Below are 137,526 nucleotides of genomic sequence, written 5' to 3'. Positions count from 1 at the left end.
TCTTTTTTTTTGGGGGGGGGGTTAGAATTTCTGTTTGCAGTTGAGTGAGTCCAGCTACCCTCCTTCCCTACTGCAGCTTCCCTCACTTACGTACTTACTTTCAAAGAATTTATTTATTTATTTTTACAAAATCCTTTTTAAAAGATTTTATTTATTTATTCATGAGAGACAAAGAGAAAGAAAGACAGAGACACAGGCAGAAGAATTGCGGTTTCTGTGTATGGAAAAATGCATATCTTGATAATTTGTGTTTGGGCTTTTAATTCCCCCCAATTAAATCTGTGAATTGATTACAATCAGATACTTGTTCAAAAATGACTTACAGTTCTGACAGGAGTTAAATGTTGAAATGAATACACAAGGTATGCAGTAGTTCAGAGAAGTACTTCACAGCGTGCGTGATCCCCGCTGTTGAGCTTCATTCCCTCCTCGGTCGCAGGTCGCACTAACCTGGGGGCCTCAGCAAGTCTCCAGCCCTGTCTAGACCTGCTTCCCGAGTTTTCTGATGCCCCCCTCATTCGGTTGTTCGAGATCCAAAACACATTCTGAACATCCAAGTTTCTTTATACACTGCAGTGTACCATGGGGATGAAGATGAGATACAAGGCGGGCAGCCTCCATGACCTGACTTGCTGCACCACCCCTCACACTGACTGGGGCTCCCATATGCCCCCACCTCCGAGGCCCAGATTCTCCAGATGCAGGGGCTCCTAGGCCTGGCAGCGCTTGGGTTCTGAGGTATAGAGGTGAGTGAGGAGGGTGAAGGGCTGGGCAGAGTGGTTCATTATCACCCTATCTCCTCTTTCACAGTTCTCTTCGCCCAGCCCCTGCTCCCCGTGGCGGCTGCCCTGCCCCCTCCCCCTGGCCTAGGCTCCGGCTTCTCCCCAGTGTGTGGAGCGGAGGGTCCTCCCCGAGCTGCGGGGCTGGGGCTGGGCAACAGATTGGAAGTCTAGTGGGAGGGATACAATTTGGATCCTAAGGAGAATTTCCTGACCTTTCCAAGGCGGGGGATCCGATAGCATTCTCTCCTCGAGGAAGAGTCAGTCCCCCGAAAGCCCTGAAAGAGTGGAAAGGATGGGGTGCAGGGGGCGGTAGCTAAGACCCCTCAGCAGTCCAGAGTGGGGGGGGGTAGGGGGCAGAGAAGGAGGAGGGAGCCGGGAGTAAGGAGCTCTGAGAGGACACAGGGGCAGTTCTGATTTCTGTGCTCTCTCAAGGGCTGGCGTCAACGGCGCAGCTAACGAACTCCTTCCCGAATTCTCTGTTCGGGATTGGGCTGCTCCCAGAGGGGGGTCCTTTCTAACAAGGTGCCCCTAGGCCCTGCCCCTCCCTCCACAGGAGTGGGAGCCGCCAAAGGTTCGGGGAATATAATGGATCATTTTCCAATTTACCAGGGTCTTAGAGATTACGCCGCTAATCCCATCAAAGACCATCTGCTTACATTGTCCCTCCTGAGCCAAAATAAATAGATCCTTTACTCCCTCCACTTCAACTCCTCTGGGGTATTGTCGCGGGAGAAAGTTCGACAAGGCCCATCCCATTTTCCCCTCCCTCCTGCTGCGGGATGGACAGAAAAGGAGAAAACAAACTTAGCTTGTCTGAGGGGTGAAAGGTCACTTATGCTCTGGCGCTGCATTCTTCTCGGGAGGCTGCGACGCTGGGAATCCAGGAGGGTGGTGGCCGGCCGGGGCCTCCCGGGATCAGCCCCCGCAGGGTGTGGGACTCTGCCCGATCGGCTACTCCCCTCCCCCCCGCAGCATCGGCCCATTTGGAGTCTCTCCCACCTGGGACTGCTGGGGAATAGTTAACTTGGATCCAGGCTTCACCCCTCCTGGCCAGAACTGTGGGACAGGACAGGGAAATGCACAGAGACACTAGTTCGATTCCATCTAAAAGTTATTTATTCTATTGGCTTTGCACACTTATTCTCTTGTTTGTTATTACTCTGTCGCCGAAAGGGGCTTTATAAATGGGGGAGAGAGGCTTCAGGGGAGCCTGGTAGGGAGCCCAGACTGGAACCCGGAGGGTCGGATGCAGGCAAATCTGGCTCCAGGCATCACTTACAGAAGAAGACACTGCCAGAGACAATAAATGAGATGCAAAACGGGGTGAGAGAACGAGGGTCGGGCCTCCCCCATCCCCAGAAAGGAGGCATCTAAGCAAAGACTTACAGGTGAGAGGGTTATTCAAGAGAGGATGGGGAGAAAGAGTCCCACACACAAGGAACGCAGCATCTTCCATGGGTCCCTCTGCCATGGCCACTTCTACTCCATACTGTCCCTCAGATTCCACTTTTAGCTGCTTTGTAACCAGCTCAAAAACCTGAAAGGGGGAATCTCTGGGTGGCTCAGCGGTTTAGCACCGCCCTCAGCCCAGGGCCTGATCCTGGAGTCTTGGGATCAAGTCCCACGTCGGGCTCCCTGTGTGGAGCCTGCTTCTCCCTCTGCCTGTATCTCTGCCTCTCTCTGTGTGTGTCTCTCATGAATAAATAAATAAAATCTTAAAAAAAAAACAAAAAACCTGAGGGGATCTCTGGGTTCCTCAGGGGTTTGGTACCTGCTTTCAGCCCAGGGTGTGATCCTGGAGTCCCAGGATCGAGTCCCGCATCGGGCTCCCTGCATGGAGCCTGCTTCTCCCTCTGCCTGTGTCTCTCTCCGTGTCTCTCAGGAATAAATAAAAAAATAAAATAAAATAAAATAAAACTGATTTCCCCTTTTATTTATGTTTTGATTTCCCCTTTAAAAAAAAAAAACCTGAAAGGGCTATTACTTAAAAAAACAAAACAAAACAAAACAAAACAAAACAAAAAAAACCCCAGTCTTCTCTCCTATTTGGGGGCACCTTGCTGGCTCCATCAATAGAGTACATGACTCTTGATCTTGGGGTCTTGAGTTTAAGCCCCATGTTGAGCGCAGAGCTTACTTTAAAAAAAAAAAAAAAAAAGGAAAGATAAAAAAAAGAACCTAATGCGCTCCCAACAGCCTGTGCTAACCTCTGCAGGACAGTGTGCAGGTCTCTCCAGCTTTGCCAAACAGCTGCCTGTTTGGGGCAACTGCCCCAGACACACTTGGTAACCAGAAGGGCACATGTTTTGCTGTTAAAAAGCAGCAGAATGGCAGAAACAACACAGTCATGAGTCAGTGCCAGCTCTGATGAGTGATCCTGGGTCTGGACCCTCCATTCCCTCATGTGTAAAACAGATAATGCCCACTTCATAGGACTACTACAAACATTCAGTGAGACAGCTCACAGTTCTTGGCAGGTGCTCCATACAAAACAATGTGTGACACAGACTGGGACTGAGCCCCAGTACCGCAGGAAAGTTAAGATTTGCTCAAGAAATGTTACTGCGATGTGTAAGGTATTCATACGTGTAGAGACAAATTATGAATTTCCTAGTTGTAAGATTTGCTCATTTGGCAAATGTTTGCTGGATACCTGTATGTCCAAAGCACTACAGAACACGAAAGGGAATGAGGAATCTGCACTAATTAAAGAGTGCAGACAAGGATACAAATTGCTGGCATGCGTAGTGGGACATGATATGTGCCCAGAAAATAAGAGAAATTCTGTGCAGAGAGAAAAAGATAATGTTTAGTTAGGGTGATGGGAAATCAAGAAAGGTTTCTCTTTTTTAAAGATTTTATTTATTTATTCATCACACACACACACACACACACACACACACACACAAGCAGAAACACAGGCAGAGGGAGAAGCAGGCCCCATGCAGGGAGTCCGATGTGGAACTCCATCCTGGATCTCTAGGATCAGGCCCTGGCCTGAAGGCAGCACTAAACTGCTGAGCTACCTGGGCTGCCCAAGAAAGGTTTCATTAAAGAGGTGGCATGGGGTGGTGATCCCTGAAGGATACATAGGCCCCAACATGCAGAATGTAGGGGAAAGCAGAGCATGGGAGTGGCCACTCCCGAGGAGAATGTGTACCAGTAAGACTTGAACGTTTGTGTAAATACAAGTTCATTATGAGCCAGTAACATTGTAGAACTGCTAAAAGCTAATGCCATCTTTGGCTGCATTAGGGAGAATCACCTCCAGATCAAGAAAGATGAAGAATGTCACTAGACTTTGCACTGAGCTCATCTTAGTGAGCTAGTGGTGTGTAACAGCCTTGAGAAGAAGATCAGCCAAAAACAGCCATGGGGCTCTGCCCTGTGCAAGGCTGCAACCGAGGGAGGCTTTCTCCTCAGCAAAGTGCAGGAGATAATTACTGAACAGCCAGTGAGCGCACCCAAGCTGGTATGAAAACATCTGCCCAATGGGAGATACCCTGAAATCATTCTTGAAAAAGAGCAACTAACTCTTCAAAAGCAAAGCTTTGTGAAGAAGCCATGGGGACAAGCGGTGGCCTCTTACCATTGGCAGGTGTGATACCCAAGGGGGGCCGGCTCAGTTAGCAGCTCAGGAGGAGAACCAGGAGTTGCAGGTAAGGAAATGTACTACGTTTGGTGTGAGGAAGAATATTCCAATGGCCAGAAGAGACCAAATAGAATGTTTGGTCAAGAATGGTCACCCATTGGGAATCCCTGGGTGGCTCAGTGGTTTGGTGCCTGCCTTCGGCCAGGGGCGTGATCCTGGAGTCCTTGGATAGAGTCCCACATCGGGCTCCCTGCATGGAGCCTGCTTCTCTCTCTGCCTGTGTCTCTGCCTCTCTCTCTCTCTCTCTCTCACACACACACAAATATTCTTTAGAAAAAAAAAGAATTAGACAATGCAGGTAAAAGTTCTTATAAACTATAAAATATGGCAGATAGCAATAGCAATGATAGACATTGACTGAATTGTATTTCTGTGTTTCAAGCGCTTTATATGCATTGTATAACGACAGTAAGTGTTACAGCAGTTCAGTCAAAGAGAAAGATGGGAAGAAGTGAGGTCTGGAGGAAGCAGGAGGACCAAGGAGGACCAGGGAGTCCCAGCTCACAGACAGAGAAGACAGGATGAAGGTAGTGGTCTTCAATCTATTGTGCTAAAGGAAACTGGGCAGGGCATCACTTGGCTGCATGTCCATGATGGCTCTACTCAAACAAGAGGTTGAGCTGAGCAATAGGAGGAGTAGAAATGGCCCAGAATGGGGATCTCATCTTGGAGTTACAAAAGCAACCAGAGTGAGGCCAAAAAGAAGGCGGCCTCTTCCACTGGAACCATGTCTATCACCCAGAACATTTGCACTGCGATGGCACAGAAGCCTTTTAGGGTGTCCTGGCTGAGATGGGGTTTTCTCAATGGCCCCTGGCTTTTGGTAGAGCTTTCTTTCCTGTAGCAAAGAACCAATACTTGATGGAAGCATAAAATGAGGAGTGTCCATTAGCTACATGCCTGATTTCTGCTTTGCTGAGAAACGTTCCAGGCTTTCTATATATGAGTGATCTGGAGGAGAGATGTCTGACGGATTCTGGGGCAGGAATGGGTGAGGTAGTAACATCCTCAGGGTACCATTATTTTATTTAAAAAAAAAAAAAAAGATTTGCAACCGGTTCTTTTCCTGATCAATCTGAGTTGGGGAGTCCTATCCAGATGCCCCCTTACCCTAATCCAGATTTCTCATACAGTGTTCCAAACTTCCCCTTTTTTGTACCCTTTTCAAAGCTGGAAAACTAATCCTAGGGGCTCTTTGAAAATAACCCTAGAGAGTATCCATTTGGCTCCCGGCCAGGTCTCTTCCCCCCAGCCCGCCTGGTGCCTTTACCAGGAGAGAGGGTGGGAAGGGGAAGCAGTGGCTAAAGTCGGGGGATGCTGATGGGGTGCCCCAAGGGTTCCCAGCAGCTGGGAAGTCATGCGCCCCATGGTTTGTTGCCTTGTGCTGCCACCTAGTGTCCTCAAATCTTAAAATACCTTACCCTCGGGAGGGATGTTTCATTCACTTGCTCACCCATGCAGATTCACATATACATTCATGCTTGTATGAACTTCGTCTTTTAGCAAAAATGCACTAAGCCTTCCTTGTAGCCCAGCTGTGGAGCAGGTCGGCCCCCCTCCAATTTGTTTCTGGGCTTCTCTCTCCCTCTGCCCCTTTCTCCCGGTTAACAGAGGCTCCAGCTTTTCTCCAGATATTCCAGGTAACGTTACTTCCAATCCCTCTCGCTACACTCAGGCTCATTTCTTTTCCTGAGCAGGAGTGGTTTTCTTGCTGACAGTGAGTTTCCAACCTAAGGCCCAAGGTCGTGGGAGTGAAGAGCATTCACTGAAAAGACAATGGGAGCAAGAAATGATACACTATGAGATCAGACACAGGTATGATCTTGGGGCATCTTGTAGTTGGTAAATGGCTTCGATTTACTTTAGGCTGTTTCACATTTATAGCAGCCTACGCAGGCTTGCAAGGCCGGGATCAGGAGCCCCCTTTCACAGGTGAGGACAGTTGAGCTGTTAGCTAATTGGTGGCAAAGCTGGGGCGGGGGTCCTGGGCCTCTTGGCTCCCATTCAGGGTCCGTTCCTCTGGAGAGGGGGCCGTCTGCTAGAGGAGCTCGGAAACAGCGAGCCCCCGAGCCCGGTGCATGCCCAGAGGGGGAGCGACAGGGACCTGGCAGTGGCGGCATCACAAGACAGCAATGTGCTATTACAGAGCGTGGACCCCTCGCTGGCGTGTCTGCGGCCGCGGGGGTCACCGGCCCAGGTTCGGCTCAGGTTCACTCCTGCGCGAGCGCTGGAACTCCTATGGCATAAGTGCTCCTCCTGGTGGCCAGGGCGGGCACCGTCCTCCTCCACGGGGAGAGCGAGGAGAGGGGCGGAAGGAGCGGTAGGAGGGGCTGGGCAGGGCAGGGCCAGGCGGGAGGCTAGAAGTGATGTTATTGCACACTGATGTGCATTTCCAGGAAAGCTGACACATTCATAAGAAAATGTAAACAGATAAAACCCATTTTGAATGTATTTGATGTATTTCTACCGTTGGTATGACACCTAACATTGAGCTCTGAATCTTTGCCAGGCACTGTTCCGCTGCTGTAATGCTTTCCCGGCCAGCCGGCCAGCCATATAGGAGTTCTCACAACTCTGGGGGCGTGTGCTGAGCCATCCTTCTAAGTGGTGGGGCTGGGCTGGAACCAGACCCATCTGCCTCCAGGCCTGAAACACCACTTCCCTCTACTCAACAACACTCACCATACAACTGACCATGAAAGCAGGAGAACCATAGTTATGGCAGAAGTCAGTGGGAAAGAGTAGTCTCTCCTCTTAGGGGTATCTCTGATCTCTTCCAGCTTCCAGGAATGACCATCCCTGAAGGCAATTTAGTTGAGAAACAGCTCACCTGATGGCCTGGAATGTGGAAGTTGAAGGGTTTACAAGAATGGGCCAGATGTTTTTACTGGTTCCAATCAGCCAAACTAAAATTTACACACAATACACGCCTCCTCTGGACGCTGCCTGGTAGTAGGGGGTAGTATGGAAGAGACAAGGAGAGCCGAGCAATAGTTTGTTTCCTCTGAGAATGTAAGAGACTAGTCAAGGAGACAAACATTTACAAAAATAGCCCTGAGACAAGGAAAAATATGATAAAAGCGAAAAATACTAAGAGTTGGGGTTGGAAGACGTAAAACTGATACGTCTTTGGAGGATGTGAAGGTTTATGGAGAAGTGGCATCTGAACGGGGTGGGGGGTTGGTTAACAGAAGTATGTGATCAGGATTAGGTAAGGAAGAGGGCATGAGGAGAGGGAAGCAAGAGGAAGGACAGATGCGGTGGGGGGAGTGCAGGTGTGGCCAGGGCTCAGACACACGAAGGGCACTGGGAGAACGAAAGGCTGGTGTCGGAGGGGAGCTTTGAGATCAAGCTAATGGGGTAGAAAGAACCCTGTCCAACACCAACAGCCTTTTAGGCTCTTTACTTGCAAGCAGTGGTTTGCTTGAAACTGTGCTTAAAAATAAAATCTGCCTTTCTCTGTGTCTCTCATGAATAAATAAATAAAATCTTAAAAAAATAAAATCTGTGTGATAGTTGATGAGGGCTTGCTCACTTCCAGGCAAATGGAACAAAAGCTGACTGAAGGCGTTGGTGGGCACATAGAGGGATGGACACACCTTGAACAGGCAGAGATTCGGGGGGACTGGAGACTTGCTGGAGGTGGCACAGGGGAATAGTAAGAGATGACATGGTGAAACACCACACCGAGGGTTTAGCACAACTACTCATTGAATGCTACCATTCTCTACTAGTCTCCTCATAATAGGACAGTAAACCAGCCTCAAGTGATCATTGTGAGAGGACCAGATTTGGTTATGTATGGAAGGCACTCAGCATATTGCGGGTCTGTGCTACACAACAGCTCTTGGATTGTGGTGTTGGCATTGACAGAAATGGGAAACATGGCAGGGGAGCAGGCTCCCTTGTGTGTGGGGTGGGAGGGGGCCTTGGCTAACTTGTGGGATCTGAGTGATCGCATCCAGTAGAGATGTCTAGCAGGCAACTATAAAGCTAGGTCTGGCATCCGGGAGAGTCTGAATCATTGGTGTAAAGGAGAGCACTGGTACCACAGAAGCAGGTAAGAAAACCCACAAGAGAGGGAGAGTGAGAGGGGAGGCCAAGGTTAAGGCATGCAGAGCTCTAGAGGGCACGCAGAATCACAGGTGTCTCCCAAGGGGAGAGAGCAAGGAGAGGGCAAAACCATGCTGCCAGGACACAGCCTCTCCAGAGCAGCAAGGGCACGGCCTGTGTCACAAGCTATTTACTGACTGAAGGGAGGGGGAGAGACTCAGCCTTCCAACTAGCTTTGAGATTGCTTGGGCCCCTGAAGACTGGTTTCAGGATAGAAGGGCCTAGAACCCACAGAGGCAACTGGGATCAAAAGACACTTCCTGATTACTCCTGGAAGAAATTTGATGACGAAGGAAGGAGAAAAGAAGGCTGTAGTTTGAGAGGGTAAGAGGGGTGACAGGACTCTTTCTTTCCTACATAGGATAAATTTGCGTATGTTTGCTTGCTTGTTGGAAAGGGAAGACAGTACTGGTGTTCTTGGCAGCTGATGCTGACAGAACACAAAGGTTCCAGTGTGGGGGGTACCACAGCAGTGCTCCTGGAGGGTCAGCCCTAACAAGTGGGGAGAAAAAACTCCCCAGGCAGGGAGTTATGAAAAGAGGGAGATTAGGGAAGATACTGAAGAGTCACCAGAAAGAAAGTCTGTGCACAAGAGCAGTAAAAGTGGGACAGAGCCAAGGCAAAGTGTGGAAGACTGAGAATTGTCCCTATGGGAAATCTGGTGTCACCTTCCCTTCCACCTTCCAAGTGAGTTGTGTACCTAGGGAAGCCAGGGGAGTTGTGGGACTATCCCGAAGGAAGTGTGGGGGATTGGGGAGAAAGATGGGGGCTGAGAGTTGGAGACTCAGATATAATGTATTAAATTAGCAAATAATAATAATAATAATAATATCCAGTGCTAGCAAAGATATAGGCAATGACTGGACCGTGTACTGCTTGGACAATTTTCTAGAAGGCCAATTTGACAATATTAAAAGCTTTTAAAATGCCGGACTCCTTGGCCTTCTTTTCAGTTTTAAGTGTTAAATCTAAGGAAATAGAAGATATGTATAGATACGTTCAGCGCTATGTGTAATATAAAAAACCATTTTTTAAAAATTTTTATTTATTTATGATAGTCACAGAGAGAGAGAGAGAGAGGCAGAGACATAGGCAGAGGGAGAAGCAGGCTCCATGCACCGGGAGCCCGATGTGGGATTTGATCCCGGGTCTCCAGGATCGCGCCCTGGGCCAAAGGCAGGCGCCAAACCGCTGCGCCACCCAGGGATCCCTAAAAAACCATTTTTAAAAAATGTTTTATTTATTCATTCATGAGAGACACACAGTGGCAGAGACACAGGCAGAGGGAGAAGCAGGCTCCATGCAGGGAGCCTGATGCAGGACTCAATCCCAGGACTGTGGGATCACGCCCTGAGCCAAAGGCAGATGTTCAACCACTGAACCACCCAGGCGTCCCTAAAAAACAATTTTCAACAAGGCAGGAGACTTTAGTACATGTGCAAGAAATAATACTAGGCAGCCGGGATCCCTGGGTGGCTCAGCGGTTTAGCGCCTGCCTTTAGCCCAGGGCATGATCCTGGAGTCCCCAGATCAAGTCCCGCATCCGGCTCCCTGCATAGAGCCTGCTTCTCCCTCTACCTCTCTCTCTCTTTCTGTCTGTCTCTCATGAATAAATAAATAAAACATTTAAAAAAAAATACTAGGCAGCCACTAAAAATGTTAAAAAGCATCTATTGACATGGTAAAATGATCATGACAGTAAGTAAAAAAGGAAACCTAGTACACAAAATACATATCCTTATTCTTTTAAATATTTATTTATACACACAAGCGCGTGCACACATGCACATGGGCATGCTGTGGGTGGGGAAGAGAGGGGGAGGGAGGGTGATGGGGGAGAGGGGAAGAGAGGGGGAGAGATGGAGGGAGGGAAGTGAAAACATGTATCTGGCTTGGACAACTGCAAAATTGTGACCACCAGCTGGGATGAAGAATTAAGGAGAAATGACAGGTTTCAGCCATAAAACTACGGAGCTACCAGTGAAGTACACTGGACACACAGATGGGAGGCTCAGGGGAGACATTTTGGTCACAGACATAGAATTAAAGTCACTAGCTTGGAGGTGGCATCTTAAATCTCAGGCACAGACACTTCCCTGACAAGGAGTAAAGGAGGGAGGGCACCCAAGACAGAGCCCCCAGCAAACAACACAGTGAGCAAAAGGAGCACAGCCAGGGAAGAGCAAGAGCTCAAAGACGGCCCACAGCCCTGGTTCTGCTACACAACCCCACACCTGCACACGAGCTTGCCTCCATCTCATCACTGCAATGCACGGGCTTCCCTGCACCAGTGCTGTCCACTGTGAGAAGTCTGGAGACAATTAGCCCTTCTGACACTTCCTGTCCAGGCGGACCTATCCCTTCAACTGGCTGAGTTGTCTGTTCTCTCCCAAGGCCCCTGATCTCAGGTATTCCCTTTCTCAAGCATGTTTGGTACATCTCGTGCTGCAGGTTTGGCCACTTGGCCTGCACACATGTGAGGGCTTTCTTAATCTCAAGGACTGTTAAGTGGTGCTAATGTTTCCAACAGCTCCTGCTCCACACCCCTTCCCTACCGTGCTAAGCTTCTCTAGGGCGTGATCTGTAAAGTGTGTGCATGTAATCTCTCTGTGTGACCCCCACCACCACTGCACAACTCTCTTCCTCAGGAACTACAGCAACAGACCTTCCAGTTCTCTCTGCTCAAACTACCCTCTCAGAAGCTGCTAGCAATCTCCTTTTCTTAAAATCCAGTGGGCTTCATTTTGGCCAACACAGACTTTGATCTCTCTGCAAATTGGATGAGGCTGACTGTCCTTCTTTCTTGAGAACACTTTCCTGTTTCAATAAACACTGATGGAATACTTCTCAGTCAGGTAATAAAATTTGAAAAAGGCCAATACTTGATCTCCGAGTGTGAGGAGTTTAGCCTAGTTGGAGCAGTTCCATGAATTTAGCAACAGAGACCTCTTCCCTGGTCAGAAAAGCTTCAGTGAGATGGTGGAGGCTGACTTTAAACTGCGCTGAGCAGAGGTGCAAAGCCAACTTATAATAGGAAGAGAGGGAGCAGAATGCAACAGAGTCTGTTAAGATGTCTGTTAGAAGAGGAAAAGAAAGAACTTTCTAGAAAGTCCCTTCCAAGGAGAATGGAGCAGGATTTTCAGGATGTGAAAAGACTTGACATACTGCTAGAGTGAAGGAGATGCAAGCAGAAAGGGAGGTACTGAAAGCAGAAGACATTGTGGGGATTAGTGATGCATCCAAGTCCTAGACGACCAGGAAGGATTGGCACTGTCATCAGAGCACTGGTGTGGATGACAGAACACTTCCAGCTGCATGGATTGGAGACAGGAAGAGCTCCTCCTGGGTCCCAGGGCAGAGGGGCAAGGACCTCTGGCCAGCAGGTGTGGAGTGGTTGTTTTTTTTTTTTTTTTTAAGATTTTATTTATTTATTCATGAGACACACACAGAGAGAGGCAGAGACACAGGCAGAGAGAGAACCAGGCTCCATGTGGGAAGCCCGATGTGGGACTTGATCCTGGAACTCCAATATCACGCCCTGGGCCAAAGGCAGACACTCAACTGCTGAGCCACCCAGGCATCCCTGTGGAGTGTTTTTTTACCTGCACGGAGTCTGAAAATAATCTGAATTGGTTGTTGAATCATGAGCTTTCAAATAAAAATCTGGGTTTCTAGCTTCATTCCTAGAACTAGCCATCAGGTCTCCTAACCCAAACTCCAGGGAAAGCTCTTTCCCTTCCATGGCAGTGTGCCTTGGGCCCTGTCTGGTCCTGAGCACTCTCTATTGCCAACTACCTGCTAGGCTATCCGTCTATCTTGTTTTACTCGGTCAGCAGCTCTGCCATATTCTTCCAGCTGGGATGGATCAGCCCATGCTGTAGCCACATGCAATGACATGCAACAATACACACAACAACACAGCTTCCACATATTTTGGCAACAGGTCCTACTAACTTTCTCTTCAGAATGTGTCTTATCCAGGCTTTCCTCAGGTGACTGCCTCCACTGCTGCGGTGGAGAACCTTCTTGTCTTTATACAGTTTTGTCTTCAGCATCTGACGAACTCACAGAGCCTTAGAAGAGAGTTGTATCCAAACTTCACCCAGAGAGAAAGTTCCTTCTCCGGTACTCCTGACACTGCCAGTGATCAGCCGGCTGCTGTGTGGGTGCCTGCCTGCCTTCAGGGCAGCTCCTTTCACTGCGGGACACCCATGTAATTACAGAGTTCAGTCACTTGTCCACTCAGCAGGTGCTTACTGACCAAGTTCTCTGTCCCAGGCACAGCGCTTGGCACACTGGAGATGTGTTAACTGTAGGGGGCTCCCTAGTGGCCCTCTGCCCACTCACCTTTCCTTTGTCCTGCTGGCCTCAGGCAACTTTGGGTTTCCTGTTTTCCTTTTTCCTGTGGAAATAATATCAGCTGATATAAGGAGTAGAAATGTTCTGGAAACCAAGCATAATATAGGTAAGGCTTCCTACTTTCCTCCAACTATGTTTATTTTTGGAGGGGGGGGGGGTGATGCCAGTCTCATTTTTTTTTTTTTTAAAGATTTGAGAGAGAAAATCCCAAAGGACTCTGAGCTGCCCACCAGCCGATGGGCTCCATCTCATGACCCTGACATCATGACCTGAGCAGATACCAAGAGTCCATCATTTAGCCAACTGAGCTGTCCAGGCGACACCAGGCTCCCTTTAAATCATATTCCGGGGCAGCCGGGGCAGCTCAGCGGTTTAGCACCGCCTTCAGCCCAGGGCGTGATCCTGGAGACCCAGGATCGAGTCCCAGGTCAGGCTCCCTGCATGGAGCCTGCTTCTCCCTCTGCCTGTGTCTCTGCCTCTCTCTGTCTCTCATGAATAAATAATCTAAAAAAAAAAAAAATCACATTCCGCACATACGGACGAGGACCATCGATGTATGATTCACTAACCACGGTGAAATGCCTGGAAATCTACTCCGTGACCCCGGTACTAGAGGTCCCCAACAGCACCCGCCCCAACCTCCCTCCCCGGTAAAATCACCACTGAACTTCCTCTGACGTTTTTTTTTTTTTTTTTATTTATTTATTTATTTATTTATTTATTTATTTATTTATTTATTTATTTATTTATTTTCTTCCGACGCTTTAAAGCGTTTTACCACATCTACCTTATTTATTTATTTATTTATTTATTTATTTATTTATTTATTTATTTATTTATTTTCTTCCGACGCTTTAAAGCGTTTTACCACATCTACCTAAACGCTATATCGCTTAATTTTGCCTAATGTTGAAGATTGTACAAATGGTTGCGGACATCTGCAGCGCTCCGCTGTTCCTCCGCTCGTTCGTCCGGGGCGCGGGCGGACCGGCACGTGACCGCGGCTTCTGCGCCCGGAGCCGGCTGGGGTTCCTCCCCGCGGGGCCGGCTGCCGGTACCCCGGCTCGGCCGAGCTGCACGCCGAGGGCTCCGCCGCAGGGCCCCGAGGCGCTACTTCCGCTCCGGTGGCTCCGGGAGGGGCGGCGCCGAGATCACGCATGCGCACCCCGAGAGCCAGACACCGCGGCGCGCTCGCTGCGCCCCCCAGCTAGGGCTCAAGTATTTGTGTACGCAGGAGTCTTGTCCGGGCCGCGGTTGGCTGATGACCCCGTCCGTCATTGGCGTAGCCAACGGGGTGAGCCTTAAGATCCACTTCCCGCCCCACGTGGGAGCGCGGGGCGGGGCTTTGGGTCTTTGTCTGCGCCCGGGCTGCTGGGGGCTCGCCCTCCGCTTGACGGTTAGCGGTCGCTTCCGTGGCCGGCCGGGCTAGTTGGCTGGTGGCGGGCACGGGGTGAGGGCCCTGGCCGCAGTGACCACGGGGCAGCTGCCAGTCGGCCATTTATTGACCACCTGCTGTGTGCCCGGCGCCGCCCCGCGCGGCTTGTGGCCCCCTCCGCCTTAGGGGAGGTGCCGGCCGGCCGGGCCGGGGTCGCGAGCGGCAGGCCTGGCGGGCGCGTGACCTCCCGCTGGGCCGGCCTGGCGCGGCCGCGTCACCGGCTTCCGGGGGCACGTGGCGGGGCCGGACGGGGAGCGCCCTGCGGGGAGGCCGACCTGCGCCGGGCGGGGCCTGTGAGCACCGGACAGCGAGAACGCGGCCCGGGCTTGGGGGATTGCAGATCCGTGGGTCTGGCTGTGGTCAGCCCGGGCCCCCGCCCCGCCGGCCCTGCGCCCCCCCCCCCCGCCCCGGGAGCTGCCCGAGGGGCAGTGGACCCCAGCGCACAGCCGCCTGTGTCTTCGGGCTCGGGCTGCCCAGCTGCGAGGAGTTGGTTGACGTCTGCCAACAGAAACAAGCAGGCTGTACCCGCTCCGGCAGGAGCCACTTTGGATCCTGGGGTGAGGTCACCTCTGCCCTCCTCACATCCGCTCGCTGTTCCTGAACCGTTTCCACAGTCACAAGGCTGGAGAAGTTACTCCTCCCCATGGGACTGAGGAATGAGTCAGAAGAACTGGCTGGGAGAATGGGATACCACCCTCGGCTTCCCGCCTCCCAGGAGCCACGACTCTGCGGAGAGGAGCCCCTGGGTGCTAGCCCTCCGGTGGACCGGTAGCTAAGCGCAGGAAGGGAATCCGCACCTCCTTAGCCTCGGGGATTAGGTGCTCCGCCAGGAGCTGCAAAGTGGAGGAGAAGCTGCAGAGTCACCACACCCTGAAAAAACAAACCCTTCAGGTTTGTAGCACTCCACGGTTTACAAAGAGCACGTTTGGTTAGTCTGGCTGCACACATACTGTGTGCCAGGCGCTGAGCCAGACAGACACATGGATGAGGCAGTGCTTTTTTTAGAAGGAGCTTTCAGTAGGATGGGTAGGGCAAAGTGGGAACTATAAAGTATAAAGGGGTCAGATTCCCAAGACAGGGCTCACAGCGGTGGGGAAGGGGGGGCAGGCAGGGAAGTCAGGAAAAGCTTTATGGAGGGAAAGTTATTGGAGTGGGGATCTTGAACAGCAGGACAGGTTTGTAGAGCAGTTTGGGTCCACAGACCTTAACTAAGCCATCCCTTCTTGTGTCTTTGACAAGTAGCTAACGCTTACCCAGCACTTCCTACAGGTTGGGAATGGTTTTCGTTCCTCTGGAGTATCCTTCAGGTACCTAGCTGAAAAGTGTCCTCTTCCCTTGTCAAAAAAAAAACAGCCTTGGGCAGCCTGGGTGGCTCAGCAGTTTAGCGCTGCCTTCAGCACAGGGTGTGATCCTGGAGACCTGGGATCGAGTCCTGCGTTGGGCTCCCTGCATGGATCCTGCTTCTCCCTCTGCCTGTGTCTCTGCCTCTCTCTGTGTCTCATGAATGAATAAAGTCTTTAAAAAAAAAAAAAGAAAGAAAGAAACAGCCTCTGAGGTTGCACGGAGTGTCTCTGTGAAGGAGCACTTGGGCCTTTAGAACCAGATCTTCCTTAGGTTCCCATGCCTCTGACCCTGGTGCCTGCCCCGGGGAGCTAGAGTACCTGTGTCCCTCTCCCCACCCCTTGATGCCCCAAAGAATGCACCAATGAGTATTCCCTTGTTGAAGACTGGCACAAGACTAGGGGCACCTGGCTGGCTCAGTCGGCTGAGTGTGTCACTGTGGACCTCAGGCTCGTAAGCTGGAACCCTGAGTTGGGTATAGAGATTTCTAAAAAAAAAAAAAAAAAAAAAAAATTAAAGATTAGCATAGGGGCGCCTGGGTGGCTCAGCGGTTGAGCATCTGCCTTCCACTGAGGGCGTCATCCCAGAGTCTCAGGATCGAGTCCCACATCGGGTTCCTTGCATGGAGCCTGCCTGCTTCTCCTCCCTCTGCCTAGGTCTCTGACTCTCTCTTTGTCTCATGAATAAATAAAATCTTTAAAAAGATAAAGATTAGCATAAGGCTAGTGAGACAACCAAGGCTTTAATAAAGGTAGGAGATCACAGATGAGAATTACATTTCTGGCCCATCTCACCACACAGCACGGCTCCCCATGTGCACCTCAGGGCTGACATGGCTCTCTCGCCTGGCCCCCAGCCTCCCTTCATGGTTCTTGGAGTTTGGTGTCCTGAGGTTGACGTCATGGGTGACCAGCACCAGGAATGGCTTCCCTCTTCAGAAACCTCTCCGTAGGGCAGTCCCGGTGGCTCAGCGGTTTGGCCCTGCCGTTAGTCCAGGGCGTGATCCTGGAGATCCAGGATCGAGTCCCACGTCGGGCTCCCTGCAAGGAGCTCCCTCTGCCTTGTGTCTCTGCCTCTCTCTCTCTCATGAATAAATAAATAAAATCTTTAAAAAAAAAAAAAAGAAACCTCTCTGTACCCACAGGGTGATCTACCCCACAGGCCTGAGCAGGATAACTGCCAGTGCTCTGCAGTGGCTTCCGTGTTGCCTCTCACTCAGTTCTTCCGAAACAAAACTTATCTTCTCCAGACATACCTGGGGCTGCAGCCCCACCACCCTGTCAGAATTCCAGCATGAATTTGGGAACCGCTGACCCTCCTCCCTTACCTTCCTCTTCTGTCTTCACCAGGGATTTCTCTGAGTCCTGTTATTCTACCTCTTTAATCTTTGCTAAGGGGGCCTGGCTGGCTCCATCAGGGTAGTGTGTAACTCTTGATCGCAGGGTTATGGATTGGGAGTTCGAGCCCCACATTGGTGGGATTAGAGATTACTTAAAATCTTTAAATAATAATATCTGCTAAATTCATCCTCTCACTTGTAAAGGAGCCTGACTGGGCCCCGATTCTGCATTCCCTCCACTGGTCCTCAGCACTACAGTGGGAAGGAGCTGTGCTGGCAGGAGCTTTCTGAAATGCATGTCTGACCAAGTCCCTCTTCTACATAAAACCCTTTGATGATCAAACACACCTGCAGAACAAAGTCCAAACTATGGCAGTGAGGCCCTTCACAGTGAGGCTCCCGCCTGCCTCTTCTTTCTTCCCCGTTCCTCCCCATTCCCTTGACCCGGACCACAGTCTTACATTTCTTGAGCACACCATTCTCTTTCCCAGCCCACATGCTCTTCCTGCCAGCAGGAGTGTCTCCCCTGTCCGTGTTTGCCTGGGAACGCCTCATGTCTTAGCGCCCTGCTGGAACACCCCTACCAAGCCTCCCATGATCTCTCCTGGCTTGGATTTGGGTGCGCCTCAAGTCTGATCCCACAGCCCACTCATATCCTTCCTTTGTGACATTTACTACAGACTGCTGACTCAATTGTTAACTGTTGCTTCACTTGGCTCTTGTCTAAACTGAGCTGTCTGGGTGGCTCAGCAGTTGGGCATCTGCCTTCGGCTCAGGGTGTGATTCGGGGGTCCTGGGATTGAATCCCACGTTGAGCTCCCTGTAGGGAGCCTGCTTCTCCCTCTGCCTATGTCTCTGCCTCTCTCTGTGTATCTCTCATGAATAATAAAATCTTAAAAAAAAAAATAAAACTGAGCTACCTGGAGGCAGGAGCTGTCTGGTCCCGCTGTCCACCTCCGGGGCCTCACAAAGGGGTTCACACAGAGTAGGTACTTAATACACATTGCATTTCAGACGGAAAGAGAGCAGGAGCAGAGATACCAATGATCTGTCAAGGCACGGAATGGGCTGCCTGGCTAGCCTAGGGTCCCAGGGACACACAGCAAGACACACGGACGGAGCCTGGGTGGTTGTGTTGGCTCTTTGAGGGCGCTGGGAGCCAAGCCAGGGAGTTTGGATCCTTATATGGTGGGCAGCAGAGTCCCCTGCGATGTCAGATGAGCAGAGCTGCCCCAGAGAGGGGAGGGTGGGGCCCAAGGACAGGCAGCTATGAGCTCCATGTCATAGCTGATACAAGAGCAGCCTGCAGACTGACCGCCCACAGCCACAGCTGTGAAGTGCTAGAACTGGCAGGCAAACCCCTTCTGGACTATGTCAAGCTCAGAGATCTCTGTGCAACACCCCTCAGCAGGGGGCACTGCAGTAAATAGGGCTTCAGGGCTGTTCAGGTATGAGCAGACACGCCTACATCAGGAGAGGGAGGCTATGTTGCAGACCCGATACTGAATCTGTTCACAAAGTCCACCGTGGTGCTGGACGACGCCTGGAGGCAGCATAGCATAGCGACTGGGCCTCTCTGATGGCTTCCGCCACTCCCACAGCAGGGACAGAGCACTGGGACAATCACCACCAATTTGATCTCAGGAGTGATGTGCCTGACTTGCCATTATAGTCCGCGGGCCAGTTGTGTGCGTCCAGGAAGGGGAAGAGAATGAAGTGTCTATGACACAGTAAGGCCCACCCAGGACATTGGGTGGCCATTCCCGTGGAGGAGGAGGGGCAGGCCACAGAGTCTGGGGAACAGAGATACCAAGGAGAGGGGTTCTGCTCAGGATTTGGGTGTCGCTTTAGGTTGCCTCACGGGCATTGGCATGTACATGGTGCTGGTGGGTGTCCCCTGTAGCAGTGCCTGGGGAAGCCAGAACCTGTCTCAAAGGCTGCCACCTGGGCCTCTCCTCAGAGCTGCCTCAGTGCCCACAACATGGCACCCGGGTCCCCGAGGTAGGGTGATGAGAGGAAGAGAGGTGGTAGCCACGACCCAGCCTCAGGGATCTCCTGCCTCCTGCTCTGCCAGCTGCACGGCATTGGGCACACATGCCCGCCGCGAGGCCACAAGGGCCAGGCTGGGGAACTCAAGGCCTTCAGGGAGGGGCCGGTGCGGAACTGCACCCGGGATGGCAGAAGCCTTCCTGCTGCTCCTCTCTCTCTGCCGCAGCGGAGGGAGAAGCTGCCTTCCGCAGCAGCCCCGGGAGGGAGGCAGAACAGTACAGAGCGCTGCATTTTACACATGAAGAAGCCCGGCTTGAGCACTGGGACTGACCAAGTCTGTGGCGAGCAGAGCACCGACCCCACAATGTGGACTTCGGGCACTTGTAGCCACACCGAGCCTGGGCCATACACACCCCACTGGGGGTGAGCTGGACCCAGCATCTGCCCCCCAGCAGGGCGGCACCAGGCTGGGTGGCTCCTAGGGATGCCTTCGGAGAGCAGGGGGAGGCTCCCTGGCACGTGTAAGCACCCCGGATGGACAAGAGGGCGGAGGTCCCTGCGGGCCAGTTCCTGCTGCAGAAAGCACCTCTGGGGGATCCCTGGGTGGCGCAGCGGTTTGGCGCCTGCCTTTGGCCCAGGGCACGGTCCTGGAGACCCGGGATCGAGTCCCATGTTGGGCTCCCGGTGCATGGAGCTTGCTTCTCCCTCTGCCTGTGTCTCTGCCTCTCTCTCTCTCTGTGTGACTATCATAAATAAATAAAAATTAAAAAAAAAAAAAAAAAAGCGCCTCTGATGGTCGAAGCCCTGCCGCCCTGCCCCCCCCACTCCCACTTGTTCCTGACCTGGCCTCGGAGCTGCTTCTGTGCTTCCTGGGTCCCAGGATCACTCGAACGGCTTCCCACGGGACAACTGTCTCTGTGCTGGGCCGCCTCTGCTTCTGAACCTAGAGGACACTCTCACCCGAGATCTGAAAGCACCCCCGCCCCCAGCTGAGGTGACACTTGGGCCTCTGCAGTGGCAGGCCACACAGGCCTCTCCTCCGCTAACCGCGCCAAAGAAACCAGAACCCAAGCCCAAGTATCAGAAATGTGTATTCTTTTTCTTTTAATAGTAAACCTCTTTACAACAAATATAGTGAAAGAGTTTTCAAACAAAACTCATAAGAATCCCGAGAACTTTTGTCTTCTTATTGTGTAGAATACTAAGAAAGCATCACCATACAGCACGGAAAGAAATATTGAAAACAAATCAACAGCCACACACTTGGACTCGCCCTGCCCAGGACCCAGGAGCAGCCCCAGGAGTGTGGGTGATTGTCAGGTTTGGGGGGCACCTCCATGCCTCCCCTCCCTCCCCCTTCCCTCTGGGACTTGAACGGGGAAGACAAAGAGAATCCAGATTCTCCATAGAACATTGCAGCCCCCTGCCCCCACACAAATGCCACGCCCTCCACCATTGCTTAGTGGGTGGAAAGAGGTGGCAGAGGAGAGGACAGGAGGTCCCAGGCTCCAGGTCTCTCCTCTGCCACGATAGCCTAAATTTACCCCCACCCCACCCCAGGGGATTCCAAAGAGTCAGTTAAAAATATATAGATATAGATATTTCTAGATACACTTTTACATCATTTCTCTCTCTCCAAACAAATAAATAATCATCAAGAGAAGGTGCATTACTTCCTTCCTGTCTAAGGTGGGGAGGGCTGGGTAGAGGTCAGGGGTCAGTCTTGCTGCACAGAGTGCTCTGCCACTACCCTGGAGGGAGGGTGGTGCATCCCGGGGGAATGGGAAGGTCCTCTTGCCCACAGTCCCTGAGAGCTGTGGGATGGCTGCGAGGGGAGGGGCGTGGGATGACTCCAGTGATGACTTTGGCAAACGCCCAGTTCTTAGGAGGAAGGAGTAGGTGGAGGCAAATTTGGCTTTGTGAGAGGAAGAAATAAAGCCCCCTTGAGGTCTGGGTTCTCAGGGACCCATGCGTCTGGCCAGCCAGGAGCCCCTACCCCCAAGCGAAACCCTGGGATACTACATTGCAGATATGTCACATATTCATTCACAGACCCATCCCCACCCCCGGGGAGAGAGGACACACACACACACAAACACACACACACAGTCATCAAAAGCCAGGTTTGCCGTTACAAGGCAGAGGGCAAAACTGGTGAATATTGCACCGTGAACTGCAGAGGCTCTCGTCCCCACCGCGTGTCTAGTGGTGGCCAAGCCCAGCTTACAGAGGTGGGCGGACTGCTGGCAGGAATAGCTAGGAAGGGAAAACCAGTCACTCAAGCTCCATCGAGCACCTATCACTCACCCATTCACCCATTCAGCATTTACTGCACACCAACTACACGCCAGACACTGGGCAAGGCTCTGGGGATGCACGCGCGCGCACACACACACACACACACACACGACTACACCCTGGCATATTTCAAGGCCCTGATCAAATCTCATCGACTCTTGAAACTCCCTCTAGGAACCCATGGAGTAGGTTGGGACATGCTGTGTACCCAGTCGGCAGGTGGGGGGTTGAACTCTGAGTAAGGAGGGATCTTGGACCAAAGAAGCAGCTTCAAGAAGGAAGAGGAACATGAGTGGCACCCTGAAAGCAGGACTGGGGTGGGGGAAGAGCGGGAAAGGGAGCCACTTGTGCGTGGAACCCAGGAGAGGCAGGGCCCCAGGGAGAAGCAAATGGGCAGCTGCCAGATCCCCCCAACTGCAGCCCAAACCAGTCAAGGCTGAGGGTAGAACAGGGCAGGGGCAGGGATGGCAGGAGGGTTGAGCTGGAGGAGGGTGGAGCTGGGAGCCGGGGTTGTGCAGCACGGAAGCCCCTGTCCCACTGCCAAAACCCAGGCACATGCACACAGGCCCTCAGAGTTCGATTCACACACAGATTCACGTATAGTCCCAGATGGGCTCACAGACACACACGCACAAACACACACGCACACACACACGCACACCAATGTCCTCACAGACACGCTCAGGTCCACATGCGGTCACATACACCCCTGCTTCTGGTTCCTTCCCTGTGTCAAGTGTTGGAATACTGCAAGCGGCTGGGTCACAGAGGCAAGTCTGGACAGTCCCCTACCACTCAGCTGGGCCTGGCCTACCGTCCGCTGTCCCACTGGGATGAAACCCCCAGGCAGCGCTGCGTCCTGGGGCAGAGGAGCAGACACAGGTGAAGGGCTGGGGCACATTGCCACCCGCCACCTCGGGTCAGGCCACTTAGGATGGTCTGGGCGCCTGCCCCTCCAGTTTGATCTGTGATCCAGGACCCCTTGGGGTGGCAGCAGAGGTGGGGCGGGGGCAGGGAGGGCGGCGGGAACAACAGCAGAAGAGTCTCATCTGTACAGTACGGGCCGCGTGAGTCATTATTATTACAATATACTTTGACAAAAATAGAATCTCATTTCATATCAATACAACAACAACAAAAAAAAAACAGTTTCCTGGACTGTTACACTGCTAACGTTTTCCAAAGGTTGCTATTTACAATTACAGTAGCCAAGAGGGAAGGTGGGCTGCGGCCTGGGGGTGGTGGGACAGGAGGTAGCTGACCAGGAGGACGCCCAGAGCAGGGAGGTGGGGTCATGGGATCAGGAGCAGAGGAGCTAATAAGAGGGGCTGGGAGGGTCCAGGAGGAAAGGGGGAGGTGGGCCTCCTCCCACCCTCACGGCCACCCCAGCATCCCTCCTGCAAGGAAGAGTGAGCCCCCACTCACACCTGCCCCTGGATGCCAGGGTGCCGGTCCTGCTGGGCCACCTCACTGGAGCTTCCCCACATCTCCATACCCCCTGCACGTTGTGGCCAGCTCTCTGGGGCTGGGGTCAGCTGAGGGACGGGGAGCTATTGCACTGCATATCTTAGAGAAACTGCCAGGGAAGGAAGGGGCCCCAATTCACCCACAGCCCAGCTCTCGGCCCCCGCTCACAGCTCTCCATCTTTCTCTCGAAATGTGCTTCTGAGGGGCCCCCGCCTTAAAACCTGCCTCCAGCCTGATTCCCAGGCAGCCTTCCCAGCCTAAAAGCTCGGCCAGCATCCCACACCTTGGGGGTATAGCTCACGCAGAAATCCATGAGAGTGTGTGGTGTGTGTGCAGGGGCATGTGGGGGCCAGGCCTGCATATGCCCGTGGCCACAGAACAGCCCAGAAGCAGAGATCCTTTTCAGAAGCTGTGCCTCACTTCCCCCCAAAACACAAACCCACCCATCAAGCCGACTTTGGGGTTTCAGTCTATTGTAAGGGGTTTTGTTGTTTGGTAGGTTTTTTGGTTATTTCCCTCTATCTGGGGGATGGGGTGGGAGGGCTCCGCATGCAGGGCTCGACACCTGTCCTGTCCCAAAGGCCTATAGGGCTCCCCACCCCCTCCTGCAGCATATGTGTACAACGTGCAAAGTGTCCCCCCCTTCCCGCAAAAAACAGCCCCCCCCAGCCAGTAAAATGGTAGGGGGTGCAAAAAGAGGGATGGGAACATCCCCCTCTCCAAAGCCAGAATCCAAATTAAAAAAAATATAATAATAATAATAATATAATAATAATAATTATACACAAATGTAACCGTCAACAGGACATGGAGCACAAAAGGAAGTGGGGGTCGAGCGGGAGGAGCCCAGGGTGGGGAGGGGTGGGCGGTGAGATTGTCAACTCTTCGTCAGGGAGGCTGAGAGGAGGGGAGTGGGAATCGTCACTTTAATGTCTGCGGAGAGAGGAGAGAGATGGAGAACGGGGTGTCAGGGCCCCGGCCGCCAGCTAGGCGCCCCCTGTTTCCCTCTCCCCGCAGGGCCAGGACCCTGGGGGCAGGCCAGCTCTGAGGGTGCCTGAAGGGCAGACTGGCCTGCGGTGGGGCAGAGGCAGCCAGGAGGCCTCCCGGGTGGGGGCATGGGGTGGGGGCAGTCCCGGGGTGCAGCAGACACTGGCAGGCGGGAGGGGTGGCACTACAGTACCCAGGTGTCGAGCCGCATCCTCTTCACCGCGGGGCCCTCAGCCTCAGGCTCCGGGGCTGGACGCAGCAGGCCCAGCGTGGGCCCGAAGTCCCCCCGTCCGTCGTCCCGGTCCCCGGTCTCATAGGAGCTGCTGGCAGGGCTGCTGAGGCCATCTCCGGGCTCCGGGCGGGTGGCCGGGAACACGGCTGGCGGGGGCGGTGCAGGGCTCCGCTCCCGGCTGGGTGACACCGGCTCCGATTTGATGCTGATGTGGGGATGGGTGGTGACCGTGAGGGCGGCCCCCACGTGGGGCAGAGGGCTGCCCGGGCTGGGCACGAGGATGGAGCAGGGTAGGTACAGGACACAGAGGGGACGGGGTGTGGGGACGGGGGGTGGGGTGGGGAAGCGGCAGGGAGGGACAAGCACACAGAGGAGAGTCCAGGAGAGGGACCAAGTGCCGGAAGAGGGGAAAGAAGAGAAAGCCACGTTAGTTCTTTCTGTCCCGGGTGACTGGCATCCTGGTGCTCCTGGCTGGCTGGGGAGGGGCTCCGGGGGCAGGGATCTCCAGGCTGTGCTCAGTGTCCCATATCCTGTGGTCCCAGTGGGTGACAGAGCACTCCAGCCCCCAGCCCCGCTGAGCGAGGAGCCTACTCTTACTGCCCTCACCTCTGCCTCTCCCCACCCCCACCCCCCAGTGCCCCAGGACTCACATCAGGCTGCTGAGAGACACGGGGACCAAGTGGGGCTGTGGCTGTGGCTGCTGCTGCTGCTGCTGCGGTGGCTGGGGCGGCTGGGGTGGCTGCTGCGGCGGCTGGGGAGGCTGGGGCGGCTGGGGCTGGGGCGGCTGTGGCTGCTGCGCAGGCTGCGGCCAGGCGGTGACACCGCCTAGCGACAGCCCCCCGGGGGAGCTGAAGGTTGGGAGGGAGGAGAGCTCAGCGCTGCTCAGCTGGTAATCTGCAGGGGTGGGGGGAGAGGAGGGAAGCACTCAGCAGGCCCCCCAGCAGGGACTGCAGCTAAGGAAGCGGCAGGTGCCGTTCTCAGCAGGATAGAGGGGTGTTTTTTTAAAACACTGTTCACTCTTTTTTCCAGGTATAGGTAGCATTCTCAGAATGTCAACTCAAAAACAGAAGGGGAAAGAAGTCCAGAAGGTCTAACATACGTCTAATGGTCGTTTCTTCAACTGCCAAGTCTTCAGGAACCCTTCAGAGACAGAGTGGTAGTGAGGATGCCAGGGGACTGGCGCATTGAAGCGCACTGTCACCACCCTTCCACTCACGGCCATGGCCAGATCTTGGGACTGTCAACACGTAAGAGGAGGAGTGGCAAGGGTTTGAGCCATTGTGCGCACATCAACCCAGAGGACACACCTCTGGCCCTGGGGCCCTGAGGGGTAAAGGGGTGGCGAGGGGAACCTGCCCTCAGCACACTCGGCCAGGCTTCTGACACATTCCTCGTCAGGGGGTGCTCCTCACTTTCTACCATTTCTGTCTGAAGAACCTGATGTTTGCATGGCTGACACGGCGTGAAGTGTTCCCTGCTGCTGCCTGTCTGGGACAGTTTAGTAAAGATCCCCCCAAGAAGCCCAGGGTGGTGGCACTGTGGGGGCACACAGGCATACTCCACGTGGTACCCCTGCCACACCACCATGCTCTTACTCAAGGGGTCACGGGCCATGGCCCCATCTTTATGCAGGAAGACAGCACCACTGAGCAGCAGAACAAGAAGGTGAAGGGCAAGAGTGAGGCGGTCAGGAGTCCTGATTGCCTCCCTGAGGCCCCACGATCTGAGGCAAGTGACCTGCTCTCTACCTATGGGCCCTGCAGCCGTTGTAAGTGCGCACAACACTGTCTGGCACACAGGAGGCATTCCGAAGACTGGCCTGCTGCTGTTACTCATTCACAAACGAGGCAACTGCAGCTTATGTGTGGGGAGCCTTGGCTCCCAGCTGAGGCAAGACCCCTGCTCCTTGCTGACCTATGCTCCCACCTGGAGATGGTGACTGCTCGCCTCTGGTCTTATAACACTGTTAGCCAGCAGCTTTGAGATGCTCACACTTAAAAAGTAGAGCAAGGACATAAAGGAGCCCCAAGGCTCCACTACTTCCCATACTCATTTTATAGACAAGGAGGACACCCACCCTGGGAGACTGCACAACCTTGCCCATGACAGGGTGACGGGGGCTCCACTGCTCTCCCACAGGCCTCCCGGCAGCAACCAGGCCAGACCTCTGCAGCCAGTGTCAACAAGGGGCCAGGCCTGTCCCTTACCAGGGACGTCATCAGAGCCAGATCGCCCTCAGCCAGAACTTGAGCAGGGGCCAAGGACGATGAGCAGCGTGTTCACTGGGGTTTTGTTTACATATGGAGGGTATGTTTTCACCTGAAAACACCCACTGTCAAAACAGAGGCGGCTGCTGGGCTCCAGCAGCAAGAGGAACCAGAGCCCCTGGCTTCTGGAAGGATGTGAGGAAGCCCATACTTCCCAGCAGGGCCCTAAGGGCAGGCCCAGGGTCAGAATCTGCTTTCACACCAGATTGACAAATAGTCTAAAGTCTGGTCTTGCCAGGCACCTATTTGGGCTTCACGGACATGCGCTAACCTCCCCTCCAGCTTCAAGAGCCTGCGAGGCCCGGAGAAAATGGCAGGAAACTACCACCACGTTTAGGGATTCCCAAAAACAATGGCTCCTGGGACACTAGGGTAGCTCAGTGGTTGAGCATCTGCCTTTGGTTCAGGTCGTGATCCTGGGGTCCTGGGATTGAGTCCCACATTGAGCTCCCCACAGGGAGCCTGCTTCTCCCTCTGCCTCTGTCTCTGTGTCTCTTGTGAATAAATAAAATCTTTAAAAAAAAAAAAAACAAACAAATAACAAAATAATGGCTCCTGAAAAGTAGTCTGTGCTACCCTCAGGGAGCCTCAGAGACCTTCTGCACACCCACAACTTTTCCAGACGAGGAGACTGGCCCCCAGGGGCACTGCCACCTGAGGATGGCAGCAGGCATGAGGACAGGAATGTGCAGGGATTAACTACACAGTTGGCTGAGAGAACCTGGACTCAGACATACGTGGCTGGGTGGCTCCAGCTCGCACCTGCCCTAAGGGGCTGCCCAATGTCTTGGCCTGGCTTCTAGATTTTGACCCATGAGAAAGAGACAGGATTTGGGGAGGATTTGCACAGGTGCCTGGAACAGGGGCTTGGGTAAGTGGGAGAAGTTTAGGGGCTTTTTGGTCTAGTCTGAGCTCCTCACAAAACAGCCATAGCATGAGCCATCACAGGTGAGGGAATCTGCAGGTGGCTGAGGTCTTGGCAGGAGGAAACAAATGCTCCAACATGATGTGCCATGGCATTTCCTCATGGGGAAGTCTTTCCTGACCCAACAATGTGGAGTGCAAGCCAGGATGGCCGAGAGCCTCACAGACTGCTCCTGGGAGGGGACAGTGGGTGACATAGGCCAGTCAACCCCGGGGACCCAGGATGGCCTGGGCACTGGGTGTCCTGTCCGAATTCTTTATCCCTAGACCTCTCCCCTGTCTCCAAGTGGCTCTCCACCTTCACCACTCTGCCCGAGGTTCATCAGTGCCCTCCCTCCCTGCCCCATCACCCCACCAGGGAGCGCCCATGGGTAGACGCCCTCCCCTTCCTCCCTGTGCAGAGAGCTCCCTCTTGGCTTTCCTGGGAGACTGAGTAACACTTCCTGCTGGGCTTCCTCTCTCTGGCCTCCACCTGTCTTCTCTCCCTTATTTCCTTTTTTTCCAGGAAGCCCTGCAGACCAACCGTGCCCCCTTCCCAGTCCCCCACCCTGAGCATCCTGAATCATCCACTCAGCCCACCTCTGGCCTGCTTCTCCTCAGATGGGAGGGTCCCTAAGGGCAGGGACTCCTTTTTCCATTAGGTCCTATATTAAAAATGAGGATACCCAGTTATTAATTTGAATTTCAGACCAAATAATGAATAATTCTTCAACATTTTAGCAGAACGTCTTTGACGCATACATATCCTAAAAGATTATTCGTTGTTTTATTTGAAATTCAAATTTCAGTGGGCATCCTGTTTCCATCTGCCTGAATCTGGCAACCTTAATGAGGTGGGGGCTCCCCCAAATCGAATGCCTTCCTCAGACTGGAGCACCCCCCCCAGGAAACAGAAAACATCTATTCCCCTCTGGTTCCGCCCTCGCCCCAAGGCCAAGGTGCATGCAACTACACAGACGGTCAGTTGATGGATAGATGGACGGTCACTTGACGGACAGACAGGCAGGGGCTGGCTCCCCTGGCTCGAGCACTCACCTGTGTTGTAGGCAGTGGGCATGGAAGAGAAGGGGAGGCCCTGGCTGAGTAAACTTGGTGTTGCCACGGAAACCACTGGCGTGGTGAGCGAGTGGGTAGACTGGGAGGCCCCAAGGCGCTGGGCATTGTTCTGCAGGAAGAAAGGGTCTGTCACCAGGTGGCAGAAGGGTGGGCTGCTTTACCCTGGCCCTCTGTCCCAAGTCCAAGCTGGGGCCCCTGCCCCCCAAGGCCTGGGTGGACGCCTGAGCACAGAGGCCCCCGCAGACACACATGAATGCTGGCGCATTCACAGAGAGGCTGAGACCACAGAGGGAAGCATGCACACGTGCAGAGGCGCGTTGGCCCTGGGGCCTCGGAGAGCAGGCCCAGCTGTCTTCCCCACCCATCACACGGCCATACATGCCCTGCCAGAGCACTGTGGCATCTGTGCGGGGAACGCGGGGCCTGGCGTGGCGTGTGCCTGCGTGTGCGCACACACGTGTGTAGGGCTGTCGGCTCCATCTGCCGCTGAGTCACTTGTTTATTCCAGCTCCATGCCGGGGCCGAAACTGCCGCTGTGTTGGCCGCCAAAGCCCGCCTGCCTTTTCCAGCCTCTCTGGCCTCTGTGAGGGAGTTGGGGAGGGAGGAGCTCCCACCCTGCTCCTGGCTGAGGGTGAGTCTGAGGTGCATGCATGGCTGCATGTGCCTGAGCGCATGTGGTATGCACGCAGGACTGACACGGGGAGGCGGGGAGGAGATGGGGAGCCCCCACCACAGCCAACTCGGGCCTTGCCCTGGGCCTCAGCCGCCTGGGGGAGATGGCTGTCACGGTCCAGCGGGCAACCTTCCTAAGGAGGTCCCTGTCCCGGGACGGAGTCAGAGGCCACGTGGGGCCCAGCCCTCCTAAGGCAGGCATCCCGGGGTGCATCCCTGGGGCTAGCCCACTCCCCTTGTGTGCGCGCACATGCACATACCAGAGAAGGGGTGTCTGCATGAACACAGCATCGCGTAGTACAGACACCCACACACACACAGGTATGAACACATGTGTCTGACCCCAATCCCTGCCCCATTCACCACTGTACCCTGCTAGGCACTGAGCAGGACTCCTGGCAAATAACCACACACACACACACACACACCCCCACAGCACACCCACAAGGGAGAGGGCAGGAACGCAGGGACACTCATGCAGGGGTGCAGAGCCACAGCAGACCCAGAGTATGAAGCCACTGCACGCATCTCAGGGCCTCACTTACCAGATCTAAATGGTCCTCAGTCTGGGAGCAGAAATAAAACCAAGGGGCAGTTCAGTCTGCGAGCTCTGCCCTCCCCTCACACCCCTGTCCCCACAGCCACCCCATCTACCTCTCTGCATTGGAGCAGAATGGCTGTCCAGCCAAGGAGGACTCCAGAAAATGCCACATCCCAAAGCCCACCAGTTAGGAAACCTTCACAATCCAAGTCTCAAATCCCTGCCATTGTCCTCCTCAGCCAGAACCTTCTCTCCCGTCCCTTCCTACTGCCCCTGTGAGCGGCCCTTCCAGTCTCCCTCAGACAGTCCCACTGCTGGCTAACCTGCATGTCTCCTGCTGGAAGCTGGCTTTCTCCCATCCCCCAGCCCCTGCCACCTGGTGCACAGCACCACTCACCAAATGATGCATCAACCCCTTTCCTCCCTGGGAGGTGATGACCCTCAGGTCAGGCTTGCGGCTGGGGGCTCCAAGCTGGGCGCTGTGGGTAGGTGGGGGTGGAGACTTGGCAGGGATGCCCTTGTTTAGACTGTTGCCATTGGCCACGGGGAGGAGACCGGGGGACGCCCGGGCACTGACGTAGCCATTCCCTGAGAGGAAGAGATGCGGGTAAAAAGAGAGACACGGACCCAGCCCCTGGCCCGTGTGAGAGAACTCCACGCACAGGCTCACAGGGGATGCTGAGCTCTGCAGTCCTCCCCTAAACCTTCCCTGTCCTGGGAGAAGGGGAGAAGCCCCCTTACTATGGAATTATGGGTTCATCACCCTGCAGTAGGAGCGCCACGGCTGCAGGAAGGACAGGAAGCCATAGTGGCCTAGCCCCACCTGCTTCCCTCCTTTTGGTCTCACATGCCAGAAGTCCAGCACCTTCTGATCCCATGACCTGGCCCAACTGGCTCACAGAGACCCAGGCCTCTGCAAGGACCCCAGCCCCCGAGGCACACCGGCCAGGAGACGGGGTGCTGTGATTGGGACGAGCATGTGACAGGATGCTCACAGCTCTGGGGAAGATGAGCCACGCGCTGGTGGCGGTGTTGTCACTGGTAATGGGGCACTGATCACACGGCCACCACCACAATTAGACAGGTGACAACAAGCGTAATCACCACCTGTGCATCTGCTCCACACTCCACAATCTACACATGGCTCTCACGTGCATATTATCTCATTTAATCCTTAACGCTAACTGCGCAAGGCAGACAGGCCATTGATTAGTCCTGCTCACAAAACAGCAAACTCAAGGCCTGGTTTGTGGAGGCGCAATGACTTGTCCAGGGCAACACAGGTGGCCAGAGGCCAGGCCAGGGCTCCCACCCACACTCCACATACTGGGCCTGAGGACCTGAAGTGATGCCACGTCCTGAAGCCTGAAGGCCTTTCTCCGGCCCTTTCCTTGGAGAGGAAAGGGCAGTCACCATCCCCTCTACTTCCCAACCCCAGTACACAATCACTACCAAGGAGCTATTACATGTTGCCAGGGGCTTGGCTGGGGGTTCTAAGCCCAGAGAAGTAGGGACGACCACAGACACAAGTGTCACCTTGTTCCATCCCCTGAGAGCACACTGTTCCCCTGGAAGTGCAGGCCGCCTTCATCCCAATTCCCGGATCACTCCAGGAATGGCAGGAATGTCAGAGTGACGTCAATGGTGACATTCGAAGTCATAGTCACCCGCCGGACAACAGCACAGGGCAGGAGGCTGTCGGCGGCCAGGGGTCTGCGTGGGAGCGAGTTGGCAAACCACACACTCGCCCCCTCAAATCCCACCCAGGTGCCCCCACTCATCAGAGAAGACTTGCATCTTCTCCCCCAACTAGAAACATTGGTCCATTCTTCCAGTTTGCCCAGAATTCCCTGAGCCTGCATCTGATGATCACCCACACCCATCAGTGCTTCAGACGACCTCAGGTTCGACATCCAATTCGGACCCTGGAACCTTCCTCCAGTCAAATCGGGGTCCCTTGGGTCCCTGGGCCTGCGAGGCCACTGAGCAGGCAGGTGGGCAGCCGCACTCACCGACAGGGCTGGGGCAGGCTCCATTAGCACTGTTGAGTTCTCCCCCCAGCATGGCCCCTGGGAACAAACAGAATCACGGTGAGCCGCCAAGACAGCCCTTCCAGCCAGGCTCAGGGACCGCATAGCAGAAGGAGCCCAGTCCCTTCCCTCAGGAGCCACATGAGCCACAGGATGCTGTGTTGGGTGACACTCACTGCCAGCAGGAGAACCCCAAGGCCTCCAGCACCCCTCATCCCCACCTCACCTGCGCTGGCTGGCCGCTGTGGCAGGCCCGGGGACACGCTGTTCCTCTGCAGCGCTGGCTGCTGGGGGGACAGGAGCCGTGGGTCCGTGAGGGATGACGTCACCAAGGAAGGGGTGACCAGAGAGCCGCTGGGATTGCTGAACTGCAGTGAGCTCTGGTTGGACACAGGCACCGTGACAGGCATGGCAAAGTTGGGGGCTGGCACGGCTGACTAGACGGGAAATGGAGAGGAGGGGTCAGGCCAGGGGGCCCCTTACCCTGGATCCACTTTGCCTGAGAGGGCAGGCAAGTTTTCTTCTTGTTTCTGGACTATGTGTCCGAGGGCTAGCAGCTCAAGGTCTCTGCCCTGGACCTTCTGGGGTTGGGGCGGAGTACACTGGAGGGAGCGCTCTGGGACCGAGCTGTGGCCCAGAGAACAAGAACGGGCTCTGCTTACTGCAGACAGGACCAGGGACACCCAGAGGCCCCAGCGGAGGCAGGTTAGTCCTCAGCCAGGCAGGACACACAGGGAGCAGGTTAGAGGGCCTGAGTACAGACCCAAACGCACCCACACAGCTGGGAAGGGCCTGCACTGAGGGTCAGGACCCGTGGCACCTGCACTCTCTCAATCGTGCACCTCACTGCCTTCCCTAAACACTCCTGAGCATCTCAGGCCAGGGGTGTTACAGTGGGCCAACGGGCACTCTGCCCAGAGGTGACCTGCACAATGAACATGGCCCCTACTCTCGTCACCTAAAGTTCTCACGTCAACTACACACGCCTTGTGGGAGATCGGGACACTCTCCAGGCTGATGCTCTGTCCCAAGGGAGTCTCAGCAAAGGTCACGGGTGTTCTGTGACCAAGGCCAGCGGAGCCTCGGTGGTCACCGACAGCCCTGGCATGGCTTGGAGCAGCATGTCCATCAGGGGCAGTCGGGGGCCGGCGCGAAGCCACACCATGCACCACAGGGGACTGCTCCATGCGACTACTCACGGCCAGTCTATAACTCTGCATCATTTTATCAAACTCCTCGTCTATCTTTTTATACTTCTCCTCCGTCTGGGGGGTCAGGGCAAACACCTCGTCCACCTCAGGGCTCTCACACTCCCTGTGCTTCTTGTGCAGCGCCTGGGGGGGCCGGGAGGGGCCGAAGGAGACAGGTGAGTGGGGCTCACCCCGTAGCGCCGGAAGAGCCCGTCCAGCTCCTCGCTGGCGCGCCGATACTTGTCTTCCAGCAGGGGGCTCTGCTCCAGTGAGTCCTCCCCATCAGGCTCGGGGCTGTCACAGCCGTTGAAGCCCTTCTTCCTCAGCGTCTGCAACCACGCCAGGGCGTCAGCCAGCCTTCAGCCCATCTGTCCACAGGTGAGGCCCCCCACCCCGCCAGCCAGCCTCCCCGGAGCTCACCCCTGCCTGACCCTGGGGCCTTCCCACTTTGCCCCCACCTCCCTTCCTCTGGGTCCCCAGCATTTCCTGACCTCCCCTCCCCACTCTGGGGCACCGTGTGAAGGTGTGCTGGGCGGGGCCTCGGGCCCCAGGGCCCACTACACATAGCAGGCAATGCGGAATACACAGAATGTGGGAGGCAGAGCCCTGCTCCTCAGGTGACAGGTGGGGAGGGACCCTGGGGGGCCAGCCTCTGCCTGACCAGCCTCTGGAAGCTCAAGGGGGAAGGCAGTCAGGGCCTGCTGTTGCCCATTTGGTCCCTGGGTTTGGCTCACAGGGAGAGGGGGAGAGAAGGAGAGAGGGAGGCAGAGGGAGAGGAAGCCAGGTTCATTGAGCTCCTGCTATGCGACACCCCTATGCTGTCCTTGCCCAGGGGCCAGGGCTTCTCCCATGTGTCCACGCCGAGGCAGAGTGACCCCAAAGCTACCCTCTTCATGCTCAAAACATCTTCATAGAGACTTGTTTCGTCTTTAAAGTGACTAACGAATGTACAGTTTATATCCTAGTCTAGAGTAAAGCTGTTTCTCTATCATAAAACCAAGGTAACTTTCTCCAAATCTTGGGAGTTCCAGTCCCTGTCCAGGAAGGCAAGCCTGTGGCTTCCCAGGCACCTGCCTCATTGGCAGAAGCTCTGTTCCCTGAAAGCACACACACCCTCGTGTGAGAAGCAAGAACTGTCTCATTCCAGTTCCACCACACCCTCCAGAGCTCTTGCTGGGCCCGTGTCGCAGAGGTGAGTACCACGGCCCGGGGAGGCTGACCCACTGGCCCCAGGCCATGTGGTCAATAAAGGCCATCGCTGGCTTCCAAAGCCCACGTCCTTCAACAGCTTGCAATGCTGGCTCTTTCTGAAACAGGAGATTGAATCCCAGGGACCCACAAATGGACAAAGATTGAGCAGGAGAGATGGAAACAGAGGGAGACAGAGACAGAGACAGAAGAGTCAGATGCAGAAGCAGACCAAGCATGGAGAAGGAGAGAAAAAGACAGCGAGAGCGAGCCACAGAGGAGACAGAGCAGAGGGACGTCTGGCCAGCCTGACCAGCACGAGCAGATGCAGAGGGCTTGGGTGGCAGTGGGCCAGGTGGGCAACCCCACCCACCTCCTGGGCCCTGGCTCATGGGAGTAGAGGTGGGTGTGGACGGGGCAAGGGGCGCAGGGACATGGGCCCACCTCAATGATGTCGGCGTTGGTGCGGCTCTCATGTGGCTCGTTGTACTCTGTGTACTTGAGCAGGACCTTGTCCATGTCGGTGCTGGCGTACTGAAACAGCTTGTTGGAGTGGTTGAAGATGATGAGCGCAATCTCACAATCACAGAGCACGCTCAGCTCATATGCCTTCTTCATCAGCCCGAACTTGCGCTTGGTGAATGTCACCTGCAAGTGGGGGAAAGGGCGGCAAGGTCTGGCTCAGTCACAGCCTACCTGGGGGCGAGGGGTGGTGCGCTGGCCCGGGGGTGGGGGGGGACAGGCCAGCTCCTCTCTGCCCACGTATGGCCAAGACGTGGCCTGGAGCCACCTCACTGAAGAGAGAGGGTCTGGATGGACAGAACATACTGCTGAGCTGGGGGCCGTGAAGAGAGCAGGGAAGGAGATTGGAAGGGCTTCCCACATCCTCCCCTAGGATAGGAAGAGGTGGAGAATTCATCTTGGGGAAGGGGGTGTGCCCAGGCCTGGCCTGAGGCTCCTGTATGGTTCCTGGGTGGGAAGGGGGTGGGCACAGGTCCACCTGCCTACAGCAGCACATGAGCCTTAGAGTTCTGGGACACAGGGTTCCAAGAACTGCAGGGATGTGGAGGCTCCTCTCCTCCCAACTCAGTCCTTCCCCTTCCGCAATAGCCTCCAGAGGTCCCCTCCTCCTGGCAGCCCTCTTGGACTGGCAGGAAGGAGTGGAGGCAGAGGCCAGCTTCCTGCTCTCACCCACTCTATGTGCCTCCAAGACCACCTCACCTGTCGGTTCCGCTCATCAGTGATTCGCTGAATCTGAATCTTTTTCCTCCCCATCTTCTCCGGGGATCCTCAGTGCTAGGGAGGGGAGGGGATCGCTGGGTGGCAGGTCTCGGCACACCTTACACTGTGCTCATGAACGGCCTGGGACCAGGGCTCAGTTCATGGTCTGCAGGATACCTTCTGTACAGCGTCCTGGGAGAGGAGGGTCATGAGAGGACTGTGAGCCCAGCGACCGCCAGCACACAGGCTCACAGCACCCCCCAGAAAGGCTGGCGATGTCCAGCCCCATCCTCAACACCGAGACTCCCCGAGGTAGTCGCATGCCTTGGCCAGGTACAAGTTCACACCCAGGGCCTCGGGTCCAGGCTCTTTCTGCAACAACTGTGCTGCTCTCAGGTTCTAGATTGGAGCTGGCTTCCAAGGCTCTGGGTCCTGGAGAATGCCTCATGCCCTTTCGTCCCCAGAACCTGCCTTGAATAGAGACATCTGGGTTTGCCAGCTGCTACTCTGGCCTGGGATGGTCCCAGCCCCAGCCCTGTCGGGGACAACACCTGCTAAAGTAGTGCACAGCTCAAGAATACACTAGAGCAGCTCAGAGCCCTGGAGCCTGGGGTCCAAGAGTGGGGGTGGGGCTGCAGAGCCCCTCTCTCCCTTCCCACAGGGCTGCTCCACATTCTTCTGTTTTACACAATGGGCCTTGACCTAAAAGTTTCATTTGGAGAGACAGTAATGCTGCTTAAAATAAACAAACCATCCCTCCAGAGCAGAGTCTGCAAACTTTTTTGGAAAAGGGGTAGAAAATGATTATTTCAGGCCCTGTAGGTCACACGGCTCCGTACAACTACCTGGCTGCCCCTGAGGCAGGAAAGCAAACGAGGGTGGTGGAGTACCAATAAACTCAGATCTGTAACAACAGGCCCAGGGCCCCTAGGTCCATAGTTCGCTGCCTGCTGCTCCGGAGTAACATGCTGTGTCTAGGATCAGAGTTGAGTCTAGGTTCCCAACCTTGTTCATCTTGAAGCTTGGAGACAGTATAGGGCCGCTGGAGTGCACCGAGGAGGCTGCTGACAGCCAGGTGGAGGCAGGCGTCAGGCAGAGGGACCCCCATATCAAGAACCCAGAGACCAATAGTGGCCCCCACATGAAGAACCCCAATTCTGCAGCCAAGCGGGGAAGCAGTGCCTCTGCACTCTACAACTCCAAGAGGAGAGGGCACGTGGGGACAGAGGCCCAGCCTGACCCAGGAAAGGTGCCCACTCCAGGTGTGGGCAGCACCCAAACAGGCCGGGTGAGCCCTCAGGAACTGGAAGGACCCCAGGTGGGATGGAAGCATACAATGACCCCAGGGCCCCATCAGCTGCCCAGGAGAATCAGATGTGAAGACTTCTGGAGAAGATGGAGAGGGCCAGAGAGCAGGAGGCCCACACTTTCTAAGGCGGCTCTGGTTGGGTCTTAGGAAGAGAACCCACCCCTCCAGAGATCCTCTTTCACAGAGCTCCAGGCAGAGACCCTGCCGCAGAGTCCAGGGAGGTGGGTTTTCACTACCCCTGACTTGGGTCAAGGTGACAGGCACACCTGTGCTTAGGGACCCCTCCCCAGCCCCCACGTCCAGGGGCTGCTGAGTTTTCCTGGAGACTTTCCAGCCTCACTCAATCACGGCCCCCTAAGTACCACATAGACGCTGAAGTTTGGCCTTGGCATCCCAGCCAAAGAGGGCAGGGAGAGGGGAGCCAAAGATGGGGAGGGGAGTCCATGGACTTCAGAGGAGCCAGGAATACCCCTTCCCACCCTTTCCCGACACCAGGCCTGTCCCTCAGGCTCTCCCTAGCTCAGCTGGAAAGAGTTTCTGCTCTGTCCCAAGGCATTCAGGAAATGCCACTCCCTCATGGCTAGAGGGATCCTCCACCCCCTCTCCTGAGAGCCTCTTCCTCGTCCTTGACATCTCCCTGGGCCCTGGGCCTCCTACTGGCCCCTCTCACAACACCGACATAGCCCAGGTGGCCCTGAAGTCACCCCATCCCTTGCCTGTGGCCCCATCTTGGCCAAGCCCCACTTCAAAGGCCCCAGCCCAAGGACGTCAGCTTCCCGGCCTCCCAGTGCAACTCTAAAGCTGTGTTTTTCAGAGCCAGGTGGTCTGGGCTTGGCAGGGAGGGTGGAGAGGGCACGCAGAGGACGGGACTGAGAGGACAGCTATTTCAGTGAGATTCTCTAGCCTGGCCTTGAAAGCCCTGGTAGGGACCACTTAAAGCTGTCATGGCCGCGCTCCTGTGTTCAGAGCATTCACCTTCCTTCCATCACCCATTTTCCTGTCTTCCACTCACTGCCTTTTGTGCAGAAGCAAATCCTTGCTGAGATGTGGCCTCTATCAGCTTCGGGCCAATTCTCTCCCTTCCTCCAAGTGGGGATAAGAACCCTCTCTGTGCTCCCATGATCCTCCACAAAGTCATCCTGCAGCCTGCCCTCATTCCTTTGGTTCTCAGGGTACCCTGTCCTTTCCCTTCTCACACTTACCACCACAGCACATTAGTTACAACTCCGCCCTTCTACCTGATGCCTGGCTCCCAAGGAGCCGGAGCTTCACGAGGGCAGGCTCCACATCTGCCCTTTCTGCCATTCCACCCTCTGCAAGGAGGAGCTCGGGAACTGTCTCTCCGGGAAGGGACTGTTTTCCTGATGCGACCCTGTGAGAAGTCCGTCTTGTGGTCTAACTCCGGTCAGTCCTGCTGCAGGACCTACATCCTCTCACTCTGCCCCTGAACTTGGACTCCAGACACCACCTACCCTCCAAGCATGCCTGCCCCTTCAGGACAGGCCTCAATCCTCCCCATCCTCAGGCTGGCTGGTGCAGAGGGTGAGACTCTGAAGTCTTCTATGGAGCAGCCCTGAGCACATGGAGATGGAGAGGATGGGGTTGCTTAGGCAACTGTCGCCTGGCAACCAGCTCCCTGGCTGATCTCCTACACCACCCCCCCACCCCCGCTTCATGCTGGGGGAGCTGGGATGCGAGAGGGATCAGGGCTGAGGAGACAGGGAAGCCACAGAGACCCCCAAGCATCCTCTGACCAGAGGGGAGTCGGGGATGAAAAGACCAGGCCCCATATCCCCAGCCTCTGCCAGGGTAGCCCCAAGCACTTTCCTAATGCCACATTTCCAGGGCTGCCCACTGCTACTCCTACCTCCGTGCCAACACTGCCAGAGGACGAGATGCCCCTGCCTTGGGCAGTCCTTTCTCCTATCTAGCTAGAAGCCCTCCTACGGAGCAGGCTGAGTCTGTAATAATCTCTTTCCCCTTCTAACTATCTATCCACTCTACATTGCTGCAGTCTCCAAGAGCCCTGGGGCGAGAACATGAACTCACTGCTGACTTTGGAAGAAGGGAGGCTGGGGCCCGGAGGGGTGGGGTGGGGGGGGGTGGGCACAGAGAACCCTATACTGACCCTATCCAAGCTATGAAGGCCCATCCTGTCCCACTTCCCTCCTACTCAATTAGGAAGAGCCTAGTGAACAACTGGACTGCCTTAATTAGCCCTCTGTCTAATTACCTGACCCTCTGCCAGGAGCCAGAGGCCTGGGCACCTGCTCTCCAGATGTGCACCTCTTCCCTGGCCCGCACCCCTGCTTCTTTTCTTCCTCTGGGAAGCCCTCCCAGACCTGGCTTTTGGCCGTCTCTCCCAGAGCCCAGGGCTTGAGGGGGCTTAGCAAGATGCCATAGAGACAGGGGATTGCAGGATGGCTTTCCAGCTCGGGTGGCTCCCGGGCCCACCTGACCTCAGGCCACAGCTAGGACTCCTTGGGCTGGCGGCATCTGTGTCACCAAAAGTAGCCCTTGGAAGGCTCCAGCTGCTTCTGCTTCTGCTTCTCTCACTTAAGGCAGCGCTGGCAGGTCAGAGTTGGGCAGGGCGGGCCTCCTGGGGTTGGGAAGAGACCCAAAGAGCAGAGGGGGCGGGAGGAGGCGGCTGGGCTGAGTCCAAGGGAGCCAGGCACAGACCCACCTTCTGTAGGTGGCAGGGCAGTGTAGGTGGCGGCAGAGAAGCCCCCAGCAAATGAAGAACAGAGAGGACGTGGGGCAGGAGGCTCCTTCGACAGTATCTCTGACTGAGGAGGAGGGGCTGAGGGAACCAGAGGTGGTGGGAAATCCAGAGGGACCCAGAGGCCAGCCATTCGTCCAAGCCAGCCATTTGTCTAAGCCGGGATCCATACCCAATAGGAACCCACGGGTGTGTGTGTGTGTGGGGGGGGATCGACATGCAAATGAACTGCAAACAATATGCAAAACGTACCCTAAAAGGGGTCTTAGGCTGGAGGGGGCATGGGAGGAAACACAGGCCCCTGCCTCCCCCAGTTTAACACCTCTTGGTACCTGAGCAATATTCAAACCATTCTCAGGTTTCAGAATGATGTTATCTCAGTTCCTGTGTGAGGGTGGCCTGGGGCCAGTGGGGCGAGTGCGGGTGGGGGGTGGGGGGGGTGGTCAGGGCAGCCTCCAGGAGCTGCAGCTGCTGCGGCAGGGCTACCCTTCCTGGGGAGCCCAGAAGTGTCTTCTAATAGCTAGCCTCCAGCTCCTCTCTCCCACCTCCTCATGGCCCCACATCTGCTGCCCTAATCCCAGGGGCTCACGGAACCAGAAGGCATCTGCTTCCAGAGCTGCCACACCACAGCCGGTCAAAATGGAGCCAGGGCCCAGAGAGGCTGAGTGAGCAGCCTCCCATCACAGAGCGCTGGGCTTCTACCCTGTTCTCTGCACAGTGAGAAAGGCAGCTCTCATTAGGCAGGCCCTCCATCCCTTCCTCCTGGGCTGCTCTAGGCTGCAGGCTGTGGACTGCAGGGGAAGGCAGCAGGCGCTGGAGACAGCTGTCATCCCTTCCCCTTGGCTGGGCTGCAGGGCATGAAATAAGCAGCAGGCACTGGGGGAGGGGGTGACAATCCAATCCACCTGTCACCCCCACACTCAGGCGGCCTCAAGCAGCCTGCTCACTAACGAGGGAGGAGGCGTGGGTGAGGCAGACACAGAGGAGGGTGGTAGAGGGGGACGGACACACAGATGCGCAAGAGAGGCAGAGAGGCCGAGAGGAAGGCCGCGTGCAAGGGGTGGAGACAGAGATGGAGGAGCAGAGGGTCAGAGCAGAGAGGGCAAGACCCTGAGCCCCATGGGAAACAGGACTCTGAGACCTGTGCCCAGATGCTGGGCTGGGCATGCACGAGCACAACTGGAAGGCACGCAAGGCCTGCCCTCTGAACACCTGCAGTCCAGCCAACAGACAGACCAGGGGAGGGCAAGTCCACCGAGGGAGTGAGCAGGGCCAGGAGGCCCTTGGGGCCAAGAGGACTTGACCCAGACCCAGCAAGGAGGGTCTCCTGAGTGCCATCTCCATTTCCACCCCAGCGCAGGGCTCACAGCCCTCCTGGCCACTCTCAGAGTGCGGCCTCTTGCCTGGAAGCAGAGACACACTGAGGTGCACTGTGGAAGATGAGGCGGGAAGGTAAACCCAGTGACAGCCCTGTACCACATGTGCAGACAGAGGGTGCCGGGGTTCACAGCCCCTAGGGTATATGCGGGGAGCCTGCCTCCGCAAACCCTGAAGTCATGAGAAGCAGGGCTAGTGCCCCCATCCCCTACCAGCCTGCCCAGCCCAGTTCTCCCCCCGCCGCACAGCCCCCACCCTCTTCCATTCCATCCCCCTCCCCCAGCCCAGGGCTCCATTCAACCCAGAGCTCCAGAGTCTGCTCTCAAAGGTCCAGGCAATCCCTGTCCCCATCCCCATCCCCCTACCCCCAAAGTTCGGTTTGGCAGGCTCCCTTCCCAAACCCCTGGTTCCCACCATCTTCCCCTCCCTCGGGAACTCCCCTCCCCCAGCCCAGCAGCCTCAGGGTTGGGCAGGGGCTATTTTTAGCCTGGGCACTGAGCTAATTTTAACTCACTGACAGGGACCTGGGGGCGGGCTGGCGGGCTAGGGGGAGGGGGGGAACCAGTCCGGGAAAGCTGGACCTGGGCAGGGGTGGTCTCAGGTCCTGAGTGCCTGAGGAAGGCAAGCAGAGACAGGCACTGCAGCCCCAGGCTGAAGGGACAGAGAAGGACCTGCCAGAGGAGGACCCGGTGCGGCCAGCTCACCAAGCACCCTCCTCACAGCTTCCACTGGACACCTCTCCCTCGTCCCACCTCAGGCAGGATGGGGTGAGGTTCCCGCCAGGGCAAACCTCCTGGGATGGGGTCACCCTGTTCTTGGCCCAGGAGCTGCCTCTCCAGTGAGGGTCTGTCTCTGGAGCCTCCTCCACCACTTCCCTGCCCCTGCTTTTCCTTCCTGTAGTCTGGCTCCCATCCTTGCTGCAGCAGCCACTAGAGTGTCCAGCGCCCTCCAGAGGCAGCGGCCAGCCCCCCCTCAGGCTCCAGCCTTCCCCTGGTAGCTCTTAGGAGCCACCCTCCTCCCCAGATCCGCACAAGTTCCTGGAGCCACGGGCCCTGATCTCAGGAAAAGTCTGGGAATAATATACTGAATCCTAGCCGGAAAGGGCTGGGTGTGGTTGGACGATGAACAGCCCAGGAAAGCATGGGGTCTTCAGGCAGGGTTTCTAGATGCCACACAAATCACTGCGTGACCTGCAATAAGTCATTGCCCCCTCCAAGTTTTACCCCACTGATCAGTACAATGGGTGGGTGGGTGGGTGGAGGGAGGGAGGGGACAAGGTGCCCTTCCAGCCAGGACATTTGGTTCCTGTGCTCTTTCAAGAGCCTGAAAGGAAGGGAGGTGAGGAGTGGGTTACTCCATGGAGAGGTAATAGAAGAGACGGCCTGGTTGGGTCCAGGGTCCTCCAGCTTAGGGGGAAGGAGAGTGTGGAGGTCAGAGCAGTGGAGGGATGGGGCTGATAAAGGGGAAGGTGCTTTCTGAACTGTAACCCTCATGACAGATGGCAGAGGGGTCACAGAGGCTCATGGCCAGCCAGGGAGGGTGCCAGGTGGGGCACATTAGGGCCCTGCCTGCAGAGATTCAGCCCTCCCAACCTCCAAACACACCTGGATTGCCGATGAGACCCAGGGCTTGGGGTCCTGCTTCTGCTTACTAAGTAATGACTGGCCCCCAGGGTCACAATCATGGTCATTAGTGGGGCCAGTTCCAGAACCCAAGCCTGAGCCTTGCTTCATGCTCTATCCAACAGACAGATCCATAATGACTCACTACCGCTCATTTGCATAAGGATTTGCATGGTGTCTCTGACCTTATCCCATCAGGCTCAACCTCCCATTCCAGAAACTGGGCCGTCCCTGCCCAGCACATCTAGGCACCTAGGATGGAGCTCCTGGCACCTCCTCCAGAAGCCTTCTTGAACTGCCAACAACCCCATTGGCACTAAGCTCTTGGTCCAGTGTGGCCCTCTGCTCTTATCCCCCCTCTAAGCGGGGTCGGGTGTGACCACAGGATGAGGACAAGCACTGCAGCAGTGGGACGCGACAGGATTCACGGCTGCCTGGGGGCTCCCTGGGACAAACACCCTATCCCACTCTGGTGCCCATGCTGGGAGGATGGGCTGCCTGCCCTTTACTTCCACTTCTATCCTCATTTCTAAAATCCACTTCAAAAAAAAAAAATAAAATAAATAAAATCCACTTCCCAGCCACCCTCCAACTGAGAGGAGACAGCCTAGTTCAGTAGGCAAGACAGAGACTAAGCTGTAAAGGGGCTTCCAGGGCTGCATGTTTGGCCTCAAAGTCATCTCAGGGGCTCAAATATGCTGTTAGAAGTCACCCAAACAGGTATGGGCAGGTGGTAATGTCCAGGGGAATACGGAGGCCCCTGCATGACGCTCCACCCAACAGGCACCGGGAGACAACCGGTCCTTGGCCTGCGTTGAGGAGGCCGGGCAAACTGACCTCTGCTTGCCCAGTTCTAGCAGTGGCGCTTCCAACCCTAGCCTACCCAAGTGCTCTGCTCTCCTGGGAAGTCCCTCCTGCTACCTAACCTCCATCCCTCCCACTGCGGCCAGTCCTTCCAGGGCAGCCTAAACCCATTTCGGTCATCTAGATGCAAGTGGTGGCCAGGGGCCCCTGGCCATCTGAAGCGGTTGGGACGGTTAAGTGTGTCACCTTCCACCTCCCCACCCAACTTCCCTCTGGGGTCTCAGGAGACAGAAGTGAAAGTGGCAGCTGGGGCCGTGGGGGCGGGTCAGCCTGAGAGCCGTTGGGTGAGCATAATGCCACCAGTGCTGTGTCTGGGCTGCCTGCCATTGCAAGCCCGTGGGCTGATGGTTAGATCAGAGGAGGAACTTCCCATGGAAATGAGGGCGTGGGGTAACTATGGAGTGTGGACCCCTGACTGAAGGAAGAGCAGGCGGAAAAGGAAAATGTGGAGACAGTGTCAGAAGGGTACTGTCTTTCAGGGCAGCAGGCGGCTCCTTCCTTCCCGGCCACAGAGCAGGGGCAGGGCAGCTCTGGCTGAGGCAGGTGACGGGGTCTGGGCCCTGACTGCTAGAATAGGAGGGCAAGGAGAGAGGAGACAAGGAAGCACCCATCCTGACCAACGGGAGGTGGGGGCTCAGGATGTGAGGGTCTACCTACAGTCCCAGACCAGGCCCAAAGGAGGCCAATCCAATCAGAGAAAGTAAATCCTCCTAGAGACACCATGACCTCAGGGAGCCCCCGAGGATTTAAAGGGGCCGCTGTGGCAGTGGCTGGGTCTCTTCCTGACTGAAAGGACAGTCCTCTAAGCCCCTGGCAGGAGAGGGCGGGCAGTGCGGCTGCGTGGGCCTGCTGAGGCAGCCAGCCAGGCAGCTCTTACAGGATTAGCTCACTGCTTTCAGGAAAGGTGCCAGGTGAGGCTAAGATGCCCAGCCAGATGGAGGGGGCCCAGGCGGGTGGGGGGGGGGGGTTCCTTCACACAGCTACACAAATACTTGCCCCAGAATTCAAGTCATACCCGTCCCTTTTGTGAATATACCCCACATAGACCCTGGGGCTTGCCAGCTAGGACCCCTGGCGATCAACCAGCTTTCTCTGCCTGTGACCTGGCGCCATCCCTCCTCTGAGTGGGGAAGTCCTGCCTGTTGTCTACTCTCAATCCTTCTGCTACACTCTATAACCAGGGAGCAGGTGAGAGGGCCAAGGGTTTCCTACTCTTCCCTGCCAGTCTGCCCCTCACCCCTCATCCCCTGGGCTGACAGGTGGGAGCAACCAGAGGGAGCAGCTGAGCCAGGACACCTGTCCCCACCCAGTCAATCTGGGCCCCATGGGCCTGCGGTGGGGACGGGGGGGGGGGGGGGGGGGGGGGGGTGTTCACAGGGCAGTCCGCATGGAAGCAAGCAGCTGTGGGGGCTGGAGCAAAGGGGCTCAAAGGTCAAGGAGACATGTGACTGGGAAGGCCTAAAGCCCCCCTTTTGGGCTCAGCTTCCTGCCGGGCCACCCCCAACCACTGTCCCTCCCCAGACACAGAACACATGCGTGCTCTAAAGGGAAAAACGCTAGGTCTGAGGTCACCTGCCCCATCCCCTTGCCTAGACATTACTTGATCCAACAGAGCCTGGAGCAGGAAGATTCCAGAAATGAAGCAGACCCCTCCCCTCCCCACCCACCCCCAGTGAATATTTTCTCTTGAGGTTTGGGGATGAGCTCTCTCTTATTCCTTATCCTCCCAACCCTCAACCCCAAGCATTTGCTGGCGGAGGTGGGGCAGGGAAATAATGAGGAATAAGGAAGTAAGCAGCCAAGGGATCTGCTCAGACTCATGGGGAGGTGGAGGTAGAGGCAAGGCTCTGAGACAGGGAGATAGCTGGCCAGGGAAGGAAGGCAGGGCTGGGCTCGCTGTCCCCAGCCCATCCCAGTGTCAGACTGAGCCCCAGGCCCGAGGCCCCCGCAGGACCCCCTCAGGCGGCTCCCACACACCAAGTCCCCACTGGGACACTGCCTGCCCCCACCCATCTCCTGGGTGGCTGCCTGAGCCAGTAAGTCCTGGGTCAGGCTGGAGCTGGGGTCTAGAAGGAAGGAGGCAGGCACTTCCCAGCACCTGCTCTCGAGGACCGTCCATTGCCCCCACTGATCCTCCTTCCTTTCCCAGGTGAGGCGGCTCTTTCAGAGACACGGAAGTCAAGTCATGCCCACGTCACCAGCAATGAGTGGCAGAGGTGGGCTCACCACATGCTTGGGCTCCCTCCCCCTGGGAGTTCTAGCAACTTCTTCCAGGGCAGAGTCCTAAACTCCTGGACCTGGCAGGCTCCTGTAGCCACGTCTCTTGCCTTCAGACCAGCCTGAGCTCCTTTGGCCCATCTTCCCACCTCACCTCTCATTACCCAGCCCCAGTGGGTACTAGCAGGTATCATTCAGTCTCTTTCCTGGGGCTCTCTCCCGTAGCAATCAGGGGACCATACTTTCTTAGGACACCAAAGCACTATCTTCCTCAGCTTGCCACCAAGCCTCATCCTCTGCCCGTGACCAGGGAATGCTACAGGTTCACCCTTCCAGTAATGCATCTTTTCCATCCTCCTCTTCCCCCTCCTTCCTTTGGGTCTCCCTGGGCCTCCTGCAGGGTAAGACAAAGCCCCTAAGACCTCCCAACAGGGGAAGAGGGCCTGCGAAGTCTTCTCACTCCAGTTGGCTCACATGACATGGAGGCAAGGGGCTGGAGCAGGTGCCCCCTAAGCAAGTCACTTAAATCTCTAACTGGGTTCCCCAATTATAAAAAACAGCTATTCAAAGAAACATATGAGTCTTCCTGTGTTACCATGCCCGGCACAGAGCCTGGTGCACATGGACACAAGGAACGGAAGGAAGCTTCCTCCTCTAGTTCCCAGGGATCTGAAAAGGTTTAGTTTCAGGTCTCCAAAATAAGAGCGAATGGTGCACTGCCGACAGTGAAGGTCCCTTGACCAGAGGGCAAAAACATCTCCTTTTCTATACGCTTCCCTGGTCTGCCCAGCTCCCCGGGGAGTGGCCAGAGCACCCAGCCAGAGGCACCAAGCCAAGGTCAGTGACCAGGCCTAGAGCCCAGAGCCTCCTGGGAGGGTGAGTTTAAATGAGTAAATATGGTCCCGCCTGGGTGTGGCCAGCAGCAGGCCAAGCTCTGGACAAGCTCCTCCCCTTCCAGCCTACAGGAGCAGGGAGAGAGCTCACACAGCGGGCATAAAGAGCCTCTGCTCCTGCGAAGACTATTGGGGTCCTGTGCAGTCAGTGAGCACATCCTCAGGTCTCTGAGCCCCAGGACAGGGCCAGCCGAAGCATGGTTAGGCTACCAAGAAGCTTCAGGAAAAGGAAAAATCAGATGCAAAGGGCCTTGGGGACCCTCCCCCCAGGCCAGGATCTACCCCAGGATGCCTGAGGGCTCAGAGGCAACCTTGCTACATCAGGGTAGCCTTGCTCAGCAGAGTGGATGGGTAGGAGACAGTGACCAGCACACATCACCAGGACTCCCGGGTGCTCTGACCACCATCAGGCTAGTGTTGAATCCTGTCCACCTGGAAAGCTGACTTACCCCAGGGCACTTGGTTTGAGGCGGGGGCAGAGGTGTGGGCCAGGGCCACGGGGAGGGGCACCAGGGGTGCTGCAGGGGCAGTGACAGGAGTCAGCCAGAGCTCCTCAAGGAGCAAGCCATGCTCTAGGGCTGCCCATCTATGGTCTAACCTCAATCCCTCCTGCTCCTGTCAGCTTTTCCTCTTCCAGATTGTTGCAGGCCTCTGCCTCCTCACCCCTGCTCCCCCACCCATCCCCACCCTCCAATCCCTTCATCATCTTCCCATTCACTAGTCCTCCTCACCCCCCTCGGGGTGGCAGCTACTCTACACACCCATGTGTCTGTGCTTGCACACCTTCATGCACGTGTGCCACTAAATGCTGGGTACCTGCCAGGTGCACCTGAGTATGGGACCCCCACCCAGCGCCTCTCAGAGGAGGGCAAAGGGCCCGAAGGCTCCATGACAAACTTTCCTCAGTCTCAGGCAAGGAGATGGAAGAGAAAATACCCCGGCCCCACCAGGCCAGTGTTCAAGACCTCTCAGAAAGCAGAGCTACTGAGAGCGGCTAGAGAAGAGAGCACTTCGAGATCCTGGTCTTTCCTAGGCCAAGTCAGAGCCACACCTCTCTCCTCATCCAGCTCCACCAGCGAGTGCTGCCTGGAGTCTGCACCCCATTTGGCCTGTGCAGCACTGGATAGGCTGGGTAACATCAAGCACAGCACAGCAAGGTGTCCAGCTTCCCACATAGAACTATGGGCGCCTCACACACTCTCACCATGAGTAAGTCACCAAACTGGGACAGAAGGACAGACGGTTGGCCGGACTCCGGCCCCATGACTGGCTCATAAAAGCCACCAGCAATTATAGTGATGCTGAGGCTATGCCGGCTCCTGCACCACCTCCTCCTTCCCTGTAAAAAGCGAGATAATTGCCTTAAACCCGGTGGCCTCAGAGAGTCCCTGCCATGGTCCCACAGGGTGAAGAGAGCCCCCCATCACAGTGCCACATCACCCAGAGTCCAACCCCTGACAACTCACAGGCACAGTAGAAACCAAAGGAACCCCAGTTGGATGTGTGCCCCGAGGCCAGGCCTCTATTCCCCACCCCCACCAACTCCTCTTCTCCAGCAAGGCCACCACCTTCTGGACTGGAAGGTCAGAGAAGCTAGGGACCTGGCTCCAAATGCAACCAGGGAAAATGCTGGACCCATCCGTCTGTCCCAACTCCTCTTGCTCCCACCCAGGCAGAGAAGTGGGTGATGAAGTGTCCAACACGGGGCCAGCCCACCCCAGGCCAGGGTGAGCACTGAGATTCTGCACCCGGAGCCAGCCAGGGAGGACAGACTACTCAGGTGGCCAGGGGAGGTTAGCAAAAGATGAGCGGTAGGCCAGGCCTCTCTGGGGGCGCATGAGCTAGGGATGCCCATGGCAGGGACCTTCCCGGGGAGGGTAAGAGGAGGAGGCTGGGAGGGGCTTGGTCCTAATCAATGAGGTTGTAACCTAAGGCCTCCCCTTCCCTGTGCCTGGAAGGAGCTGGGGGCCTCCTCCAGCCTCCTTCTACTGGTATTCCAGACCCCCATCCCAGGGGATTTTACACTCCACTTTCTCCCCCATCATACCTCCCAGGAAAGACCAGGGAAGATTAAAAAAAAACAAAAACAAAACAAAACAAAACAAAAAAACAAAACAAAAACCACCACCACCCTGCTGGAGAAAGATTATATAACAGCAGCCAGAAAGACTATCATATCTCCCAGTCTGTCAGAAGAGCCCAGAGCCAAGAGGGGCAGAGCTGGGAAGCCCAGGCGCCCCCAGCCCAGGAACAGCAGGTATAGAGTGGGGTAGACAGTGGGCAGTAGGTCACAGCCACCCTTCCAAGTCCTCCATCACTCTGTTCCAGGAAGTGGGTACAGGAGACAGAAGCTCTAGCCCAACCTCTCATGCCCATCCCCCAACACAGGGGTGATGATGCTCTTGGACTGGGTCCTGCTGCTCTCCTGTGACCAGGGGTTCCCAGAGCAAGGATTTTGTCTTCCGTCTTACGGCCTCTCCCGAAGGTGAAGCCATGCCTGAAAGAGTGGCACTTACACTAAAGCCCTGACACAGATCTGCTAAGTGATTTCAGGTAAAAAGCTCCACCTCTCTGGTCCCTAAAGGAGTGTGAGTGAAAAATCTTCCTTCTCCCAGAGAAACCAGAGACCCCTCACTTATGACTGTACCTGCACACACATGCATATACACACAGATGTTGGGGGTGAGGAAGATACAACAAAGAGAATATGACCACTGAGACCCCAGGGTCCAGGTGCCCGTGCTGGGCCAACTGAGAAAAAGGCCTACATAAGTTCTAGTGTCCCCCAACCACCCCACATAAACGGGTCCTCAGCCACCCTCACACTGATCCCACCCCACCCCCATCTCCTGCCCAACACACTGGGAAACCACAGGAAGGAAATTCATTCCCAGGCAGGCCGTGGGAGCTGGGACAGCCAGGCTCAGTCCCGGGGCGGGTGTGACCCAGCGGCCACAGGCGGGCTGGACATCTGTGAACACTGACATGTGCATTTTCAATGCTCTCCTTGGCTACCAAGACTTCCCCATTGGGGGGTTGAAGAGGAGTGGGAGGTGGACAGCTCCTTAACTTCAAAACACCAATCTCAGGCTGGCCTGGGCTCCCCTCCTATCTCGAGGCCAGAGCGGCCCAAGGTCACCGCCCCAGACGGCAAACTTCCCATAGTCCAGGCTGGCCCCTGAACTACCTAGGAGACCCACTAAAGGGATGAAGGAGGGGGAGGGAGGACCACCCCCCAAACCAAAGAAACTGGGCCAACAAGGAGACCTCAAAAGGGGGACTGGCCACAGGAAAGGGGGGCAGAGGATCCACCCATTGTACCCTCCCCCAACCCACCAACAATGAATGCACCCTGGAAGGGGAGGTACAGAGAACCTCCCACTCAGAAGGACAAACCTGGAATAATCTCGACAGCGGTTCCAAGTGACCCACACCCCAGAACCCTCCCCTCCACGCCTGGAGGGCTGTCAGCTGGAATCACTAAGGACAGGGCCCCTTCCCCCCTCCCCCTGAGACCCCAACCTGACCAGAGAGAGCTGCTAGGGGGCCAATACTCAAGATGCATCCTAGTCTCCTTGACGGTGCCTCCCCAAAAGCCCCCCAAACACTCCCTCGACCCCCACTCCCAGGCCAGTTCAGCCTGCCATCGGTGGAAAGAGGGACTGGAGAACTCTTGCCCAGATGTTGAACAGCTGCAAACTTCTGGCCAGGGTTTCTCCAAACGGGGCTGCTGACAAACTAGCTCGGGGGTCTTAGAATGGGGTGGGAGATCCCCAGCAAGGGTCGAGCGCGCCCACCTCCGCGGTGAGTGTACGTCCCAAGCGCACAGGCGCCGGGCCATCCCGGGCCGGACACACACACACTCACACACCCCAACCCACCACCCCGGTGTCATCTGAACAACGTCCCCCCTCCCTCCCCCGCTTCCCAAACAGCTGCGGCTCCCCCCCGCCCCCACCCTCCCGCCGCCCTCCCAGGCCCCCTTCTGCACCATTTCGGGCCAAGGAGGAGTGAACAGGCGGCGCGAGGAGGGAGAGGGAGGGAGGGCCGGCTGTTAAAATGTCAGTCGCTCCCGGCTGTCACCGGAGACCCCCTCTGAGGGTAGCGCCCCTCCGCGGCCCGCTCGCAGGCCGCCGTCCCCCCCGGACGCCCGGACACCGGCGCGACCCCGACCCCGACACACAGGGGAATAGGGCCCCCTGCACTTGTCCCCAGCCGGGGCCTCCGCACAAACACGCAGCCCCCACGCAGTCTCCCCACGAAGCCGCGTGGAAGCAGCCCGCTCCCCGAGTTCCTCCCCCCCCCCCCCCCCCCCGAGCCACCACGACCCACCCCTCCCGGGGACGGTACGGACCACCCTCCACCCCAGCCCCAGGACGGGGTGGGGGAGGGGGCCTCTTAAAGCGGCAGGCGCTTTATTTTCCCCACTCACCGGCCCCGCTGGGGGAAGGGGGTGTCACTGCTGGGAGGGGTGGCCTTCGTCGCCGGTCCGGGGATCTTCAACACCGGGCACCCGCAGCTCCGGGCGGGGGGAATAACAAGCGAGGCCGGCGTCCGCGCGGGCCCTGGGCGGCGCCGGGGGGCCTGGGCCCCCGCCGTGGGCGCGGGGGCGGGCAGGCGCGGGGCGGGCAAGGGGGACCGGGGCCGAGCGCCCGAGCCGCCTCGGCGTTGTTGATATTTTGCTTCCTTCCTCCTTTCGGGCTCCAAAGGTAACTCCTCCAGCCCCCGGGAGTCGAGGCCGACGTAGGCACAGCTCAGCCTAGCTTGAGGGGTGGGGCCCAGGGCTGACGGACAGGCCGGTGGACCAATGAGAGGAGCCCGCGCTGGCGGGGCGGGGCCGGAGAGGGCGGGGTTGACCGTGGCCCCGCCTCGCACCTCCCGCGGCCGGCCGGGCGGGCCGGGCGCCCCACCCACCGCCCTCCAGGCTAGGCTGCGGCTCCGGGAGCGGCGGATCCCTCCGCCGGCCGGTAGGGGAGGGGAGGAGAAGGAAGGGGAGGGGGGCCGGGCTGCAGCGCTGGGAGGCGAGGCCAGCGGCCCGCGGAGGACGGCCCGCGCGGGGTGCCCCTCGGCGCTGCTGCCCCCGTGCGCTCGCCGCGGTCTTCCCGGGAGGCTCGCTAGCCGCCGCACATCAGCGCACACGAGCGCGCCCCCTCGGCTCCCAGCCCCGGGAGAGTTGGAGGTGGCCGTCGAAGTAGACGAATTCAGGGTGGACGCTGAAGGGCGACAGGACTCCGTCCCCCCACTAAGCGCGCGCCGGAGCCCAGCGGAGAGGCGGGGTCTCGTCCGGGGGTTACCTGGGGAGCTTGCCGGCTCCTCCACCTGAACCAGGCCCCTCCCCTCCCAGGCCCGGCTCGGCTGCCGCCCAGCAATTTAAAGCGACAGCTCATAGTTCTGGGGTGACCTAATCCCCAGTGCCTGCGGCTCCGGAGCACTTACAGCCGAGGGGGGCAATTTAAAGGGGCGGGACCTTAATTTCCCCCAGCACAGGAAACGCCCAAAAGCATCTTATTAAAGAAGCAGTACTAGCTCTTTTAAAAAAGATTAAAATTTAAAAATCCCTAGTTGCCCCGGGGCGTGGTGAATCCTTACCTGCCCTAGGACAGAAGTGCGGGTGCCACTACGTCTTCTCCAGTAACCCTGTTACTCCCAGACCCGGCTGCTGCCTACCTGGAGCTTTAGGAAATGATGGAGTACTTGGCTTCTATCTCTAGGAACCTTGCAGAACAGAAGCGTACTCAGTTCTTCACACGCCCTGATTTCTATCAGGTTGGGTCTGATTTACTGAACAAAGACTAGATTCTGGGTTAAGAACTGGGCTAAATTCTGGGTGAAGACTAATATGCATAGACAGAGGCAGCAAGTCATGGTGATTAAAAGCATCAATGCTGGAGTATTCCAGCTGCCTTGGTTCAGATCCTCATTCTACCATGTATTATTACCTGTGAACATGGGTACCTCATTTAACTCCCCTGTACCTCATGATCCTATGGGTAAAATGAAGGTGGTGATAATAGTACCCAACTCATAAATTCGGTGTGAAGATTAAATTAGTTTATGCAGGTAGATTGCTTAGAACAGTGCTTCATGCTACATTATAATAATTTAAGGGCCGGACTGCCAAGACTCCTTTAGGACCATCATCCCATACAAGCCTCAAAGGAGGCAAGATCAGTGGAACTGCTGGGCCAGTAGTTTGGAGGCTTGTATGTCCTAAAACGGGAGGCCAGCAGTCTCCCATTTCCTTGGCCTTGGTTTTCAACCCTTACACCCAGCCTCTCCTTTAGGAAACCTGATTTTTTTTTTTTAAGATTTTATTTATTTATTCATGAGAGACACAGAGAGAGAGGCAGAGACATAGGCAGAGGGAGAAGCAGGATCCATGCAGGAGCCCGATGTGGGACTTGATCCCAGGACTCCAAGATCACACCCTGAGCCAAAGGCAGACGTTCACCTGCTGAGCCACCCGGGTGTCCCAGGAAACCTGATTTAAACAGTGCCCTGCTTTGCCCCCAAATGTAGCCTCTTGGTTCCCTGTCAGACCTGGGAGATGGAGCCCCAGCACCAGAGGATACCAGTCTTCCCTGCCAAGTAAGGCTAGCTTGCCCCCAAAGATCTCAGGCAGGCAAGGGGAGCCCATCTGCCCTGTTCTCCAGAACCATGAGAAGAACAGAGCCTTGTGCCAGGGCTGGGGCTGTGGCAGTAGCAAGATGGGAAAGTGCCGCCCCCCCCTCAAGTGGGGAACCTCCCCTCACTTGTGGCCTCTATTTTTAGTGCTTCCCCAGGCTCTAGCTGGAGAAACCGTTTAGTCATCAGGGTGTTTATTTTCCGGCTGTTTCCGACGTCGGGAAAGCAGAATGTTGAGACTGGAGAGATCCAGGGCTGCTGGAAAAGACTTCTTAGACCAGGCCTGGGAACTCAGCCTTTAGACCATTGGGTCCCATGATCATAGGAAAAAAAACAAAGTGGGCAGGGGGCACCCAAGCCCCCAGGAGACCGAGAGGGATGAGTTCTCACCCTGCCACCAGTTTTCAGGCTTTCCAAGCCAGAGTCCCCTATGGCCCCAGTTCCCCTTTAACGATTCTCTCCAAGAACATAAGCCGTCCCAGACCAAATTCTTTCCTACGCCTCATTCCCAGAAACCCCCTCCCCAGTCTCTGATGGATCTGCGCGGTGAGCCTCCCGCCAACCACGGCTCCAGCCAATCCTGAGCCGGAGGCAGGTTTTCCGGGCTGTGATTGGCTGGGTCTTCCTCCCTGCCTTGGAATGTTGGGTTCTTAACAAAGGAATGAGGAAGGAAGGTGAGTCACCTGGAAGGGTGTTAAAGGGCCAGGAGCTGGATAGAGAAGGTAAGGGAGGAAGGAGCTCAGTGAGGGAGATGAAGTATCCCAGACCTTTAGACGCTGAATGATAATTCACTAGAGAACAGAGTAGGAGAGAGTCGCAGAGGTTGACATTGCAAGCGGGGTGGAATTTACATATATTTATATTTATATTTATATTTATATTTATATTTATAGAGACAACTTCATGGAAAGGAAAGGTAGCAAATATGAGGTCTTGATTTCCATGGAGGACTAAGAAAGGATCTAGGGAGTAAAGTTGCTGGAAGTTAAATTATAATAAAAGACTTCCTGAAACTGACTCACTACATCTTTTTCTTCTAGCCCCCGCACTACCCATGCCAGAATCTTCTAGGGGGGAAAACACCCTGGCAGCTCAGGTGCTTGGGTTCCATTTTTCCTTCTGCCTCTCTGGCTCCCAACCCATCTTTTGTAGAGAAAAGTAATCTTACAGCCCAAAGTTACTATAAAATCCCGGAGGAGTCAAATGAGTGCCCACCAAAGTCCTAAGAAGTGTGTGACTTCTCTCTACAGTATCCTCTTCATAGTTTCTACAGCAGAGGGGCACCAACAGCTCCCTTTATTCACACTTCCCCAAGCACCCTAGCCCGTCTTTATTTGGAAAGGTCTTCCTCCTCCCCAACAGCTGCTTCTCTTCTGCCTGCTGTTCCAGCCTTTGCCTGGCTGCTCAGTTGACCCCTCCAGCCTTCCTCACAGCCCTCTGGACCAGTCCATCCCACCCCCACTCCATCCATCCCATCCCTTCCATTAGGCTGTTCATTCTTCCTCCCAGTTTTCCCATCTCTCCCCAAGCCTTCCACCTTGTTTGAGGGCAGAGGCCATCAGCATGAGCCTGAGGGTCCTTCTGTGTGCACATTCTCGGGGTGAGTTTGTGTATCATCCTGTGCCTCTCTGTGTATAGAGGGCTCTCTACTCCCTGTGGCTACCTCATCAGTACAATCAGACTGGATTGACATTTTTGGTTTCCAGCTTATTCTTCTTCACCAGATCCTGAGCTCCTTGAGGGCACCAGATCCTTGAGGGCAGCAGTTCAATCAGCTTTGGGATTTCAGGGCCTTGCTGGGCCTGGAGTGGAATGAACACAGCAAATGTCTGTTACATGAATCTGTGCATATCTGCGTATGTAGCTGTGTATCTTAGCTAACATTATAAAAACTTTATTGAACACCTCCTCTATTTGTCCATTGATAACTCTGTGCTAGCCCAGGGATAAGGCTCTGATCTAGGGCCCAGACAAGTCCAGCTCTGGGCCAGAAGGGGGGGCGGAGTTAAGCAGAGAGTTGTCCTAGGCTGTGCTGGCAGAGCTGTGCCCCATGCTCAGCGCCAGGGTGCCTGGGGCCAGGCCCAGGGCAAAGGGCAGAAGCTCCACCCAGGATCTGAAGGGGGCAGGAAAGGGGTGCCAAAGCCAGGTCCTCAGTCCGTGCCCCCCCTCCACAAGAGTTCCCTGCCCCAGGCTGGGCAGGATGTGGTGGCAGCTGCAAGAGGGTGGGCAGGATGTGGGGGTGGGGGCAGCTGAAACGAAGCCTGACATTCGCCTCCCCAGCTCCTCCCTCCTTCCCTCTCCCCCCCCCATCCGCCCCCTCCAGGTCACGTGCTTCCAGCCCGGGCACCAACGGACTATTTCTCCCTTTGCGCGGAAGGACATAATTGACATCGCAAACTCAAGTCACCGTCTACTTCAGCTTCACCACGCCTTTTTCTCGCCTCGTAGCCTAGGACAGAAAGTTTGCCAGATACACATTTCTTTAGAGCCCGGGCCGTAATTCGGGAGTGGCCCCTTTAAATGCAAATGAACCGCCTTCTCGCTCTCGTCCCCCCCCCCCCACCACCACCCCCATCCCAACTTCGCTCCTCGTGCCCAGACTCCGCCAGCTGCCATTGACGTCACGCGTGCGTCAGCGTCGCCAGCCCAACCAGACGGCACGTGGGGGGAAGAAGGTGGCCTTAAAGGGCCAGGCGCCCTGGGCTTGCCGGGCTGCTGCTGTGAATGTGGCCTTGAAGTAGAGGAATGAGATGAGAGGTGGGAAAATCTAAGGGAACAGGAGGAAATGCAGGATAGGTGTTAGAGAGGACAGGTAGGAGTCTTGCTCCTTCCCAGGTTCCCCAGAAGTTTGGAGTTTTCGCCTCGGACAGACACCCAGGAGGAGCAGAACAACTCTGAGGCTGAGGGAGGCTGGCATTTAAGACTCGCCCAATTATGATTTCACACTTCCTTCATCCGTGCCTAGCATGTCCACAGTGCAGGGACTTGGTTCTCCTCGGTGTCTCCCGCGGTAGACAGGTACTTGACATTTGTAGAAAGACTGGGGTTGGGTGCAAAGCCGCCTCCTACAGGAGGCCTTCCCTGACTGCCCCACGGGCAGGTTAGCACATCCCCACACTAAAGGCGCCTCCACTATCTTGACCACCTGTAGCATTTAACAATCTGCAGCTTCCTTCTCTGCCTTGGTGACTACAGGACCGGTCTCAAGAGCACAGACCTTGGAATCACCGAGGCATGGGTTCCAGTTCCACTTACACTGTTTCCTAGCCGAGGGACTGAGGGCTTCTCATCTTAGTTCTGCTCAGTGTCAAATGGGGCTAGTGCTGCTCCGACCATGTAAACTTCTGTGATGGTTAAGTGCAGCACTTGTTTCACATAAGCACTGGGTGGTGGTGGGGAGGAAATTGTCAGATGCCCAGGTCCCCCACTAGACTGTGGGCTTCTTTTTTTTTTTAAGATTTTATTTATTTATTCATGAGACACACACACACACACAGAGGCAAAGACACAGGCTGAGGGAGAAGCAGGCTTCCTGCAAGGAGCCCCATGGAGACTCCATCCCAGATCCCGGGATCACACCCTGAGCCAAAGGCAGGTGCTCAACTGCTGAGCCACCCAGGCGTCCCTAGACTGTGGGCTTCTTGAGAGCAAGGCCTTTGCCACACTGCTTTGTTCCCAGAACCAACACAGTGCAAGGCTTATCGGTGGTGATTTTATTTTTTTTCAAAGATTGATTGATTGATTGATTTATGATAGACAGAGAGAGAGAGAGAGGCAGAGACACAGGAGGAGAGAGAGAAGCAGGCTCCATGCCAGGAGCCCGACGTGGGACTTGATCCTGGGACTCCAGGATCACACCCTGGGCCAAAGGCAGGCGCTAAACTGCTGAGCCACCCAGGGATCCCTCAGTGGTGATTTTAAAATGTTTGTTGAATGAGTATACATGAATGAATGAATGATTTCAGTATTTCCTGAAGTCTGACCTCCAAACCCACCCCTGAAGTGGTTACCGAAAGAGAGAAAGCTTCCCAAATGCCCCCTCTGAGCCCCAGGTTTTTAGCTCTGTGGCAGAGCCTCCAGGTGGAGTAGGGATGAGGCCCTAGTTGCTGTGGTTGAACCAAAAGTATTATGCAAACAAGCCGCAAATGATTGGTCTGCAGTGGAGACCTGAGGGGGCCTCCCCAGTGCTTCCCAGCTCTAGCTCAGCTGCTAGAACCCTGACCCAGGAAGCCAGGGGAGAGGGAGCTGCAAGAGGGGAGCTTCTTACCCCTTCAGGGTTTCTGAGCCCAGACTCAGTCCATCTTTGGCCCTTTCCCCTCCGCAGCAGGAACCCAGGCTCATCCAGCACTAATCTGTCTGCCCTGCTCTGAACTCCCCCCACCTCCCAAACTCCCAGCCTGCTACAGCTTCCCAGGAGCTATAGTGGGGACCAGGGGGAGGGCACAAGACCTCCTACCACCTGATTACAGCTCCTGGGCCAGAGGAGCAGTAGGCACCTCATCCTGGTTCAGCCTGTCTCGCAGCTGCTTATCGATCTGATTTTCAATATCTGTCACCATCTCTGAAGTAGAAGGGGCCGACAGACGGCAGAAGGAGGAGCTCTGAGCAGAAGGCACTGGGAGCCCTCTCCTTCCTTGAAGACCAGGGAAGAAGTGGTGAGACCCTCCTGTGGCTGAGAGCAACCCTGTCAAGTCAGGAGCCCTGAGGAACATGGGTGGGTCCCCCCAGGAATCTCCCAGCAGCCTTGATGCTGGCTCCGCCCCCTGCAGGGGTAGGGTGCTGCCCAGGAGCACTCTGTGTTCCAGAAAACCCCAAAATAACCCAACTTTGCCGTCCAGCTGCTATTTCTGTCCATCTTGTTTAATTATTCAAACCCAAGTTGGGGAGTGAACTATAAAAAGCTCTCCGACTTGGGGACCCAGGAGAGCTGGGACGCTGGCCAGGTTGCAATAGGAGCAGACCACATGGTTTGGGTGAGGTCACTTGGTCCGGCCTCCTGCCTGAAAGTTCCATCTGCTGTTTGCCTGCTTCCTCTGCTAGAAGGCAGACTTGGGCCTCCCTCCCTGAGCCTCCCTCAGCCCTCAGCTCTGCACCCCTCCCTGCCTGTCCTGAGTCCTGCCAGGGAGCTGGGCCCCACCCGGCTGCCTTTACCCTGGAAGTGTTTCCGCTCCGCCAACCCTTTGCTGACCACTTTCTAGTCCTGCTTCTTACCCCACAGATCCTATTATCAGACCCAAGCATCCAGGACTGGACAGAGGGTGGGGGGGTGGCAGGTAGTGCAGGTAAAGAGGCCAAGCCAGGTGGACTCTGACAAGAAGATGAACACAGTGCCCCCAGGAAGGCACTCTGTCAGCAGAGGGCTAGGGGGCCTTTCAGGAGTCGGGAACCCACCTAACCAGTGCTGGGCTTCTTCGGGAGCTTCTCTTGGGGACTCTGATATGGTGGCTAGAGGGACGGAGGGAATACAATTTGTTTTTCAGGGCCTAATCCTCTCCTGGTTGGCCAGAAGTTCAGTGTCAGTTTGCATTGAAATGGAAGCCCAGGGCAGGTGCAGGGTATCCCTGGGGGCCTGTTCCATGACCCCCTCCCACCTAGGCCTTTCCTAGGAAGGTGCTATCAAGAGGTGTGGCCATGGTTGCTATAGCAATGTGGAGAGCAAGGGGATTGATGTAGATGACTGTCTATTGCTCAGTCTGAGCAGGAGGGACCCAAGGATGGGCTGGGCAGGCCCCTGAGACCTCTGCCTGTGGAGGCAGAGTCCCAGGATGGACCAGAGGACACAGGCTTTGACCCCAAGAGAGGAAGAGACCCCAGGGTGGACCCAGAGACCCAGGGCAGATGTAGGGTGGGACGTCCTATGTGAGAGGGGCAGCAGCATCCTGGCAGAAGCTGGGGCAGGGGAGCAGGGCAGGACTTTCCAAGAGTCAGTGCCGGGCCCTGGGCTTTACATTCAGCCCTGTTGATGTAATGTTGGGGGGCTTGTTCCCCTACAGTTCGTGGCAGCCCTCCCCGCCCTACTGCAGCCACAGCTCTACCAGAGCAACCAGGGAGGGTGCTGAGGTTGGGGAAGAGGCTGGCCGTTGCTAGGCAACAGAGGCTGGGTACCTGGAGGGCAAGGGGGGGCCCTGGCAGGATCGAAGGGGCGGGGGAGGCAGGAGACAGGAAAGGAGCAGGGTGGGCAAAGCTCAAGGCTCCCTCTCCCATCCTCCTCATGACAGTTGCAGAGGAGGGATGTGCTGTCGCCCAGTGCTGTGTTAATGAGAGTGTGGTCCTCTGCTGGGACAGGACGCTGTGACTCGGGAGCCTAGGGGAAGAAAGACGGGTTAAGCATCTTTCACTGGTAGTTGGAGGGGTGGAGGGCTTGCCCTGTCCAGTGAAAGGTGGGAGCCCCTGTGGACGTGCAGGTGCTCCAGGCTGGCAGTTTGCTGGGGAGGGAAGCTCCACCAGCTCCCAGCGAGAGGGGGGCTGCCCAGAGAAGGGATTGCCCGGAAGTCCCAGTGTTCTCAGAGCTGAACTTCTCCACTGGATTTCCTGTGATTTTCAGTGTATTTTTAGGTGGTTTGGAGTTCGACAGAGGTAACCATCCATAGGAAAGACTCTGTCCTTTGTCCTTTGAGCCCTGATCCCCACCCAGCTGCATCTCTGCCAGGCTAGGGAAGCAGCTCAGGCCGTCCACAGTGTTGACACAGGGCTGTCACCACTCTCATCTGCTGGCTCTGCCAGTGGCTCAGCTCCCACCCAGAGGCAGCACCTTCATGAGGCGAGCAGTTATTGTGCCCCCAGACTCTCTGCAACACAGGCTACACGTACTGGCTGGGAACTCTTGCTGCCTCTCCTGGTGTGGTCCCGAATTCTGCAAGGAACTGGGTGTGCTTTGGCCCCCTCCTCTCCATGAGGCCTGGGGGTTTGCCATCCACCCACCTCACACACCCCAGACTGGCCCCAGAGGGTCATGTTGCCTGGAAGACACAGGGCCCTCCTGATTGCTTACCCAGGAGGAGAGGAAGCTGGAGGTCAAGGGGACAAGCTTGGCTTTTTTTCATGCCTGCTCCATGCCAGGCACTCTGGAAGGCCTCATATGTGTCATTGTCATCATCATACAACAAACAGCCCATTGGTTACAGAATTCTCATCCTCCTTGTACAGAGGATGGAACAGAAGCCCAGAGAGGTTAAGGAGCATGTTCCTAGTCCTATAGCAAGAAGGGGCTCTGGATTCAAAGCCAGGCCTGTCTGTTGCCCTGTCAAGGGTCACAGGAGGAAATGGTTTCACTGTTGCCCTGAGTGTGGGGTCACAGGGATAGGGGAGGGACCCAGGAGTCTGCACAGAGGGGAAGCCTCAGTGCGCAGTTAGTCCCCTTATGAACTCTAAGTTGCAAGTACTAATAAAGAAGACGAAGGTAGTCAGAACTCTGTATGCTGTGACGCCTGGGTGGCTCAGTGGTTGAGTGTCTGCCTTTGGCTCAGGTCGTGATCCTGGAGTCCTGGGATTGAGTCCCACATTGGGCTCCCCACGGGGAACCTGCTTCCCCCTCTGCCTATGTCTCTCATGAATAAATAAATAAAATATTTGGAAAAAAAAAAAAGGAGCTCTGTGTGCTACACAGGGACCTCAAAGTTGCTCAGGCTTAGAGATAGCCAGCAGAGAAGCCTGGTCAGGCTGACCTGAGATACCATCCCAGCTCAACCATTTCCAGCTGTGTGACCTTCGGCAAGCTGTTGACCCTCTCTGAGCCTGGCTCTCTGCAGTGATAGTGGGAAGCTGATAATCTTAGAGATTACAATAAAAAAACTAAACGATGTGTGTAAGGAGCTTCACCAAAGCCCCTCTCCTCTATCCCCCACAGAAGGAGATCCCGTGTGACTAAGGGCCAGCTGATGGGCCCATGCAAACTTGTCGGAGCACTGGCTATGCTTTGGGTGAGCCCTGAGCCTCACTGCGGTTCGTGGAAGGTCTCTGAGGTGTCTCCCTCTCTCTCATGGCAGTGGCAGCGGGGAAGTCACACATGGAGCCATTTATCAAGAAAGGGCCCCCCAAAGCGTCCTCTGCTGGAGAAGTGAGTAATGACAACAGAGAGGATACAGTTGCAGACACCTGTATTCCCGTTTCTTCTAAGACAGATGTTTGAAGTGGAGACCAGAGAATAGAAATTCTAGAATGGTGAGAATAGAGTCCCTACCCACCGGTTCATGGGTTCATAACTTCCTGTGTGCGTGGCGGGGGAGCTCAGCCTCACCACCCCAGCTTGCAGACCAGGGCCATGACCTTGGCTGGCCTGGGAGGCAGTTTGGAGAAAGAAGTACCAAGGCTGGAGGTGAGAACAGGAGGCTCCAGGGGAACTGGGAAGCTAGACTCTCACAACTCCAGGTTTGAACCGCACCACAGTTTCGGGAGATCAGAGAAGAAAGTGGGAGCGGGCTTGGGTAGGCCACCCCAGACCACTTGGGCAGGCATGGACCCCAGACGGCGGCTGGACAGAACTGCCCAGAAGGGACACCTGGGTGGCTCAGTGGTTGAGGGTTTGCCTTTGGCTCAGGTCATGATCCCAGTCCTGGGTTCAAATCCTGCAGCAGGCTCCCTACAGGGAGCCTGCTTCTCCCTCTGCCTATGTCTCTGCCTCTCTCTCTATGTCTCTCATGAATCAATAAATAAAATATTAAAAAAAGAAAATAAAAGAAAAGAAAGAAAAGAAAAGAAAAGAAAAGAAAAGAAAAGAAAAGAAAAGAAAAGAACTCCCCAGAAGCGCAGCGCACTGCCTACCTGCTAATCACAACTCGCAGTTGCCAAATGTATGGGTGATTTGAATGCACATTTGAAACCAAGAAGCACTTCTCTCTCTCTCTCTCTCTTTTTTTTTTTAAGATTTTATTTATTCATTCATGAGAGACACAGAGAGAGGGAGAGAGAGAGGCAGAGAGAGAAGCAGGCTCCATGCAGGGAGCCCAATGTGGGACTCGATCCCCAGTCTCCAGGATCATGCCCTGGGCCGAAGGCAGGGGCTCAACCGCTGAGCCACCCAGGGATCCCAAGAAGCACTTCTCATCACCGGAGAAACAGTAACTGTGTGGTGATAGGTGTCAGCTGGACTAATTGTGATCATGTCATGGCACACACAAATATCAAAGTCTTACATCATATGCCTGCAGATAGTATACAATTATATGTCAGTTATATCTCAGATGGAAGGGAAAGGACAGACCGAGCATCACTGCTGTGCCCTGTGCATGGACTCTGTGCCCAGGAGGGATCTTTAAAGGTGTCACCAATAAGTAGGAGCTCCTCAAAGGCCCTCCCTCCAGGGAGGTTAGTGAGGAACGGTGCGTGAGAGGCCAGTGGCTTCTTTCACTTGTTTGATATGGTGGGCTCCCAAGTAAGTCTTCCTTTGAAGACCCAGTGCCAGACAAAAGAAACCCTCTGTGCTCCATCATGGAGTGTCTGTGCTGTGGAATGCCACACAGCCTTGCAAAGCAAGCAGCGGGGCCAGGCCCAGAGACACACAGTGGTCGGAAACAAATTGTTGAACAAAGAAAGCAAGTTTCAGGGATACCTGGCTGCCTCAGTCAGTAGAACACGTGACTCTTGATCTTGGGGTCATGAGTTGGAGCCCCATGTGGGGCGTGGAGCCTACTTTTGAAAAAGGCCAGTCTCAGAGCAATCGATACCACCACAGGCTACTTATGCAAATAAGCATGTATGAGTATTTGTGTAATAAGCAACTCTGTCAACTTAGCTTATAAAAACAACTATCATATTACATCATAGTTTCAGGGATTGATTGGGTTCTGTTGGGTGGTTTTTACTCAGTACCTTGGGCTGCTCTGTTCTGACTGGGCTAGAGGTGAGGGCATCCTCATGTGTCTGCACTCTGGCCACTCATTTGGGCACTTGGGAACACTCCAACAGGTGGGGTCCAGAAATCTATGATAACATCTCTCTGTAGTCCCTCTCTGTTGACTTTCCAGCACAGAGGATTCAGGGTAGACAGAATTCTTACAAGGTGGTTCAGGACTCCAGAAATTATGTGTCCTAGCATAAAGAGCCAGGGAGGATCGATATTGCTTCTTAGTACCTAGCCTTGGGAGTGACCTGGCATCACTTCTGTCACACATTAGTAAGGCAGCTTGGGGCTTGCTGAGGCAGCAGTCAGAGCCCCCACCTGCTGGGGCACCTCAAGGTGTTGGAAAAGCATGTGGGATAGGAAATGTCATGCCCGTTTGTGGAAAGTACGTTCCGCCACAGTATGTTTGTATACGTGAAGATAAATAAATAGGAAAAATGCCCAGAGAGATCTATACCTAAATATCAACAGGGCTTCCCTGTGGAGAAGATGGGGTGCAAGTGTGTTTTCCTATACCTTCCTATGGATGACTTGACTTTTTCCTTGGAGATGATATATACATTATTTTGTTGAATGAAAAGGAAACTGAAGAGAAGAAAAAAGGAAGAGAAGCCAAGTAAAACTTTGCTGTAAGCCCTTCATAATAAAAAGTTTGATAGATTGGTAGGTATTTCTGGAGAATATTGCACAATGCATCTGAATTTCATGAACACATTTAATTAGGTTGGTTATATTTTATTTTATTATTTAATTTTTTAAGTTTATTTTTATTTTTTTTTAAAGGTTTTATTTTTTATTTATTCATGAGAGACACAGAGCGAGAGAGAGAAGCAAAGACACAGGCAGAGGGAGAAGCAGGCCCCATGCAGGGAGCCCGATGTGGGACTCGATCCTGGGTCTCCAGGATCACACCCCGGCCTGCAGGCGGCACTAAACCACTGCGCCACCAGGGCTGCCCTAAGTTTATTTTTAAATGTTTAAATAATTTTTTTATTTATTTGAGAGAGAGCCAGTGAGTGAGAGAGAATGAGCAGCGGGGAGGGGCAGAGGGAGAAGCAGACTCCCCACTGAGCAGGGAGCCCCATGAGGGGCTCGAACCCAGGACCTTGAGATCATGACCTGAGCTAAAAACAAATACTTAACTGACTGAGCCACCTAGGTGCCTCTTAAGTTTAATTTTTTTTTTTTTTTTACTTATTAATGAGAGATACAGAGAGAGAGAGAGAGAGAGAGAGAGAGAGAGCGGCAGAGACACAGGCAGAGGGAGAAGCAGGCTCCCTGCAGGGAGCCCGACGTGGGACTCGATCCCGGGTCTCCAGGATCAGGCCCTGGGCTGAAGGCGGGGCTAAACCGCTGAGCCACCCAGGGTGTCCAAGTTTAATTTTTTTAGTAATTTCTACACCCATCCCATGTGGGGCTCTCTGCTCAGCTGGGAGTCTCCTCACGGACCCCAAGATCAAGAGTTGAATCACATGTTCTTCCAACTGAGCCAGCCTAGGTACCCTGTGTTGGTTATATATATATATTTTTAAATTATATTATATATATATATTTTTAAAGATTTTATTTATTTATTCATGAGAGAGACAGAAAGAGAGAGAGAGGCAGAGACACAGGCAGAGGGAGAAAAAGGCTCCATGCAGGGAGCCCGACGTGGGACTCGATCCCGGGTCTCCAGGATCAGGCCCTGGGCTGAAGGCAGCGCTAAACTGCTGAGCCATCCGGGCTGCCCTTTTTATTATATTTTAAATAAGATGTAGGAATGTAGACAGTTATTATTTTTCCAACTTTATTGAGATATAACTGACATATAACATTATATAAATAAAAGGTATACAATGTAATATATTGTATACAATGTATGTATATATAGAAAGAAATGATTAACCACAATAGGGTTGGCCAACCCCTCCATCACCATGTGCAGGTGTCTGGTGAGGACATTTAGGATCTACTCTTCATCAACTTTCAGGTATATGATACAGTGTTCCTAACTATAGTCACCATGCTGTGTACCACATCCCCAGAACATTCTCCTCTTATAACTGGAAGTTTGTGATTTTGGACCAACATCCCCCCATTTCCACCCCTACCCCCCAAGGACAGCATACAGATATTTCTTGAATATCTGCTGCATGTGAGTTGAACAGCTATGCCCAGAACATGTTGTTAATAGATCTGAGTCAGCTTTGAGGAACATCTCTGGTAGTTCCATCCATGGCCTTGTCCTGTTTCCACACTTTTATGTGGAAAGAGAAAAGGCAGCCCTGTCAAGGAGGTGGCATCATGGTGTGAAAAGACTTCAATATGTTAGATAAAAGTTGGGGCACCTGGCCAGTTCAGTCGCTGGAGAATGCGACTCTTGATCTCAGGGTTGTGGGTTCGAGCCCACATTGGGTGTAGAGATTACTTAAAAATAAAATCTTTAAAAATACATATACATATATATATGTGTGTATATATATATATATAACATAAAAATAGTGAAGATGTCAGCTTCACTCTTGCAATTATTTGTTGTTATGTAACAAACTGCCTTAAAACTTAGTGGCTCAAGGGGTGCCTGGGTGGCTCAGTTGGTTAAGCATCCATTTGTGATTTCAGTTCAGGTCGTGATTTAGGGTCACAAGATCGAGCCCCGTATCAGGCCCTGTGCTCAGCAGGGAGTCTACTGGAGATTCTCTCTCTCTCCTTTTGCCCCCACAAAATAAATAAATAAATCTTTAAAAAAACCACTTATGGCTCAAAACAGCAATAACAACATGATGATTCTGATTGTGGCTCTGGGCCTGGCTGACCTCAGCAGGGCGGCTCTCTCCCCAGGTCTCTCCTGTGGCTGGTGGCCCCATGTGAGTCTTCCTCACATGACCAGGTGTCCGCAGGGGCATCCACTGCAACTGTCCCTAGGACACGGACACCTGACTTCTCCATGAGGCCTCGGCATCCTCATGACATGGCAGCTGGGTTCTGAGAGCAGGTGTCCCACCAGGACCAGGTGGAAGTCATGGCATTTTGTACGTCGCTATAGAAGTCACAGAACCTCACTGTCACTGTGATTACAGACCTGCCCAGGTTCGAGGGGAGGGACATTGATGCTACTCCTCAATGCCAGGGCTACCAGCGTCGCAATAAGAGCGAGGGATATGGGGGGATCTTGTTATGCTCATCTTAGAGAATACAGTCTATGTTCATTAATCATCTAATAAATTAAAATTAAACAATGATGCTTATGTTTTTCAAATTCACAATTAGCTCATTTCACATAGTAGAAGCCACGTCCTTCTGTATGGGTCCGGAGCTAAGCTGTGCTGCTGTGATGGGCACCCCCAGACCTCAGAGCAAGAGTCTCAGGGGCAGTGGCGCCCGGCTGCCTCAGTCAGAAGAGCGCGTGTGCTTGAGCTCGGGGTCATGAATTCAAGCCCCACATTGGGCATAGAGATGACTAAGAATAAAGAAATAAGGGGCACTGGGGGGCTCAGTGGTTGAGTGTCCGCCTTCAGTTCAGGGCATGTTCCTGGGGTCCTGGGGTCAAGTCCTTCATCGGGCTCCCCTCGGGGATCCTGCTTCTCCCTTTGTCTGTGTCCCTCTCTGCCTCTCTCTGTGTGTCTCTCATGAATCAATAAATACAAATTTTTAAAAAGAAATAAATAGATAAAAGCCTCAAAGCCCATCAGTGGCTGTCTGTGTAGGGTCCCACCAGCTGGTGACTCCGCTCAGGACTTTGGTCCCACACAGGTTAGTGGGGGCAGTAGTTCAGGGAGCCCAGCTGACGGTCATGTCACCGCTGTTCCCTCTGGGATAGACACTGCACCAGGAAAAGGAGGATGAGAGGACCACGTGCAAGATTTTTGTTGACTGAGCCTGGAAGCAGTGCTGCCTTTGTGCTCAGGTTCCCTTGTCCCAGCACAGCCCCCGATGGCAAGGGGCTATGGGGGCAGGAGAGCCAGTCGGCTGTGTCAGGTGAGCATTGGGAGGCCTGTGCCTCATTTTGTTCACGCCCAGAAGGCCTTGCGCAGCCTGTGCTTTCACCTGACCTCGCGTGCCTTTCCCCAGGTATGCACTCAGCTCTGCTTCTCCGCAGTCCAGCGAGAGCTGGGGTGTCTTTCCCCCATGGGGCTTCCCCTGGTCACGCTGTTCAACACGGCAGCCCATCCCTCCTTTCCTTCCCTGGGTCTGCCCTGGCCTTTTCTGGAAGCACTTACTTCTTCTTTTTTTTTTTTTTTTTTTAAGATTATTTATTCATGAGAGACACAGACTGAGAGAGAGGGTGGCAGAGACACAGGCAGAGGGAGAAGCTGACGCCTCTCGGGAAGCCTGATATGGGACTCGATCTCGGATCCTGGGATCCCGACCTGAGCCAAAGGCAGGCGCCCAACCACTGAGCAGCCCAGGCATCCCACACTTCTTGCTTCTGACGGGAAATGTCTGCCTCTGTCCAGTGGCTGTCAGCTGCGGAGGGCGCTGATCCTTGTCTGCTTTACCTTGTCCCGGGCACCTGAGCTGGCAACGGGCATGCAGAGGGCACACACTCAGCATTCACTGAAGGCCTGAAGTTCTAAAACACTCGCTGCCCGCAGGTTATGTAACACTAACACTTGTGTGCCCCTCGAGTGGGACTGTACATTGGTGCGATGCAGTTTTAAACAAACTTGTAATTTTGGAATAGTTTTACATTTATGGAAAGGTTGCCAAAGCAGTGCAGGGCATTCGTGTGTGCCATCACCTGCTTGCCCGCAGGTTGACAGCTGGCATTTCTGTGCTATGTTGCTCAAAACAGAGAGACCAGTATTAAAACCTATTACTATTAACCCCAGACTTCATTCGGGGTCTCCGGCCTCCCATGGATGTCCTGTCTTCCCCACCCAGGGTCCAGGCCAGGCTGCCACACTGCCATTGGCCAGCCATACTTTTGGGACATGTGTGTTCCTTGTGAAGAGAGGAGTCTCCGTCTGCTGCCCTGGTGGAAAGGCAAAGGAGTGCTTCCGAAAGGCCCACAGGGTAGTTGGCCCCAGGACATGTACCCCTGCCTCTCCCCTCTTTCTGTTAATTGGTACAGATTTTCTGGACGTGAGGCCACATGTAGAAAAATCCTTTATAAAGCGCACACCCTTTGATGCAGCAACTTCCCTTTTAGAAATATCGTCCAAGAAAATAAACAAGGGCAAAGATTTAGGTGTGAGGATAAATTAGGAAGTAATCTCTGTGAGCAACAAAACGTCGGGCTCAGGAAATTCAGCAAACAGGGAGCTGGGGTGAGGGTGCCCCGTGGTTTGTTAGAAGTGGAGTGACCTGACCTGGGAGAGATGGCAGTCTGACCCCTCTGGGGACTCTGGTACCAGAAGCTGGTGGCAGTCACTGCAGGGTGCTGCCAGCGAGTGATTCAGCCCCAACCAGCTTCCCTTTCTGGGTGCCGCCCTCAGAATTCAAGTTCCCACGGACCAGAGGAAGGAAGTCCCAAGCCCACGGTCCTGGGCAGCTAGAGGCAGATCCGCCAACTGTCACCCCCACAGTTGTGTGGAGGGAGGGAGATCTGTTCCTCAAAGGAAGAGACCCAGAGAGGACAATGCCAACAGGCAACCGCCACAAAGGGTATGTCACACAGCATTCTTCTATGAGAACATAGACCATCCAGGGGCACCTGATGGCTCTGGTGGTGAAATGTCCCTTCGGCTCAGGTCAGGTTTCCAGGGTCAAGCCCTACATGGGGCTCCCTGCTCAGCAGGCAGCCTGCTTCTCCCTCTCCCTCTGCTACTCCCCCTGCTTGTGCTCTCTCTCTGTCAAATAAGTAAATAAAATCTTAAAAAAAAGTTTTTTTTTTTTTTTTTTTTAGGTAAGTCTATGCCCAACTTGAGATTTAAACTCAAGACCCTAAGATCAAGGGTCACATGCCCTACCGACTGAGCCAGTCAGACACCTTTGGTATATCCCATTTAATATGAGAAGGTGTTTACAATGCAAATAGAAAAAGCAGTTTAGGGATCCCTGGGTGGCGCAGCGGTTTGGCGCCTGCCTTTGGAGACCCAGGATCGAATCCCATGTCGGGCTCCCGGTGCATGGAGCCTGCTTCTCCCTCTGCCTGTGTCTCTGCCTCTCTCTCTCTCTCACTGTGTGCCTATCATGAATAAATAAAAAAATTAAAAAAAAAAAAAGAAAAAGCAGTTTATAAAATAAGATGTGTAGCACAATTCTAATTACAAATATGGTTGGAAGAAAAGACATCAAAATGTTACAAGTGGTTATTTTGTAATGTTTTTGGTTTATAAATGTTTCCTAGACTCTCTACAATGAATATGTCACTGGGAAAAAAACTCACAATTTTTTAAAAGTTCATGCTCTTGGGGCACCTGGCAGGCTGTCAGGAGAGCATGTGACTCTTGATCTTGGGGTTGTGAGTTCGAGCTCCTGTTGGGCGTAGAGATGACTCAAATAAACAAACTTAAAAAAAAAAAAAAAGGTCCTGCTCTTGGATCTAGTCATTTCTGTTCCAGCATCCTCTTCTAAGGAGGTAAGTTAGAAAGCTCTTGGACACAGACAGCCATTACCGACTTTAATAGTGAAACTGCAGGCAGCCGCAGAACATTGCAGTGATGTTAACTGCATTAAATACGTGGGACCCATTAGAGACATGAGTGTTTTTGAAGAAATTTTACTTTTTCATATTTCTGCATAGGCTCCTCACCCAACGTGGGGTTTGAACTCATGACCCTGGGATCGAGAGTCACCACTCCACCTGTGGAGCCAGCCAGGCATGCCTGGACTGATATTTGTGTGAAAGAGCACAAAAACTAGTCACCAGAAAAATGAAATGAGAAAGACCTGTACAATATGGGCTCAATCTTTAATTTTTAGGTTCCAGGGGTGAAATAGCTGCACACTGGCAGTAGGCTTCCATCAGCTTGCTGTGTTTCTGCACGCAGCTGCTAGCAGGCCAGGAGCCACTGCTCTAGAACAAGGTACATGGCCCCCTCCCCCGGCTCCCCTGCACATGCTCACACCTCAGTTCTGGAGTGGGTGTGGGCATGCTTCCCTTCCCTGAGCGTGAGAAGCTCACTGGCAGCACAGGGCAGAAAGACATTTCCCCTCATCCCTACTCCCCAAAGGGGACCATGGCCACATTTCTCATGTGTCATTTCAAACAATGGACACTGTGGACAGCTCCTCACACTAGCACACTTGCATCTGGCTCGTTGTGTCTACAGGCGGCACAAGGTCCCATCATGGGGCCACTGAGATCATTGAGATCTACTGAGATCACTGCTGCCACACACGATACCGGACCGGTACTCTGCAGCTCTCTGCCCCTGGCCAGGTCCCATCATAGGACACGCTCCTTGCTGGATGTGTGCTTTTATCGTCTGAAAAAGTAATAATTTACTTTCTTCTTTCTTTTTAAATTTTTATTTATTTGAGAGAGAGAGCACAAGCAGCAGGAGCAGCAGAGGGAGAGGGAGAAGTAGGCTCCCCACTGAGCAGGGAGCCAGATGCAGGACTCAATCCCAGGACCCAGGATCATGACCTGAGCCAAAAGGAAATGCTTCACCGACTGAGCCACCCACGTGTCCCAAAGTAATAGCTTTCTTGAAATATAATTCACATACCAAAAAATTCATCCTTTTAAGGGATAAAATCAAGTCTGTGCTCAGATTGTGCAGCCATCACTCCTTAATTACAGAACATTTGGACCACCCCAAAAGAAACCTCACAGCCACACACTGTCACTCCATACTCCCTTTTCCCCAGACTCTGGCAACCATGAATCTTATTTCTGTCCTATGGATTTGCCCACCCTAGACATTTGTATAAATGGAATCACACGTATGTGACCTTGTGTGTCTGACTCACACTTTGCAGGTTTTCCCACTACATCCCTTCTGAGGACTGAACAGTGTCCCGTTGGTGTGGACACACCACCTTTTGCTGAGTCATTCATCAGCTGATGGACATGTGTGTACAGACTTGTGTGTGGTCGTATGCTTCCAATGTTCTTGGGTATTTATCTAGGAGGGGCAATTGCTGGCTTGTAGGTTTAACGTTTTGAGGAAATGCTAAATTGTTTTCCAAAGCGGAAAACATTTTACAACCAACTGCCCCAGCAAGTAAGAGCTCTAATGTCTCCACATCCTCACCAACCCTTGTTATTACGGGTCTTACTTTAGCCATCCTAGTAGGAGATGGTATTATCTCATTAAAATCTAATTTGCATTTTACTAATAACTAATAATGTTGAGCATCTTTTCATGTGCTTATTAGCTATTTGTATATCTTTTTGAGAAATGACCATTAAAAATTCTTGCCCATTTAATTGGGTTGTCTTTTGAGTTGTAAGAGCTCTTTATACATTCTAGAAATCAGTCCCTGATAAGATAGATGCTTTGCAAGTATCTTCTCCCTTTCTGTGGGTTTTTTTTTTTTTTTTTTCATTTCTTGAAGGTGTCCTTTGAAACATGAGTTTTTAACTTTGACAGAGTCCACTTTATCTAGTTTTGGCCGCTTTTAACTCTGGTGTCCTCAGAAACCATTCCTGGATCAAAGTCATGAAAATTTAGGTTTTCTCTAAGAGTTTTATAGTTTTGGTTCTTACATTTTGGCCTATGATCTGTTTCAATGTTTGAATATGGTGTAAGGTAGGGGGTCTGGCTTCATTCTTTCCTATATGGATATTCAGTTGTTCCAACACACATTTGGTAGAAAGACTGCTCTTTCCCCATTGAATGGTCTTGGCAACCTGCACTTGTTTTTGTTGTCAAATTGTCCTCCAACGAGATTGCACCCCGCACCCCCCGTCCTCGCCCCATAGGAGATAAATGCCGGTGTCTCAGATTGGCCCTCCACAGTTAGGAAGACACTAAGAATTGACATTCGTCAGGGACCATCAATAGGTTGAGCAGTAGGCCTCAGAGAGAGAGGTCTGAGAGCGTGCACGAAGGGAGTAGAAACGTTTCTCAGAAAAGACACAAATGTGGGCACCCCGGGTGGCTCAGCAGTTTAGCGCTGCCTTCAGCCCAGGGCCTGATCCTGGAGTCCTGGGATCGAGTCCCACGTCGGGCTCTCTGTATGGTGCCTGCTTCTCCCTCTGCCTGTGTCCCTGCCTTTCTCTCTGTGTCTGTCACGAATAAATAAATAAAATCTTAAAAAAAAAAAAAAAGACACAAATGCAGGGAAATATCAACATGGACTGGGAGGGTCTGGGTTTAGAGCCCTGCTCTGCCCTTGATGGCCTGCTGTAGCCTTGGTCAGTCACCCAAACCTGGGAGTTTCAGTTCCATCCATTACACAAAGGGAGGGGTTGCTTATCTTCATGGTACCACCCCAGCATGACAGTAGCTACCGTGACGTTTTTTTGTTATCATGGCGTTTCATTAGTGGTATATGTGGCTGAGGTCATGTGGTGGCCAGAAAGTGTCACAAAGGGACAGTGCTGGAGTGCTTGGTATGAGATTTTCAGTGATGACTGATCATGTGTAGAAACCTGGATCTACTATATGTGTCACTGTCACCCAGAGCAAGGCAGTACTTGAAGTCTTTGCGGTGACATGTCACAGGAAGGAGAGGATGTGACAGTGAAATAGATTCTGAGTGACAAGGTGAGCAGGCTGTACCCGGCAAACTTGGGGGTGCCCAGTAGGGGCTTCTTGGGAGTTGAGATGTCAGGGCAGGTGTCTGTGTACCATCCCCTCCTCCCCAGACTCTGTCCTTGTTCCCTGAGAGCAAAGAGGAAAGGAGGGGGGCTTTTGTCATGGAGAAGAGATTTTGATCAGAGCGCACAAGCTACAATATACCTAAGGTGCTGCGGTAACAGCACCTTTGGTGTCACAGAAGGAAGCCCAGGAAGAGAACCTGTTAGAAATGTGTGCAGAGTGGGCTGGGCAGAACTAGGACTGGTTTCTCCTCCTGTCGGTTTTGTCTTCAGAAACTGGCCACTGTGCATCAAAACCCAAGCATTCCTGCCTCCTTGCTGTCCCCTGGGGGAGGAGACAGAGGAGTGCATGCCACATCTCATCCAGCTTTTAGGAGCAGCCCAGGCAGGCAGAATGGCCTCCATGGGAGGCAGGTGGGCACTGGGGGGCTGCAGGGAGGACTGCCCGATGAGCTCAGGGCAGAGCTGTCCCAGAACTCAAGGTTCCACTCTGCATGAAGTGAAGCAAAAGCTGAACGGCACAGGTGGGGGTGATAGCTGTGTTTATTCAAATGATACTGGGAGCAGAGGGACAGGAGGTCAGGTGCGTGTGGGGACATGAGACACAGTGGCAGGGACAAGAATACAAATGGACTGCAATGGCTTAGAAGAGTCCACTCCAAGGGGCCAGAGTTCCGAGGGGGAAAGATGTTCTGTACCATAGGCAGTAGATTGAGTCTTAAACACACAGGGGACCTTCCCGCCCTAACCCAAGGTGCCCTGAAGTACATGGCCTGAGGCGCTGGCAGGACTGGTAGTCTGAATATGGGAAAGAACAACTCCTCTGAGCTCAAAAAGAAGAATTCAAACCATGATTAAAGCTGCACAGAGGGGATCCCTGGGTGGCGCAGCGGTTTGGCGCCTGCCTTTGGCCCAGGGCGCGATCCTGGAGACCCGGGATCGAATCCCACATCGGGCTCCCAGTGCATGGAGCCTGCTTCTCCCTCTGCCTGTGTCTCTGCCTCTCTCTCTCTCTCTCTGTGACTATCATAAATAAATAAAAAAATTAAAAAAAAAAATAAAGCTGCACAGAGACCCACCAGTGTGTGTATGGCGGGGGGTGGGGGGTGGGGGTGGGATAAATACCCTAGGGACACACATATAAAATAGACCATCCACAAAGCAATGAGATTTGAGGTTAACAGGGGTCATGTTGCCCAAGGCGCCACAGAGGATAGCAGTGTTGTCTGTCCTGGGTGTAAGGGCAGGGGCTGGAGGGCTATGAGGTGTCACAGCAGCACAGTGACCCAAGGGGCAGTGAGGCAGGAGCACCCATGCCAATGGAGTGGGAGTAGGGAGAGAAGGCTGTGTCCTGGCTTGGGGGTGTGCTGGGAAAGGGGAGGCAGAGGGGACCGGCAGTGCTTGTAATATTGGGGTGACCACTGGAGGTCATAGCAGATGCAAGAGTAGCAGCCTTCCCAGACCAAAGGGCAGGTCTGGAGTTCATATCCTACCATCTGGCTGGGAGACTGTGGGGTTCTGGGACTTAGCCACACAGCCAGACTCTGGGGTGAGGCTCCCTTTGGCAGGAGACCCTATCTGTGGCCAGGTAGGCAAGCTCCTCCCAGCTGGGGGGGGGGGAAGGGTGGGACTCCTGGTAGCTCCACCCAGTTCTGAGCCCTGGGGGCTGCAGGGAAGTATGGCAGTGAGTTAGTGTCAAGACAAGCATCCAGGAGGGTAAGAGGCCTTTGGGGAGCGCCCACCTAGTCTGTCACTGCCGCAGGAGTTTCTTGTTGAGGAGGAAGATTAGGAGGTTGACATTGACCTTGGCTTTGTTGAAGAGCTTCATAACAGCTACGCCTTCATACTGGAGCTGCAGGAGGTCCTGGGGAGAGGGGCAAGGGCGGACAGGGGTGAGGGCTCCTGGCAGTAGCCTAGCCAGTCTATAGAAGGCTATCACTCTGGAGCCTTACACACCCATCCAATGGCGTTGGCCACTGAAATCTCATTTTACAGAGGATGACACCAAGGCCAAGAGAGGCACAGTGACTTGACCACATGTCAGCTCAAGTACAACCATGGCTCAAAATCCATTTTCTTCTTCAAAAGGCCAAGAGCAGAACAGGAAGATTTGGGTTTAAAATCATTGCTTTCTGGGGTGCCTGGGTGGCTCAGTTGGTTAAGCATCTGCCTTTGGCTCAGGTCATGATCTCGAGGTCCTGCGTTCGAGCACTACATTGGGCTCCCTGCTCAGGGGGGAGCCTGCTTCTCCTTCTACCTCTGACCCTCACCCTGCTCATGTGTGCATGTGCTCTCTCTCAAATAAATAAAATCTTTTTTTTTTTAAGATTTTATTTATTCATTCATGAGAGACAGAGAGAGAGAGAGAGAGGCAGAGACACAGGCAGAGGGAGAAGCAGGCTCCCTGCAGAAAGCCCGACGTGGGACTCAATCCCGGGTCTCCAGGATCACGCCCCAGGCTGAAGGCGGCGCTAAACCGCTGAGCCACCTGGGCTGCTCCCAAATAAATAAAATCTAAAAATAAATAAATTAATTAATAAATTAATAAATTAATTTAAAAAATCACTGCTTCCCTGAATGCTGGCCTGTGATAGGCATCAACCTATGCTGGCCTGAGGCATCAACCTCAGACCCGTAAAGGGATAACGCTTCAGGGCTGTACAGAGCCCAGCATGGGCACGGGCTAGGGCTCTGAGGACTCATCCTGCTCTGACATCACCGGCCCAAAGGCACAGCCTGCAGCTTGGCAGTGGGGTCTGTGTAGGGGAACAGAGGGGCTTGGGCTGTAAGACCTCTCCACTCGACTGGGGGGAGCGGAGCTGATGTTCTGAGGCTTAGGAAGTGAAGTGGGCCTACTGTCCTCAGGCCAGCATCCAAGCCCAGCAGGTAGCTTGCGGGCCCATGAGAGGCCCCTCACCTGGTAGTGAAGCTGAAACCGCTCCATGTCCACACCCAGGAACCTGGCATTGACTTCAAACTTTCCTGCCTCATCTCCAGGGGTGATGTCAAAGATCACGTTTCTGAAGCTGTTAGGGATGGATTTGAACCAGGGCCTCTTTCCAGAGCCGCAGCCCTGCTCCTCCACCCACTGCAGCTCAGCATGACAGTGCTGTGTGTCACCGAGTCCAGACTTCCCCTCCCCACTCCCGTAGGCACAACTGTCTGTCTTGCCTGCTCGGCTCGCTGCGTATCTTCTATCTACCTGGCCCTCATCAGCTGTCGCTCCTCTAGGAAGTGTCCCCAGCATCCTTTGCCTTGGGCTGTCTTGGACTGGGCTGGGCCATGTCCACTGCCCTTAGCTTTCTGCCTGAAGGTGCCCTGTCCCCCTGCCACCCCCACTGCCCCAAGACAGGGGCTGTGCTTCTCCTCCCTCCCTACCCTGGGGCACAGCAGGGCCCGACATACTGCCCGCTAGAGACACATACTGAGAGTGGGGAAGGTCCTCAATTTCCACCAGGACCCCCTTCTCCTGGAGCTGGGCAGCAGTATAATGGAGTGATGGCTGCTTCTTCCCTTTCCCAGAAGTCCTGATTCAAAAAGGTGGCAGAGAATTGGTCTAAGTGAGTCTTCCACACCAAGGACACTGGTCCCCTCAGGGTCTGCGGGAAGGAAATCAGAGCCCAAGGACCCTCCCTGATGGACCCCAGGGCTGCCTGAGAGGCTGGAAGGCCCCACTCAGACAGGGGCCGCATTGCCCTGGAACAGTGTCCCTTTCAAACCCGGTGGAATGGGGCAGAGGTTACAGGTCACCTTGGGAGCATGCAGCACCTACTTGGCGCGGGGGGCCAGGTGGCCCAGGCAGGTGCGGATGTACTGACTGTAGTAGTCACCCTGCTCCTCATAGAAGGCCATCTTGGCATCCAGGCCCTGGAGCGTGGCCTGTAGCTTTCCCAGCTCTGCCTTCCGCCACTGGCGGTGCCTGTGCTGGCTGCAGATGTCCTGGGGTGGGAGGGCCAAGGCCAAGTGAGCTGCCTCCTTTGACAGGAGCAACTCAGGGCCTGATAAAGCCCAGGGCACCCCTAGGAGGGTCCTCAGGAGAAGCAGAAGAGGCCGGTTTCACAGCTGCTTTTCCTAGGAGGACCTCAATCTCAAGGCTCTATCCCAAACCCTCAAGGGACTTGTCCTGGCCTTACCCACACCAAGGAGTAACTGTCTTAAGGCTCCTTGTTTTTAGAAAAAAAAGAGGCGTAAGAATACGCCCTTCCCTGAGACCCCCCCCCCCTTCAGAGAGAACCCTGTGGAGGTCTGTTGGCTTCAGTAGCTGGTGACAATTTTGGGTGGACACTTGCCAGGGTGAGGCCTGCCCTCGAGGCACCTGTGTGCCTACCCCCCACCCCCCACACTTGCCTACACCCCAAGGCCTCGCTCATCTCCCCACGCACTCACCTACATCTACCCACGACCGGCCTCTCCACCTACCTCCCCCTTCCCCTCCACTCAGCTGCCTACACCCACCCACAACCTCAAGGCCTAACCCACTCTCCTACACCCACAAGCCCCGCCCACTTGCCATGCCCCGCCCCAACCTGCCCCTCCCAACCCACCCTCCCTGCCCGCGCCCCCACGGACCCCACCCCTGATAGCTACCTTGGCCAGTCCATCCACCAGCCCTTGGTAGCCGTTGCGGGCACTGACCAGCCCCAGGCCCTCCAGCTGCCGCAGGTTCCGCAGGACACGCCGTCGCTTGTCCGCCAGCGGCAGGAGGCTGTGCGCGATTAGCGAGCGGTGCCGCCGCAGGGGCTCTGGGATCTGGGTCTCACAGGCTTGACGCTGGCACATCAGCCGCTGGTGGGCCGCTTCCTGGGGGGGCAGAGGAGCTGGAGGGACCTAGCAGATTCTGCCATTCTGCCCCCCTACCCCCACCAGATGGCTCCAGGAAGAACATGGGAAGTGTAGCATCACAGACCCAGAGGGGCCTGTGAGTCACCGCAAGGGAGGAGGGGCCCATGGGGGACCGAAGAAGCCATAGCAGAAAGCCTTCTGAACCCACGCTGGTAGCCACCTCCTACTCCTGCGATGGCCCCAGGGTGTTTGGGGTGTTCCTCTCTTTTGTGCTGTTTTGGGAAGCGCCTCTACCAGCCATCCTCACGTTTTCTCAGGGAAGCCCTTGGCTTGGTCTTTGCTGCCCAATCAGATCTCTACCCACTCACTAGCTTCTCCTGCTTCCAGGCTCTGGGGCACACTCCTCCTGAAGCAGCCAGCCCTCCAGCACTCTTCAGGGTGGCTACCCAGACTGCCATTGGGCCATCCAGTGCCCAGGACAGATGTGGGGACCAGTACTGTGGTGCAGCGGGGAGCATGGACACAGTGGAGCCCCAGTGTCCAGACAGTACTCCCAAGCCGCCTGGCCACTCACCTGCTCTCTAGATAGCGGGAGGGAGAGCATCTCCTCCAGCGAGTCCCTAGGCTGGAACTGCATGATGTCAGCTAGCATCTGCTTGGTGCTGTTAGGAGCAGAGGAATGGGGAAGGGTCTGGACATGGGGCTGCCCAGGAGCTGAGAGTGAGTGGACCTCACCGCAAGTCATGGCTGCCAGGGACACTTAAGCCAAGAGAGTGAGTGAGGGAGGAAGGAGACACCAAGGTGGGCTGAGGGGTCTCTGCACATGCTGTGCTGCCTCAACCCTTCCTTCCACTGACAGCCTCCCACAAACTGTTGTCCCAGTCCTTGGGCTGGAGGATGCCCTTCCTCCTCTGGGGGAACTTCCCCAGTGCCCATGTCCCTTCTGCTGAGCCCTCAGGGCGCCTGACAGCCACCTTCCTCTTGGTGGCCCTGGCTGTGTGTTCTTGCCTGGCCCCACCCTAGAAGGCCTTGGGTGGCAGGACAAAGCTGATTACCTGGCTCACTGATTCCCTGGAGGAATAGGGGGGCTGCCCTGCTGGCGCAGGATTAAGATGGTAGCTTGGCTCCTCTTCTACCCAGATGCAGCCAGCACTGCTGGGTGCCGCCCTCCCTCTCAGAACTGAGGATGGAAGCTCCAGGCCCCTCTCCTGACCATCACTTCCATCGGGCCACTTACCCCGAGCATCTCTAAACCATAAAGCAGGGAAACCATCCCTGACCTCACAGTTGTCCCTTGGGCAAACTGGTAAAAAGCATGACAATATGCCAACATCAGGTATCACCAACATCCCAAGTCTCCCCCAGCCTTCAGCCAAAGCACAGAGCAAAGGTTGAGGGGGACACATAGGCCCGGCAAGGGCGGTGCCAGAGAAGCCTCAAGGGAGAACTGTCTGAAGACCAGGACCCCAGGAAGATGGTGGAGGGGCCGAGTCACCAGCCTAGGATGCTCTCACCCACCTCAGAAGCAGGCTCTGGGCATTGGCATCGCCGGTGTCTGTCTCCAGCCCTTCGAACTTGTTGGCGAGTGTCAGGGATACCTCCAGCTTGCTCAGGTCTAGATTCCCATCTGCAGCTACGCCCTCCCCTGAGGTGGGGCAAGAGATGTGACCGGCGTTCACAGACGGCCATGCTAGCCACCTGCTCCGTGCACCTCTGTGCCAGGAGAGGTATGTCCACACTGCCTGAGGCAGCACCCTGGCCCTCGGCCCTCAGCACCGATGGGACGGCTGTTGCCCAGAGCTCAGCCCTTGACTGACACCCTTGGCCCAGGGGCCTGGAGCTCCTACCTCCCCATTTGTCACCACCCCCACCCTGACCCCTCCTCTGCCCCTCTTGTTCCACAGCTCTTGTCAGGGGAACCCTTGAGGCTCAAAACAGACCTACATCCATCCACATCTCTCTCCCACGATTTGATCAGCCATTTACATGATAGCACTGGGTCTCCCTCCTGCGTGTCCACTTTCTTCCTATCAGCTCGTGTCCACATTTCCAACTTAGGACCAGAGGGAGGAGGGGGTGTGTGGACCGGCTTCCTGGCACATATCCCCGACTTAACGAGAATCCCAGCCAGAGCGTGCTTTCCTGCCTGTCCATCCTTCCCTGCAGGCTCCCCAGCTGGCCCCCCCTTGCCCAGCATGGTACATACCAATGAGGTCAGGGACGGTGGGCAGCTCCCCAAGGTCCTCCAGGAGCTCATGCAGGGGATCACAGTGATCGGGGGCAATCCAGTCCTGGTGCTCTAGCAATAGCTGTGGGTCGGAGGAGGCCAGCAGATGCAGGTTTCAGCAGGGCCTTCCTCCAGGTCCAGCCTACCCACCCAGTGACCCCTCGCTGTGCCCCTCACCCTGTGCGTGTTGACCAGTTCCCCGAAGGTGATGTATACCACAGGTTTGGCCACAGCCACCATGTCGGAGTACTCGTCCATTGCAAAGCGCTCTTCTGGCTCTGGGACTTGGCAGGCTCGGCACACGAACCTCCTATCTCCAGAGGAAGGGTGTGAGAGGTGGTGAAGCGGGCAGCACCCCCACATGCTGTCCCCCCACCCCTACCCCCCCCCAGGGTCCTCTCCAGCCCAACAATCCACCCTCTGGCTCACTATGCTCACTATGTGCTTTATCTGCAGACTCTGCTTCTCCAAGGACTCCAGGGAGGGAGGTGGGGCATGACCAGAGAAAGAAGAGGAGGAAGAGGGGACAGGATGGGATAATTGGACAGGACCAAGACCTGAACTTGAGGTGTGTCTCCTCCAGGTAGTCGTTTAAGGCCCGCAGATGCCGACTCTCCCCAGAGAAGACTTTGCCAGCCGCAGCATGCTGGAGGACTTGAGCCACAGCCCCAAGCGTGTGGCGCTGTGGGGTGGCCAGAGCACCACCCGCTGCCATGGCCACAATGTCGAAGGCGTCGGGGGCCACTATGGCTGGGTTCAGGAAGCGGTAGTACAGGAGGTTCCCTACCACCTGAGGGCAGAGGACACTATCCCAGAAGCGTCCTGGGATCCGCCTAGGAGGCCCCTGCCCGGCTCCCCAGCTCCCCTGGCTGCGAGGTACCACCTGAGCCAACCCCATCCTTTCATAGAAAACACCCGAGCAGGCTGGCAACCTGCTCAAGGTCACACAGCAAAATGTGAGCAGGAGTTAGGACCAGAACCCGGATCTCCTGACAAGTCCAGGGCTGTCCACCCTGTTAGCTCATGTCCTAGCTGTCTGTTCACTTGCTGGCAGGTGAGCTGGGTGGAGAATGTTTTTCCGCTTGGATTTTTACAGCATAGGTTTTTCTATTCTTTTGTCTCTGTCTGGGGGTTCACAGACACAGCAGGGCAGAGGACAGCTCTGGAGTCTGGGGAGGGCAGACAGTGCTTGCCTTGTAGACTTCGTTCTCCGAGTTGTCAGGGAACTTTTCTGCCAGAGTTGTCCTCAGGACCTTGGCCACATACCGCATCCCGTACCTGGGGACAGAGTGCATGTGCACTGCGGTCCTGCCCATCTCGGCCGGAGCTCAGTGCATGTATGCTGCCTATTTACTGGCTCAGATATGGCACACCAGCCCCCCAGCTACCTGGGTACTCATGTCAGTACCCAGGGCAAGGGCTCTGTCACCCACTAAGTTGACATGCAGCCTTTAGCCTGGCCAGTGTCCCCTGGGAACACCCCACAGCCCAGGATTCATTTTGCCTTCACCTGAGAGGCACCTTCACCGAGAGGCTATGTATCCTGGGCATGTGACACAGCCAGAACCCTGTCCCAAGGCAGCCTGGGAGACTCTGAGGACACCAACCTCTTTAGGCATCCCAGAGCACCCAGGAGGGGCTGGGCTGGGCTGGGGGCAGGAACAAAGGAGAGCAGGACACGGGGGTAGGAGTTCCAGTCCTGCCTCCAGCATGAACCAGATGGTGGCTTATACAATCCCCTCCCCTTGTGGGTTTATCTCCTGGTCTGGAAAATGGAGGCGAGCATCCCTGCCCTCTCCCTAGCTCAGGGTTTTCGTGAGAATTGTGAAGTTATGTCTGTCGAAGTAGTGTGGTATCCAAACGTGCTTGACTTTATTATCACGATTCCTATAATGGACGTGCCACCTACAAATTCAATCTCCTTCCACCTCCCAGGGTTCAGAGACAGAGGTTTACAAATCATGCTGGCCTGACCAGGGTGGGGCTGATGCACGTACGGAATCCGGTCTACAGAGGACATGATGGCGACAAGGAACTTGTCGGTCACGGCCAGGAGGCTGTGGAGGGAGATGTCCAGTCGTCTCTGGACCTCGGGGTGGCTCAAGGCCTGCTCTGGGGTGACATCATAGGGGAGGTGGCTGTGGGCATTGAGACAAAGTATCAGCCAGAGCCCCTCCCATGGTGCCCCCTCCCCCAAAGCCCCACTTCCAGAACTCTTCATCTAAAAACGGGATCCCCCTCGCAGGCGCACACATGCTAAAGGCAGCCCAGCATGCTTAAAGGGACCAGGCCAGAACAAGAGAAAGGACTCAAAGGCAACAGAGCAATGTGGGTGGAAGGTAAAGAAAGAGTTGCAGGGCCCAAAGCAAGTGGATACATGTAGGAGGGATGGACATTCTGCAGTCTGTATGAGGGCTCCTCAGGGGAGCTGGAAGCCAGGGCTGTCCTAGATCTAGTCTTTGTCAGTTGGGGCAATCGGGAAGACGGCCACAGCCTTGCACCTCCGACATAGAAGCCCACATGTCACCGGAGCAGCCACCAGTGTGAGGTGCTCCTCAGCAGCCCCACTTCTCAAGGACCTGTGCACCCAACCAATGCCTCTGCCCGAGCCCAGGGCCAACCTGGCTCTTCCACTGCCTTATTGGTCTATTCATCTGGAAATCTGAATATTCAGCTATCCCCTATCAATGAGGACTCCATATCCCAACTCCTGGCAAATCGGATATATCATTTGCCAGCAGGACATAGCAATTAGACACATTTGCATATTCATCTGTGTTCATTCTGTGTCAAGCACACCAGGTCTGGTGTCGTTTATTCCAGTTCCATGTTAATTATCAGAGGGACTATCTAGAAGGCTACATTCTTTCATCCCATGGGGCTGGTGGCAATATTCAGACACCTGTGTGCTCATTTGTATGCTGTCCCAAGGAGGCCCCAGAGCAAGCAGGTCAAAGAGAGCTCTCCCTGTGCCAGCTGCTCACCTGCGCTGTCCTGTCTGAGCCTCACTCTGGTTGATCCAGCTCTTGTAGAGGTGAATGGGGTCTGTGTGGACGCTCAGCCTCTTGTCCTCCAGCACCTCTTGGATGACTCTGCCCAGGATCTCCCGCAGGGCACTCTGGCCCCGCCCATTCCGGTAAAACCTCACCACCAGCCTCACGACTGTGGGGTTACCCGTCACCATGTCCTGGGGCTGCTCTACCTTTGACCTATGGTGCAAGAAGTCATGGAAGTTAGTGTCTCGCCCCGTGTAGGACAAATCGCTGCTTTTCCTTTTGGAGATTTTGGTTCTTCGAAGCCTATTCTGGTAACCTCCTAAGACTCATCCCGACAGCGCAACCTCAGCTGTGCACTAACCCCTCTGCCCACATCCCCCCTCCATTCTGTCCTTAGAGACATCCTGCGGGCGCTCCTTGTGAGCTGGGAGAAGAGGCCTTCTGGTTCCATTTCCACCCTCAAACCTCAGCAGACTGTCAGCTGGTGAAGGAGCCAACAGTGGCCTCTCAGCCTGCTCCCCTCCCGTCCCTCTGGACATGGGAACCCTACCTGATCTCCTCCTGGAGCATGGTCTTGAACAGCTGCAGCAGCAGGTAGGCCTCACGGCGATTGGAGGCATAGTTGTACAGGCTGAAAATCACAGACTCCATGAACTTGGTGGTTTTGTTCTGTGGCATGTGGAAGGTCAGCTTGGCCAGGTAGATAGGCTGGGTCTACAAGTGACAAGAAGACAGGAATGGTTTCTGCCGGGCCTCGAGGACCAGCGAGTGAACAAAGAGAGGCTCTCCTGATGGGAACCTCTTCGGAGGACTGACAGGAGGGGCAAGAGGAAGGGGCATCTGGGGTCGAGGCATTAGGGCAGGGGAAGGACACTGTGTGCAGAGAAAGGCCCTCCGAGGGTAGTGAGGTCCTCTCCTCCCACAGCCTTCTGTTCACCTGCAGCAGGTAGAAGAGATGTTGGTAAGCTTCTAGTTTCTGCCTTTTCTCTTTGCTCAGCGACTTCAATCCCTTCTGCTTGTCCAGAACCATCATGCCCGACAGCTGCTCCTTATTCTTCTTGGTCAGCTTCTTGCAGTGCGAGACCACCTCCTGCAGGTGCAGGGAGAGCGGGCCAGTGGAGTGCAGACCATGTGGTCAGAGTCAGTGCCTCAAGGGGCCAGGCTTTCGGCCGTTCCAGGCATTCGTGGCACATGAGCCGAGAGAGAGAGAGAGAGAGAGAGAGAGAGAGAGAGAGAGAGAGAGAGAGAGATGGTTCTACAGTGTGGCTCCCCCTCCCCACAACCACCTCCGCTTTCACAGGGTGAGTCCCTGCAGAGAACTGGGTTGCCAGGCCCTGACGTTGGGTCTGTGGGTTTTGCTACCATTTCTTCTGAGACTGCTGCACTTGCCTGAGCTGGAGCTGTCACACTACCACTTCTACTCATCGCTGCACCTTTGTGTGGACATTCAGTCTGAGGAGCTTTTGTGTCTACCTCTAAGCTGGCCTGGCAAAACATACCCTCTGATTATTCCTGTTTCCCAAGGAGGAAACAGACTTAGAGATTAAGTGGGCAGCTTGCAGCCCCATCACAAGGTAGCAGCAGAGCTGGGCTCCCTCATTTCATAGCCAGGGCTCTTTTGGCCCTGTCACCTGTCCCCCGACAGAGCACCACTGGAGCGAGGACCTAAGCCAGGTAGTAAAATCCAGACAGGCAGAAATTACCGTAAGCAACCAGGACAGCCAGCACCACCTCCCAGAGGATGTGCTGGTGGCGGCAGGCCCCTCACCTGCAGGGTGATCCGGTTCTTTACCAGCAGGCCAATCTTGATGTCCATGAGGTCAAGGTCCTGCTGCAGCTGCTGGTTGGACCGGATCTTCCTGACCACCTCCTCCTGGAGCTTCAGCAGCTCTGCCTCCACCATGAAGTCCTCCTGGCTTTGATTCAAGAGGTGGGCAAATCTGCACACCACGCTGACAGTGGGATGGGGTGAATGGACTGGCAGGACGGGAAGAAGCGTCAGGATAGCCGCGTCCTCAGAGGCTTCCTCACCAGCTTCCTGCCTGTTACCACCTCTTGGTCCCTGTCCTGCTTGAGGCCAGCAGACCTGCAACACCTAGCCCTTTAACTGGTTCTGCTTGTGGCTGGGGAGTGGTGGGCTGCCTCTAGGCCTGTCCTGTCCCCACACCAGGGCCCTAGCTCCCTCTGACAGACCCCCCTCCTCAGATTGGCTGCATGCCCGGTCAGAGGAACAGACAGCACCCCCATGGGCAGGACAGGCACAGAGGGGATGGGGAAAGGGAGAGACCAAGGTGCAGGGCGTTCTATTGAAAGCCCAGGAGTGTCACCTCGGGCCCAGGAGGGAAAGGGCCCACATCTTCCAGAACTGGAGAGCTGGAGACAAACTTGGACGTGGATGCAAAAAGGAGGACCTCCAAAGCTGGGCTCCCGGACTTTAAGAACGGGAGCCAAGAGTGGCCCAGTAGGACCTCTTTGAGGCTTTAGATGTGCAGCCCCCTGTGAGGACTAGGGGGCAGGCGAGGGGCACCACTGGGTGCTGGCACTCAGGTCCCAGCACACAGAAAGCTTCATGCACACTGGCCCTCATGGGCTGGAGCTGGTGCAGCCCTAGGCCGCAAGATAAGGCTGGCCCTCTACGGAGAGAAGACCCTTCCCTTGTTTGCATTGGTGGGTAGCAACAGGAAGATGATATAAGCCTGGGACAGCAAGCACCTGGCGAGGGAAGCCTTCAGGGTGACCGGGTTGGCTGTTACTGGGGTGGGCGGGGGCTTTGGGAATAGCCCCCATTCAACGATGTTCCTGCACAGATGTCTTAGCTCCTGTCTCTCCCACCATACTAGGGGACCCCCAAAGGCAGAGACATATCCTCAGTCCCACAGGCACCCCAGGTCCTGAGGCACGCACAAGGTTGAAGACATCACCTGTTGGTGAGGGAAGGGGCTGGGAGGACAATTTCTCCAAAGCCCAATTTTGTAACCATGGGCTGGGGTGGCTCCCTTGCCCACTCCCTTTGACTATCGAAAGCCATGGCTCGCACAGAGGAGGGAGACCCGGCAGCTTACTCACAATGAAGAGAGGAGACCAGGCAGCGTACCTAACACCCTGTAGTCATCCCGGGCCTTCCAGGCTCGGAAATATGCCTGGATCTTCACAATGGCGTTAACCTGCCATGAACACAGGTGGGGAAAGGCTTGCTGACTGCCCTTTGTTCTGGTCTCCTGGGTGGAGGCTGGGCACGGGGACGGGGCAGCAGCAGGACACTCACATTCTTCTGGAAGTATCCCAGACGTCTCCGGTATCGCCTGCAAGCTGCCCACATCCGGACCCAGGCCTGGATCTGAGGACACACATTATCTCAGAGCTCCAGGCTCGGGGCCTGGCCCTTGGACCCGGGCCAGCCCAGCTGTCTCCAGAGGTGGCGAGGTAAGAGGACTAACAATTGTTCCCAGGGGGCCCTCAGGAAATAGCACTGCCCACCCCCACCCCCCACCCCAAGCTGTGGCAGCTACCTTGATGACAGCATCCAAGTTTGCTCTGAAATACTGCAGACGTTCCAGGTATGTCTTCCGCTGCCTGTAACCCCGCCAGTGAGCCTGTGTGCCAGGAGAGAGGACAACCCCTGTTGGTCCCTGCTGGCCGGAGACCGTCTAGGGGAGCAGGGCAGAGGAGGCAGAGGGGAAACCTGTTCTCAGAGAACATCTACCCTCATGGGGAAACCAGATATCTGCACCAGCCAAGCATGCTCTCTGCCACTCTCCCTGGTCCCAGCACACACACATGCACACACAGCAATCAAACACATGCACTCAAGCTAACACCTCCTCATGAAAACCCAACGGTAAGACACAAGCTTAAAGATATTGGTGAGTCTCCACATATTCACCAACTTCACCAGAGCGTGCACTATATCCCCCCTCAATGTACTCACACGCTCCATTGTTCCTCACACACAGGGGCATGGGTGGAAGGCATGTACAGGTGCAGAATGGTGCACCTCTGCCAATGCCACGTGGGCTGCAGGCCACAGAGGCTCCCCTCGCCCACACTCCTGTTTGCCAAGCCAGCACCCCCTCCCACACCCGCCCATCCACCCTCCCTCCATGGTGCCCCGGCCCTGGCTGGTCCACGTGAAGGGCTAGAGTGACTGGCTTCTCTGTAACCACACCCTCTCTGGTCTCTAAAACGAACCCGAGGGCTTCCTTCCTCCCATTAGAGGCCTCTCCCCTTTCACAGAAGCTCATGTAGCTGTTTTCCTAAAGTATCACCTTGACTACAACTCTCAGCCCCAGCGCTTCCAGCTCTCAACCCATCTGACCCCACATGACTCTCCACTGGTTCCTTAGCGACTTGAGCCACATCAGACATTGCACTTTCTTCTCTGAACCTTTGTTTATGGCCTTTACCCTGATTCCCAGCCCTTTCTACCCCTGAAATCTTTCGTGTCATTTAGGACCCACGTGAAACATCTCCTGGATGCTCAGGCCTGGACAATTCTCCAGCACGGAATCCGTAATGGGCTGGTGTGTCCAGAGCATCTCCTTTTGACCAATTATCCCCCCAGCCCTTCCTAAAGCCAGCTCTCCTGGCTGGGCTCCACCCCTGGGGCTAACCCTGTCACTCTGTTGAGCCAGGATGTAAGAGGCAGTGTGCCCTCAGGACAGCAGCTGTCCCCCCTAGTCTGGAGACCAGAAAGACCCACCCCCCGCCTTCCCTCAGCACAGCTTCGTCTCCTTCTCCAGGGGCAGGCTGTCCCTCTGGACAGCTGCTGCGGTGAGGAGTGGAGGAGCCCCTCTCGGCTCTTCCCCCAGCAGCCCATACACAGCTCCCCCTTAGAGAAGAGGCCTTCCAGTCTGGACTGGTCAGAGGTCAGGACTTGATCTGAGGGTTCAGCTAGGCTCAGAGCTTCCAGGAGAGGTTCAAGTCTCAGCACACCCCAGCAGCCCCATTCCTGACTCTTCCCTACAGCTGGAGGACAGGTGGCCCGATGCTCTGGGCCACCTCTCCCTTTCCCTGGTTCCCAGGACCCAGGCCAGAGCCCATACAGCTCCAGCATTGGCAGCACATGTGCCCTCTAACCCCTTCCCCTCTCCCACTATTACTGTGGCTTTTCAGCTCTTTAATTTGGGTGTGAAATCCCAGCCCAGGCTCAAGATGGAGGAATCCTTATGATCAGACCACTAAATGCTAATCACTAAGGTTCTGCACTGAGTTCTGGGACTGACGCCCTGCAATTTAACATGTGATAATGGCTACCACCAGTGGAGTGCTCACTGCACCTAGCATTACATACTTTCTTGCTAAACCTGCACAATCAATGCGTCACTGTGATTAAGGAAACTGTGTTGGAGTAGGCTCAGGAGAGTTGCCCAAGGCCGTACGACCCAGAAGTACCAGGAGGCAAATTCCAGCCTCTGACTGTAAAGCTTGAGCCCTCCGTCACAAACCCACACACATGGTGACTCGGACTCCAGAGCCATGTGCCCATCCCTCCCACACGCCGCTCTTGGGGTTGCCTCTGTGTCCCCACCACCACAGCATCCACTGTCAGCCATTCCCTAGGTCCTGCCAGAGGAGATGTGGTCACTCCTCAGTGTGTCTCCCATCCATCTCCTGTCCTTGCCTTGGGCCAGGTGGCATCCTTGTATACCAGGTATGCAGTGTTCATTCAAAAGGAACTTCTCACACTTCTGCACAACCTGTAGGTCACATCTACCTGAGGAGGTCTCTGCTCAACTCCCATCTTTCCTGGCTTGTAAAATGGTTGGCGGAGGCACATCTTCCCAGTCACTTGTGGGTCCTGCCTCAAGGCCGCACTGGACCAGCCACAGGTCAGAATATGAATGGAAAGGGCTAGCAGGAGAGAAAAGACAAGGGCTCTTCCCCTTGTGGCTGGTCCACCCTTTCCTGTTTAGCCCCCAGGGTATCCTCTTCCTGTGTCCGATGCCCGATGGCTTACCAAATCTCACTCTTACCTCCCCGCAGGGAGTTGACAAAGCAGTTCTTGCCCTGGGGACAGTAACTGGCACCTGCCCATGTTCTTGCCTGCCAGCCAGGCACTGTTCAGATGCCACTGCCTTCCTTAATCCTCACGAGCACCCCATATGGAGCATGTCACAATGTTCATGTTCCCACTCTGCAGATGGGGACACTGGCTGAGAGTAAGTGCCTGTCGAGGTCACACAGCTAGCTACTTGTGGTGGAGCTGGGACTCAGACCCAGGCAATCTAGGCTCTACATGGCATGCTCATAACCCCTACTGTTCAGAGGCCAGAAGATCATCCTCACTCTACTCAGCACAAAGCAGGAAGGAAGGAAACCCTGAAGCTCAGATAAGCCCAGGCCCTGACAACTCTGAAGGCCAGAGCTTGCCACCTGGATCTTGATGACCGCTGGCAGCCAGGTCCTCAGAAAGTGGGACTGCTCAGCAAACTTCTCCCGGACAAGGAAGCCACGCAGACGGGCCTGGAACTGGATAATAAAGCCGACGTTGGCCTTCCAGAGCTGTTGGCGGTCATGGGCAGCGGTAACCTTGGTGATGGCTGACTGTGGAAGTGAGAGAGAGAACTTGTGGCACTCCAACGGGTGAGGCCTCTGCTGCAGGGAACTCTCTCCCTCCCCTACAGGGGTGCAGCCAGCACCCCAGCCAGCAGGAGCCTCTGCCACAGGGAGTCCCCTCTCTGGCCCTCTCCCTCACAGGGGCTCTGCCAACCTGGATCTCCTCCCGAGTCAGGTGGGACATATTAAGGCGACAGCCAGAGGGCCGCTCCCAGGTGCCCTGGAAGGTCTGCAGGTGGAAGTAGTAGGTAGAGCCATCCTTCATGTTGTGCTGGACCCAGAAAGCTGTGTCTCCTGAGCAGAAGCCAAGTAAGGAGAGAAGGCTCAGAGGAGGCCAAGAGGTGGCTGGGGCAGGCAGAGGAGCAGAGGGTGAGGCTGGAGCCATTACCTGGGTACCGCTTCCTTGCCATGGCACCTTCCAGGGCCCGCTGATAGCTGTCAGCACAGTTGGGAACCACCCCTCGGAGGGCCACAGTGGGGTTCCTTAGCACCTGCTCTGTCTGGGCTGCCTTGCCCTCCTTGATGGCCTGATTGATGGCGGCTACACCGAGAGCCACTGCCAGGGGCATGGGGAGGGAGTGGTTGGTCCTTACCCTTTCCCAAGTCCCTCCCATGGGCCCTGTCCTGTCCATGGGGGAGGGATTCAGGAAAAGGGGACACCAAACCCCCTATCTGATGGAAGGACAGGGAACCTCCTCGTGTGGATGTAGACAGATGAAAATAGCAGCATGTAGCTGTGCCTGGAGGGAAAAGCAGCAGTCAAGGAAGGCTTCCTGGAGGGAGGCATCATGGGGCCTGCTGGGCTGGGTTAAGAGGACAGCTCCAACGCTTGTACAGGAGTTCAAAAGCAGAATACAAACAGAGAACCTCAAGACGGTTTCTAAAGAAGAAAATAAAGTCCAAGAAGTGCAGCAGCTGGCTTCATGTCAGACAGGTGGACAAAGGGACTCCAGACACTATGGATCGACACAACCAGCACCCACACCAGCTGGTGTGGTTTCAGAAACGCTGGTGTGGGTGCACACTGATCCTGTCTGCTTGTCCTCAAAGCCAGAGCTGACATCGGGACCCCAAACTCCAGCTACCAGCACAAGACAGGACAGACCTTTGGCTACCACCTGATGTCACACGCTCACACTTCGGGGGCAAGTACCCGTGGAAAGGTGTGGTGTCGATGGAAGTAAGAGTGAACCGTGGGCCCTCAGCCCTCAAGACTCTCCTGCCCAGCTACTAGGAGAGCTATTGTCCAGGGAAGCAACGAGGCCCTGCTCTGGTTCTGGACCACCTCCCCACAGAGGGGGTGAGGAACCCACCTCCCCTGGACTGCCACATACTTCTCTGCGCAGCGTCTGTGTCCTGGTTGGCTCTAAGCACCTCCTGGCGGATCTCTTCCAGCCAGAGCACTGCCCCAGGGTCCCCTGTCGCCTAAGAAGTTGAGAGAGATGGCTCCAGGCTCAGCTGCCCAAGGACCAAGGTACAGGCAGGACAGCAGTGTCCACTCCTCCCACCTGCCGCATGCTGGCGTGGCCTTGTTGCTTCCTAGGGCTGCTGCCAGGCTCAGAAGGCTCTCTCCAGGCCTGCCTTCAGGCTGGCCAAGCATCAACTCAGCTTGGCCACAGCGCTCCCAGAATCCTCTTCCACCCTCCGAGCAACTCACTTTCCTGCCCTTGTGCCTCAGCGCCCCATTCCCCTGTGCCAACACACACCCTCCTTCTCAGGATGACCCCGACCCCAACCCCAACCTCCACCCTGTCTGGCCCATTCCTGCTCCGAATTATTCTACCAAACCAGGTGGGGCCTGGATTATACGCAACCATGGGTTGAGTGAGCCTGTGCCTGCCACATGGTCAGGCTGGTCCCCTCACCCTTATGGCTCACCTCACCCCAACCCCAGACTCTGCTCCCTCCTAACATTCATTAGCAGATGGAACTTTCTAGACAAACATTTGATCAAGCACTATGTTCCAGGCCACATTCTAAAGCACTTTCTCCTGAACCCACCACATTTGTAAGGCGCACAAACAATGCCCGGCAGAGGAAGAACCCAATCCTGCTGTCCTACTGTCTCCCTGAAGCCCTGACCCAGAGAGAAGTTCGATATCACCACACATCTGCAGGGGAGTAAACTGTGAGAGCCACGCACAGGGTCAACCCACCATAAGGCCCCATCATTCCCAGCATGCTGGCAGCTGGAGCTCAGGCTGGTGCCCCCCGCCCCATGGCCCCTCCTGCCTCCACCCCCAGAAGGAACTGGGTCATCAGACTGGGCCCTCCCAGGGTGCATCCTGGGCACAGCTCTACCCACGGGGGATGCTCTTCCTGCTCCGGCGACCAACCCAGACACTCCAGCCCTCACCTGGGCCTTCTGCCTCTTGGCTGCCACAAGGAGGAGATGATACCGAGGGGCGACAGCAAGGCTGACATTGTCCAGGCCAGCCGAGGGAAGCAGAAGGGCAGACAGAGTCTTCTTGGGGCTGCCCTGGTCCAGAGCCTCATTGATGAGGCTGACCGCAAGGATCTCTAGGAAAGACAGATCTAGGTGGGCAGAGGGCCTAGATGTACAGTCAGGGATGGGCTGCCCCCATCCACCCTGGACTCCACTCACGGTTGGTCTCTTCCTGGACCTGGGCATTGACTTGGTACACGGTGGCCTGCAGGTCATTCCAGCTCAGGGTGACCCCGTCTGGCATGCGCTCATGTCGCAGCTCCACCAGAGCATCAAAGTAACTGGCGGTGGGGGTGGGGGTGGGGTGGGGGGGGAAGTAGGTGAGCAGCAGGGACGACAGCAGCCAGAAGTCAGGGCAAGTCAGAACATGTTGCTTGGCTTCCCACTCATTACATTTTCCTGGTTCCCTTCTCACCTTGTTGGTCTTTCTTTCAAAGCCTGTGCTGGCTCCTCCCCACCCTCACAGCCGGAGCCTCCCACCGCTCTGTCTCCATATCTGATCCTGACCTCAGGGCTTGAGGTGCCATGTCCTAATGCCTCCCAGAGCACACCAGCTGCCTCCGCCCACCTGCCCAAGATTGCCCGATGAGCACCCACACCTGACCTCTCACACCTGACCCCCCAAACCACTGCCCCCCCAACAGCCTGAGTCTCCCAGTCCTACCCCTTTGGTCAACATTCACTCCAACCTCTGAGGACAAAGATCTTGATGTCACACCTGACCACTCTCTCAGCCCAGGTCCACGGGTCACAACCAACCACTCTCCCCCTCATAGCCCAGGTCCACACACAGCCAAATCCAGGCAGATCTGCTTTGGGAACAGATCCAAATCCGGACTCCCCTTCGCCACTTCAACAGCCACCACCCTTGGCCAAGAGTCCCTCACACTTGGCCTAGAGGCTGCCTCTGTCCACCCCAGAGCCTGTCCTCAGCACAGCAACCATAGTGAGCCTGGCAATGGTAGCTTGAATCGGCCTCTCTGCACTGCAACCTTCTCACTCAAAGGGAAAGCCACGGCTATGGTGTAGCTTACCCTGTCGCTCTCCTCGTGTTACCCTGCCTCATGACTTCCTGGCGTCCCTGGACACACCAAGTGCACAACTGGCTCTGGGCCTGTGCCCTGTATGGCCCCCTAGTAATCAGAGGCCCTGAGGTCTCTCCAAACCCCCTTACCAACAGGGCCTTCCATAACCCCCAGCATATCCTACCCTTTGTACCCTTGGCCCCTTCTGGTTTTGGTCATGGCTTGTCCCCCCTTTCGGTCCCCTTCCACTAGCACGTTGGTTGGATGAGAGCAGGAACTTCGCTTTGTTCACTGCTGTTTCCTAGTACCTGGGAAAGTACCTGACACTGGGTGGTACTCAGACCTCCACTAGGAAGCACACAACATGGAGGAAGAGGGGATGACTGAGCCCCCCACTCCCAGGATGAGCCACAGGCCAAGGAACTGCGGACAGACCCAGAGGGAGGCTGGGCCCAGGGGCAGGGCAGGCCCAGAAGGCTGGTCTCCAAGCAGAATGGAGTCTTGCCTCCACCTGCTTCCTCCTAGACAAGTGGTTAAACAGTTCTCACCGGTGAGCGTTCTCTCTTTCCACCTCGGCCAGGCCCGTGGTGGGGTTCACCAGGCTACTCCAGCAGCTGTCGCCATCGCCAGCCTCCAGGGCCCTGTTGATCAGGACCACAGCTGACAGCATTTCCATAGCCACAAAGAGCTCCTCATGGCCCAGCTCCTGCAACAGGAAGCTCCGATTCCCATGGGGCAGTGAAGGCTTGGGGCCACCGCCATCCTGCCCCCAAGGCTCCCCAACATCCCGGTCTCTATCCCAAGCCCCAGCGGATTCATTCACTCACTGACTAATTGTATCTGCTACCTGAGAACGAGCTCCCTGTGTGCCCAGTGTGTAAGCGCCTCACACATTTTCACTTGGCTTTATAACAAGCCAGTGGGGGGGGGGGAGGGCTATCAAAACCCCTCATTCACAGATGGGCCCACAGGAAGGGAAGTTAAACCTAGCCCCCCGGTTCCAGGGCCCACGCTTAACTGTGGCCCCCCTTCTGGTTCCTAGCCACACTGGGAAGTGTGCGAGGCCCTGGCTCCACTTCTCGGCCCAGGCTTCCCCCTTCCTAAACCCTAGCGTGTGCTGCTCTCCATGCCTGAGCACCATCCAGTCCTCCACAGACAGAAGATGGCCACCAAGAATTCCAGCAGCTGAGCTTACATGCCAGGCTCATCACTAATGCATACGGTGACTGTTGAATCCTCACAATCCCATGTGGTATGTTACTGCTCCCACTTCACATATGAGCTGAGGAGCAGACAAGTAACCTGCTTGCCTGAGGACACATGGCAAGGAGGCACAGAGCTGGAAGTTACCCCCACTTTGACATCCATGGGCAGGGTTCCTGTGTTTACCTGCTGGTACTTGCCTTCTGTGCCTCATACCACTTGCCACTGTGGAGACAGCGCCCTTCCTGAGGGCTATGCCCGGGGTCATGCTCTAAAATTCCCTGCTGTGGGTCTGATTCTTCACAGGTGTCCTCTCTTCTAGGAAGCCTTCCCAGACTTAGTCCCAGCTCTGGTCCTTCCATTCCCTAGTCTGAAGTCCTCTGTCCCTGACAACATCCACTTCTCCCTCCCTGCAACTATCTGGATCCCTCTGAGGGTGCTCTGCACTGACTGTCCTGGGCCCCCCATGGCTCCTGGGGCTCACCCCTCCCCGCTGCTGCTGGAGCGCCGTCAGCTCCTGTTGGTACACAGCCGAGGCAGAGGGATACACTGGAGGCAGCTGGGCTTCTGGGCACATCAGCTCCTTCACAGTATCGGCTGCCACTCCCTTCTGGATGGCTCTATTGATCCTGCACACGGCCTGGAACACTGCAGGGGAGGAGGGAGAGGCCTGTACAGGCTGGGCACCTGGGGCCCATCCTACTTTCCTGGCTAACCAGCTGCTACTAGGGGTCTCTGAGGGGTAATGGCTTTGCAACTGCTCCTTCAAAGTTGTTCTGCCTTGAGGCGGCTGGGTGGTGCAGTCAGTTAGCATCCAACTCTTGGTTTCAGCTCAGGTCATGATCTCAGAGTCGTGGGATCGAGCCTTGAGTCAGTGCTCAGCGGGGAGTCTGCTTGGGTCCTCTCCCGCTGCCCCCTCCTGTGCGTGGACACGCATGCTCTCTGTCTCTCAAATAAATAAATCTCAAAAAAACTACAACTACTCTGTCTTCTGCTAAATTCAAAATAAGTTTCTAAGTATTTAGGAGGAAGAAGTGCCAGGTCACTGTACAAAGCACTGGAAGAAGCAATTTGTCAGGCCTAGAGATCGGCAGCTTGGCAGGTAACAGAATGGCCGCCCTGGTGGAGATGACAAGACAGACAAGAGACTGTGGAGTGTAGCTAAGAACAGTCAGTCAAGGGGCCCCAGGGGCCAAATCCTGCTGACAGCAAGGAGGGATAAACAACCAGCCCCAAAGTGGAGCCATTTGGGTACAAAACGCAGGAGTAAGTGGGGCATGTGTGCATCTCAAATGCAAGGGCTTGTAAAATGCCAGGCAGATCTGGGTGCTGCCATCAAGGAGATAGATCTCCTGGGGAGAAATGAGGATATGAAGACCAGTCAGTCCATATCAGCGCTGCCTTCCCTCCCCCAGAACTCTGGCAGTTGGGAGAGGAGGGGTCCTGGTGGGAGAAGGAGGACGGAAGCAGTGGAGGCAGTGCTGGAGGATGCTGTCGCCCGCTCTTCATGGGTGACAGTGTGCAAGAAACAAAACCCAGACAACCAGGGGCCTGGCGGTGGGGCAGGCCAGGCTGCCGGGGAAGTGCAGCCTGTCTGGGCAGCTAGCAGGGGTGGAAGGGGGAGGGAGACCTGCAGGTCTCATCTGCCTCACTGAGCAGATGGGACCAAAGTTGAGGCTGAAGCACAGAGGAGCCCAGGAAGACCTGCAGATGTGCAGCAAAGACGTGAGCATCAGGCCTGTGCACTCCGGCAATGAGAGAGCTGAGCGACCACAAGCAGCTAGCGACTAGAACAGGGCTGGCGGCCCCGGGCTAGGGCTCGGGCCCCTGCACTCTGCGTGGCCTAGCTCCTGCTGTGGGTGGGCTGACCCCCAGGAAGAACACATCACCAACATGCTCTTCCAATAAAGAATTATATTTGTACACATCGATTTTTAAGGAGAACTGAGTGGGATCATGATTTTTTCTCTCATCTGGGAAATCGCTACATTTGAGAAGCCAATGGATTCAAGCAGGTTGAAAGTATCCACTTACAGGGACAGAGCCCCAGAGCCCCAGAGCCAGCAGGCAGGATGGACTGTTGTCACCCCAGAGCCTTCATGAACCTGTCATGTGCCTCTAGGCAGCCTGGGCCTGGGCATACAACCCCACACGAGGCTGGGGTTGCAAACTCCGATGGCACTCTGCACCACCCTGCATAGAAGCCAGTCAAGGGTCAGAGGCAGCAGTGATGGGCCCCATCCACACCTCAGCCTGGAGGTGACTTACTGGCTTGTTCCTCATCACCCTTCATGTTGGCTGTAACTACACCAGCTTGGACCTCCTCCTTTTCCAGAAGATCCAGCAGGCCCAACTCCTGGGGAGGGAAGGAATGAAACAGAAGGGAGTGCTGGGCCATGAACGCCTGTAGGAGCTGCCAACACACGCTCTCAGCTCCCCCCAACACCTTGCCTCAAGCCTCTGTCTCCTCCTTACCCAGCAGGCATTGAAATAACTACCCAGACAACACGGACATCACATCAGGGAGAAAGCCAACAGCCATGAAGACGGGACTGCCAAGCTGAGGCCCTTCTTTGCTAACAGGGGAGCCTGTCACTGCTCATCAGGCTACCCCTGGGTACCCCTCCACCCCAGTCAGTCTAGGCCACTAGGCTTTGGGGTGATGTAATCATTTACACACATAGTCAGCACTGACTGAATACCAGGAGGTGACAGAGGTGACGCCTATGGAAGAGGCTCACCCCCATCCCACAGCCGATTGAGCAGGTGGCAGGTAATAGAGCCTGACCTGCGCTTTCTGTTCTCTGTCTGAGCTCAGCTGTTCCAAGTACCAGTTGGTGAAGTCTTTCCTGACCCCTCGCAGGGCCAGGGCAGGGTCCAGAAGGGCCTCCAGCAAGGCGTCAGGGCTCTGTCTTTCTAGCGCATCATCAACAACTTCTAGAGCCGCATGGACTGCAAAAGACCAAGACTCCACAGTGGACAACGTGTGAAAGCCCAGCCCTATTCTTCCTGCCAGTCCAGAGCTCCCTCCACCCCACTCCAGTCCCAAATCCTCAGTGGGATCTCCACAGCCTTCCCACACAGGGTCCCTAGACCCTGAGGACATACTGCCCCAAACAGGCAGATGCCCCCTCCATCCTGAGCCTTCTAGCACTTCCTGCCACGTCCTCTCCTCCATCCATTTCTCACATCTCCTTTTTGAGGACCCTAGTCCAGTTGCCTTTGGAGCTGGAAGGCCTGCCCTTTGCCTCTACCCTCTCCACAGATCTCCATTCAAACAGAACTCCCTAGATGGGGACACCTCTCTAGACACATAGCCATAAAACAGTACACGTTGCTTTTTGCCTTGGATCATTCCCTGAGACAAGGGTTGGCCTAAGCAAGGCCATAGGGCCTCTGGGCTGAGAGCCACCCCCGAGAGCACCCCAAAGCCCTCCTGGCCCATCTCTCTTTTACCGTTGACGTGGTTGATGTTGCCCTGGATCTCAGCCTGAGTCAGGAAGCAGTCATACAGGTCCCAGCTCTCCCCGCCATCCTGCACAAAGAGTGAGACCTGGGAAACCAGCCCCATCTTCTCCTGCTCCTCCCTCCCTGACTATAAATTTTTCCTCCTCTGGGGCCTTCCCAGGCCAAAGGTCAGTGTGGTCAGAAGGAATCTGGAGAACCTAGGGCTCCAAGCTCACCTTCAGCATCTCCTGTCTGGTATCATCCTGTCCTGAACGTCCAGCCCCCAGAAGCCCTCTCCTGCCTTCTCCTCTGAATCCTCATTATCCTCCCAGGTGCCTCTCTCGTTTGTCTACGATAACCCATAAGCGACAGTTTCTCTTAGCAATTCTGGGGCGTGGTGACAGGACAGATAGGAGTCCTATCCCCTGGAGGGTTTTTAGGCCACCTGGCTCTTAGCACCTGAGGCTCCTCCTTACGTGGGTCTGGGCACTGGCAGCCTTCTCCGCCTTGGCCTGGGCCAGCAGCTCCTGGTAGATGGGTGCCAGAGGCTCTTGAAGATTCACCAGCAGAGCACTGGGATTCTGCAAGGCAGCCAGGGTATCCTTAACCACCCCTCGCTCCACAGCCTCGTTGATGGCAAGGACAGCTGCGTGGACTGGAAGGAGTGTGGAAACAAGGTCAGGGGGCCAGACAAACCCCAGGCCACTACAGTACAACCAGCCGCAGGCCAATGACATCAACCCCCTTTTCCATCCGGGAGGCCTGGCAGCCCTGCCAACAGATGGGAGGCATCCAGAATCCATCCGAGGCTCGGTGTCCTCCTATTCTCACTGAGCCCACCCCTTGCATGGTAGATCCCAGACCCTACCTGCAGCCTCATCCACCGACAGCTCATTGGCCAGAATTCCCCCAATCTTGCTGAAGGCAGGCAGCTGGAGGCCATATTTGGCCAGTTCAGAGGCCATGTTGCTGAGCTCCTCGGCTGCAAAGAGCACAGATGCCTTTCCTCAGAGCCAGAGTCCCCGAGACCATGCCCACATGAGCAGCTACGGAAGGAGGGGGCTCACCTGAGAATTTCACTTTCCCATACAGATCATGTATCTGAGGCGCCAGTCCCAGGCGGAAAAGGAAGAGACTGGAAGAGAAGGGAAGGCTTTGGGCCTCTTTATGGTGACACGCTGAACACGTAGGTCTGGACATGGGGACTTGGAATGTGGGGACTACTGTAGCTGCCCCCAAGGCCCTCCCATCCACAGGGAGCGACATTATTGGAAGCCAGCCCGAGATAAGTGCTACAGAAGATAAATGGGATGCTCAAGAGGTGGGGGGGATCAGGACCTCACAGAGAAGTGCACGTGGCAGGAGCAGGTCACCATTCAGAGACAGAGGGCATAGTAAGCAGAGACTGCAGGGCCAAGCACACCCATCCCCTTGAAAGGACATGGAACATAAAGTCAAGAAGAGGCAACATGGCTGACCAAGGAACGGGTTGGGTACTTTAAGGTTCAGCCAGCTTGTTGCCAAGGGCTGGCCATGGGTAGCACCACACAGCTGTCACCATTCAAACTAAATGACTTGCATGTGACACTCTTGATGGGTCCCGTTTTGATTCCTTTGTTCTCCAGTCACAAGCAGAAGACCCTTCCCTCCTCCTGCCCTTTCCTTCAGCCCCACAGGTCACAAGACAGACATATCCACAAACATGCACATCAGGGCCCCTGGGGGGCTCAGTTGGTGAAGCGTCTGCCTTGGGCTCAGGTCATGATCCAGGGGTCCTGGGATGGAGCCCCATGTTGGGCCCCCTGCTCAGCGGAAAGCCTGCTTTTCCCTCTGCCCTCTGCCCCTCCCTCTTGCTTGTGCACATGCACACGTGCTCTCTAATAAATAAAATCTTCTTTAAAAATGCACATAAATCTAAACACAACTACAAAAATCTGAAGTCTCACTCTCCTAAGAAGTGATCCTCATGGAGTACCCACCCCCCTTCCCACTCCAACATTTGTTACCGACCAATGGTTGCATCCACTGAGAGGAAACTCGATGACAAAAGTTTGGGGTCTCTCACCTAAGTGCATGGATGCAGTAGACCACCCGGGGCATGTTCTTCTTGTCATAGATGTCTGTGGTCTCCGGGAAGAAGGTCTGGAGGGGAAGCCAGCTGGTTACTGCCTTTGGACAGGTCATAGTACCAGCTACAGAGGGCTGGGCTGAGCAATGGTCTTTCTCTCCTACCTGGGTCTGTGCTCCTTTGTCGCTTGGGGCTTCTGGGTCAATCACCCCAGCTGTTTACAGCCAGCACTGCCCCCACACACTAAGTGTTACAGAAGGGCCCAGGGGCCACAGACTGAACCAAAGCCCAGCCATAGACACAGCCCCAGGCAGGGTTATCAAGGCTATAGGATGCAGGCCATATCCTCCAGGAGAAAGGGGCTCCCTACCCAGCCTATAGACAGAGCAAGCCCTTGCCCCTTGCCTTGGACTATCGCCCCACAGAGGGCCCATGAGGCACACACTGTCAAGGATCACAGAGGGGGTAGGGCATGCATCCCTGTCTCTAAGTCAGAGGCCTCTGATCAGCGGTAGCCTCTCAAAGAACCGAGTCCTCTGAAGCATGGTGTCCCACATTACCTGGGGACTATGATGGGTCTGACCCCAAAACTTCTTGGCTACTTTAGATTCATAAGAAGGACCAAATCTAGAGACTTAATGGTGTTCCAGTCTCACTGAGGACAGATGGCCTCTATTGCTCCTGCCTCCCACCAAGACTTTCTTTACTGCCGCCCCCTAGTCTCACAGTTCCCTGGAAGAAACCCTGTAGAGTCCTATCATGCCTTAACTTGTACTGCTCTTTACAATGCACAAAGGAGAACTGTGCAGATCATCTGGTCCTTCTGACAACCTTACCAGGCAGATAGGGCAGGGGTCACCATGCCCATTTTAGAACCAAGAAACACGAGGTCTAAAGAGTGAGAGAACATGCAACAGGTGTCCAGCAGGGGCCTTGAGCCTAGGCTTCTGAGTCCACCACTGAGGGATGCAGGCTATGGCATGCCCTTGCTTCATGCCATGAAACTCTGGTGGGAAGAAGGCTGGCTAATATGAGTCCATCTCCTGCACCACATGGGGGCTCACTAATGGGAACAACACAGCTTAGGTCAGGGAGCCTCCTCCTCCCTCCACATCCCTCATCCACAGGAAGGAGAGGCAGAGCCAAGGAGCATGGTTGAGAGATGGGCATCTGCAATCAAAATCCTCCAATAAAGCTAGTTTAAGAGACACATGGTGGGGGCAGAGGGCGCCAGAGAGACAAAGTGTGCATGTAGGGGTGAGGTGCTGGTGGAGAGTAAAGATGAACCCCAATCTTGAGGCCCAGTGTTACCGAAGGCAGGCCAACATGGGCTATTGCCGACAGCCAAAAGTTGATATTGTCGGTGTGCCGGAAGTGCAAGCCGGTTGCCTGAAAGGGAAGGAAAGAGATAAGAATCTATTTCCACAGTTCTTGGGGTTCCCTGTGGGCAGAGCCTAGAGCACAGCTCAGAGGTTTGAAGGCGGTGGGAGCCAGAGGACCCTGGTTTCCCATATTCTGTCCCCTAGCCCCTCAGGCCAGAGAAACACAGACAGAAACCACCAGGAATGACTGACACAGCAGGACATCTGAGAAGGTGGGATTAACAATCCAGGGAGGCTTCCTAGTAAAGAGGAGTTTGGAGGTGACACAGGAAGAGACAGGCTGGGTTGGTCCAGCACAGGGAAGGGGCAGCGGGCCCAGGGGTACCATCAGGGTGGCAAGGCCACAAGCCTCTGAGTGTCCACGTGGACAGAAAAGTCTGCTTAGAAGTGTCCTTCAGGGGCATCTCAGGGCCCACCTAGCAGGAGTCCCTTGCTGCTAAAGACAGCACACAGTGTCCGGCTGGGGGACACCCACCACTCCTGTGGGCCCCGTGCAGGTATTGCTAGCACCCCCTTTCATCCTCAAACATGTCCAGGCTTGGACAATAAATTATGTGGTCACCCTGCTCTCACAGCTTTGGGGAGAAGGGGAAGTTTGGGAAGAAGCAGCTGGAAGGTAGAACTCTCCCTTCCCTACCTGATACCGCAACTGCTCCGCATCATAGATCTTCTTCAAGGGAACCACAGCAGGTGCAAAACAGTGGCCCAGCTTGGCCAGCAATACTCCGTTCCGGAGGCTCTCCTCCAGCTCCACCGGGGAAGGAAGCTCCTCCTTCAGGCAGGCTTCCATCCAGCTGAAAGTGCAAGAGCAGGAGAGTGCCTGTCACCCGCCCCTCCCTGGGCAGAGAGGGGCCTTCAAGTCTTGCCTCAGCTCCTGCCCTACTCTCCACTCCCCTCTCTGCCCGTCTGGCTGTCCCCACCTGATCCCAAGCTGCCCCAAACACTGGAATGGCCAGTCCTCAGCCCCTGCCCACCCCTGAAAATCCCCTGACAGATCCTGAACTGGTGCCGCTTTGGAGAGGCCCTTACCTGTTGCATGCTAGACCCTGCCTCAGTCTGGTTGGCACACCTATCCCACCATACCAAATCTGCTCACTTCTCTCATTTTGCGTGTTTTCTGAGAACCCAGGCCTAGAGGGTAACATCTGTCTGAATGACCTACACAGCCCTAAACCAGCTTTGATGACGATAGAGGTTGTGGGTTGTTGGCAGCAGCACAAAAGGACAGAAAGGCCACAGAACTAGAAGACCTGCCTTGCACACCATGTCCTCCACCTCACCCCTCAGAGCCTTGTTGTGTGACCTGCACACTGAAGACAGCGTGGGCTGCACCCCCACCAAGGAGGCAGTGGCAGGGGCTACTTGAGCTAACAAGTGTGAACACACTGGGAGTAGACCCAGGAAGCCTATTGTTAATATGGTGGTGTGAGAGAGCATCAGGGTCTTCAGAGGGGTTCTCCAAACTTCCCCACTGATTTCCTGTCTACCCATGTGATCTGCTTTTCTAGAGAACATTAAAAATATACTATTGATTAAGAGGAAAGAACTAGGGACGCCTGGGTGGCTCAGCAGTTAAGTGTCTGCCTTCAGCTCAGGTCGTGATCCCGGAGACCCAGGATCTAGTCCCATATCAGGCTCCCTACATGGAGACTGCTTCTCTCTCTGCCCGTGTCAATGCCTTTCTCTCTCTGTGTCTCTCATGAATAAATAAACAAAAATCTTAAAAAAAAAAAAAAAGAGGAAAGAACTAGGGACGTCTGGGTGGCTCAGCGGTTGAACGCCTGCCTTTGGCCTGGGGTGTGATCCTGGAGTCCTGGGATCGAGTCCCGCATCGGGCTCCCTACGTGGAACCTGCTTCTCTCTCTGCCTGTGTCTCTGCCTCTCTCTCTCTCTCTCTCTCTCTCTGTGTCTCTCATGGATGGATAGATAAAATCTTTTTAAAAAATTTTTTAAAAAGGAGGAAAGAACTAAGCATTTTATGCTGCCTTTAGAGCCAACGTCCCTTTGCAGGAAACATGGGGTACAGAGAAACAAACTGTTTGACACAAGAAAGCAAACAGACAAATCCAGAATGCAGGGCAGATGAGCCAGTTTCTTCACCCAGTTATGACATAAAGAACTGGAAAGGGGAGTGGGCTATTCTGGATTGAAGAAGATTCAAGAGACACAGCAACCAAACATAACATGTGAGCTTTTTTAGATCCTTATTTGAATAAGCCAACTGAAAAACAGGTTATTTTTTCAGACAATCAGGAAAATTTGAAAATGGCTTGGTGTTGATTTTCCAAGGATTAATGGATAACTTCTCTGGGTATTAAAATGGCATCGTGGTTATTATGTGAGCAAATGTCCATACATTTAGAGACAGACACTGAAGTGTGTAGGGGGATAAAAGGATGTGGTTTTGCCTTTACTCACAGATGGCATGACCGTCTATGTGGAAAATCTGAAAGAAGGTGACACAGCCTCGGGGACCTAACAAGTGACCACACAAGGCCATGGGACATAAGGTTACTATACAAGTCAGTTGCTGTCCAATATACTGCAGTGAAGAATTTAGGATTTGAAATTAAACACAATACTGTTTCTGTTAGCTCCCCAAAAATGAAACACTTAGGTATGAATCCAACAAAACATATACAAGACCTCTGAGGAAAACTATGAAACCCTAATGAATAAGATCAAAGGAAAACCAAACTAAATGGAAAGATAGGGCAGCCCCGGTGGCACAATGGTTTAGTGCTACAAGGTATGATCCTAGAGACCCGGGATTGAGTCCCACATCAGGCTCCTTGCATGGAGCCTGCTTCTCCCTCTGCCTGTGTCTCTGCCTCTCTCTCTCTCTCTCTCTCTCTGTGTCTCTCATGAATAAATAAAATCTTAAAAAAAAAAAAAAAAACAGACTTGTGACTGGGTTCCAAATACTTTAAAAAAAAAAGAAAAAAATGGAAAGATAACCCACACTCGTGGATGGGAAGGCTCCATACTGCCAAGATGTTAGTTCATCTCAACTGGGTCTACGGATTCAGTGAAATCTCAAACAAACTCCCAGCAAATTATTTTGTGGACATCAAAGGTACTGTTTCTAAAGTCTGTATGGAGAGCCAAAAGATCCAGAATAGTCAATACCATATCGCAGGAAAAGAACAAAGCTGGAGGACTGACACCACCCATCTTGGCCACAGTAATCAAGATAGTATGGCCTCAGTGAAAAAACAGATAGACGTATCAAACAGAATGGAGAGCCCACAAACAGATCCACATAACAACAGTCAGCTGATCTTCGACAAAGGAGCAAAGGCAATCCAATGGAGCAGAGATCATCTCTTCAACAAATGGCAGTAGAACAACTGGACATCTACATGCAAAAGAAATAAATCCAGACATACACTTTACACCCTTCACAAAAATCAACTCAAGATGTATCATCAATTTTTTTTTTTAATTTTTATTTATTTATGATAGTCACACAGAGAGAGGAGAGAGGCTGAGACACAGGTAGAGGGAGAAGCAGGCTCCATGCACCGGGAGCCCGACGTGGGATTCGATCCCGGGTCTCCAGGATCGCGCCCTGGGCCAAAGGCAGGCGCCAAACCGCTGCGCCACCCAGGGATCCCTGTATCATCAATTTAAATGTAAGATGCCAAACTGTAAAACTCCTAGAAGAGAACACAGGGGAAAACCCAGGTGACCTTCAGTGTGGCAATGACTTTTGTTTTATTTTTTCAAGTTTGTTTGTTTGTTTGTTTAAGATTTTGTTTATTTATTCATGAGACACACAGAGAGAGAGGTAGAGACATAGGCAGGAAGCCCGACTCAGGACTCAATTCCAGGTCTCCAAGATCAGGCTGAAGGTGGCGCTCAACCACTGAGCCACCCAGACTGCCCTTTAAGTTTATTTAAAAAAAAAAAATCTCTATGCCCAACATCAGGCTTGAACCCATGACCCCGAGATCAAGAGTTGCATGCTTGGTACACCTGGTTGGCACTCCCCTGCTCAGTGGGTAACCTGCTTCTCCCTCTCCATCTGCTGCTCCCCCTGCCTGTGCAATGTCAAATAAATAAATACAATCTAAAAAACAAAACAAAACAAGAGTTGCATGCTCCATAGCCTGAGCCAGCCAGGGGCCCCTGGCCATAATCCCCCACCTCAACCCTAGGCAATAACTTTTTAGACACAACACCAAAGACACAGTCATTGGAAGAAATAATTGATAAGCTGGACTTAATTAAAATGAAAAACTTCTGCTCTAGGGGGATCCCTGGGTGGCTCAGTGGTTTAGCGCCTGCCTTCGGCCCAGGGCGCGATCCTGGAGTCCCGGGATCGAGTCCCACATCCGGCTCCTGGCATGAAGCCTGCTTCTCCCTCTGCCTGTGTCTCTGCCTCTCTCTATCTCTGTGTGTCTTTCATGAATAAAATAAAATAAATAAAATCTTAAAAAAAAAAAAAAACTGCTCTAGAAAAGAGAATGAGAAGACAAGACACACTGTAGGAGAAAATATTTGCAAAACACATATCTGATAAGACTAGTATCTGAAATAAAAAAGGAAGGGGTGCCTGGCTGGCTCAGTCAGTGAAGCATGTGACTCTTGATTTCAGAGTTGTGAGTTTGAGCCCCACGTTGGGCGTAAAAATTACTAAAACAAACACACACACACACAAAGAACTCTTAAAACTCAACAATAAAAGAAAAAGCAATGGATTAAAACATGGGCCACAGATACCCATTAACAGACACCTCACCAAAGAAGACACTCAAATGGGAACTAAGCATCTGCAAAGATGCTCCACATCATATGTCATCAGGGAAATGCAAATTAGAGCAATGAGATATCACTGTACACCTATCAGAACAACCGAACTCTGGGCCGCTGACAGTACCCGACGCTGAGAGGAAATGCAGCAACAGGCTTTTAGTCACAGCTGCTGGGAATGCAAAATGGTGCAGCCATGTTGAAGACAAGTTAATGATTTCTCACAAAACTAAACATACTCCTACCATATGATCAGCAACCATGCTCCTTGGTATTTACCCAAAGGAGTTAAAACACATGTCCAAGGCAGCCCAGGTAGCTCAGCAGTTTAGCGCCGCCTTCGGCCCAGGGTGTGATCCTGGAGACCTGGGATCGAGTCCCACGTCGGGCTCCCTGCATGGAGCCTGCTTCCCCCTCTGCCTGTGTCTCTGCCTCTCTCTGTGTGTGTCTCTCATGAATAAATAAATAAAATCTTAAAAAAAATAAAATAAAACACATGTCCATACAAAACCTGCACATAAATGCTTATAGCAGCTTTATCCCTCACTGCCAAAACTTGGAAGCAACCAAGATGTCCTTCGGTAGGTGATGGATTAATAAACTGTGGTCCATCCAGACAACGGAATATCACTCAACACTAAAAAGAAATGAGCTGTCAAGCCCCGAGAAGACCTGGAGGAACATCAAACACATACTACTAAGTCAAAGAGGACAGTCTGAAAAGGCTTGTGCTGTACGAGTCCAACTATGGAGAAACTCTAGAGACAGGAGAAAAGGAATGGTTGCCAGGGGTGAGATGGGAGGACAAAGAGGCAGAGCAGAGGATTTTTAGGGCAATGAAACCACTCTAAGATACTCTAACGGTGGATATGTGTCATTTGCCATTTGTCCAAACCCACAGAGTGCATGATACCAAGAGTGATCCCTAAGGTCAAGTATGGGCTTTGGGAGACGATGTGTCAAGGTGAATTCATCAGTTGTAACAAATGCGCCACTCCTGCAGATGCTGACAGTGGAGGCTGTGTATGTGTGGGCACAGGGGTTACATGGGAAATCTCAGTCTTCCTCCTGATGTTGAACCCAAAACTGCTCTAACAAAACAAAGTCTTAGAGAGAGAGAGAGAGAGAAGAATGGACTCTTGTCCTTTTGTATTGGTGAGGGGGTAGGTGCCTGGGGTGGGCAGGGTGGGAAAGGGGGACCAGAAGGGGGCAGCCATCTGCTCACCGCTTGGCCTCCTCCAACCGGCACAGGTACTGATAGGCCACATTCTGCCGCCTCTGCTCATCCATTTCCTCAGCTGTGAGGCGTTCATCTGAGGAGTGAGGGTCAAGGTGAAAAGTGTTAGACAAAGGGCCAGAGTGCTGAAGTGCTTCTCAACAGACTTTCTTGGGCAGCTCTGCCCAGAGACCACTCATACGTCTGTCCCCCTCTTCCTAACACCCCTTGCTCCAATCTTGGGCCCCCATCTCGTAAAGCTGCCCTGGTCAGGACCCCTTCACGGGGAGCTCCTTTCTTTTTCCCTCCAGCCATCTCCTGACCCCTCCTTTCTGTCCGTCCAGACCCTTCTGTGGCTGGGAACGTAGTCTCTGTGTTCTCCAAGACCTGGCCCGTGTCATCCTCCTCAGGCACCCTCCCAGAAGCTGGGGCTAACAGGACCAACTGGGACTCATCATCCAATCTCCATGCATTCGTACCCTACCTTCTATCTGTCAGGCCCTGGGCCAGTGGATCCTTACAGATTAGCATTAGAAAAGAAAAACGTGTAAGTGACAAATTCCAACCTGAAGTGACAAGTGTGATTACAGCCACAGACATGCAAGCAGCAGAGGAGACAAAGGGTTCTTCCCACCAGTAAAATCTTAAAGAATGAAGCAGGAGGGGGCAGCTCAACAAAGAGAACCATGTGGAGGGCAGCCCCAGTGGCCCAGCGGTTTAGTGGTTTAGCGCCACATTCAGCCCAGGGCGTGATCCTGGAGACCAGGGATGAGTCCCATGTCAGGCTCCCTGCATGGAGCCTGCTTCTCCCTCTGCCTGTTGCCAGGGAGAGGCAAAGAACGTCTGTCTTTGAGGCAACACGTAATGTTAATCCCACTCTTTCCCTTATTTCCCTATATTGCACATCCTGCAACATGATTTGGACCAGGGGCGGGGCTTGTTGGAATTGGCAGTTAAGCAAGTTCACACACACGCAACGTCTCTGCCTCTCTCTCTGTGTCTCTCATGAATGAATACATAAAATCTTAAAAAAAAAAAAAAAAAAAAAAAAGAGAACCATGTGGAAAAGGAGGGCACTCCAAAAAAAAAAAAAAAAGAAAAGAAAAGGAGGGCACTCACTTCGGATGAAGTAGGACAGAGAGTCTTACAAGATCACAAGGATATCTTTACTTTTTTTGGTATAAGTCACCTGAGGAGGAAAACAATCTTCACACTAAATAAAATGCAGACAATAGGCTGACCCCAAACGTGAGAGCGGGGAATCCCCTAGGTGAGTCAACATACTATTCCGCCTTAGCCTCCACCTCCCTTCAACCTCCCCTTCTCCCATCTCCCACCTCTGGAGTGGCCTTCTGGAAGACAATACAAAATCAGATTGGGGGGGGGGGGGACGCCTGGGTGGCTCAGCCTTTGGCCGGGGGTGTGATCCCAGGATCTGGGATGGAGTCCCACGTTGGGCTCCCTGCATGGAGCCTGCTTCTCCCTCTGCCTGTGTCTCTGCCTCTCTCTCTTGCTGTGTCTCTCATGAATAAATAAATTAAAAAATCTTTTAAAAAAATCAGATGGGGGGAGAGAAAGCTGAACATGTACACACATGAGGAATAAACAGAGGGCTCGGAAAGAGACACGTCTGTCTTTGAGGCAACACGTAATGTTAATCCCACTCTTTCCCTTATTTCCCTATATTGCACATCCTGCAACATGATTTGGACCAGGGGCGGGGCTTGTTGGAATTGGCAGTTAAGCAAGTTCACACACACACACACACACACACACGCAACGTCTACAACCGTTGGTTGCTAAGCATGGAAAATAAACAGTAAGCAAATGACATCACCTCGGAGTTATGAACTGAGGGCTGTGTGAGACGGGCAGGGCTTCCTCCCTACACACACACTTTTTGTTTTTTTTTTTTTAAGATTTTGTTTATTTACTCATGAGAGACACACAGAGAGAGGCAGAGACACAGGTAGAGGGAGAAGCAGGCTCCCCGCGGGAAACCCGATACGGGACTCTCTATCCCAGACCCCATCATCACACCCTGACCTGAAGGCAGACGCTCAACCGTTGAGCCACCCAGGCGTCCCCCACACAGTCTTATTTAAATTTTTTTTTAATTTTTAAAAAAAATCTTCCTGCGCTTCACAGGTCTAGAACTAACTTTCCTTCAACAGATCCGAGAACAAGGACTTTGTTTTTTTGAGCCCTAATGGCAAGAAAGGGGAAGGGGTGGAAGAAGATTTTGCCTTTGTTCAGAAGGTCAGGCAGCAGCAGCCTTTCTGCCGTCCAATCCTCCTGACCCCACTGTCTTTCCAAAACAGTGTTTTTGCAAGTGTGGTCCGCGGACTACCTGCACGGTTACGTGCGGTGAGGCAGCAGCACAGCAGGGCTTGTTACCAATGCAGACGACGGGCCCCGACCCAGCGAGCTGGCGCTGCGACACAGGGCTGAGGAGCGTGCCGGTCACTTCCGGTCATCCCCGGCACACTTCGAGGGCCACCGTCTCCCCCGCGGCATCGGACGGGAGTCCCGGCCCCTGGTGGCTCCCTCCCCGCGCCGCGCAGGCCCGCCCCCTTCCTTGGACCCCCTCCGTGGCCCCCTCTGCACTCACACAGCGCCGAGCCCGCGCCCGCTCTCCGCGGCTCCATGTTCCTCCTCCTTCCAGGTTTGAATCTCCCGCCGCCGGGCCGCCGCCCTCGTCGTTGCAGCAGCCCGACAGAACTTCCGGCCCGAACCGCGGGGGCAGCTGGGATGTGTAGTCCAGACGGTGCAGGCGCAGGCACGCCGCCAGGTGCGGAGAAGGAGGTGCTGCGGCACAGTGGGAGCGGCATCTCCCTCTCCGCGCGGCGGTGGGCTGCTGTTCCTCTACGGATCCTCCTCTACCCTCTCCTCCATCATTTGCCCTAGTGTTCTCAGGAACTCCGCTGCGCCTCCTGTAGCGTTCTTGGCTCCCGCTAACTTGCGGGCCAGCTTGCGTGAACTAGATGGTGCGGATGCAGAGAGAAATTACCATAGTTAGGAGCGCCTGGCTGGCTTAGTCGGTAAAGCGCGCAACTCTCGATCTAGGGGTTGTAGGTTCAAGCCCCGCGTTGGGTGTAGAGATTGCTTAAAAAATAAAATATCTTAAAAAATCAGCATAGTTGATGCCCTATATATAACTTGCTATTCTGGAATGAGTGACAGTCAAAATACATGAGAGGTCAGCGATATTCAGAGGAATGAGGTCGCTACAGCAATGAAGTTACTACGGTAATGAAGTTAAGGGCAGCGAAGGACAGGAGGACTTTCTAGTGGAGGTGATAGCTGATGTTTGTTGGAAAGGGAACAAGACTTCATCAGCCTGAAGGAGAGAGGAATCTTAGCGCAAACAGCACTTGTGACCAAGGAGGGAGCCCAGGAAACGAAAATTGGTGCAGTTCTGTAGGTGAACAGAGTTCGGACAGGGAGAGGCGGGAAGAGCACCTCTAGAGACACGCTGGCAGCAGCTGCAATGCCAGACAGCAGGCTGAAGAGCAGGATGCGGTCTGGGGAGCAGCCACAAGCTCAAGAACACTTTACATATAGGTGGAGTCCCGGTTCACATTTTACAAAGATTCATTTTGCAGCAGGGGCTTGGAGCCAGGTGACACTAGGGCCAGAGACCAATCCAGAGTGTATGGCAGCAGCACAGGTGAGAGCTAGTAAGGCCTGAACTAGTCAAAATAATTATAATGACACCTGTCCTAAAATTTTGTTTTGCTATATTACCTAATGGGCTTCCCCCACCTGGTATTTCTCCTTTAGCCCTCCCTCCCTCCTACCAGTGCCCCAGTCAAGCTGCAGCCTATGCTCATAGCCTCAGGGGAGGCACCAGAGGGGTAGAACACAGAAATCATCCAAACCTTCCGAGGAACAGAGGAGATGCAGGGCTGAGACAAAACTGTGGGAGTTGTGGGGTTTGTAGAGAGTGGCTCCCCTTTGCTCACCACGCAGGAAAGTAGAGGGAATCTAGACTGCTGGTGATAGAAGCCCACTCCCTGCTTTCTGGAAAGGCCATGGGCCTGAGACCTGACAAGGAACAGTTGCTAACAAGGCCCTGATGTACAGAAACCCCGACCCCAGCTAGAAAGGAAGTACATGGACGAGCTACCCCCATTTCTCCTTGGGTTAAGGGCTCCTGGGCCTGAGAGGGCCAGATGGAGAGTAAGTAGATGGCTAAGGACTCAATGGGCCTTCCCTCTCAAGTTGTAGCATCCCATACTCCCTCCAACTTGGCCTCCACCCTGGGAGAAGGGAGGGGGTGAACCAAACTGACTCACACTGTCTTCTCCATCCCAGTGCAACAGGGACTGGAAACAGGGCCTGAGGAGAGATGTACTTCTCACATGCTGGGGTTAGATACCACACACAGCAATGACATGCACTGAGTGTCTATGGTATGCTGGTACTATATTTAGCATCATCTTGTTTTATCTTCATTATAGTGATGAGGGAAATGAGGCTTAGAAATGTCACACAGCTAAACTGGTGGAGCCAAGACACAAATTCAGATAGTGTAGCTTCAAGCTTGAGTTCCCTACCACCACGTGCTACCACCACCTCCACGGCTGTGGCTAGGATGCTGCAGAGGAGAGGGCATGCAGGGAAGAAGTCTCAGAGGTAGAACGAGTAGGAATAAGCTGGAGGAGGGGAGGTCGTGGCTGCCTCCCATGTTTCTAGCTCTTGGACTAGTTGGTGGTGAACCAGTGAACACTGGGAATGGGGGATGGGCAGATAGCAGGAAACAGGAATGTCGCTTGGACAAAAGCCAAGTCTAGAGACATATGTTTAGAAATTATTGGCTGATCAGTAGTGTGAAAATCAGACGAGTGGATGGAATGTTCATGAAAGTGTATGTAAAGTAAGAAAAAAACAAAGGGCAGAGGGTTGGAAACTATTTGCATTTAAGGGGTAGACAGAGGGCCCAGCAAAGGAGACAGAGAAGGAAGTGTCAGAGGAAGAGAAAGAGCCAGGATACAGTGGATCCTGTAAGCCAAGTGAGGAGACAGTGGCAAGGATATGTCAGATAAAGTGGAAATCAAACAAGCAAATCATTCAGAAATGATCACCAAGCCATTGAGAGGTCATTGGAACCTCAGCGAGAGTCGTTTCAGTCCCTGCACCCTCCCCAAACCTTTCCCCGGAAGGGAAGCCTACCAAGTGGCCAGGGACTGAGCTGAGTGTTGGCCCTGGCCATATGGTGGTGGCATCCTGGAGGCCAGCCCGTGGGTAGGAGCTGCAGGCAGCTGAGAAAGCCTGCCTTGGACACAAGCCCCATCTGTGGCACCCAGCACTGTGCGGGCACACTAGCCAGTGCAAGGAAGCCCTGCTACTTCCTATAACTTTGTTTCTGGCAAAGGCCTCTCTACTTAAAAGAGAGCTCCCTCTCCCCCAGGGTAAAGGAGGAGATTGGCTTTCTGCTCCAGGCCACCCTGGGTGAGTTAGTACAATAGGTGCCCACTGTCCTGGGATCTGCTGTCCTCTCATTAAGCAGAACGTGGAGCTCTGCTTGGGAAGAAGATTCAGGGGCAGAAAGACTCTTCTGATCTCCAGGCTGTCCTGACCATCAACCTTTAACCCCATTCCCAAATGTGAGATGTACCACACAGGAGCACAGTGTGTAGGTATGTGCCTCTGGGCGTGTGTGTGAGAAAGGGTTCTTTCTAGGACAGTCCTTGTTACAGCTTGTGATCATAGTACGGTGGAAGGAACCCTGGGCTAATTAGCCAGGAATCAGAAAACCTGGGGTCTGATCCCAGCTCGGTGGCTGCTCTGTGACCTCAGTCAAGTCCCATTTGCTTCTGATTCCCCTCCTCCGTAGAGTGAGAGTATGGGAGAGACGATCCCTGAGGTTGTAACTAGTAACAAGCCATCATGCTGTGATTCCCTGCTCACAGTGCAGGACTTGAGGGGTGTGTGCAGGGATGAGGTGGGGAATGGTGGGGCTGGAAGGGCAATGGAATCCAGGTAACTGTGCCCCCAGCCGCCATCAGTGATTCAGCACTATGATAGGGCACCTGAGCTGTCCATCAAAAAATCCCCCTGGAGTGGAGGGCGGTACCTGACTGTCTGGTAACCCCAGGGCTTTGAGCTCAGAGCTTGGCCAGGTAACCCAAGCCAAAGGGACCATTCCAGAAATCCAGCCTCAGAGAGCAGAGAAGATGGAGGGAGGTAAGTCTTCCCGTGGCTGGGCCCCAAGGCCTGATGGGGGTAGCCAAGAATGCCCCAGGAAGGAGGGCCTTGAAGGCAGGATTCCTGGTATTCCTACTTGCAAGGGAAATTTATTTAAAAAGACAATCACCTCTGCCTGCCTCTTCTAAAAAACAGGGGGAAGGGGCAGCCCCTGTGGCGCAGCGGTTTAGCGCCGCCTGCAGCCCGGGGTATGATCCTGGAGACCCGGGATCGAGTCCCACATCGAGTCCCACATCGAGTCCCACATCGAGTCCCACATCGGGTCCCACATCGGGCTCCCTGCATGGAGCCTGCTTCTCCCTCTGCCTGTGTCTCTGCCTCTCTCTCGCTCTCTCTGAATGAATAAATAAATAAATCTTAAAAAAAAAAAAACAAAACAGGGGGAAGGACAAAGAAAAGAGGAGGTGCTGAGAGACCAGGCCTGAGTCTGCCACCCCTTCCCCCATCTCCTGGGAGGAGAAATCAGGAAGAGGCTTTGCCTTCCTAGGGGAGAGACCCTTATAGGAAATACATACTGCTGAGGGAAGCATATTTGAGACCAGAGCAGGTGCTGGTGAGACCAGACTGGCCAGCTATGGGGAAAGAGGTCTCCTGAGATAGGGAGTGGGCAGTGAATGAAAGGCAGCATCCTCCTTCCTGAAAGCCAAATCCTTGCCAATTCAATAGCCTGCCCAGCTTAGTATCCCTAGTGCCCTGCGGGCCCCTGGTATGCAGCAGGCGCTCACCAGGTGTCTGCTGAGCCCACTTGATCTACACCTTGAGATCAGGCGCAGGAGTGCCCAGATTGTGAGCGGATGGGTGTCCATGGGAGAACAGTGTGAAGGAGGTGATGGGGGTGAGGCCCTGCATGTGCTCTGTTCACCTGTCTGTTTGTTTATTCCTTCAATGAGGATTTTTTTTTTTGGGGGGGGGGTTAAATTTTTTATTTTATTTAGTTAGTTAAAAGATTTTATTTATTTTTTCATGAGAGAAGCAGAGACATAGGCAGAGGGAAAAGCAGGCTTCCTATGGGGAGCCCAATGTGGGACTCACTCCCAGGACCCCAGAATCACACCCTGAGCCAAAGGCAGACGCTCAACCTCTGAGCCACCCGGGCATCCTAATGAGGATTTTTTTTGTATCATGGTAACATACATATAACATGACTTTTACCTTGTTAAGCCATTTTTAAAAAATATTTATTCATTCATGAGAGACACACAGAGAGAGGCAGAGATATAGGCAGAGGGAGAAGCAGGCTCCCTGCATGGAGCCTGACATGAGACTTGATCCCAGGACCTCAGAATCACACGACCTGAGCCAAAGGCAGATGCTCAACCTCTGAGCCACCCAGGCACTCCTTGTTAAGCCATTTCTAAGTGCACCGCTCAGTGGCATTAGGTACATTCGCATTATTGTGCCCATCTCATTCGATGAACATTTATGGAGGACCTACTATGTGCCAGACCCTCATACTCCTCCAAATCTAGTAGAGATAGACAAGAAAGTCAGCAATTTCAGCCTGGCATGACAAGTGCTATAAAGGACACGGGTGTGAGGCATTCTGGGAGCCCAGAAAGACACAGATGGTTGAGGGAGGAAGCTCTCTGGGAGCTGTTCCTTGACCTGGTTCCCAAAAGACTGAGAATGAGTCAGAACACTGGAGTAAGGGTTGATATGGCGCCCAGCAGGATCCATGACATAGAGTCAGATGGCAGAGATCACAGCAGGGCAGGGGTAGGGCTGAATTACTCCACAGGGATCCTGCTTTGGAGGAAGCCAAGGGTGACACACTGACCCCTCTGCTCCCCACTGTTAGCATTATGTCTTTCTCCAACCCTGAAGATGTCCCCCAAGAGCCTGAACCCTCAACCTCCAAGAAGAAAAAGAAGAAGCAAAAGTGGCCACAGCAAGAGGCCAGCATCCAAGCCCTCACCAGGGCTGGCCATGGAGCCCTACTGGCTGGCCGGAACCATGAAGCCTTGACCAGCTTCCAGAGGGCCTTCATCCTGGCCTCTGAGGCCCCACAAACTCAGGACACCTCTGTTCTCCGGGCCTGTGCCTTCAACCTAGGGGCCGCCTATGTGGAGACAGGGGACCCAGCCAGAGGCCTCAAGCTGCTCCTGCGAGCCCGACCTGAAGAGAAGGCGCAGGGCAGGGGTCATGGGGACCAATGTTTCAACGTGGCTTTGGCCTACCAGACCCTGGGCAAGCTGCCCCAAGCTTTGGCCTGGTACCACAGGGCCCTGGGTCACTACCACCCATTAGGTGACCAGGGGCAGGCCCAAGCAAAAATGGGAGCCTGCTACCGGGCTCTGGGACAGCCTGCACTAGCAGCCCACTGTCTGCAGGAAGCAAGCCAGGCCTACGTCCAAGCAGGGCAGCCCCAGGATGCAGCCCTGGCATTGGGGGCTGCAGCAGCTTGTATGCTGAAGAGTGGGCAACACGGGGTGGGTGACGTAGTACAGGTGCTGGAGGAGAGCCAGAGGCTTGCTGAGAGGAGTCCTGAGCAGGGACTGCTGGGTGAGGCCCTTGGGCAGAGGAGGTGTGGGGTCTGGGGACATTCAGACCAGGAGATACAGAGAGGTGGGGTGCATACAGGGTAGGGGGCTGGAGGACCCTGGGAGAGTGGGACAGGGGGCCGTACAATACAGCTTCAGCAGCATCTGACCTGGCTATCTGTGCCCCTGGCCACACCCTCAGGGCAGCTCTATAACGACCTGGGCCTGAGCTACTCCCAGCTCCAGCTGTTCTCGCTAGCAGCTGAGGCCTTCCTGCGGGCTCTGCCCCTGTGCCGGGGGCCAGGAGAGGAGGCCATGGTGCTGACAAACCTCGGAGCAGCCCACAGCGCCCTTGGCAACTATCAGGAAGCCCGGGATGTTCACCGGAAGGCAGCTGACCTGCATGGTGGGTACCAGGGCCCGGAGCAGGGGATCCGGACTAAGAGAAGGCTCCAGCCGGGGCTCAAGGCCCAAGAGTGGACAGACCTTTAGGGACGGGCATGGGACCAGGAAGTCCCGAAGCAGGGGGTAAGGGCTGGGAATGTGGGAGATTGGGTAGGTAGGCGGGACAGGGGGTTGAGGGCTCAGAGGCTGAGGCCTGGGATTGGGGAGGCAGCAGTGGGCAGCTGGAAGAGCCCCAGCAGGAAGAGGAGGCCTGAAGTGAGGCCAGCGCCTCCTCCCACCAAATGCTTGTGTGACTTGACATTCATTGTGGCTTTCTGAGCTTCAGTTTCCACACAGGTAAGAGGAGAACTATTGACACCTGCTTTGCCTGCCTGGCAGGGTTGTTGCATGGCTCATACTAGTGAGGGGCGGGGCAGGGCAGGGAGGGACACATGCACTCAGGCCTGAAGAGAGGCTATTGAGAGTGGAGGTGTCTGTGGTACACCTGGAGGTGTGCCACGGCTGAGCACCGGGACTCCTGGGAGCCACCCCTGGTTGCAGCCAAAAACCCCTCTTATGATGGGGCCGGCTCTGTCATCAGGCTCCGTGGGGCAGCGGCAGGAGCAGGGCCGCAGCTTCGGCAGCCTGGCATTTGCACTGAGTCAGCTGGGGAACCACAGAGCAGCCAGAGACAACTACCTGCATGCCCTACAGGCTGCCCGGGATACTGGTGAGGCGTTAGCAGGTGGTGTGGCAAGGGCCCAGGCTGAGGGTCCCTGGGTGCCGATGGGGGTATGGCTGGAAGGGAGGGCTGGTGATGCAGGGACCCATGAGAGGACCTCCTGGGCTCTCTTCCCCAGGGGACACGAAGGGGCAGTGGCAGGCCTGTGAGGGGCTGGGGGCCGCAGCAGCCAGGCTGGGGCAGCACAACCAGGCCTTGTGGTACTATAAGGAAGCACTGGCCCGGAGTCAGGTAGGACCACCCACCCCAGAACCCCACTCTTCCTGCTGTGCCTCCAGGAAGCCTCCTCTGCTGACAGTCCTGCCTTCTGTCTTCTTGCCATCCTTCCACTCAGCAAACATGTATCGGGCACACCGTGGGCTAGGTCCCAGGGCACTGTTGTGAGGAGGCCTTGGTCTCTGTCCACAGTTCTGGGCTGGCGGTAGCAGGGTGCTGCAAGAGCCCGGGGGTGGGGTAGAGAGAAGACAAAGCCGCCTTCCCTCCCCCTCTCCAGTCTCTTGCTTCTCCAATCCCCAGAGGAGCTCTTAGCCCAGGCATTCCCATCCCCCATTCTCTACCCACTCTCCAGAAGGAGCCAGACTCTGTGCGGGATCGGCTGGTGGCCAAGCTGGCAGATGCCATGAGAACCCACTTGGCCCAGGCGGGGCCTGTCCCGACCTACAGCCTGGTGAGGTGACACCTGAGACGAGGAGCTGGGGGTGGGGAGAGGTGACCAGAGAAGGAGTGGTGGTAAACAGCTCACATCCGCAGAGATGCGGCACCGGAGAACCCCTGTGTGTTACTCTGCCCTGAAGCCCACAGAGGGGACACCTATATCACTTTTCCAAGGACACCGGGGAGGTGGGAAGGGGGCCGGGGGATTGTGGCACGTCTCCCAGGACTAGGCTGTGCCAGCTCCTTGCCTGAGTGGTAACTAGCCAAGCACTTGAAGCCAAGGGATGCAATCAAGGACGCTGAGCCCTAGGTCAGCCCGGGTGGTACAGCGATTTGGCTCCGCCTGCAGCCTGGGGTGTGATCCTGGAGACCCGGGATCAAGTCCCACATCGGGCTCCCTGCATGGAGCCTGCTTCTCCCTCTCCCTGTGTCTCTACCTCTCTCTGTGTGTGTCTATGAATAAATAAATAAAATCTTAATCTTAAAAAAAAAAAAAAAAAGAAAAGGACGCTGAGCCCTACCTGGAGGAGGTGGAAACCCTTAAGTCCTTGGCTGCAGTTCCACAAAAGGCCACAGGGTGGGGGCAGTGCTCCAGGGAGGGTCCCCTCCCAGGCCATCCTGGGTGGGTGCTTCTTTGTGTGGGTCTCCACCTCTTCCTCTCTGGCTCCCCACAACCCTCTCTCTGTCTCCTAGCCTCTCAGCAGGTCCAATTTCTCCTCACCTTGAGATATCTCAGGGAACCAACCTCCCACCCAGGAATTTAAATTATACCTTAATATTTATTCTGTTTATTTAATGAGGTTTATGTCTTCTCTTAAAGACCAGGATACTCTATTTATAATTTGCAAGCAAAATTAAATTAGTCTAGTCCAGGCAGAAGACTGGATGGGTGGGGGGGTAGAAGAGCTGGGGTCCATCTGAAGGCGGCCACCAGCTTTCTGTGACTTTGCCACCAGAGGCCCCAGGCAGGGTGGGGTGGAGACCAGGCTCCAGCCAGGCCTGATGGTCCCAGAACCTGATTCTAATTTGAGAGTCGCTAGTGCAGATCTCTCCGTGGGTTTCTACAATTAGCTGGGTGGCACACCCAGTCTGTAACATGTCTGTCTCTGTGGGGCATGGCCTGTGGAGGGAACATATGCCCATGGATACACCCCTCACTGGTTCCTTTGCTCCCCACCATTCCCAGACTTCGGCTCCAGGGAGACCCCAGGCTCCAGGTGGGGTGGCCGGGCCCCCAGCTGGGGTGGGAAGGGGCAGAGCGGAAGTGTGGCACAGGTAAGTGGGGTGGGGCCAGAGCTCCAGCGTAGGGGAGGAGGTACACTGGAGGTGTGCAACTGCCTGGTGGGGGGGGGGGGGTTGGGACCTGCAGGCACCCCACAGAGGAGGGGACCTGTCCTAGGTTCTGCTCTCCCCCCTGCTCTCTGTCCCTCCAGGTCTTGGGGTAGGTGGGAAGAAGAAGCGTACGAGGAGAGCCAGGAGGAGAGAGAAGACCAGCAGCCGGCGGATGTCCCTGTGACATCTTGGGCACAGAGACTGGAGTGTGAGTGGGAGAAGGCCATCCCCAGCTGGGCATCTTCTCTCTGAAAATGGGAGCACTTTCCCTGTCCCAGCCCCTTCGGTTCCTGGACAGCCAGGATCCCAACAGCCGCTTAGGCCCAACGACCCTCTCCCCTGCCCAGGTCATGTCTCCAGGCCCTGGCCAGTTTCCCCAAACCCTCCCACAGTCACCTCTGCCTCCTGGCTTCCGTGGCTTTCCCAGCCTCTAGAACTTTGCAATTAGAGTACCAAGTTTCATTGAAAGCCTACTCCATGCCAAGTATGGGGTGATTTTCTTGCCCTAGTTCACTGTTTACCAGCCTCTTTCCTCAAAGGCTTTGCCATCTGGGGCAGAGCTCTTGGCTACTTGATGTTGTCTAGTGTTCTCCCCAAAGCAGCAGGGAGTCCCCCAGGCTTGCTCTGAACACCTGCCCTGTACAGAGTGTAGTCTCTGGTGCTCCCTCTGAGTCAGTGACCAGTGCACCCATCCCAACACCCACCACCCTTGCTCTTCTCCCAAAGCTTTCTCTTTCCCCCATGTTCTCGGTGCAGAGAGGCCTGTGACAAATGTGCCTGTCCCTCCCCACCCAGGTCTAGGACCCAGGGCCCATCTCCCACTTGGAGGCCAACGCCCCCTCCGAATGGAGCAGCCTGGCACTCTGGTGCCCAATGGCCCCCAAGCCAACAGGTGGGTTCCTGGGGAAGCAGAGGAGGCCTGGAGATAGATAAAAGGGGTGGGGGGTTGTGGCTTCAGATGCTTTTAAGGGAACATGATCACCATTCAAACTGGGAGGAGGGGGGATCCCTGGGTGGCTCAGCAGTTTAGCGCCTGCCTTTGGCCCAGGGTGTGATCCTGGAGTCCCGGGATTGTGTCCCACATCGAGCTCCCTGCATGGAGCCTGCTTCTCCCTTTGTCTATGTCTCTGCCTCTCTCTCTTCGTGTCTCTCATGAATAAATAAATAAAATCTTAAAAAAAAAAAAAAAAAAAACAACTAACTGGGGGCAGCCCGGGTGGCTCAGCGGCTTAAGCGCCGCCTTCAGCCCAGGGTGTGATCCTGGAGACCCGGGATCGAGTCCCGCGTCGGGCTCCCTGCATGGAGCCTGCTTCTCCCTCTGCCTGTGTGTCTCTGCTTCTCTCTCTGTGTGTCTCTCATGAATAAATAAAATCTTTAAAGAAAAAAAAAAACTGGGAGGAAGTTTGGCCCAGTGCCTGGGGGATCTGGTGCTTGGAGCCTGTTTGTCTTTAGCCTTGAGCAATCAGAACAGCACTCACCCAGTTCTAGAAGTCTGGGGTGTCCCCGGTCTCCTGTGCAGCCTGACTGGATGCCTCCCAGAGAGGGAGAATCCTGCTGACCTCAACACAGTTGAGGGTTGGGGTGAACGCTCAGGCCTCCCCCTCTTGCCCTGGGGCCCAGCACCTGACATAAGGGCCAGGGAAGCTGCCCTCTGCTCTTTCCCCAGCCAGCCCCACTGGCAAGCCCCTCTCTGCCTCCTGCAGGTCATCCAGCTGGTCCAGGGAGACCCCCAGTGGGAACCCTCAGAGGAGACCCACCGAGTCTGGCTTCTGTGCCATCATATGACCCCACTCAGCTGACCGTGAACGTGGCCTCCTTGGTACCTCCCTGACGCACAAACATTAGGGGTTTCCAGGACCAAGCCTTTTCCTGGTTGTTCAGTGCTCTAAGGGCAGGTGATGTAACATCGCCAAACAGTGGGCTCCTGTGTAGGCTGAACAGGGCCTTTGCAGTCTGGGTGCCAAGGTGTGCAGTTTGCTCCTTGTTGGGAGTTTCAGACTCAATGGGCAAAAGAAAAAGGAAAAGTGGACAGTGAATTTCCCCTTTTTTCCTTCCTGATCCAAACCTCTTGATTGCGAAGGCTCTTGTCAGCTTGGCTGTGACATAGTAGTCAGGACATTTTGCCATTGTGAACTGTCTCCTGACCTCCATCTTCTTGAAGGGGAAATGAGGATCTAATACTACAGAGGATGCATCTTAACCCACCGATGTGCTCCACTTTCTCCACTTCCTTGTGGGTGGGGGAGGCAATGCCTCAGGCCCATTGGGACCGCTGCTGTCAGTGGCCACCATGTTTTGTAAGGCATGATTATCACTCAGCACACACCACACCCTGCTCTGAGTGCTTCACGCATGTTTTCTCCTGCAGTCCTCGCAGCAGATGACCCCCTTTCACAGATGAGGCAAAGACAGCACAAAGGTTAATGACTTTCCTCCCAGGCCACACAGCTAGTGAATGGGGAAGCCGGGATTCAAACCTGCACAGTGAGCACCCTCTAGAATGCTGTGTGGTTCTGCTATCCCCTACTTACGCTAATGTTCACCAAGAGTTGATTGTGTTGGTAACAAATGTGCTTATGCCATATGTAAGTGTACTTTGTGCTTTAATTAAATATTATATAAATTGATGACCTAAGTGTGAAAACAAGCACTGTTTGTATGAAAACGAAGTTGAATCCTTAGAGGTCTTGATTAAGGTAAGTCAATTCAAAAACTACTATTGAATTAGATGTGAGCAAGACAATGATAACATCTTGGGGCAAAATAGTAAAAATCTAGATGAATTTTGCATTCAGATTGCTCCAAACATGCCATCAGTTGTTCCAGCTTAAGGAAGCAGACTGGAAATTATAGGCAATCTGTAAAGAGGTTTATGGAGGAAGGATGGGGAGCTCCAATCATGGGCCCATCCTCAAAGAGAAGACCCTGGCCACACTTGGACAGATGGCAAATGAATGTACTTTTTTCTTTTTTTTAAGATTTTATTTATTGATTCATGAGAGACACAGAGAGAGAGAGAGGCAGAGACACAGGCAGAGGGAGAAGCAGGCTCCATGCAGGGAGCCTGACGTGGGACTCGATCCCGGGTCTCCAGAATCACGCCCTGGGCTGAAGGCGGCGCTAAACCGCTGAGCCATCTGGGCTGCTCCTACTTTTTTGTTTTAAGTTGAAATAAAATAATTCATTCCTAGTCCTGTCCGAGGGGAGGGCTTCTACGACACTGTGAACTACTTTACCTCACCATGAGATTTTGAGGATTCATTGAAATATCTGTAGAGGACCTACTGTGGGCTCAGCATGGAGCTAGCAGCTGGGGACACAACTGCTCACCTTCCTTGGAATCCTGTCAGGGGTTCAAGATGTCTTGATTTGGATGCAGGTTCACCTACTGTAACAAAGCCCAATGTAACCGTGCCTGTAAGCCGAGACAACTTTGTTCCTCTCTTATGAAAGCAGCCCCAGGGGATCCCTGGGTGGCTCAGTGGTTTACTGCCTGCCTTTGGCCCAGGGCCTGATCCTGGAAACCCAGGATCGAGTCCCACATCAGGCTCCCTGCAGGGAGCCTGCTTCTCCCTCTGCCTGTATCTCTGCCTTTCTCTCTGTGTCTCTCATGAATAAATAAATAAATGTTTTTTTTAAAAAAATATTTATTTATTATTTATGATAGACAGAGAGAGAGAGAGAGAGAGGCAGAGACACAGGAGGAGGGAGAAGCAGGCTCGATGCCAGGAGCCTGACACGGGACTTGATCCCAGGACTCCAGGATCGCGCCCTGGGCCAAAGGCAGGCGCTAAACCACTGAGCCACCCAGGGATCCCCCAATAAAATGTTTAAAAAAAAAGAAAGAAAGAAAGCAGCCCCAGCCAATGTGGTGGCTTCTTGGAGCTCAGAGCTCGGAGCTGGGAAGTATGAGGGCCGCTCTGCAGTCCTCCACACGGGATTCCCATGCCCTGGCCTAAAATGGCTGCCCGGCTGCGCCAGAGCACCTTCCTCCCAGCCAGGGGAAGAAAAAGAGGAAGTGCTGGAAAACACGTTTTCTAAAAGGCAGGACATGGCACGTCATCTTTGCTCAGACCTCATTGGTCAGCGTGTAATCACATGTATGTGCAGCTGCTGCAAGGGAGACTGGAAAGTGTAGTGTTAAACTAGGCAGCCACGTGACCAGATAAATCAGGGGTTCTGCTGCCAAAGGAAGAGAGGAGAATGGATTTTGAGGGACAAGTAGCAGCATCTGCCATGGGAATACTGCCATTTGGTCGGGCCAACCCCGTATCAACTGTCACTGGCTCTACCATTTAATAGCTATATTATCTTAGGAAATGACTTCCCTGTGCTAGTCAATTTCCTCATCTATAATGTGAGGGTGAAAACATGTCATAGGATAGGACGATTTCTATAAGCATCTGAAACTCAGCAGGGGCTCAATTCATGTGCCCTTCCTAGATTAGTTTTGAAGGCATTTCCCTGGAAGAAAACTCTAGAAGTGTGAAAGGCAGCAATGAGATGGAGTAGGTCTTTGGCTCCACTTTCCTGGAGATAGCCCTCATGTGGTTGTCTTATGCATTCTGGGGAGCACGCAGTGGGGTATATCTGTGTCACTATTTTACTCTCACATCTCTTCAGAATGAAGTCAGCAGCGACAGCACTTTAATTACATATTTCCGCACTTGGGAAGGGGGCAGTGCAGTAATGGTTTAGAGTGCAGACTCTAGATCAAGCTGCTTGGACCCTACCTCTACCACCAGCAGTTACCACTGTATCACTGGGCATGTCATTCAATATCTCTGAATCTTCGTTGTCTCATCTGTAAAATGGGAATAATGGGAATAACAGGGTTGCCACGAGGATAAGATGAACTGATTCATTTAGCACATGGTACATGTAAATATTCAAATGTCATCTCAAAAAAAGCATGCTTCACCCCGTATTTTATTTAAAGATTATTTATTTTTTTATTCGTGAGAGACACACAGAGAGAGGCAGAGACAGGAGAAGCAGGCCCCATGCAAAGAGCTCGATGTGGGACTCAATCCTCGGACTCTGGGATCAGCCCCGAGCCAAAGGCAGACGCTCAACCACTGAGCCACCCAGGCGTGCCCACCCTGTATTTTAGAAATAAGTCTTTGGGGGTTGCCTGGAAAGCTCAGTCAGAAGAGCCTACGACTCTTGCTCTTGGATCATGGGTTTGAGCCCCACCTTGGGTGTGGAGATTACTTTTATTCATTTTTTAAGATACTAAGTAATCTGGGCAGCCTGGGTGGCTCAGCGGTTTAGCGCTGCCTTCAGCCCAGGGTGTGATCCTGGAGACCCGGAATCGAGTCCCACGTGGGGCTCCCAGCATGGAGCCTGCTTCTCCCTCTGCCTGTGTCTCTGCCTCTCTCTCTCTCTGTGTGTGTCTCTCATGAATGAATGAATAAATAAAATCTAAAAAAAAAAAAAAAAAAAAAAAAGATTCTAAGTACTAGAACACACGACCCGGAGATGACCAGCCGCAGGCTCCTGACTGAGCCGGCCAGGCACCTCGCCACAGGTATAACCTGGATAAAGGAGGATGGGCATTCCGTCCGGTTAAGGAAATGCAGCAGCGTGCGATCCTGGCGGGCTGAGGCAGGTCGGCCCCCAAAACAGTTGGGGCGGGGGCCCTAAACGACACGTACACAGCAGTGCAGCCGGCCCCGGGGCTGAGCTATTCCCAGCTTCTGCGCTCGCTTGCTGCTTGCTGCTCGCTGCTCGCTGGCCGCACAGCCCTGCTCCGCGGCACGACGCCTCCTTCCTTCGGAGGACTCCACCTGCTCAGGGTCGGGTGCACAAACGACCCAGCGCCTGGGCACCGGCTCCGCCGCACCGAGCCCGTTCGTTTCTAACGCCCCGCTGGGATGGGGAACCCCTCCTTCCCACCACGCTGTCCCTCCGGTGAGGACCGAGTCGCGGGAGCAGCCCGGCCTAAAGCGTAAAGGAGAACGCGAGCTGCAGGGCGCTGGAGGCAGGGGTGCCGGGGTCCACGCCGCCGGAAGTCCCAGGGCCGGGCCCCGGGCCTCCCGCCCTGCCACCAGCGGCCCCTAAGGGGCCGCCCGCGACCGAGGAGCTACTATTACCAACGCGGCCCTCAGCAAAGCGCCGGGGCCCCGGGAGTGCGCGGCCCCGCGCCCGCGCGAGGGGGCGGGGCGAGCCTGCGGCCCCACCTCCAGGGGGCGTTGCCGGCGCTGCGCATGCGCCGGGCGAGCTTCATGTCCGCGCTGCGAGCGCTGCTCGGGCTCGGGTTTCTGGCAGCCGGCTCGCGCCTGAGGCGGGTCCCGGGCCGGGCCGGAGCCTGCCCTGCGGGGTCCGCGTGGTGGGAGGCGCGGCGACCACACTCGGGCGGCGGCGGGGAGCCGGCAGGCATGGCGAGCCCGGCGGTGAAGTACCTGAGGTAGGCGAGGCTCGGCGGGTTGCTCCGGGGCGGGGACTGGGCCGGGCCGCGCGCCGGGCGCCCGGGGGCGGAGACTGAGGCCGTGGGTGTCCGCAGCCAGGAGGAGGCCCAGGCGGTGGACGAGGAGCTGTTCAACGAGTACCAGTTCAGCGTGGACCAGCTGATGGAGCTGGCTGGGCTGAGCTGCGCCACAGCCATTGCTAAGGTCAGTGGCCTGGGCACGGCAAGTGGCGGGGACAGCGCGCTAGTCTGGCCCGGAGCTCTTCTAACCCCCCTCCGGCCCCCCACCCCAGGCCTACCCCCCCACGTCCATGTCCCGGAGCCCCCCCGCGGTCCTGGTCATCTGCGGACCTGGAAATAACGGAGGAGACGGCCTGGTCTGCGCTCGGCACCTCAAGCTCTTTGTGAGTATGTGGGCGGGGGCCAGGGCGGCGGGGGCTCTGGGCTCTGGGCTCCAACGACCCCCTCCTTTCCTCCAGGGCTACCAGCCAACCATTTATTATCCTAAAAGGCCGAACAAGCCACTCTTCACCGCATTGGTGACCCAGTGTCAGAAAATGGACATCCCTTTCCTCGGTGAAATGCCCCCAGAGGTAGGTGGTGCCAGCTGAGTGCCGTCTTCCAGAAACACGGCGCATGTTCTGCTCTTCCTCAAGTACTCAGGCCGAGCTCACTTGCTTACCTTCCCCTGGAGGGTGGACTCCTAGCAGGAGGACCTTTCCCTGCGAGGTCAGGTCTTGTCCTGAAAGCAGTAAACATGCTGTCCTTTTTTTTTTTTTTTTTAAGATTTTCATTTATTCACGAGAGACACAGAGAAAGGCAGAGACACAGGTAGAGGGAGAAGCAGGCTCCATGCAAGGAACCCAACGTGGGACTGGATCCCAGTCTTCAGGATCGGGCCCTGGGCTGATGGCAGCACTAAACTCCTGAGCCACCCGGATTGCACTCATCCACTTTTCAAGGGCTGAAGTGACTGCCACATCCTAAAAACCCTTCCTGCAGGGACATGGGCTTAAGGATAGGAAAGAACTTTTTTTTTTTTTTTTTTAAGATTTATTTATTTATTTATGATAGAGAGAGAGAGAGGCAGAGACACAGGCAGAGGGAGAAGCAGGCTCCATGCCAGGAGCTGGACGTAGGACTCAATCCCGGGACTCCAGGATCGTTCCCTGGGCCACAGGCAGGCGCCAAACCGCTGCGCCACCCAGGGATCCCTAGAACTTTTTTTTTTAAGTTTAACACATTTTAGATGAAGAGACTGAGATGGTCCAGAGAAGGCAAGTGGTTTGTCCGGAGTCCCAGCCTCAGGTGGTCCTACACTATACCTTCTCAGTGGCAGGCAGGCACTGAGAACAGAAAGCGTGTCTGGACTCAGCCTAAATCAGTGACCAACTTGCATTGATGTCTAGGCCCCAGAATACCATCTGAATGAGATGAAGTGTTTATGCTTCTGCAAATAGTGCATGCAGAGGACAGCCCTTTCCTGTTGAGGATACTCTGTGCAGCACCTGGCTCTGACGTGCTTTCCCCTTTCTGCTCCACAGCCCATGCTGATTGATGAGCTGTATGAGCTGGTGGTGGATGCCATCTTTGGCTTCAGCTTCAAAGGTGATGTTCGAGAGCCGTTCCGCACCATCCTGAGTGTCCTGGATGGGCTCACTGTGCCCATTGCAAGCATCGACATTCCTTCAGGTGTTGTGTCCAAGGAAGGTGGGGGTGAGAGTGGGGATGAGGATGTGGATGCAGCCCTGCCCTGTCTTGAGATAGGCAAGGCTCAGGCCTAAGTTAAAGGTAGGTGTGTCTAGAGGGGCAGAACATTGCTTTATGGATTCCCCAAAAGGGCCAGGGAGCAGAGTTTAGGAGTGACCTTGTGTGGGTACATGGAGCTTCAAGGATGCAAGTTCTTGGGTGGCGACACAGGGCCTCCCACTCCTTCAGAACTAGGGTAGAGCAAGGTATCTTGCTCTAGATAGAGACCTATCTGGCCTTTTCCTCTCCTGAATACCACCTTCTTTTCAGGATGGGATGTGGAGAAGGGAAACTCTGGAGGGATCCAGCCAGACTTGCTCATCTCCCTGACAGCACCCAAAAAGTCTGCAACCCAATTCACTGGTCGCTACCACTATCTGGGAGGTCGTTTTGTACCACCTGCTCTAGAAAAGAAGTACCAGTTGAATTTGCCACCTTACCCTGACACTGAGTGTGTCTACCGTCTTCAGTGAGGGAAGATGAATGGGCTTCTTCCCAATAAAGACTTAGTGGCTCTCTCCAGAGCTGTGGAGTCCTGGGAACTTTCTTGGCAATAATGGTTAATGGGTGGCAGAAGTCAGAAAGCAACACTGAGATTCGGTGCCACCTCTCTGAGGGAACAAAATGGGCAAGGAAGGTGGCTGTGGCATTTGGGGGCAATGAAAATAGTAATTTCTCTGGAGGCATTCGAGGAAACTAATTTGTTGTATTCAGGATGTTCCCAGGCTGGGAACCGGAGCTGATGCTGAATTGTGTACTACAGTGCTGGGGCTGGCAGCCTGTGGGCCGGATTCTATCTTACACTTGCTGTGTTTGCAGCTGTCTTAAACAAGGATGTCCCTCCAGAGGGCATCTGCCTGCTCATCCCCACAGCCCCAGAGCACTGCATCCTACCACTGCCAGGCTCCTGAGTTTTCCATGTCAGGGTTAGAAACTGCAGACAATACCATGTCCACACCCAACTTTGAGCAGCTGGAGTTCCAGAGTTCAGCATCCTCCTTGGGAGGGCCCTCTTCACTGCAAGGGTACAGGGGACCTGTGTCGACTCAGGTCTGAGGCTTTAGCTCCTGAAAAGGAATCCGAAGAGCCCCACCTTGACCTGACCTTCAGGTTTTCTTTTTCTGTTTCTTCTTTCTTGGTGTCTGGTCAGGGCTGACTCCAGCTCTTTCCTGCCACCTCCTCTCACCTCTGTGGCTGGAGCTGGTGTGCACTATGCTCACTGCCTCCCTAGTCCTGCTGCCCTCCTCATGTCCTTCATTCCTGACTTCCTCCTCTTTCTCCTGGGGCTGCAGGCTTTTCTTCTTGATTTTCCTGCTTTTCCCATCTCGGTGTGCTTTATGTGCTGCTTTGCTGGCCCCCACAGCAGCCCCTTCCTCGTCTTCCTCTCTGTTCCAGTCTCCCTCCTCTGGCTGCCACCACCTCTCTGCCTGCCCTGTCCCTGTGCTGGCTGTGGCCTCCTGGCTGCCTGCCCCTCCATCTGAGACCCCCGAGCCCTTCCTCTTTCTTTTCCTGCAGGGCTCATCAGCTTGCTCTCTGCTCTCCCACTCTGCAGGCCGGCTCCTTTCTGCCACCTCTGCATCCACATTACCAACGGTTGCTCCCTCCCTCTCGTCTATCCCAGCTTCTTCTTGGGCTTCTTGTTGCCGTCTTTTCTTCTTCCTGCTTCTGGCCTGGCCAGCCTCTTCTGGGCACTCCTCTTCTGCACTTCTGGTGGTTGCTGTGACCGCTTTCTCCTCTTTCTGCTTCCTTTTCTTTTTCTTCTTTTTGAGAGGCTTACTCTCAGACTGCAGTTGAGGGGTCCCAGGGTCCTGGCTTTTAAGACGAGCCAGGAAGGCCTGTTCCTGGGCCTCCAACCGAGCAAGCTTAGCCTTCATCGTGATTCCATGACGAGCAGCCCTGAAACAAAAGGGGCCCAGGTCAAAGCAAGGTATGGCAAAAAGAGGCATAGTCCTCTGGATGCAGGCAACTCTGGATGGGGAGGAGCTGCCTATTCTCAGGAGCCTCAGGGATGGGCAGGAAATGCCAAGAAGGGGCACAGACCATTCTCAGGGCTGGACCTGTGATGGGCAGAAGAGAAGGAAGCCCAAGGAGCTGACCACTACTTACCTGTGTGCTGTGCGCCCCTCACAGGCTTGGAGCAGCATCTCATCAGTCAGGCTGTTGGGGGAAGATCAGGAATCAAAACCAGTTCTTGCAAAGGCCTGACCCCTCCTGCCCTCTAAAACATTCCCTCAACACTGAGTTCCCATTCAGGACCTGGCACTTTCTTGGTGCAGGGTATACAAAAATGAGTACAACACAGTTCCAGCCAAAGAAGCCCAGTCAGGCCTGAGATTTGGCCCTTTCTCTTGATATTCAAAGGCTTCTCCTTCCACATGCCCCCAGCACTGAAATGAGGTCTCACATCTTTGGAGGCTTGGGCTCCTGGTTGTCGTCATCACTGTGGCTCTCCAAGTCCTTGTCTGGCTTCTCCCCACCTGAAGTCAGTGTGGCTGTCTAAAAGGGGTGATCACAGGGGTAGATAAAGCTGATTCCAAACCACTGCCAAACCCCCTTCCCTCCCAGAACCCCCCCAGGAATTGATAGCCATAGGCACAAGTTTGCCAGCCCCCAAGACAGCTCCCTGCAGACTCACAGAGAGGTGGGCCACTGCTTACTTCCAACTTAGGAGGCGGGCTGCAGCTGCAAGGGTTGGAGGGTGCCCAGTGGGTGGGAACAAGGGATGGAGGAGTGTACCAGGTCCACCTGGTGTATTCCCTGTGCTACTGATAATTAAGATGGTGCTTCTCACCGCCCTCCCCCACACCTGCGGTGGAGTGCTTTTATTTTTTTAAAGATGTTATTTATTCATTCATTCATTCATTCATTCGAGACACAGATCGAGAAAGAGGCAGAGACACAGGCAGAGAGAGAAACAGGCTCTACGTAGGGAGTCTGATGTGGGACTCGGTCCTAGATCCTGGGATCACGCCCTGGGCGGAAGGCAGATCCTCAATCACTGAGCCATCCAAGTGTCCCTGGAGTGCTTTTATTTAAGCAGACTGAGGGATCCCTGGGTGGCGCAGTGGTTTAGCGCCTGCCTTTGGCCCAGGGCGCGATCCTGGAGACCCGGGATCGAATCCCACGTCAGGCTCCCGGTGCATGGAGCCTGCTTCTCCCTCTGCCTGTGTCTCTGCCTCTCTCTCTCTCTCTCTGTGACTATCATAAATAAATAAAAATTAAAAAAATCTTTAAAAAAAAAAAAAAAAAAAAAAAAAAAAAAAAAGCAGACTGAGAACCTACTATGGACCAATGGGTTGAGGATAAAGAGTGGAACACAAATGAGATAGCCCATATGGAATCTACATGTGGGGTGAAGGAAGGATGCAGAGTGTTGCCTGTGCTACAGGAGGATAACCAATCCAACTTCAGGGTCTGGGGAAGAAGTTTCAGGAACTTGGTGAGCTCTAGAGGACCATCAAAATGGGCCTCTCAAAAGGGGGAAAGGCAGCAGACTGTTGCAGGCAGTGAGTGGGAAGTGCAAAATCTTGCAGGTGAAAAGAGGTGGTACTTTCAGAAGAATCTGATTCCACCTGGCTAAAAGTATTAGAGGTCCGGAAAGGGGTGAGTGCAGGTCAAGGCCTCAGGGCCCTATGAGCCAGTCTGACACATCAGGACTGTCATCCTAGGTCAAGGATGAGCCAGAGTCCTAGTGAAATCTGTTAGCATTCTAGTCACTGGGTCAGTGAACTGACTGGGGTGGACAGTGAAAGGGTGAGGGGTCTGGCTATGAGGCTGTGAATGAAATCAGGCAGGAGAGGATGATGGCCATAAGGAGGAGGAGAAACAAGAAAAACTTGCTATATAACATAGAAGACCCACATAACAGATGATCACTGAACATTAGCTCCCTTCTATTGCTATGCTAGTAAGTAGGGGTCTGAAGCACCAGATTCTGGTCCTGTCTGCAAGCCACTTCTCCCTGCTTGTGACCACAACTGCAAAATAGAGGATGGGTCAGATAATCTCTCAGGTCCCCTCTGGATTCTAAGTCCTTTGGACTGGACATCCCCTCCCGCCCCACCACCCACCCATCACTGCCCTCAGCAGAAGGCAGGGATCCAGGAGACCCGAAGATCTAATTCTAGCAGAGGGTCTGGGCAGGCTAAGCAAGCAACAGCAAGGTTGGTCACAGGACTGACCATGTTAAGATTGTTCTCCAACAGGTAAGGATGGGTAAGGCACATGAAGCCATTGTTCAGGCCCTGGGGGAGGCCAGGGAAGGAAAAATGAGGGACTCTCTCACTCCCAGCCCCGAATACCTTCACAAACTTCTGATACAGCAAGTTGGGCTTGGGATGATTATGACGGCCTGTTTCCTTTGAAAGACGCTTTATCCGTACTCCATCCTATGGGGAGGCGTCAGTGAACGAGTGACACAGGTGTGCCCCTCACCCCCACATGCCCATGAGCACCCCATACCTGCCCAGCCTCCACAACCAAGCTGGCTGCAGTCCTGTTGAAAAGCTCATCCCACCAGTGGTCCGTGAACTCCTTGGCAGGGTCATGTCCCACCTGCCAGATAAGAATGAGCTCAAGACTTGTCCCTGCCCCATCCTGTCCTCGGGGCCTCATGTCCCATCCATGCCTTCCCAGTCTTACCCCATGAGTGTCCTGCTTCAGTGTCACCCTTAGGGCCTGGGTGATGCCGTTCTCGTTCCGGCCCAAGCCTTTGCCTGCAGGAAAGTGAGTGACTGGGTTTATTCTGCTGCCTGCCCCGAGCCCTCATAGGCATCCCATGTGCCACTCCTCGCCACACCACACACCAAGTGTGCTCCATCCCTGGCAGATGCCTTCCAGTCCCACTTTCTGGCACCTCTCCATACAGTGTCCCTGCCTTTGTCTGAGTCCAAGCCGTCTTTTCCTTCATGATTATTTCAGAAGTCATGACCCTTCCTCCCTCCCCTATCCCCCCGATCACTTTGCTCTCATGACCTACTATCAAATTTCTTCTACCCAACCATTTTCCGGAAACTTAGAAATTGTCTTCTGCAAATTGCCCTTTAAACTCGCTTTTCCTCCTCCAGGTGAATGGACTACTACGGGTAAGCCCCAGATGACGCTGTTCACCTGACCACAAGGTGGACAGGGAGTTGGGGGGATGTGGAAGGGGCCCCCCAGGGATGACCTTGTGTCCATCCATGCTTTAGCAGCTGTTCCTCAGCAAACTTCATCCCACGACTCTTGATCTCTGGGGTGGCACTCATGGTGAGAGAAGAGTCACTATCCTCAGGCCCTCACCAGAGAAGAGGCCATTATCATCCCTTTAAAAGAAAAGGAGAAAATGCCCAAATCGTCCATCCAATCCATCCTGACTGGTCTCATAAAAATTCTTTTCTGAGTGTGGGGTAGACAAAGGGAGGAGGCCTGGTCTTTGGGAGAGCTCCCTGCTGACCACAGAGATCAGCATGTTGAAAAGTCAAGTAAGACTGGTGTTACTAATAACACCCAAATTTACGGAGAGCTCACCACATGAGTGTTTAATGTTCCTAGCCCAGAAAGGGTTCCTAAACTTTGCATTCAGGAAAGTATTATCATCCGTACTTCACAAATGAGGAAACGTGACTTGCTCCAGGTCAACCAGATGGCCTGCCGGCACAGCCCTGCTCTTTGCCACGACATGGTTAACAGCTCCCTAGATTTACTGCCATGTAAAAAAAGGTGATAAGAGATTTTTAACCTGAGTTATAAGAATACTCAGCGGAGCCCCTATCTCATACCGATGCTCCAGGGCTGTCACCTCAAGTGTGGGGGCTCTGCACCTCTTCCTCACTGCTGCTCTTCACTCTTATTGGAACACCCCTTTTGAAACTGTCCATCTCACTGATCATTTCATGCATCACAGATTGATTACACATACTGTTGTATTGTCTTATTTAATCCTGATAGTCCTGTGGATAACAATTACCTTTACTTTACAAGCAAAGAAAACAAAGCCTGCGTCACATAGCTAATAAGAGATGGAGCCGGAATACAAGCCCAGGTTGCCCACCTCCAACGAGGCCTCCATCCCATCACAATTACTAGTCATCTAGGCGCTTCTCCTTTGGGAGCCCAGAATGGCATTATCCAGCTTATCACACGAGACACACAAAACTAAGACCACCACTGCTGACTTAACTCACTAAAGTTAACTTGTATTAAGGTAACTCATCACAGGGATTGCAGACCATTTTTAAGGATTAATGGCACTAGTGGAGTAACCCTAAGCCTCCCAATGTGACAATTCTTTAGGGTAAAACTTGCATTTGTGTTTAAGAAGGCCCAGTGAACATGATATTAATCAGCCACATCAGCTGAAGTCACCTCTCCTAAATATATGTATAGGCTTAAGAATGCTGCCCATTCTGGCTTGGTATTTAGAGCAGGCAAATTCAGGATGACTTATATTTCTGTTCACATTTCTACTATGAAGAACGATCACCCAAAAACCAGGTACCTTGAGAATCCCAACAAAAAGCCAAGCGAAGAAACTGCTCTATCTTACTTCTTGAATTTTAAGAAATGTAAAATTCGAACACTGGGGCCTTTTAAGGGCGCCTCAAAACTCGGCCTCCTCCCGGAAGTTATCTCTCATCCATCAGCCCCCAGATCTTCGTAATAACAACAGTGTCTAAAAGTCATTTACTCAATGCCAGCCTGCTAACCTCTTTACACAGATCGTCTGATTTCATCCTCCCAACAGTCCCCTTAGGAAATATTATTACCGACACTTAACAGAAGAAATCACAGATAAGTTTATTATTTGCCCAAAGCAAAGAGCTGGCAAGTTGCAGATCCAGGATCTCAGGCATCCCAGAACTGGTCTCTCACAGCTCTTCGCGCTGCCCGCCTTGAGGTTTACCACTGCAGTCATTCGGAACTACACGCCCCGCATCAGGGTCGGGCTTTACTCCGCAACCCCGTGCACTTAATGCAGGAGTGGAATGCGCTCAGCGGTACGACCCAGATCCGGGCGGCTTCAGCTGACTGCCCACAGTAATTGTACAGAAGCAACCAGGCCCCACGCGGTGCCCCGCGGGCCCGGGAAGGCTGCGAGCGCGTTCTCTGGAACCGTCCCCTTTCTGATCAACCTGAGTTTTCTGGAAAAGGGTCCCAGGACCACCCATCTGACAGCGCTTCCAAAGGGCCGCTACCCCGACCCTGGCCTCCCTCCTCATGCCGTAGTTCCAACGGCCAAGGACACTGTCCTGCCCCGCCTTCACTCCTGAGCCCAGGCTCCGACTGACTCCGTTCGGGGCGCAGTAGCCACTTACCGTCACCGCGGGGCCCTCTCCGCGCGAACACGTGCGTCGCCCGTTCTGTGCGCCGCCATCTTCCCGGAAGTGCCGGTCGGTCCCTCTAGGCTGCGGACACCATAGAGGCGCACGTGGACCCGGAAGTCCAGGCGTGGGGGAGGCGCTCTGTCCTCAGCGGATGTGGCGGAAGCTCGCCCGCGAACGCCAGTTTCCTGGGGTCCGGGGCGGTTCTATTTCCGGTTAGCTTGCAGCCCCCGGGATGCGAGGGAATCGTCTTGGCCAGCCCTCGGGACGCCGAGCGCAGCACTGGCTGCAACGCTGAGCTAGTCCTGGTCCCAGAGCTGGGGAAGGAAGCTCCAGGCAGCGCGCAAGGCTGCCTGGGCGGGTCGACGGGCGGCGAAGAAGCGGCCCCTCGGGGGTAGTTTGCGGGGATGGATACTCAGCCCGGGGACGGTCGTTCGGCGGTTGCAGTAGGTTCATCACCCCGTGGGGGCAGCTGCCGGGTTGGAACTGGTGCTGCGAAGATGCGGAAGACGCGCGCCCTCACTCGGGCGGACCTGCTTTGGCGGGGTCCACGGAGACGCTGCGTGGGGCTGCAGGGCCGGGGTTGAGGGCTGGAGCTAGCTAGGGCGGATCCCGGCCGTTGGGGGCCGGCTGAGGACCTTGCACTTGCCTGGTGTGAGGCTCCGCTAAGGAGTTGCACATGCCGCCTGCACACAAACTGTACCTCAGCCTCGCGCACCACCGAAGAACTAACACCTGAACACCCCCCACACACACCAGCTCCCTATCTCAGGATTTCCGGTAACGGAAGCGCATACTCCTGGAACTGCGAAAAGGAAAAGTGGCATTTCCCGGGAAAGCTTTGCCACATTACTCAGTTTGTCACATCTAATTTTTCCTGTAAAATTCACTCATTCACCAGAGAGCACAAGCAGGCTGAGCGGCAGGCAGAGGGTGAGGCAGAAGCCGACTCCCCCCCCCAAAAAACGGAGAGCTAGCCACGTGGGGATCATGACCTGAGGGTAAAGCAGACACTACCGACTGAGCCACCCAGGAGCCCCTATTTATATTTAGAGAGAGGGGAGGAGGAGAGGGAGAGAAAGAATCCCAAGCAGGCTCCATGCCCAGTGGTGCCGACCTGGGGCTCCATCTGAAGACCCTGCAATCATGACCAAATCAAAATCAAGAATCTGAGGCTTAACCGACTCAACCACCCAATGCCCCTAACTTTACTTTTAAAATACACTGCATGGGGACGCTGGTTTAAACCATGGAGCTTGCTTAGTGGAATTCTTCATGCATCTGGGATGGTGGATGCTTGGAAGGTACTCCTCAGGGTCTGGTTCAGTCTGGGAACACTGAGTGGGAGTCACATCTGAGTCCTTTTCCCACTCCACCACTAATTGTGAGACCTTGAACAAGTCACTTCTCCAGAGTACCCTTTCCCTGGTCTGTAAAATCAGAATACTGGACTTGTTCAATCATTTTTACAAACTTGACCTTATCGTGGTGTTTCAGGCTGCTGAGGGAATTCCACAGACTGGGCCCATTTCCACCATGTTCCCCTCCACCTTTTCTGTTCCCTCTGCCTATCTAATGTCACGTATCATATTGTGGTCATAGAAGAGGTTTGAAAGCTCCAGAATGAGGCAACCTCGGGGGCCCCTTCCAGTTCACAGTTTCTGTTTAGCACTCTTTACAGGCCACCCACAAACCTAGTAGCCACAATTCTCTGACTCAAGGTTCCTGGTCTGGCCTAGAGTCATGAGCTCCTTGTTCTGCCTGATTCTCTAATTCAAGAAGCATTTATTAAAGGACTTCTTGGCCAGCCCTGGTGGCGCAGCGGTTTAGTGCTGCCTGCAGCCCAGGGTGTGATCCTGGAGATCCGGGATCGAGTCCCACATCAGGCTTTCTGCATGGAGCCTGCTTCTCCTGCCTGTGTCTCTGCCTCTCTCTCGCTCTCTCTGAATAAATAAATAAATCTTTAAAAAAAAAAAAAAAGGACTTCTTACAGCAAGGGCTGGAGGTATAAAAATGTCCAACCCTTGTCTTGTTGGGCCTCACAATCTAGTGGGGATGTAACTAGTTACAGGCATTTATATCACTGGGAGCTCTGGGATGGTTAGGACACAGTGCTGGTGAGAAGCATCTGCCCCAGTGCAGGGCCTCTGGAAGGAGCCTTCTGAAGGAGCCTCCCTTGAGGCTGCAGGCCCGGCCCTGAGAATTGTGCGGACCAAAAGAGAAATGGGCTTCTAAGAGTTCCAAGTTTCATGGGTCTCACACCAACCCACAAGAGTGGAAACAAAGCATTATGACAGAACAAGCATACATGCTTGTTCACATACAAGCATATATGATCTGATGTGCAGACAGCGAGATGCATAGAAATATGTATTACAGGGGGATCCCTGGGTTGCTCAGCAGTTTGGCGCCTGCCTTTGGCCCAGGGAGTGATCCTGGAGTCCCGGGATCGAGTCCCCACATCGGCCTCTGTTCATGGAGCCTGCTTCTCCCTCTGCCTGTGTCTCTGCCTCTCTCTCTCTGTGTCTCTCATGAATAAATAAAATCTTTTAAAAAAAGAAATATGTGTTACAGTAATATTTTAAAATGGAAAAATTGAAAAGAACCAAAATCTTCCAAAACAGGAGAATGGCTAAATAAATTAGTGCAACAGTACAATGAACTAATTAGCCTTAAAAAACTATGTTGAAAGGGCAGCCCTGGTGGCGCAGCGGTTTAGCGCCGCCTGCAGCCCAGGGCGTGATCCTGGAGACCCTGGATCCAGTCCCACGTTGGGCTGTCTGCATGGAGCCTGCTTCTCCCTCTGCCTGTGTCTCTGCCTCTCTCTCTCTCTGTGTCTCTATGAATAAATAAATAAAATCTTCAAAAAACAAAAACTATGTTGAAGAAGGATTCTTGGAATGCCTGGGTGGCTCAGCAGTTGAGCGTCTGCCTTCGGCTCAGGCGTGATCCCAGAGTCCTAGGATCGAGTCCCATATTGGGCTCCTTGCATGGAGCTCTGCTTCTCCTGTCTCTGCCTCTCTCTCTGCCTCTCTCTGTGTCTCTCATGAGTAAGTAAATAAAATCTTAAAAAAAAAAAAAGGATTCTTAACTTGGGGAAACCATTTATGATACAATTAAAATGAAAAAAGCAGATACGGGGTATCTGTGTGGCGTATCTGTGTGGCTCAGTGGTTGAGTGCCTTCTGCTCAGGCACTTGATCCCCGGGGTCCTGGGATTGAGCCCCACATCAGGCTCCCTGCAGGGAGCCTGCTTCTCCCTCTGCCTGTGGCTCTCCCTCTTTCTCTGTGTCTCTCATGAATAAGTAAAGTCTTTAAAAAAAAAAAGAAAAAAGATACAAAATGATACCTATATAGTAAGAGCTCATGTGTGTTAAAAATCAATATGTAATAGCATCAGAAGGAATAAGACACTTAGGAATTTAATAAAATATAACAAGTGCAAGACTTGTACTTGAAAGCTACAAAATGTCACTGAAAGGAATTAAGGAAGATCTAAATAAATGGGAAGATGCTTGTGTTCATGGATGGGAAGACTTAATGTCTCCAAATTGGTCTGCAGATTCCAAACCATCTCCATCAAGATCCCAGCTGGCTTTTTTGCATAAATTGACAAGCCAATCCTAAAATTCATATGGAAATTCAAGGGGCCCAGAATAGCCAAAACATTCTCAAGAAAGAACAAAATTGCAGGACTAAAGCTTCACTATTTCAAAATTTACTACAAAGCTGGGTAGCTCGGGTGGCTCAGCAGTTTAGTGCCGCCTTCAGCCCAGGGCCTGATCCTGGAGACCTGGGATCAAGTCCCACATCAGGCTCCCTGCATGGTGCCTGCTTCTCCCTCTGCCTATGCCTCTGCCTCTCTCTCTCTCTCTGTGTGTCTCTCGTGAATAAATAAATAAAATCTCTGGTTTCTTAAACTTTTAAAAAAATAATTTACTACAAAGCTACAAGTAACCAAGAGTGTGGTTTTGGCATAG

The 137,526-nt window shown here is 54.3% G+C and overlaps 5 protein-coding genes and 2 long non-coding RNA genes across 18 annotated transcripts; 3 read left to right on the top strand and 4 right to left on the bottom strand.

The window, feature by feature from the left end:
• Positions 1-16,404: 16,404 nt before the first annotated feature.
• Positions 16,405-17,881, bottom strand: LOC111096731. The gene is made up of 2 exons (XR_005362352.1): positions 17,483-17,881; positions 16,405-16,787 (listed from the first exon to the last, which is right to left on the bottom strand). It is a non-coding gene; the product is annotated as an uncharacterized LOC111096731 (long non-coding RNA).
• A 2,207-nt stretch (positions 17,882-20,088) lies between these two features.
• MEF2D (myocyte enhancer factor 2D) lies at positions 20,089-50,690 on the bottom strand. Of its 5 annotated transcripts, none has more exons than XM_038543015.1 (12): positions 50,517-50,690; positions 35,084-35,275; positions 34,307-34,510; positions 32,684-32,818; positions 31,711-31,921; positions 31,467-31,523; positions 29,852-30,042; positions 29,459-29,479; positions 28,221-28,350; positions 24,645-24,888; positions 23,956-24,262; positions 20,089-23,708 (listed from the first exon to the last, which is right to left on the bottom strand). In XM_038543015.1, exons 2-12 carry the CDS (start codon positions 35,135-35,137, stop codon positions 23,697-23,699), a joined length of 1,566 nt encoding a protein of 521 aa, XP_038398943.1. In that variant the 5' UTR covers positions 35,138-35,275; positions 50,517-50,690; the 3' UTR covers positions 20,089-23,696. The 5 variants fall into 5 exon arrangements, with proteins under 5 accessions (XP_038398943.1, XP_038398941.1, XP_038398942.1 ...); XM_038543013.1 differs by lacking the exon at positions 32,684-32,818 and adding an exon at positions 32,866-33,003 and having other exon boundaries at positions 50,517-50,685; XM_038543014.1 differs by lacking the exons at positions 32,684-32,818; positions 50,517-50,690 and adding exons at positions 32,866-33,003; positions 37,865-38,014.
• Positions 40,804-45,746, top strand: LOC119872565. The gene is made up of 3 exons (XR_005362353.1): positions 40,804-41,255; positions 44,020-44,162; positions 45,124-45,746. It is a non-coding gene; the product is annotated as an uncharacterized LOC119872565 (long non-coding RNA).
• Positions 50,691-70,943: 20,253 nt separating the features above from the next.
• Positions 70,944-109,008, bottom strand: IQGAP3 (IQ motif containing GTPase activating protein 3). Of its 6 annotated transcripts, none has more exons than XM_038543008.1 (39): positions 108,897-109,008; positions 106,295-106,382; positions 100,952-101,108; positions 100,244-100,321; positions 98,930-99,006; positions 97,932-97,999; positions 97,733-97,846; positions 97,341-97,519; positions 96,874-96,952; positions 96,206-96,369; positions 95,686-95,773; positions 93,902-94,065; positions 92,763-92,920; positions 91,349-91,470; positions 91,100-91,263; positions 90,078-90,168; positions 89,132-89,299; positions 88,898-89,037; positions 88,561-88,731; positions 85,698-85,781; positions 85,454-85,525; positions 85,283-85,352; positions 83,957-84,165; positions 83,126-83,278; positions 82,739-82,902; positions 82,177-82,401; positions 81,190-81,330; positions 80,386-80,470; positions 79,750-79,982; positions 79,370-79,502; positions 79,172-79,274; positions 78,484-78,610; positions 77,540-77,627; positions 76,771-76,983; positions 75,956-76,122; positions 75,609-75,710; positions 75,101-75,209; positions 73,926-74,047; positions 70,944-71,649 (listed from the first exon to the last, which is right to left on the bottom strand). In XM_038543008.1, the coding sequence occupies exons 1-38, from the start codon at positions 108,931-108,933 to the stop codon at positions 73,934-73,936; spliced, it is 4,899 nt and encodes a 1,632-aa protein (XP_038398936.1). In that variant the 5' UTR covers positions 108,934-109,008; the 3' UTR covers positions 70,944-71,649; positions 73,926-73,933. The 6 variants fall into 6 exon arrangements, with proteins under 6 accessions (XP_038398936.1, XP_038398935.1, XP_038398938.1 ...); XM_038543007.1 differs by lacking the exon at positions 70,944-71,649 and adding an exon at positions 73,148-73,206; XM_038543010.1 differs by lacking the exons at positions 70,944-71,649; positions 108,897-109,008 and adding exons at positions 106,770-106,801; positions 108,636-108,793 and having other exon boundaries at positions 73,354-74,047.
• A 3,147-nt stretch (positions 109,009-112,155) lies between these two features.
• TTC24 (tetratricopeptide repeat domain 24) lies at positions 112,156-120,714 on the top strand. 2 transcript variants are annotated; one of them, XM_038543005.1, is made up of 10 exons: positions 112,156-112,474; positions 114,320-114,997; positions 115,178-115,381; positions 115,961-116,089; positions 116,220-116,332; positions 116,670-116,768; positions 117,942-118,030; positions 118,189-118,295; positions 118,883-118,979; positions 119,791-120,714. In XM_038543005.1, the coding sequence occupies exons 1-10, from the start codon at positions 112,465-112,467 to the stop codon at positions 119,870-119,872; spliced, it is 1,608 nt and encodes a 535-aa protein (XP_038398933.1). In that variant the 5' UTR covers positions 112,156-112,464; the 3' UTR covers positions 119,873-120,714. The 2 variants fall into 2 exon arrangements, with proteins under 2 accessions (XP_038398933.1, XP_038398932.1); XM_038543004.1 differs by having other exon boundaries at positions 114,294-114,997.
• A 3,565-nt stretch (positions 120,715-124,279) lies between these two features.
• On the top strand, positions 124,280-126,769 carry NAXE (NAD(P)HX epimerase). Its single transcript, XM_038543003.1, has 6 exons — positions 124,280-124,496; positions 124,593-124,701; positions 124,790-124,900; positions 124,976-125,089; positions 126,041-126,188; positions 126,516-126,769. Exons 1-6 carry the CDS (start codon positions 124,297-124,299, stop codon positions 126,716-126,718), a joined length of 885 nt encoding a protein of 294 aa, XP_038398931.1. The 5' UTR covers positions 124,280-124,296; the 3' UTR covers positions 126,719-126,769.
• GPATCH4 (G-patch domain containing 4) lies at positions 126,704-134,145 on the bottom strand. 2 transcript variants are annotated; one of them, XM_038543001.1, is made up of 8 exons: positions 133,541-134,055; positions 131,413-131,548; positions 130,887-130,960; positions 130,707-130,799; positions 130,547-130,633; positions 128,650-128,741; positions 128,352-128,402; positions 126,704-128,141 (listed from the first exon to the last, which is right to left on the bottom strand). In XM_038543001.1, the coding sequence occupies exons 2-8, from the start codon at positions 131,489-131,491 to the stop codon at positions 127,352-127,354; spliced, it is 1,266 nt and encodes a 421-aa protein (XP_038398929.1). In that variant the 5' UTR covers positions 131,492-131,548; positions 133,541-134,055; the 3' UTR covers positions 126,704-127,351. The 2 variants fall into 2 exon arrangements, with proteins under 2 accessions (XP_038398929.1, XP_038398930.1); XM_038543002.1 differs by lacking the exon at positions 130,547-130,633 and having other exon boundaries at positions 133,541-134,145.
• Positions 134,146-137,526: the final 3,381 nt, after the last annotated feature.

This window comes from Canis lupus, chromosome 7, assembly GCF_011100685.1.
Source record: "Canis lupus familiaris isolate Mischka breed German Shepherd chromosome 7, alternate assembly UU_Cfam_GSD_1.0, whole genome shotgun sequence".
Lineage (NCBI taxonomy): Eukaryota > Metazoa > Chordata > Mammalia > Carnivora > Canidae > Canis > Canis lupus.
Note: the sequence above shows the minus strand (reverse complement) of the source record. Positions and strands in the feature narration are given on the sequence as shown.

What these genes read in the sequence shown, in the direction of transcription:
- IQGAP3 (XM_038543008.1), bottom strand. Translation starts at nt 108,933, where the DNA reads ATGGAGCCGCGGAGAGCGGGCGCGGGCTCGGCGCTGT. An exon ending in TGGGAAAGTGAAATTCTCAG is followed by an intron (nt 97,847 to 97,931) that starts GTGAGCCCCCTC and finishes TGCTCTTTGCAG; the next exon opens with CCGAGGAGCTCAGCAACATG. An exon ending in GTCGGTGGATGAGGCTGCAG is followed by an intron (nt 97,520 to 97,732) that starts GTAGGGTCTGGG and finishes CACTCCTTCCAG; the next exon opens with TCCACGCAGCTGTCCTTGCC.
- NAXE (XM_038543003.1), top strand. Translation starts at nt 124,297, where the DNA reads ATGCGCCGGGCGAGCTTCATGTCCGCGCTGCGAGCGCTGCTCGGGCTC. An exon ending in CCGGCGGTGAAGTACCTGAG is followed by an intron (nt 124,497 to 124,592) that starts GTAGGCGAGGCT and finishes GGGTGTCCGCAG; the next exon opens with CCAGGAGGAGGCCCAGGCGG. An exon ending in CTCGGCACCTCAAGCTCTTT is followed by an intron (nt 124,901 to 124,975) that starts GTGAGTATGTGG and finishes CCTTTCCTCCAG; the next exon opens with GGCTACCAGCCAACCATTTA.
- GPATCH4 (XM_038543001.1), bottom strand. Translation starts at nt 131,491, where the DNA reads ATGAGTGCCACCCCAGAGATCAAGAGTCGTGGGATGAAGTTTGCTGAG. An exon ending in TGGTTGTGGAGGCTGGGCAG is followed by an intron (nt 130,634 to 130,706) that starts GTATGGGGTGCT and finishes GCCTCCCCATAG; the next exon opens with GATGGAGTACGGATAAAGCG. An exon ending in GAGGGGCGCACAGCACACAG is followed by an intron (nt 128,142 to 128,351) that starts GTAAGTAGTGGT and finishes CTTTTGTTTCAG; the next exon opens with GGCTGCTCGTCATGGAATCA.
- MEF2D (XM_038543013.1), bottom strand. Translation starts at nt 35,137, where the DNA reads ATGGGGAGGAAAAAGATTCAGATTCAGCGAATCACTGATGAGCGGAAC. An exon ending in CTGATGAGCGGAACCGACAG is followed by an intron (nt 34,511 to 35,083) that starts GTGAGGTGGTCT and finishes CCCCACTTGCAG; the next exon opens with GTGACATTCACCAAGCGCAA. An exon ending in GTGTCTCTCAGCAGCCTGAT is followed by an intron (nt 24,263 to 24,644) that starts GTGAGTCCTGGG and finishes CCTCGTGCCCAG; the next exon opens with CCCGGGCAGCCCTCTGCCCC.
- TTC24 (XM_038543004.1), top strand. Translation starts at nt 114,298, where the DNA reads ATGTCTTTCTCCAACCCTGAAGATGTCCCCCAAGAGCCTGAACCCTCA. An exon ending in ACAGGCTGCCCGGGATACTG is followed by an intron (nt 116,090 to 116,219) that starts GTGAGGCGTTAG and finishes TCTCTTCCCCAG; the next exon opens with GGGACACGAAGGGGCAGTGG. An exon ending in AAGCACTGGCCCGGAGTCAG is followed by an intron (nt 116,333 to 116,669) that starts GTAGGACCACCC and finishes CCCACTCTCCAG; the next exon opens with AAGGAGCCAGACTCTGTGCG.